The sequence below is a fragment of the Myotis myotis genome, unplaced genomic scaffold (assembly GCF_014108235.1).
Source record: "Myotis myotis isolate mMyoMyo1 unplaced genomic scaffold, mMyoMyo1.p scaffold_m19_p_8, whole genome shotgun sequence".
NCBI lineage: Eukaryota > Metazoa > Chordata > Mammalia > Chiroptera > Vespertilionidae > Myotis > Myotis myotis.
In genome coordinates, this window is record NW_023416390.1 from 37,979,797 (window position 1) to 38,101,482 (window position 121,686).

Below are 121,686 nucleotides of genomic sequence, written 5' to 3' on the forward strand. Positions count from 1 at the left end.
AATTTGAAGAGCAATGCCCAGGGAAAAGTAGAAACACCTCCCCTCCCTGCCTTTCTGGGTGAATTATATGGGATATTTGCAAATATCCCATAAGGATGTTCACACCTTAAGTACTTACAATGTCATTTAAAACCACAAGGCCAGCCATCATTTTCTGAAATGCTTCTTCCTCTGATATTTAGTTCTTCGGAATGTTATAGTGTTATGAAATACAGTAATTTACTTCCTTTAACAGAGTTCACATTTCAGCAACATAAAAATGTTTAATAATTAATATGCCTGCTGGAGCTTTGAAGACTGGTTTGTAAAAACAAGGACTTAGAAAAGTGAAGATATTTCTTCCTCCATCCTCCTTCTTCAGAAAAAGCAAGTGTTCAAAATTATATGTAAGCATGAGCATTTCCAAGTAGCTAGGTACGCTTTTTCTATTCAGTTTGCATTCACACTGCTAATAATTGCTGCCTATTGTTATTATTAGAGTGAGTCTATCTATCCAAACTTTACACTGCTTTTAGATGTGGGCGAAGAAATAGAAGTTTTAAATTAATGCAATATTGTGGTTTATTTGTAAATGCAAAAAATTCATATTATAATTAAATGAACTCTGAAATACTTACACTTAAGTTATTTGCTATGACAATACCCCAAACCAGGGTTTCCAAAATTTCATTCAATTATATATCACTTTTATGATTTTTAATATTTTTAAATATTTTTCCTTAAATTGATTTAAAATATACTCACATTTTAAGCTTGTCTCATCCTAAGCAATAATAGCTATAAAATTATAAATTTGGGGTTGCTGATTAAGTATCTTTTGTAACATATATTATAATAGTATTTATAAAAATAAAGATATTTTGTCCCTGACCAACCTAAAATAATCTGTTTCCATAATGTAGAAAATATTGGCATAATTGAATAAAAAATGGATGGTGAAGCCCTGGCTGGCGTGCTCAGTGGTTAGTGTCAGCCTGCATCTTGGGTTTGATTCTTCATCAAGGGCACGTACGTGGCTTGCAGGTTCAATCTTCGGCCCCGGTTGGGTACAGGAGGCAACCAATTGATGTGTCTCTCTCCCATCATCACATTGATGTTTCTTTCTCTCTTTCCCTCTCCTTTTCCCCCTCTCTTCCATTCTCTCTAAAAATCAATGGAAAAAATATCCTTGGATGAAGATTAACAACAACAAAAATAAGGATGGTGAAAACCTTTTTGAGAAAATAAAGTAGTGTGAGAAGTTTGATTTTATAAGACACATACCCTGGACAACTCTGGGAAGAAAAGAGGGCCACCAAATTATTTTCTAATAGAAAGACTCTAGCCTAGAATCCTACTCTGCTCAGCCACACTCTATGCTTCAGTTTCTCGGGTTTCGGGGCTAAAAAAAAAAATCTGAACTTATCCACCGGACATAACCTTTCTTAGATTCAGTTTACACAATGGAATAGGATCCAAAAGCTGGTGGCCAAGATGATGAGAAAGGTTTGGGAGGAACTGGTGATGTTTAATCACAGAGATGAGATCCCTTAGGAGATGGCAATCAGAGTGTTCTTCGGTATCTAAACGGCTGTGGTATAGAAAAGGAGGTAAAGTGTAGGAGAAAGAGACGGTTTAACACAGAGAAGGAAAATTAGAGCCCTTTGGCTTGTTTGGGGTTCGGTTGGAGTTATTCAAGAACAAGTGAGAAGCCTGGCCAGCATGGCTCAGTGATTGAACATCGACCTATGAACCAGGAGGTCATGGTCAATTCCTAGTCAGGGCACATGCCTGGGTTCCAGGCTCGATCCCCAGTGTGGGACACATAGGAGGTAGCCGATCAATGATTCTCATCATTGATGTTTCTATCTCTCTCTCTCCTTCTCCCTTCCTCTCTGAAATCAATCATATATATATATATATATCTATATCTATATATAGATATCTATATATATATATATATATATATATATATATTTAAAAAGAGTAAGTGAGGAGATTCATCACTTGTCTGTAATGTTGAAGAGGATCATGTATAAGCCTTGGCTAGATAGCCTCAGGTCCTTTCTCTAATAAAAATAATAACAATAGCCACCAATTATTAAATGCTCACTAAGGTGTGCTAAGCATTTTATAGGTCTTACCTCATTTAATTTTCACAAAATCCCCATAGGGCTAGAAATAATTGCTTCCATTTTACAAATAGAGAAACTGAGTAAAAAATTTGGCCGAGGTTTAACTTGAACCCAAGTCAGAGTGACTCGGAGTCCCCTCTACTGACCATGATGTTCTAGTATAAATGTGGTCTGGGAAAGATAAAGTTACTGTTTTATTTTGTTTTGGTTAGAACGTTTCTTTGCCCATTCAGTCAAACTGAAGCCAAGTTATCTTCTTGGAAAAAAAAAGTGTTGTCAACTATAAGTACTGTGTGAAAAGGAAACTGGAAAGCCATTATCTCAGCTGGCTTCCTTCAAATTTCTGAGAAAACCAACACGTTTCCCAAGGACAATGTATGCTTTTAGCTGTGATCGCTGTGTTTTGAGAGTAGAGAACAAACTAGAAGAAAGCAACATTTTAAAGGAAAATTGATGCTTTTAATTTTGATCTATCTTTTTTTGTTTGTTTAAGAATGGAAGACAGAATAGAAGAATCCAGAAGCCATGCTGTTTATTTCCCAAATGATGTTACAAAATCAGCAAATGCTTTGGGTTCTTTTGTTTGTCTGAATCCTCTTAAAAAAACATTCATGAAAGTGTCTGTTCAAGGAAAGGGAAGGGCAGTTTTATTTTTTAGCACCTCAGGGTGCTCAAATAATCTCAAGAGGTCTGGGGATGTTTTTCAAATATAAATAATTCAAAATCACTTAAAGCAAATATGTGACTTAATCAGGTTTTAAGTAAAGTGAAATTTAGAAAATCAAACAGTCACAGCAGGTGATCTAGAAACTCCAGGAAGTTTTGGGTGAAACTGACTTAAAAAAGAAAAACAAAACAAAAAAGGGAAGGGGGAGGGGAAGAGGAGAGGAAGAAAGAGAGGAAGGAAGGAAGGAAGGAAGGAAGGAAGGAAGGAAGGAAGGAAGGGGAGTACTCATTCAAACTTGAGATACTACTTATCAGTGTATTTTGCATTTATTTTCTTGTAGAAAATATACTAAGGAAAATGATCATTTCTACTATATCATCTTATAAATTCACACATTTTCCCTTAATCTCTATATTATAAGTATCACATTCAAAATTTTTAAAATATAGTTTTACATCTTTGAATCTTGATATTAATATCCCACAATGGAGGTCCCATTTGATTTTTTTTTCTTTCTGTCCTAATTTCTCTTTTTACTGACTTTTGAGAAATCTTTTCATTATTTTTATCCATGAAACATTTGAACCTCACTAATATCATCAATGTGGGAACAAAGCTTGCCATTCCTCCATAGCCACTAAATTTTTACATTGAAATGCCATAAATAATTAACATTGTTCACGAGGCCATAACTTTGAATTATCAAAAGCCATCCTATCTAATAAAAGAGTAATATGCAAATTAACCATCACTCCGTCACAAAGATGGCGGAAGCCATGGAGCTGGAGAGAGCATGAGGCTTGGGTTGCCCCTGGCGATGGAGGAAGCCAAGCTTCCCACCTGCCCTGGCCAGCACTGGGCTCCACTCAAGGCTACAAAGTTTCAATTATAGAAGATAAATAAATCCCAGATACCTACTGGGGGAAAAAAGGAAAGAAAAAAAGGAGAGACTGGGAGTTTGGGTCACTGGGGGGCGTGACCAGCCTGAAAACGGCCATCAGCCGCTCACCCAGGCTGGCCAGGCACCCCAGTAGGGACCCCCACCCTGAAGGGGCTGTGGCCAGCCTGAAAACAGCCCTCATTCCCTCACCCAGGCTGTCCAAGCACCCCAGCGGGACCCAGACCCTGATATGGGACACCCTTCAGGGCAAACCAGCCAGCCCCCACTCGTGCACCAGGCCTCTATCCTATATAGTAAAAGGGTAATATGCAAATTGACCCTAACAGCATAACGACTGGGAATGACTGGTCACTATGACACACACTGACCACCAGGGGGCAGACACTCAATGCAGGAGCTGCCCCCTGATGGTCAGTGTGCTCCCACAGGGGGAGCTCTGCTCAGCCACAAGCCAGGATGATGGCTGCCAGCACAGTGGTGGTGGCGGGAGCCTCTCCCGCCTCCTCAGCAGCGCTACGGATGTCTGACTGCAGCTTAGGCCTGCTCCCTGCTGGCAAGTGGACATCCCCTGAGGGCTCCCAGGCTTCCAGAGGGATGTCTGACTGCCAGCTTAGGCCCGATCCCCTGGGGAGTAGGCCTAAGCCAGCAGGTGGACATCCCCGAGGGGTCCCAGACTGTGAGAGGGCACAGGCCGGGCTGAGGGACCCCACCGAGTGCACAAATTTTTGTACATCAGGCCTCTAGTCTTATGTAATAAAGGCCTAATATGCAAATCGACTGAACGCAAAACAACAGGTGGAATGACCAGTCACTATGACATGCACTGACCATCAGGGGGCAGACGCTCAACACAGGAGCTTCCCCAGCCCGCAGGCCCCAGGCCAGCCAAGGCAGGTGCCAGCAGCGGCCCCCCAATCACCCAGCCAGTAACCCACAGATTGTCCCTGATTGCCGGCGAGGCCTCAAGACCCTATCCATGCACAAATTTCGTGCACTGGGCCTCTAGTATTTAATAAATAATACTGTCTTAGAAAACCTTGCTTTATACTACTGCTTTATCTTCTCTGCCAGTTTTATAGTAAAGAAATTATTTTTCCTTTATTTTCATAACCCTCAGCAAAGTGCCTTGCTAGAGATAAACCGGTTAAAAAAATAATTGTTGAATTAATCAATGACTTCAGGCATGAACTAATGGAATTTCTTATTTATGATAATAGAAGATTTATAGAATGCTAATAATTAATTAAAATGCAGTAGGGAATATTTTCAAATAATAACAAAAAAAAACATTGCAGGGCAGATTTTGCATATTTTATTTTAGATTTAGCATTTTTCTTTTTTAATAACTAAAGACTAATATATGGTGGTATTTTGAATCAAGAAACCTGTCATTTCTTCATCACTTTGAAATAAATATTATGTACAGATCAACTTAAAAGTTAACAAAAATATTAAATATTGATATTCATGAAATATTCGTCTATAATTTAAACCCAGACACACATTCATGTCTAAATGTATTTAATATTTACTTTTTACTCTTAAATTGCTGCTATTTACATTTGACCTTAGAAGGCAAACTATGTCAGTAGGACATCAGCAATTAAGCTCAGCAGTTTTAAAGTTAGAACACTCCCATGTTTGCAAATGTCAATGTCATGAAAGAGAAAAACCCCTGTAAAATAAGTGCTTGTTCTTTACGTGTAAGTGATATGGAACAATCTGTACTTAGTTCTCAAGTTCAATCAAGGAGGGCTTCTGAGGAGGTGTACTACTACGGTATGAGTGTGGAGAGCACAGGTGGAGAATGCCTCTGGAAGTCAAGCAGTAGCGTCCGTGGGTTATTCAGAAAAGTTAATAGTTCATACTCCCAAGAAGCCCTCTTGTAGCAGACCCGTAATTAATGGTCCCATTGCTTTTCTCTTTCGTTGACACCTTCTTCTTCTTCAGGGAATGCTGATTCACTCTGGCCTTTCAGGTGTTTAACCCCTGAAATGATACAAATGAATTTCAGTGAAATTTATCCTGACAGATACACTGCTTTGCTGCTAGAGATAAAGAAAATGAGTGGAAAGTTTTCGCTGGGGTATATGTGTTTTCTCCAAGAATCTCAACAATCTAATCCTATGCAAACCTTTTAATTCACCAAGGAATAAAGACATACCCAGCCAAATTTCCATGAGAGGCGGCCAATTTTTTATAATGTAATCTTCTCCATTAAGAATTGCATCACAGCCTGTTAAAAACCTGTTAACCGAAAAATCTGCTCACAGGCTCTTATTGTAACCCTGATATATCATTTTAGTTCAAATATTTCTTTTGGCATCTCTGGACTCTATTACAACGAGAACCACTGAAACCCCTAGGAACAAAGGGGCTGCTGTTTGCCATTTCATTGTAATGTGTAAACAACAAAAGAATCATAATATTGTTATTGGGAATAGGAACATACTTATAATTATGAAACCTCTGTACTCAAAGTTCTTCAGTAACTTCCCTTACCTCCTACAGAGAGAAAAAAAATTGGCATACCTTTGCCTGCTGTACAGGCTTATGTGATCTGGCCTCTCCCTACTGATTTGGCCTCATTTCTCACCGGCCCTTCCTGCTTTCGCCTTTCACAGTAATTTACTCTTTAACAATACAACCTACTCTTCCCTATTCCCTGATCAGACCAGGTTCCATCAAGCCTCCATGCTTTCCTTGTTCTATTCTCTGACAAATGATTTCTTCCTACTCACCCACCTGGTAATCTCCCACTTATCCTTCTGGTCTCAGCTTGCCTCCTCTGTGAAGGTTCCCTAATTCCCAAGTGGAATGACCTAGATCTTTCTCATATTCCCCCACTGCTCTTGGGTCACTTGCTCTTGTACCAATCACCCAATAGAACTGTATTTGTTTATCTATCTTTCTCATAGAACAAACTTCTTGATGTCAGGATTATGTAGTTTCACTGCGGGGTTCTAGACGCAGTGCCTGGCAAATAGTAGGTGCTCATTAATATTTATTGCATAGATGGTTGATAGAATTAATGAAGAAACAAACAATTTGGTATATGTTTTTGGCCATTCCACACTAATGTATGTTCGGGTTTTTTTCAAAATTAATTCAAAGTTGGAATATAAATCAGAAGACAACCACTACAGCCAGATCAATCTACAAAATTATCTTTATGCTAGCTGACACTCTGTGCATATGGGAAATTTTATACATATTTTTTATTTTAGAAAAGTGGTTTATGAGATTTTCATAAGTACTACTGAAAAACATACCAGTTAGAACTGATAAATGAAAGGAAGTTGCCGCTCATGCTTGCTATGAAACAAAAAAACTGGGGGAAACAAGTGTGGTTTTTCATGTACTGCAGTGAGCAAGCTTCAGAGTGCTGTTTGGCAAAGAATGACATCCTTGGGCTTGGTGGATTATCTTGCAAAAATATTTGATCAGTTGTAATAATATTTAAATACTTTGATTTGATCCACAAACACAAATCACTCCCAATTCCTGTTGACTCAAGACTGTAGAGAGACGTTTGTTATTAACAAATGGAACTTTTTTCGTATTATTGCAAATTCATGGGTAAAAAAACCAAAAGTCTAAATGCTAAGGAGAAGGGAAGACGTTTAAAAAGCATCCAGTTAATTACTGCTAGAGTCTTATATACCTGAGTCACTGACCTCACAACAACCCCTAAGATAAATACCTGGATGGTGAAATTTAGATTCTAAGAAGATAAAATTTGTTCAAGATGATAAGGGTAGTATAGTTATAAGAGAAGGTCTGACACATCATAGTCCCTCCATGTAGAGCGATGGCTGGGTGACTGACTGAGGCATAAAAATTCCACTCTCAGAGACTCCAACTTATTTTCACCTTTAGCTTTTTGGACACTGACCTAGGTTTTCCTAACATCCTCTAGGACTTATCAGGGATACAGGACCTATGAACCCGGCTCAGATGATCTCAGGATTCCCTCTAAAATATTAAAGTACAGTCATCATTCAGCTGCTTGCCACTCTCTCTCCTGCGCTGAACTTGTCTGGACATCTCTGGGTTTGCAAAGGTCCTATTGCCTCCAAGCTCATCCCTTCCATCCCTTCCAAGAGTGGAATATGCAGTATGAATACATGAAGGTGTCCAGCTACAGAGTAATAAAGCTGTGTTTAAGACAATTTTCTTTAAATTAGGGTTAATAACTAAATGTCAACATTGATTTGTCTATATTAGGGAGGTTAAACATTTTTAAAAAATCAGTAACCAAAATACCCAACTTATAAAACCACTAACCAACTGTTAATTAATTTTCCATACTTGAGTATAGATCTACTTGCTTACCTTGATCCATACTTAATTCATTTTACAATATTAATGGTCACAAGGTTATATAAGTAAGCCTTTTTAAAAGTAAAAGCATTGGAGGCAATGCTTATTTATTTTCCTTTAACTTTTGCTTACTTTTTAAAAGTAAAAAGGCTTACTTATATAATTCACTGGGGCAAACCTTAGAAGGGCCTTTCTTAGGCTTATTTGAGTGTGACACTAACTGTTTCTAGGTAAAAGGTTTTGATGAGGCAAGAGTTGGTGACATCACAGAGATGGTCTGTAGAACATTTCTACAAAACCACACACATTTTGGCTCCCAAAGCAGTTTACACTAATGTCACCTTTCCATTAGATAATGGATCATTGGTAAATTTGTGTTTTGAATATTTTTTCCTATCAGTAATATTTATTTGGTTACAGGTACAATAATGCTGATATTAAAGTGTAAAGTCTGTGAGGGCTAATAAATCTTTCTCCTCACCAACCTCCTCCCATCTCCAAACACACATACACTTTGCTTTTAAATTTTCTTTAAGCCCTCATTTGACATTTGAGTAATTCTGGAGGTGGAAGGAAATCACTTGGTTTGGGGTGTTAATGAGATTCTCAGCCTCCTCCTCTGCCAAGTGCTGATGCTCAAGTAGGAAAACACCTCACCCGCCCAGGGGCTGACTCAGCATGGGCAAAGGGCCTCCTGGCACCAGCACAGACTCAGCCAGCCCTGCACCGGGCAGAAGTCAAAGGGCTCCCCAAAAAACACAAGATAGGTTCTTTCCTCCATAGCAAAATGCACACATGGAAAAGAAGACCACATATAAGAGTGGAATATGCAGTATGAATACATGAAGGAATGAAAAAAAATAGAGTTTGAGGAAGGAAAGTAGACTAAGCAAAAGTTAAAGGAAAATAAATAAGCATTGCCTTCAAACAGAACATAATACTCATGCTCTTCTTCATCCTGTAGATCAGGAGGTTAAATGTGAGTTGGATGAGGTTGTGAAGAAGTGGCTGAGTGAAGAATTATGAATAATGAATCCATAGAAGGAGACTTGTACTTGGCGAACCACAGGTCAATATGATTACCAATAAATTTGGAGGGGGAAAAGTCAGGTTTATTACATTTGTAGATGGCACAAATCATGGGAGATAAGATGACATAATGAATGACAATACAAACAGTATTCCAAAAGGTTTTAATTACTGAATAGATGGCTTAAGCAATTATGGTAGAGGTCAACAGGGAGTTTTGTTTTTAGAAAGATTATTTTCAATCTAAAATATAGAGAATGAGGGCCACCTAGGTTGATTATAGGTAGGGGTTTCAGGTGACTACAATTTCACATTGACCCAGTAGAGTCACCTGTTCCTAGGAACAGAGCTCTTGGAGGTTTTGGTGGCATTCCTAACAGCAGAGTCAGCAGTTTAAGAGAGGGAATCACTCTCTAATCATGTGTTAGTCAGAAATTTTCTGGATCAAGCTGCCTAACTCCTTTTTTAAAACTATGTTTTCATTGATTTTTTACTAGTAAGAGAGAGAGGAAGGGAGATAGAGAGAGATAGAAAAATCAATGAGAGAGGAACATCATCAGTTGGCTGCCTCCTGCACATCCCCCACTGGGGATCAAGCCTAAAACCCAGGCATGTACTCTGACCCAGAATCAAACTATCAATCTCCTTGTTCATGGTCTGATGCTTGACTGCTATACCACACCAGCTGAGCCATGCTGCCTAATTCTTGACTCTGAATTTTAAGAGTTTCATTGAAGAAGATAATTGGGATTAAAAGTAGTCTTATGAGGGGAGAAACCAAGATGGCAGCATAGGTAAACACCAGAAATTGTTGCCTCGCACAACCACTTCAATAATACAACTAAAAGACAAAATGGACATCATCCAGAACCACAGGAAGGCTGGCTGAGTGTAAATTCTACAACTAGAAGGAAAGAGAAAAGCACACTGAGACTCAGAGGAGGTGCGGAAGTAAAGTGCAGAAGTACGGAGGCGCATGCAGAAAGGGCTGGCAGCTGAGGACACCATTGTCTTTTTCAATCGGGAGGGAGTCTCAAGCTCCCGACTGCTCTGAACTCCAGTTCAGGGCGAGTCTCTGGGAACCCAGGCTCATATGGGAGAAACTAGACTGTCTGGCATCGGTCGGAACTCAAGGGCGGCTTTCTCTCAGAGGTACTTGCAGCCATTACCGGGACACTGAGAAGCAGGGCCTCTTAGGGTAGGACTGAGGAGCATCCATAGCTGCTTGCTCTGCCCCGTTGATCCCCTGAGACACCCCCCCACCCAAGCTGTGCGCAGAGGCTTTTGCATATGAAAGGCCTAGCCCTTTGCAATCTGAAAATTACCTAACAAACTGCAGCTGGGTCTGAGAAACCCAGAACTTCAAAAAGAAGGCCCAAGGCCCCACAGCAGCTTGCATTGCTTCACAGCTGGGCTTCTGCTGGGTAGCCTCAGGCAGAGGCTAGATTAGTGACTCCTTAGAGATCCAAGAGCCAGTGTACCCAGTGGTCAGAGTGGGACCATCCAGATTACAACTCCTCAGATCCATAAGGGACACACTCGGGGGGAAGACTCAGTGAGCACCAAAGCCCCACTGAAGCAAGTCTTGCCCCAGAAGGGTGTCTCCAGCACAGAAGTTCTCCCACTGTAGACACAGCTGATTCTCACAGCCAATTGGCCCAGAGGTCAATTCCTCCCAGTGATACCTACAACAATCAAGGCTTAACTACAACAAGACTGTGCACAAAGCCCACAAAGTGGTGCACCAAGACTGTCCACCTCCGGTAATTGGGGAGGCTGAGCCACTGGGCCCTACAGGACACCTAGCACATAAAGCCACTCTATCAACACAGGGAAGCATAAAAAATGCGGAGACAAAGAAACAGGTCACAAATGACAGAAATGGAGGAAAGCAAACTACTGGATGTAGAGTTCAAAACCACACTTCTAAGGTTTTTCAAGAATTTTCTAGAAACCGCCGATAAATTTAGTGAGACCCTCAAGAAATCTAGTGAGACCCTCAAGGTTATGAAAAAGGACCAACTAGAAATTAAGCATACACTGACTGAAATAAAGAATACTATGCAGACTCCCAACAGCAGACTAGAAGATCACAAGAATCAAGTCAAAGATTTGAAATACGAAGAAGCAAAATACACCCAACTGGAAAAACAAAAAGAAAAAAAGAATCTAAAAATATGAAGATAGCGTAAGGAGCCTCTGGGACAACTTCAAACGTACCAACATTTGAATTATAAGGGTGCCAGAAGAAGAGAGAGAGCAAGATATTGAAAACCTATTTGAAGAAATAATGACAGAAAACTTCCCCTACCTGGTGAAAGAAATAGACTTACAAGTCCAGGAAGCGCAGAGAACCCCAAACAAAAGGAATCCAAAGAGGACCACACCAAGACACATTATAATTAAAGTGCCAAGAGCAAAAGACAAAGAGAGAATCTTAAAAGCAGCAAGAGAAAACCAGTCAGTTACCTACAAGGGAGTATCCGTACGACTGTCAGCTGATTTCTCAACAGAAACTATGCAGATCAGAAGGGAGTGGCAAGAAATACTCAAAATGATGACTAGCAAGAACCTACAACCAAGATTACTTTACCCAGCAAAGCTATCATTCAGAATTGAAGGTCAGATAAAGAGATTCACAGATAAGGAAAAGCTAAAGGAGTTCATCACCACCAAACCAGTATTATATGAAATGCTGAAAGGTATCCTTTAAGAAGAGGAGGAAGAAGAAAAAGGTAAAGATACAAATTATGAACAACAAATACATATCTATCAACAAGTGAATCTAAAAATCAAGTGAATAAATAATCCGATGAACAGAATAAACTGGTGAATATAATAGAATCAGGGGCATAGAAAGGGAGTGGACTGACTATTCTCAGGGGGGAAAGGGGTGTTGGGATGCAGAAAGAGACTGGACAAAAATCGTGCACCTATGGATGAGGACAGTGCAGGGGCATGGTAAGGGCAGAGGGTGGGGTGGGAACTGGGTGGAGGGGAGCTAGGGGGGAAAAATGAGGAACAATTGTAATAATCTGAACAATAAAGATTTAATTGAAAAAAAGTAATCTTATGAAATCACTTTTCTAGAATAATTAAATTTGAAACTAGAATGTGTAGCAGAGAGAGAAGAGAGGACAAAAGAGGCTGCTGCTGAATTCCTAAAAGACTGAAGAAAGAAATACAATTTATTTATGTAGTAGCTCCTGGGGGCAGAAATAGGGTCACTGAAATTTATGTGGTGACGGCCGATTACAGCACAATATAAAGAAAAAACAATTCCTAAACTCTTCATGTTTGCCTAGCAATAAACATGTGAGTAAGCTCCCCATCACTGTGTGTGTTCAAGTCAAAGCTACATTTTGATCTCTGAGGCAAGTTATAGAAGGAACCCTGCATTGAGTAGCAGGGTAAACTAGCAACTACACTGACCCTACGATGTTATTAATGCACAAAGGAGATTTTTTTTTTAACTGAAAAATTGCTCTGCTGTGAGTACTCTAAGTTACAAAAAGTAATTATAACAGCAAAAGACATAACTGGCCCAAATCTCTATATTTTAAAACTAATTCGCATGTGGAGTAGCACATGTAAATGGATTCATTTTTTAAACCACATACTTTAGATCTTAGAAATCATCTGAAAGCCCTCTAATGAATCTGTGGGTGGGTTATAAGATGCCTCTGACCTCTCTTGGAATTATATTTATAGTTGCATTTGTGCCTTTTTAGGGAAGAAGGTGCACAGTTTTCCTGTGCACTAGGATTCCTGTGACTATGAATCCTAGTCTAATCTCTGCAATTTAAAGATGAAGGAAGAAATTCAGATAGCAAAATGACTTGCTTAAATTCACAGAGCAATCATTGGCTGAGTTGGGACACAAACCAGGGTCTTTAATTCCTATTGGATGCTGTTCATCTGAGTCGCCAGGACTCAATCTTCCATTGTCATTGATCTTTTTTGAAGTTAAAACCAGAAGGGAAATTTGATTCACAGAATCACGAGACCCTTCTTATTGTTAAGCTCTTTTAAAGGCCGTTACATGGATGATAGTTTAGATGTAATTTTTCAGTCTTTGCTGTTGTCATTGTTTTGAATAGAATTCAGGAAATATAAAATTTTACCTTCCGGGAATGTTTCCAGGATCGAACCCAGTTACAAATAACGTTCAGGTTACTAGAAAGAAGCAGCCTTTCTCTCTGCCTTGCTCACATCTGGGACTAGATTCTGGGCGGCACAGAAATTATATCATGACTTGGTCTGGGCAATGAGACATAGTAGCCATCAAGCAATATGAGTTAATATAAAAAAGCACACCCCTCCCCACTGTGTGTTGAGCATGAGTGAGACACAACTACAGATCGGATGGTGATGTAGGTCAAGGGATGACTGTGTGGGCATCAGGGAAGTTAATTCATTGAAGAGATGTTATGAACCGGTAGAACAAATAATGCATTTGTAAATCCTGATATGGTAAAGAAGGTCTCCAACTCGGAATATAATTTGAACAGCCATTCATTGAGCAGTGCACTGGCTAGAGTAAAGGAAAGAGCAAATCATATTTCCATATGAGAAAACTATTTGCAAAAGACATCAGTTTTCTGAAAGCCTGCCATATACAAAAGAGTGATTTCAGTGGCCGTAGAAGAAACAGTTTTTTAATAGTTACTTGTGTTTTGACACCAAATTTTATCAAAATAACCATGCTAGGTAAACGTGAAATATATTTAACCTATAATATGGTATGGCAAAACTCCTCAGTAAAGCCCATCGTCTCTCAGATTTAAAATGTGCTTTACTTTTCTCAAAATGCTTTCACATATAGTTTATTTAATCTTCTTGTCATTGACTTACAATGAATAGCTATACTTTAACACACCAAGGATCACAGACATCAAAGGACATTGATATCATGCCAAAGCCAAACACATATATTCTGGACTCACCTTAAATCGAACTCTTTCTACTTTGTTTGAAGCAAACTACATATACACAGCACAGTTAATCTCTGTTCTAACATGGTGACTGGTCAGTTAAGACAAACTGTGAATAAACACACAGGGAAGCATTTTTCTATAGGTGAATCAACGTGTAATATGCTTCTCTCTTCATAATATATAGGAATAGAAACAGCATGTTTATTTGATGTTCATAAGTATTATATATTTTATGTATATGTTTAGCTATCATATATTTTACTAACGCCAGTGCCCAGGAGCCTTAGTGAAAGACTGAGCAGTAAATACTGAGGCAGGAGGAGGCACACTTATATACTATTATTAAAAGTGTGGATTCAAGTAAAATCTCTGGAGAGCAATCTAGTCTCACTTATCAACATGTAAAGTGCCCACGTCTTTATCAGTAAGTCTGAGGTTGGGGCCAGGCAAGAATTTATATAAATGTTGTGAGGATCCTGCTACTCGACCTAGAGAGTCACCTTGATAGACTGAGTGCCCCTTTTGCCCTCCACAGCCAAGCGCCTCTCATACCCCCTTTTTCTTCTTAGCTAATGTGTTCCCCACGAACTCAGAAGTAGAGTTAAATTTTTAAGCCTACACATAATGGAGCTAAACTGTGTTGGGCAATTTCACTTTAGAAAGAGACAGAACGGCTCCCTAGTCTATGAGACGACTGCCATTGATTAGACACAAGAGCATATCTAAAATAAAGACCGCATCAATCAGCAAAAGTCAGTGGTTAGCCTTGAAAGCACTAAAAATTAAATAATGAAAGGAGGGTTGCATTTATAGCTACGAAAGTAAATGCTGTCTGTTTCTTAAGTGTGTCCACAGGAGGATGCCCTGTGTTAGTATGCTTGAAGGCTTTCTTTCAGGCAGGGTACTTTCTGATGGAAGCCATGGTACCTACAGGGTACCGTAGGCTGTTGCCAGTATATGCCCAGCCACATAAGCAAGTGATCCAGTTTTGATTCTAAGTTCACAAGAAATCTTCCGGTAACAGCAGAGCTTGCTGGCAAGAATAGACCCTGACGAGGCTTACTGATAGCTCATGGATATATCTGGGAAAAGACCACCCCAAGCAGCTGGAACAAGAATTGCAAAGGCTTCAAGTTTGGAGCATGCCTGCCATGGTCAAAGAATAGAAGTGAGCCTGAAGTATCAGAAATGAGGTGAATGATGGAGAATAGAAGAAGGTCAGCTTAGCAAGATGAAAGCAGGCAGGGAGGAGGAGGAGCCTGCCCAGGTAGTAGGACCCTATGGGACATTATAAGAGTTTTGGCTGTTATTCCAGGGAGCCATTGGTAGGTGGGTTTATTTTTATTTTTGTTTTTTTGTAGAGGAGCAACATGATCTGATCTACATTTACAAAGAATCATCTGGGTCTGGGATGATTAGAAGGAACTTAGAAGTCACCACTCTGTCATAACAAGTAGAAAAGCTTAACAAACTGGAACAAAAAAGCAAACACAAACAATTCTTAGATCCATTTGAGAAGTAAGGTGACAGGGCAAATCACTGCCAAACTATGGAGAGACAGACATGAGACTACAGACAAACACAAGTTGCTGGGGCAGAAGCTTATGTAACAACCGGTGCCACAGGGTAGAAAAACCTAAGGTGCAATTGCTGAATGGCTGGAGGCTCAGTGTGAACAGGCTGAGAGATTAAAAACTCTGGGTGGGGTGAGAAGTGGGGGGCCAAAAGGGGACCTCACACTTTCGTAAATTTTACCTCTGGGAGTTCTATTAGTTTCTTGCAATAAAAGTCAAAGAAAAATCTCATGCTTCTGACAGGAAAGGGGAACAGTGGGCATTTTCAAAGAAAGGAAAGCTCTGTTCTTCTTTACAAGGTCTCTCCCCAGAGAAAATGTTTTACCACAACCCAACCTTTGGAGGTTTTATCAGAGACTAACCTACCTGGGGGAAGGAAATGCCAATTCCACTCCCCTTTAGTATTATGTGTCACCCAGTGGGGAGGGAGGCTGAGAAGCACGAGCAAAGGTCATAGTCCAGAGGCACAGGTTCCCACAATTCTTGCATATACTGTTTTGTATTTTAACTCTTTGCTTTTCTGTTTTGAGAGTTTCTATTGTTATATCTTTAAGCTCAAATGTTCTTTCCTCATCCATGTCCAGTCCACTGAAGGTCTGAGACTGGATATAACTATCAACTCACAGAACTAGCACTTTCCAGTTAAAAAACTATCCTTCTAAAAAAAATAATAAGAATGAAAACTACAGGACGTTGAAAAAAGAGATAGAGGAAGACATTAAGAGATGGAAGAACATACCATGTTCTTGGATTGGTAGAATTAACATCATTAAAATGTCCATACTGCCCTAAGCAATCTATAAATTCAACTCGCTTCCCATTAAAATACCAATGGCATATTTCACAGACCTAGAACGAACTCTCCAAAAATTCATCTGGAATAAAAAACGACCCGAATAGCTGCAGCGATCCTGAGAAAGAACAAAGTAGGTGGGATCTCAATACCAGATATCAAGCTGTATTACAAAGCCACTGTTCTCAAAACTGCCTGGTACTGGCACAAGAACAGGCATATAGATCAATGGAATAGAATAGAGAGCCCAGAAATCAGCCCCAACCAATACCCTCAATTAATATTTGACAAAGGAGGCAAGAACATACAATGGAGTCAAGATAGTCTCTTCAATAAATGGTGTTGGGAAAATTGGACAGATACATGCAAGAAAATGAAACTAGACCACCAACTTATACCACACACAAAAATAAACTCAAAATGGATAAAGGACTTAAATATACGACAGGAAACCATAAAAATACTAGAAGAATCCAAAGGCAACAAAATCTTAGACATATGCCGAAGCAACTTCTTCACTGATACAGATCCTAGGGCATTGGAAACTAAAGAGAAAATAAACAAATGGGACTACATCAAAATAAAGAGTTTCTGCACAGCAAAAGAAACCATCAACAAAACAACATGAAATCCCACTACATGGGAGAACATATTTGCCAATGCTATCACTGATAAGGGTTTAACCTCCAACATTTATAGGGAACTCATACAACTCAACAAAAGGAAGATAAACAATCCAATCAAAAAAATGGGCAAAAGACCTAAATAGACACCTTTTAAAAGAGGACATTCAGAAAGCCAAAAGACATGAAAACATGCTCAAAGTCACTAATCATCCGAGAGATGCAAATCAAAACAACAATGAGGTACCATCTCACACCTGTCAGAATGGCTATCATCAACAAATCAACAAACCACAAGTGCTGGAGAGGATGTGGAGAAAAAGGAACACTTGTGCACTGCTGGTGGGAATGCAGACTGGTGCAGCCACTATAGAAGACAGTATGGAGTTTCCTCAAAAAACTAAAAATGGAACTCCCATTTGACCCTGTGATCCCACTTCTAGGAATATATCCCAAGAAACCAGAAACACCAGTCAGAAAGGATATATGCACCCCTATGTTCATAGCAGCACAATTCACCATAGCTAAGATCTGGAAACAGCCTAAGTGCCCATCTGTAGATGAATGGATTAGGAAACTGTGGTACATCTACACGATGGAATACTATGCTGCTGTAAAAAAGAAGGAACTCTTACCATTTGCAACGGCATGGATGGAACTGAAGAGCATTATGCTAAGTGAAATAAGCCAGTCAATGAAGGAAAAATATCACATGATCTCACTCATTTCTGGATAATAAAGACCATTATAAAATTATGAACAAAAATAGATACAGAGGCAGAGTTGCCTTGAACAGACTGTCAAACTACAGCAGGAAGGCCGGGGAGGGTGGGAGGGCAGGAGGGGGGTGGGTAAGAGATCAACTGAAGGACTTGTATGCATGCATATAAGCATAACCAGTGGACATAAGACACTGGGGGTAGGGGAGGCCAGGGGATTGTCAAGGGTGGGGAAAAAAAAAGGAGACATATGTAATACTCTTTGTAATACTTTAAGCAATAAAAAAAAAATAAAAAAATAAAAAAATAATAAGAAAAGTTAAAGTTTTAATTTTAACTTGACTTATTCCTTTAATGATGCTCTTCCTTTCTTTAGGTAGATCCAAGTTTCTGATCTTTACAATGTTTCTTCTATCTAAAGAACTTTTTTCATCATTTCTGTCAGGGAAGGTCTACGAGCAACAAATTTCCTCCATTTGGGCATAGTGCGGATTCTACTTCTATAAACTGGCCTGGAAAAAAAAATACCACTAATGGTATTGATTCTGTATATTCACAGATCCAAATCCCTTACAAGTCAATTTTCATAACATAATCCATTTTTAGAATTGGAGGCTGTGTGTTCTAGGGAGTCACCAACAGCGCTGCCAGATTATCATTAGAAAGGCCAGAAATAAGAGGTATAAGGTTCTCAGGAATGTTTGTTAATTTCTCAACAAGTAACATTTTCTCCCAGGCATTCCTGATTCCTGATTTGTTCTTTATGAGTATTTCTTGTTTAGTCTTTTGGGGCAATACTCTCTCCCTTCCCCTTGTTGGGGTGAAAGACTATTCTCCCACTCACCTTCTTCCAGGAACCACTCTCTCCACACTCTGATCATGGGATGACAAGGCCAGGCAGACCTGACCTACGCTGTCATAATCCTTCCCCCATGAACTTGCTGTCAGAAACCAAGTCATCATGAGAGAGTTTTTAAATTATAGATAGTACAGAATATTAAAGTTGTTTGCTCCTGATAACCATGTCTCCTACTTAAGGAGAGAATTGGTCTGCAGGCGACTGTGGTGAGGATCAATTTGACAGGCAAAATGAATGAAATAGAAGAGATGGCAGCCTCATTTGTTTCTCTTTGTTTTCTGAGGCTTACTGCTGTTCTAGTAGTTTAATTTCCCTAATAACATGAAGTAACCACGCAAACTTTCCATAGATTTCCCTTTGCCTAAGCTAAGTAGGTATAGTTTTTGACATGTGAAACCTGAAATGTCCTGCATAGTCTTTTCTCTCTGTCTTATATCTTTCCTGGCATCTCCTTTTGGGATGGGAGACAGAAGGATATTCATTTTTCTTTTTCTTCTTTTTGTTTTTGTTGTTTGTTGTCCATATCTCCAGCTTTGAGTGAAACTTACGCTGAGCTGACCAGACAAAGGTGGGAAATGTTTCACTGTGTCTCAGGAGTATCTTTCAAGTTACTTCTAAACCTTAGATTCATTACTAAAATTAAAATAATAGAGAAAATTTAGGACAGTTTTTTCACAAAATCATTAATTGTCTCCCTACAGGCAAGGCATCTTTTGAAGGCTAAGTGTCATAAACTAGCAGACCAGAGGTCAAAATTACCACCACTCATTTCATGCTCTCCTTGGTCCCGAGGCAGTAATTTTATTACTGCAAACCCCTGAGCATTTATGGTTAGTTCTCGTCGTGTGGATTTTAAAATAACCAGATAAAAGAATTTGAGTGATTCTAAAAGAAGTGTTTTACCCAGAAGTGTCCTAAGCTAGGTTTATAATTTGTCAGTTTTCTCAGGTTAAATATTTGCTTCAACAATTATGGAGATGACATAACCAGATAGTGACACTAACGACTCTAAGAAAATATAGCAAAAGTACTTTTTAAAATCCTCTAATATATTAGCTCGTGCTTCAACCTTATCATTATTTCAATTTGGCTTTGAAAATACTAGTAAACAGAATCTATATTCTTTTTAAAAAATATTTTTATTGCTTTCAGAGAGGAAGAGAGAGAGAGAGACATCAATGGTGAGAATCATTGATCTGCTGCCTCCTGCATGCCCCCTACTGGGGATCAAGCCCAAAACCCTGGCATATGCCCTTGACCAGAATCAAACCTAGGACCCTGCAGTCCAAAAGCCGACAATCTATCCACTGAGCCAAACCAGCTAGGGCCAGAATCTATATTCTTGATGCCATAATGGTTTTTGTTCATATATATTTTTTTCCCACTCAAATTATCAAAACAGGCAATTATAGGTAAAAGTGAAGTTCAGTTTAACCATAATTTATCCCAACTGCCCCATGGGGCATCCAATCCATCTTAGAGTGTAGGGTTGTTTTAGAAGCTTGGTCCTCTTTCCTTCCTTTGCACCTTCATTCTACATTATCAATATTTATAGTTATCACCAGCTAACCTGAAACGAGGCTCCCTCTACCACCCATTTTATTTTCCTGATCTTAATTCTATCATCCAGTTTAACAATAATACCTTATATTTTTATAATACTTTTCAATTTTTCAAAGAAAAAAATGCATGTCATTCTATCCTTTGCATAACACTGTAAAGTCAGAAGGGTTACTTCTATGATCCACATTCCACATTTCACAAAAATGAAAAGTCACCCAAGAAGCCTTGTCAAGTCAATACCAAAAACAGCACCAGGACACAAAGTTCCTGACTTCTAATCTAGTTCTTCTCCCACTATGGAATTCAACTTCTCATTCCCTTTAGGCCAAGATAGCATTCTTCTAGTCACAGACTATTCCTAATTAAGGCTTCTCCTTCATGCCTTGCAATATAATAGGGTGAACATTTTAACATCTTTTTCCTGAGGAATATACATTTCTTTATCATATCTCCAAAGATAGGTTCAAGTAATGGCATTTTTAATCCAGGTACCAAGAAAGACCACCCTAGGTGGAGACGTTTCAGGAAATTAGGGCTTTGCACTGTTCCTTACCTCATAATATTTAGATCGGTCCCTAGTCTCTGCCTCCAGTAGGACTGATTCTACTTAGAAATAAGGCAGATAGTAATTTCAAATATTCTGAAGTGCTTTCCTCATAAATTATGAAAATGTCCTAGGAATTCCAACATCTCCAAAATGACTTCCTGCACCAATATCCTTGCAGCATTACAAATGACCTTTGTCCTGATTTTTTTCCCTAGAAATTATGATCACCAACAAAATGTAGAGACAGATTTCATCTGTTGATGAGTCAGTTGCTAGAATCAAATTTTTCATCTGTTTTTTTCCCCAACAAAGTTATTTTAGGGAACTTATTATGATCTCCAATTATTTTTAGATATTTATTCTTAGGATAATTCTCTCTGTACACAAATAACTGTAGATTAGTGTGTGCTGAGACAGTACAGCTTGTACCTTTTTGTTATAGACCAGATACCATCATAAAAAGCCACATCCATTATATTTGACAAAAATCCAAAAATTTGTTTTGTGCTTTTGCAAGAATACTTCATTATTTATTATATAAAAATAGTATGTGACCTTTGTTGGAGACCCAGTAAAGTACAAAGTGGACAATAGATCATCCATGATCCCTCTATTTAGTGAAAAATGCTATTAACATTTTACCATTTCCCCTCAGCTGTTATTCCATACATTTTATCACATTAGATCAAAATACAATACCTTTCTTACTTTCTCCATTTAATAGCATATCATAAAAGTAAGGGGGAAGAGATCAACTGAAAGACTTGTATACATGTATATAAGCCAAACCAATGGACATGGACAACAGGGGGATGGGAGCATGAGTGTGCGGGGCGGGGTGGGGGGGAGGTTGGGGGTTAATGGGGGCGATGAGGACACATTTGTAATACCTTAACTAATAAAAAAAAACGTTCTTCTTAATATAATATGGTGAATCATTAAGACATTTTATAAATCAACATATTTTATTTTAATGGTTTTGTAGAATATTCTTGTTTGAATGTACTGTATTTTATTTAATTTTTAGGTTCTTTGAAAATTTAGTTTGTTTTTAATTGAATTTATTGAGGTGACATTGGTTAATAAAATTATATAGGCTTCTGGTGGACAATTCTATACTACATCATCTGAATATTGTATTGTGTTTTCAGCATCCCAAGTCAAGTCTCTTTCCATCTCCATTTATCCCTCCTTTACCTTCTTCTACCTCCCCTCACAACCTTTTCCCTCTGGTAATCACTATACTGTTGTCTGTGTCTAAAGTTCTTTTGTTTTGTTTTGCTTTGCTTAATCCCTTCACCTTCTTCACCCAGTTCCCCAAAACCCTCCCCTCTATAGCTGCCAGTCTGTTCTCTGGATCTATGAGTCAGTTTCTATTTTGTTTGTTAGTTTATTTTGTTCATTAGATTCCACATATAAGTGAAAACATATGGTATTGGTATTTCTTTGACTGGCGTATTTCACTTAGCAAAATACTCTTCAGGTCCATTCATGCTGTCGCAAAAGGTAAGATTTCCTTCTCTCTTTTTTATGGCAGAGGAGTATTTCATTGTGTAAATGTACCACAGATTTTTTTTTTTTTTTAGCCACTCAACTACTGATAGACACTTGGGCTGCTTCTAAATCTTGGCTATCATAAATAATGCTGCAATGAACATAGGTGTGCATACATTCTTTCAAATTAGTGTTTCGGGTTTCTTCAGATATATTTGTAGAAGTAGAATCGATGGGTCATAAGACAGTTCCATTTTTAACTTTTTTGAGGCAACTCCATACTGCTTTCCACAGTGGCTGCACAAATCTGCATTCCCACCAAGAGTGCATGAAGGCTCCCTTTTCTCCACATCCTCGCCAGCACTCGTTTGTTCATTTATTGATGCTAGCCATTCTGACAGGTGTGAAGTGATATCGCATTGTGTTTTGCCCAAGGAGATGTATCAGAAAAAATATTGCTACAAAAAATGTCTGAGATTTTCCAGCCTATGTTTTCTTTCTGGGAAGAACACATTTAAAACTTTATTTTGAGTTTACCCTCGTGTGTCGTCATAAGAAGCCGCATCCATCATAAGTGACAAAAATCCAAAATTAATGAGCGTGTTTTTCTATGTCCATTACTCAGAAACTCTCCAAATTAAGGAGGGATTGTGTTTCAAAAACATATTTGTAAGGTTTTTGGAACTCAGTCTATTTTTCTAGAAGAACACATGTAACAATGTGGGAAATTTAGTTTTATTTTTCTAGGCTATTGACATACAAATCCTCCAGAGGAAAAGACCTACATTTGCTGGTTTGATAAACTCATTCATAGTGAATGCTGGACTTTGGGGCCTATGCTGAGATTCAGAGTAAATGGTAAGGTTATTAAGCATGTAAACGGAGAGAAATGCTTGTGCTTTGAGAGGGAATGGGATCAGCAGGAGCTGGGGAGCTTCTGAAGGAAGGGAAGAGGAAGAGAGGACATCTGTTTGATCACGTGTGAGGAAGAAGACACCCGAAAGAAGAGACTGTCTCATGAGAAATTTAAGAGAGTTGACGTTGGAATATTTGACACGAAACCCCCTCCTCAGTTTATCTTGTGAAATTCAGTAAATTCTACGTTGCTACTTACACATGTATGAAATGAATTTTTCTGGAAGAGCAGGAAGAGAAAAAGGATGGGACCTAATTTGTGTTTTATGATAATTATTGAGGGAAGCCTGCGAGGCCTATTTAACCGATAAAGATCCAGAAATGCAAAACCAACAGCTCCATTTTAAGCCAAACCAAGACTGCTTTGTTTCGATGACCAAATACATTTCAAGTTAGAGCGGGAGGTGCCAGAAACAATTTCTTCAAATTCCATCTGAACTATGGAAAGAGTAAAGGGGTGAACCAGGCATTCTTTGTCCCTGTAGCAAACTAACTGTTTAGTCTCATGTCAATTCACTCAAAATTGGTATGGGGGTGTGTGTGAAAAGTGCGGACAGGATTCTCAATGAGTGATTCCCTAATTGTTATGTTCGCCTATGATTTACTTTAAAACACATCAGAAAAGAGAATATGACATGTGTGAGTACATGTATAGGAGTGAGTGTGTTAATTTTATCTACTTCTTAGGGATGGTTGATTAATATTTCAAGTACACTAATAAGGCTAATACTCCAGGAATAGTTTGTTAGCATTTGAAGGATTCTAATAGAAAAATCTACATCAGAGGAGCACCATTTTTAACTCCAATCAATATCAGAAAGTTTATTAATTAGCATATGGTGTGCTAGAAATAATTTTTCTTCAGGAAAATGAGTGGTGTTCAAGCTATGTCTATTGGCTAGATACACTGAAAGAATAACCTTACACTTGCATGTAGAGGGCTTTAAGATATAATAACAGAAGAGCATATATTCTTCAAAGCGGAACAGTCTTGTGATTCCAATTTGTTCTGTGTGCAGTCTTTGTCACCTGGTTCTCACTCGGAGTTTCAATTAATTTGGCCACTAGGAAATGGTCTCCTTTGCCTTGGGTAAGCCTTAAATTGAAGGGCCTAGTTGGAGAACTTGAAAGGGCAGAGGGCTAAAATGCACTGAGATTTCAGAACATCTTGTCTAATAAATGTTTGCATGTGTGGTAAAATTAAGAGCCAGCCATGGTGATTATCTAAAAGAAAGAAATTGTAGTAAAGGAAACTGAAAATAGACGGTGTCCCCAAAAATGTGTACACATTTTAACAGCTGATAGCTCAATTCTGAAAATGAAATGTATTTTAATAGACACCGCCTTTATGATTATTCAAAGTGCATGTATATGTTTTTATGGGACACCCTATATAAAGGCATAGAGGCCGTGGGGAGCTTGACATACTTAAGAAAAAGGAAGAGGGCATTGAAGACTGAAAATAGGAGTACATTTAAAGCCAAGTGGAGAGTTGTGAAGGCAGGTCAGAGGACAGGAGCAGACAGGTTCTGTACAGCCTGATTAGCCATGCTGAGGAGTTTAATCGACAGACAATCCCCAAAGATATGGTGGGTTCGGTTCCAGACCACTGCAATAAAGTTTGTATTGCAATAAAGATAGTCAGAATCTTTTTCCTGGTAGAGGAGCTTGCCTTCAATTTGTAAAAAATAAACTAACATCTGAGAAGCATAATGAAATGAAGTTCAATAAAATGAGATAGGCCTGTGTTTCTAAGGATATCAGAAAACCCAATTGGAACACAAATTATTTGTTAGTCGAATATTATCAATATCACAGATTGCAATTACATCTGACTAAAGAGGCCAATCAGATAACATAAGTGGGTAAAACAGCCGTACTATAAAAAAACACACACAAAAGCTCAAGTTCAATAATAAACCACAATTGACAATAGACCTAAGAGTATGGCTACTATATTGACTGGTGAGGACTTTGGCAAATGAAGATCATATACTTCATCTTGTGAGCCTATGTGCTTGTGGGAGGTGGTGAGGGGCCAGCGTCAAATCAGATCCAGGCAATTGTTGTCCTGCAGAGATGTGAGTCAAGTGTTGCCCATCTCCTTGCTTTCCAAGACAAGCCATACATCTGGACCTTCGCATTAAATCTATGTTTAAATGATGACAGCTAATAATAAAGAAAAACTATTATATGGGATAAACAAAACAGGGTTCATGGCTTCCACGAATAACCTCTGATCTACATAGTGAATGTTTAACTTTCAGCAGGTATGACATCTCTCTTCCATCTACCTTTCTTATAAATTGCAGATTATTATTTCAATTTGTATGTAGTAAAAAATTAAATATTTCAAGCTAATCCATTTTTTGCTCTACATTTCAATATTTGTTCATTCAACAAGTATTTATGGAGTACCCACCATGTTCTAGGTACTTGAAACATATGAATGAATAAAAGATAAACATTTCTTCCCCCTGTGAACTTTACAAAACGCTGGGAGGGCACTTGCATTTAAAGGATAAGAGGGAATGGTAAGAAACGGAAAGATCACAGGAGAGATGAAGGGTGGGGAGGTGGAGAAGACAAGTGATAAATATAATAAATACATGATTATTTAGGATAATAGAAGGTAATCAATGCTATAGAGAAAAAATACGGAGTAGGTAAGAGGGATTTGGAAGGCTGATGACCTTGGGAGGATTTCTACATACATCCCCAATTCCAGTCTCTTTTGGGCTCGGGCTCTGCCCTCTCTCTAGAACTTCATTCTCTCCTCTCTCTACTGCCTTTTTCCCTTAGTTTATAACATAAATGCATGCATATTCTATCCTAAAAATAAGCAAGCAAACAAAAACCTATTTTAACCATGCATATTCTTGCTCTGCCTCATCTTTTAAGAAGGGTGCTATCTACTACGCTGCTGGTCCCACTTTCTCACCTCCTTTTTACTCAACCACCAACTGCAATATGACTTTCACTCCAATTTCTTTACCAAAACTGTTTGTAGATGACCTTTGATTGACTTAACCCAACAGGCTTTTATTAAGCATTATTATTTCATCATTTCTCAGCCTTTGCCATTATTAAATAGGACCCAGTTCAAAGGATTCAACTTCTCTTGCCTTCTGAGATATAATTCTACTGGTGGTTTCTCTACTACATTTATTAATTTCCTCTGTCTCCTTTGTTTTCTACTTTTCTGCTTATACTGCCTTCTTAAATGTAAGTATTTCCCAGGGTCATTTATTACTTAAGATTAGAAAAAAGCTCTTCACGAATACAGGTACCATCAACTCAACAAATCCAAAGCTATACACTCATTTATTCTCTTTTAAGCCTGATTATTGTTAACTGCTTTGAGTATTTGTTTCTGGGAGAGAAAGGTAAAACTTTCATCTGACCTTGGAAACTACCATTATTTTCAAATTTTTAAGTTTTTATTTTTTCAATAATAGTTTATATTCTCATGTAATTGTGAACACAGTGCGTATATGAATAGTGAATTTAAGTATTAAATATTTAGTTTGCAACTTTACATGTTATGGGAAACTTACTGATTACCATCTAAAAGCATTTGACTTTCAATGCCGGAAGCCGGTCCATCCTTGCTGCTTGACACAGTCGCTGCAGGATAGAAACATCTGCACAGCATATGTTTCAAGGGACCTGGCATATATAGCATACTATGCTTAATATGTTTGCTCCCCTTAGCTCTGTGTGTTTTTACCGAGGTCACCTCTCCGAGAAAGGTTGTTTCCCCAGGTAGGGATTTTCCCCTGAAGTTAGGGAGGGGATGAAACTCCTTAACTAAGTGCCAGGTGGGTAGTTAATCACTTTAACTACAAACAATCATGCTTAAGCTACATAATCTTTACTCCCTGGAATGGAGATAAGAAACGCCCTAACCTTTGTAATAGAAATTGACAGGATTAAAATCAACTGGTATAAATACGGATGTAACAAGACAATAAACAGCAGAACTTCGCTGGAGATCCTGGCTAGAGATCCTGGCTAGGCTGCTGATCAACTGAACGTTGTCTCCGTGTCATTCCTTCTTCGCCGACTCCGTCTACACCTTTGGGGACCCCTGGACCTGCTGGGGTTGGACCCCGGCATTTCAAAACCTGGCATATTGCCTAATTTTATTCTTAGAGAAATTAAGATTATATTGTCATGTCAGGAAGGGTACACTTGGGGTGTTTTCATCTTTTCATCCCACTGAGACACTGGCCAGGGCTCAAGGTAATTATGAGAAAAGGAAAGTACAGAGATAAAGAGCAATGGGGTGAAGAAACAGGTGATCTGGTCAACTTCATCTCGGGCAAGGACCCGGGGCAGGGTTTAGACTATCTTTTCAAATAAGATCCAGTTTAAAAATTAAGTACAGCATTTAAAGAAACTGAGTTTATCTAGTTATCAGAGGTTAGAGCAGAAAGAAATTCTTGTCTTGTTTTTATCTGCTATAAATAGCAAATGTCACAAAATTTATCACTTGTTTAAGGTTGAAAAAAAATCCTTCACCAACGAACTCTCTACAGCCTTATTTTAAAAAGGTATATTAACTACATAGCTTCATCTCACATACATGCACAAACACAGTTTTATAGTTCAAGAGAATTGCTTTTTAGTAATGTGACATAATATCAGGTGGAAAAATGAATTTTGGCTATGGTTCCAAACTGCTACCCAATCAGAATTAGCATATATCTTTATACAAAATATTTTATTGGATAGGTTTAAGTTTCCATAGACAAGAATGTCCAAATGAAACATACAGCACATATACTAAAAGAAAATAAATACATTTCTTCTAGAGAGACTAAATATTTATGCTTGAAAGAATTTGCTGTTGGTCAGGTGTTCAAACAAAAACACATTCAAATGTATAATTTATAAATATGTGCATACTGAGAGAATATACTATAAGTGTGTGTACAAATGGCAGTATGATTTATACTAATTTTATATTTATTAATTTAGATTAAATAAATATAAATTGTTTTAAAATATTTTTGCAATTAGAAGATAATTCTGGACACACAAAAAACTCAGGAAATTATTTACCTAGAGTAGAAATTATTCAATCTAAATTTCAGAGATTGATATGTACTATTATTCGTTTTAGTAGTAGGAAAGTGTGTGATTGCTAAGACAGATGACTACCAAATTACACGGCAATATAGTGATGGCTATTGTCAAAGGAACATGTTATTCTCTGACTATTTGTGTGCGCTTTAAATAATACATGCTTTATGCTGTGTAATGAAAATGAGACTTTGTATAGGGAAATTTCTATACCTGCTTACATTTATAAAAGGCAGAAAAAGCTGAATGTGAGACAAAATACACAATCCTTAAAAAATTATGGTACATGAAATATTTATCTCAAATCTGGCAAAATTTAAAATTTCCTGGAAAAAGGCTAGCTTCTCCAACTTGGAAACATGCATATCTAGCAAATGCTCATGCTTATGCTTGGAACAATTTAAGATGCCAAGAGACTTGTGGTAGTTGGGCCAGTCAAAACCACAAGTAAGAATTAATCTCTTCCTCTTACTACCCTTCCAAGCTACTGCTGAGTGGGAGTGGTCTTTAAGGATTTGGCTCTCTATCTACCTAACACTTCGAACCAGAAGTTACTACCGATAGCCCTTTCCATGGCAGTGTTTAGTTGTTCTTGGGTCGAAATAATCTAAACAGCTGGGATCTGTTTCAGAGTTGTCTGGCTCCAGCTGGACATACTTTGAAAAAAAAAAAAAAGAAAAAAAAACCTCTTGTTCAGAGGAGGATTTTCACTGTAATCACAGAATTTAGTTTACAAAACTGAGACATAAATGATGTTTCTGCACAGAACTGGTTTGACCTGGTTGTCCAGATAGAAGGAAGCCTAACTGCTTTTTCTTTTCTCCAGCATTTAAAATTGTCTCATTTTATTAGAAGGGCCCGGAGACCTAAGTCCTATTGGTATTTTGCTAAAATAGTGTAAATTAATTCAAATAAGAAATGTTGCATGCACCAAGGAATAACTGATGCATATAAATATAGCATGTTTATAACATGCTTGCTAGTAGCAACTCTATTAGCAAATTTGTTTGTCTTAGTTTTGATTATATTAAACTAAACATGTAGAGCAAAGAAAAGAACACATTACTAAGAAGCAGAGACAAAAATATAATCAATGTAGTTGAAATATCCACACAGGTTTTCAGGGCAAGAGGAATAGAGTGATAAGGAAACTGCCAAACCCTCAGTCAGCCTTGGCCTGATAGTCAGTCACAGCCTAGCCAGGGGAAATCCCATATCTGTGATTGCAGGGGTGGGCAAACTTTTTGACTCGAGGGCCACAATGGGTTCTTAAACTGGACCGGAGGGCCGGAACAAAAGCATGGATGGAGTGTTTGTGTGAACTAATATAAATTCAAAGTAAACATCATCACATAAAAGGGTACGGTCTTTTTCTTTTAGTTTTATTCATTTCAAATGCCATAGTTTGCCCACAGCTGGATTAGAGCCTCACTTGATGTTCCCATCACCTTGATGTTACCCATGAACTTTAATGACCAAGCAGGCAGATAAATACTACTTATGGGGTTGCTATGTATGACTATCAACAACCCTCCTCCAAATGTCATCAAACTATGGTTTCCAGTTTAGTGGCAGTTTAGAAGTCTCTTGAAACTTAATTGTGGACTAGAAAATTTCTGTGGGAAGAATCCCCAAAACATGCGGGAAGTATCTGTTTTTAATAGTATAAATCCTGGTGATCAGAATCTACTAAAGGCAAAGTCCCCAAGTAGGAAACGGGGAATTGTTACAAGGTGTGCTTGCATTCTTACTGGTTTCCCCAGGGACCCACAGAGAAACAAATGCATAAGGCAGTTGTCTAAGAGATCTATCTGTAAAACTTTAAATCTTCCATGTGATCTCTATCTATAATTAGGGAAGTCATATCGATTTTTAAATTTCCAATATAAAAGTGACGGGGGGGGGGCGGGGGAGGGAGGGCAGCCCACAAAAGTTCAAAGCAACTACTGAGAACTACTAGAAAAAAAATTACATCACTTAAAAAAAAGCCAACAAGAGGCCACTCTTTTCCAGGTGATAGCATTTGGACCAGGTCATTTTAATGGTAACATTTGCAGCCACATGCTTGCCACTGTTCCATTTCCTAGTCTATTGTTCTGTCTGTGGGTGTTCATTACATGCTTACTAACTTTGTGTAGTTTTTTCAACTTTGTAAGTATTTCCAGTTTTGAGCAATAAAGACAAATATGTTATCATAAACTATGAACTTGTGACCAAAAGTTGTACCATGATTGATAAATCCACTTCACATTCTCATTCATTCAGCAAAGCTTTATCTAGTCCACTAAATGCTATTTGGTGTACTAAGTGTTCAATATAGTAATATCTAAGTTAATGCTATCTAAACTCACCTCAAAGAAGAAGAGAGAGATTCTTTATATAATTTTTGTATCGCTATAGACCGTCCAATTTGTTTGATGAAGACTATATTCTTTATCAGACAAGAAAAATAGAAGAAAAATGTACTCCCTAAATACCACTCCATCCACATAAATTATATTTATCAGTCATTTAGTAGATTTTACATAGATAGTTACTATACTAATGAGTTTATGTTTGTAGAATATTGTGGAGATATAGAGAGAGACATAAGCATAGATATGTTCATTTATATAGTATACATATGTAGAACTTTGTTTTAATTTTTCATTTCTTATCTTGATTTAAAACAGTCTCTCATACTGGTAACCATTGTAATTATTGTATTCTCTTTTTAACTAAAAAATTGATACCATACAGGGATAAAACATCTATCATTGCAAATCCAGCTTCTTTCCTTTAATATTTGACGATGGTTATTTTTCCCATGTTATATTTATAATAATTTTATAAGCACAGAATTCTGTAATAAGAGGTTTGAACATTTTTCTGTTCCTTGCTAAAGTGGTACCAATTCATATTCCAATGACAATGTATGAATGTTTATTTTCTCATATCTCCCAAAGTTTGAATGTTATATTTTTAAAAAGAATTGTAAATGTCTAGGTTGTTTTATTCTTATTTCTTAAATTATAAAAGAGATTTAGCTTTTTTGTCTGTTCAGGGTCACTAACGTTTTTCTAAAAAATGTTCACATCTTTAATTCATTTTTTTAAAAGTAATTTTTTAAAAGTAATTCCCCCCTTGATTTATGAGAGCTCTTAATATAATGATGATAGCATTTTGTCTGCCATTTTTTCCAGACAGCCAGTTATTTCTCAATGAAGTTTTGGTTTTCAAAATATTTTTTCTATTCATTTCTATAGTCTTCCTTCTCACTTTTTTTTGGGGGGGGGTGTGTGCGTAAATTCTTAACTTTTCATTTGTGTCTTAGACATATTTTGTAAATATATTTCATATGTATCCACATGGTCTTGTAGTTTATTTTATACCATTATTCCTTTTTTTATTCTATGATTTTTTGAGTTTATTTTAATGTATTTATCAATGCACTTTCATCAGATCAAAATACTAACATATACTGGAGGGCAAAGTAGACCAAACATGCATGTTATGTGATCAGCTTTCTTTTCTGTCCCTTTTCTATTTTAAAACAGTTTTTCTTGAGGCGTGTTGCAGTTTAGTTTATTCATGGAAGGAATACCAAATATTTGAACTTCAACCAATATAACCGAAGTTGATTCTGTCAGAGAGCACAGACAGTTGCCTTGGGCAGCAAATTCTGTAGGAATCGTTTTTAGTGTGAGAAGCTAACGGCAATAAGATACAAAACATTTCCTATTTTATCTAAAGTGAATTGAACCAGAATTCAATTATCTCTTAGAAGTATCATGCTTGGCACCCACATTCTTGTTTATATTCCTTTGGGGGTCAGAGGGTGAAGCTATATAAATTACTGATGGACATTTTAGAAAACAATTTTTTTGTGACTACCCATTTCCTACAATGAAGGGCAAATATTCAGAATATTTTACTTTAATTGTATAGAGATACGTGTGTTTATGTGCATGGCGATGAGTGCGTATAAGAGAAAACTTGCAAAATAAAATGGATAAGGAAAATTGAATTTTTATCTTTAATCTAGTTATTCAACTCTGTCGATTAGAAGACTCAAGCCAAAAACCTATAACAATTGGAAATATAAAATTTTAATTTTTCTTTTTCCTAAACTTGAGCAACAAGAGAAACTAAGGGGATCTCAAAAGCATAATACATACTTCAAATCTCTTTGACTCTTGAACCTACGTAAGGCCTCTTTCAGAATCCACTCTGCCCTGGTCCTGTCCCAGGGCGCTCAGGACGTTTCGGGGTGTAAGCATGTAACCAACCGTGTTCACACCGAAGTGCATTGATTCTGTCCTAACAGGTACCGTGGTCTCCCACTGGGTGTCACCAGATTCCACTCAGTGGAGCAGCTTCCTCTCAGGTACATCTTTGCTTCATAAAATGTTATCAACTAAGGTCCTCCTGACACCAAGGCAGAGAATTGTCTGGGGCAAAGTAGGGAAGAATGTCCCTTTTCCTTTCATGTTGCAGTTGACTAGAGTGCCCCCCCGCCCCCAGTAATATTGCATAGAAGAAGGGGGGGAAAAGATAAAAAATATGAACAATAAAATGGTAATAAATACATATCTTTCAACAATTGAATCTAAAAACCAAAATAAAAGAACAAGGAATCTAACGAACAAAATAAACTGATGAATAAAATAGAACCAGAGGCATAAAAATATGGGACAGACTGATGAATCTCAGAAGGAATAGGGGCACACGTGTGTGTGTGTGTGTGTGTGTGTGTGTGTGTGTGTGTATGTGTGTGTGGTGGGGTGTGGGGTGGGGTGGAACGAGATTAACCAAAGAACTTATATGCGTTACCTATGGACATAAACAATAGAGTGGTGAAGGTCTGAGGTGGGGTGGGAACCAGTTGGAGGGGCAATGGAGGTAAAAAAACCAAAACGAAACACGGGGACATCCATAATACTCTCAACAATAAAGTTTTTTTTAAAAAAAAAAAAAAAAAAAAAGACCTTCAATTGTCCAATAGTACCTTTACTGAAACAACTCTTTCAATCTCTTAGTTTCTCTTTCATGTACCTTAGTCTCTCGTATTTTTTCTAATGCTAGCAGCGTCAGCATATATTCTTCTAGCCCATATTCTTCTAGGACTCAGGCACAGGCCAATAAAGAGAGCCGGAAACAAGTGTGACAGAATGGGCCCTGTGCTCAGAATCAGTCTCTCAGTGACTAAGGCTTTCTTACCAGGTCAAGCAGAATCTCAGGGAGCCTGATTCCTTTGTCCTTCAGAGGAACTGTACAACTGTGTTTTCTAGGCCAAACACATGAAAACGTTCTTTAGAGACAATGCATCGTGGTTTTGTCAGACGTAATGTGGGTCATTCTTAAAGACTTAGTGAGACCTTTGCTACACAATATTGTCATAACAGTACTCCCTCTGATTACCTCTCTAAGTGCTATCACTTTAAAAGCAAACGACTCCCAATATCCCGGGCACGCATTCATCTGTTGCTTTATGAGTGTGTTTCTGTCCTTTGTATGGGTGCAGTGAGAATTCCTAAGCAGCTCATGAGCTTCTTATGAGCAAAAAATGTCAGAGTGGTCGTTAAAGGGCAATATATAACCCTGTGCAAATCTCAATATGTTCATATCTGCTTTGTCAAAGTAATAGCTCTGTGTTTATGTCTTTAAGCTGCTAAAAAGGGGCATTTTTAAAAGGATGTGTGTGTATGAGGTTAGAGCTTTTCTGGTATTTATTTTCCCACTAACTACAAAGTTTCTGCACATGAAGCTTCTCTCCTAGGCATTGATGACAATAAGTGGGATATTGGGAACATGCAGAATAAAATATGCAGTTATGGCAAGATGAGCATGGCCTTACACAGGATATGAGGTGTCTGTGTAGAACTGTCTGAGTGGCTGTTCAACCACACACATGAGACCCAGTTAATGCAGTTGCTGCCAAGAACAGTTGTAACTGATGGCACAATATTTTTAAAGGAAGCTATCCATGTAGTTTTTAAAAATAAGCTGCATGAAAGGTCACCTCTATTTTATCCCTGCTAATTGTATCTCAGAATTCAGGCTCTCTCCTTCACTTTATTGAGTGATCACTTTCATCTGATCCAACATTCTTCAGAATCTCAGCTTTCAATAGGTGCTGAATATATGTGGGTTATTCCAGCATTAGAACTATAAGGATTTCAAGAGTTTCTATCCAAATACTCAAATGTCTTCTGTCCAGATCCCTCGTGTAACCTCTGCACCATTATGGATTGCACCCACTGATACTCACATAAAATCTGAGACCAGAAAAAAACATATAATATTGATATCCACCATTTATGGAGTACTTACTATGGGCTATTTAGTTCTCATAATACATCTTACCCCCCTTTTATAGGTAGGGACACCAGAGAACACTAGGCTCAGAAAGAATACACCTCTTGCCTAAGCAGTTATCCAACAGCAATGATGACTCAGAAGCCAAATTCTTCCTAACAGTTGTGCACACTGCACCCAAACCACACTGCCTTGTGAAAATGCAACCGAATCTGCAAATATGCTGTAAATGAAATGAGCGGTCAAGTGAAACAGCAACCAAATAGGTACAGGGATTTTAGGGAATTAATGTCTACATGATTCTAAAATCATATCTAATAGCTAACATTTATTGACATGTATTAGGGACATAGTATTATTCTGAAGCATTTAACGTATAGTTTCCTCATTTCATTTTTATGACCATCTTATGGGCAAGCATAACCTCAATTTACAGATGACAAAACAGCATCTATAGAATTAGAGAATTTAAATAACTTTCTCAAGGTCACATTTTACTGTAAGGAAACAGGCCAGAGGTGCAAAATGTCTGGACAAAATCCATTCCAGATCTCCAGGCTTTTGTTTACATTTTACAGATTAGAAACATAGTAAATATTTTCCTTTTCTCCCCCCAACCTTCTCTTTTCTCTACAATAGAGTTACTAAATAAGGCCACTTTGTTGTAGTATATTATAGTCCATAATTTTCATTAAATCACAAAATAGACCTATTCTCCAAATTAAAGGAAATGTAGTTATTTTTCTGCTCTCTAAAATGTGTGTGTGTGTGTGTGTGTGTGTGTGTGTGTGTGTGTGTGTGTGTGATTTACGGTGTGACTGCATTATGCTACTGCTCATGTGCATGAAAGTTAAAGAAGGTCTGACCTGGACAAGGGAAAGTGAGAATATAACAAGTGCATTGCTCTCATGGTACACTCTATAGGACCAAGTGGTTTTTTAGATAAGACAACAAAGAAAGAACAGTTAGAAATGTTGTTGAGACTTTGAATAATGGGAAATGAGGGATGGGCAAATGGGGTTAGTAATGTCTCAAGATTTGGGGAACCTAGTGGTTCTCATTGGGAGTGAAAATATAAGCAACTTTAAATGGCTTGAACTCAAAATACAGTGGGCCATCAGGGGAAGCTATCTAGCAGATATTCACAACTGGGCACCTGAACTATATACAATTTAGCAGTCACCTTAGCTACACCACCTGTGACAGGCATTGTTCTATGCTTTAATTCCAGTAATTCATTTAATCCTCAAAACTACCCTCTGAGGGGTTGAATAGTGACCCCCTAATATTCATGTCCACTTGGAACCTTAGAATGTGACCTTATGTTACAAAGAAATAGGGTCTTTGCAGATGTAATGAATATGAGGTCATAGGTATTCAGCATCCTCCGTCCAATGATCGGTGTCCTCACAGGAATAGGAGAGGACACACAGCGACGCAGTGGGTGGACCACGTGAAGATGGAGGCAGTGTTACACCTGTCAAGGAACACTGGGGCCACCAGAGCCGGGAAAGGCATGAAGGGCTTTTCCCCAGAGCTTTTGAGGAGAGCATGGCCCTTCAGATAACTTGATTTCAGACTTCTGGCCTTCCAAATGGGGAGAAAATAAATTTCTCACTTTAAGCCATCAAGTGTGTGGTAATTCAGTAAGGGGGTCCTAGGAAGCTGATAAAAGCGTACTTTTATAGCCTTGTTTTGTAAGTGAAGAAAGTGAAGCACAGATGCAGTATTCCATGTACTCTCTCAAGGTCAGACAGTCAAGAGAGTTAGAATTCAAACCCAGATTTTCTGGCTTCAGCTGTTTGCACTTAGCCACTATCATACTGTCTCTATTATTTTTTTTTATTACCTGATAATAAAGAGTGAGCTAGACTGTGTACATAGAACTAGAGACAGCAAGACATTCCCTGGAGGCAAACTGTCCCTCAAATACATAAACATTAGGCTCAAACCACTTTTCCGTATCTAGCTATTTGATTATAAAACCATTGTTTACTGTGTTATAAAACCCTAATAAACTAAAATTACTGTGATAATCTATAACAACATGATAATCTATAACAACATCTACAACGCACTATCTAAATCCTTCTCCTCAGAATATATTGTTTACCTTGTTTCTTTGAAACCCAATTTAATGGGTTTCTGGGACCTACAATTTTGCGGGGCCAACTATATATTTGATTTTGTCTCCATATCATATGACTGGATTGTAGATTGTGTAACTATGGAGAAGTCAAATCATAGTAATTTCTTTCAATAAAAACTATATGTTTTATATGATTGAACATGTGTTACACTTTCAGAATTTTGAGAAGGAAGTTGTTTCTCTTTGATACTCTTTAGCTCACTTGGTTGGCATGAGCAGAAACCCAGATTCCTCAAGAACAGTGTTAACTACAACTAATACCCAACTGCCACAGGCCAGACATTACACATACACTGCTTTATTTAACCTTCACAACTCTGAGGACTTTATGTCCAAATTGTAAATGTGAACGAGGGAAGAACAGAGAAGATAAATAACTTGAAGAAGGTTATGCAGGTGTTTGTCAGAGCTGGAATTCGAGGCCGTTTCTCTGACTCCTGTCCTCCTTTTCAGCGACCCTGGCTATGCCAAGTGAAGATGGTCACGAATGCCATAAAGATGAGAGGCGCAGGATTTTCATTGGTCAGTTTGAAAAAAACATTCACTTCTTTATATCTTTCATTTGCTACCATCCCCCCTCCCCTTGTAGATGGAGTGCAGGTAGGCTGATGCCCTTATGAATAATGCCCTGCCTTATGGAGCTGATAGAATCATGAAACTTATTTTGGTTGAAGTTGTTCAGAAAAATTCCCTGCTCATTGTTTTAGCGGCTGCTTTTTATTGTAAAAAATAAGACAATACAGGCACACATAACGGTAAAATGGTTGAAGACAATGAGTAAGGTGGCTCACAAATTAAGAAACATTAAAATAGAAGCCTCTCTGTTGCTTATGTCTTTAGCTTCTCCTCATTGCATACCTAAAATGACACATCTTTCTCCTAAGAGGCCCCCCTGAACATTTCCACTTACACGCTTTTAACTTTGTGAACCAGCAGAGGGAGCTATATGGTCACAGGCAATCTGCTTGTTTTAAAATGATGTAATAAGCACTGAATGTGCAGCTCTTATTTCTGGTTTCACTGCCAACGAAGAAAAAAAAACACCCTCACCTCCTTGTGCAGAGTGTGTTTGTTTAAAGGATCAGAACGCTCCTGGGGGTCCACTGGCCAATTCCCCGGGGTAGAATGGGACATGTTTACACAGAGCACAGTGGAGTGGCTCCATGGGATCTGCTCTGGTCTGTTGCCTAATTATATAATTCAGTGAAAAAATATATTTATCTCAGCGATTGGAGCAGATTAAAATGCTTGTCTGGAAAACAAGGGATGCTGGTATATGTAAAAAATTCGGATGAGTAAGATTGATACAAAGGAGTGTGTACAGATCAACATTATCCAATAGGCTAAGAATCTTTGGCAAACAAATCTCTCTCCCATACTTCTCCATGCTAAGATTTATAGGTGTGCTATTTAAAATCCAATTGAATAACTTAATAGTAGGAAAAAATGTAACATTGAAGAAAATAGCCTAAGCAAGATACTACAAGTATACATAATTGGAAAAGATCCATAGAAAGATATTTTGGAGAAAAATCATTATACACATACTAATTAATTTATTGTTTAGAGGAGAAATTCTGTGAAGGAGAAATGGTACGGTTAGGAGATTTGGGGGAATTCTGATCACCTTTGTTAATCATCAGAGCTTAACTATGCAAGGGGAACAGCATAGGTAATCTCGGATCCAATATTTCTTTCCTCCATTCCCCTGACCTCATTTTTACATATACTATTAATTCTGTAACATCAAAGGTAGGCTCAGGTACCTTTTTCTTGTGATTTAAAGAAACATGAACAAATGGTAGGAGCGGACTCCTCTTGATCTGTTCTTCTGGAACAGGGGTCCTCAAACTACGGCCCGCGGGCCACATGCACATACAAATATTGTATTTGTTCCCGTTTTGTTTTTTTACTTCAAAATAAGGTATGTGCAGTGTGCATAGGAGTTTGTTCATAATATTTTTTTAAACTATAGTCCGGCCCTCCAACAGTCTGAGGGATAGTGAACTGGCCCCCTGTTTTAAAAGTTTGAGGACCCCTGTTCTAGAAGTTCAAAATCCTTGAACTTTTCAAAGAACTATCTCAAAATATCCAGAATAATACCCACAGTAATAGGATAAAGCTTTTGTGGCAAACACCAAAATAATAAATAGTGGAATTAAAATAAATTAAAACCTAAAAATAAAATAACACTCATTATACATATACATATATACATATATACATATATATATGTATATATATATATACTTAAAAGTAAAATACATTTTAAAAATATTTTTTATTGATTTCAGAGAGTAAGGGAGAGGGAGAGAGAGATGGAAACATCAATGATAAGAGAGAATCATTGATTGGCTGCCTCCTGCACACCCCACACTGGGGATTGAGCCTGCAACCTGGGCATGAGCCCTGACTAGGAATTGAACCATGACTTCCTGGTTCATAGGTCGATGCTCAACCACTGAGCCACATTGGCTGGGAGTAAAATACATTTTTAATCGCTTTTCAAAACTTTTTTTTTTCCATACAAAAATCTATATTGAGACCTATTGTTAACACAACATAAGCATGATTAGCCAGTGGTAATTTTCAATACATGAAATATATTTACTTTTCACTGAACTACTACTGTAAGTTAAGAGGCAAAACTAATAATATAAAGATCATCAAATACATGCATCAAATCTGAACTAGGATGCTTAGACTTCATAATTTCAATTAAGTGGACATAGAATCTTTCATGGGGTCAACAGCCAACAAGATTTTAAAATTAAGTGAAATATTTTTGTAAGTAACATAGTATGGAAGAACGATTTATTATTCCAATTATTCATTGATTCCAATGTGGTTATCTATGACAATGAATCACTGTGACATTGGCAATTTGGCTCAAGATTCACCACTCCAAAAGAAAAAGAAAACCCTCTATTGTTTCAGGGTGATCCTTTCAACTTTTCAGATGAAACGCTTTGGGAAGAATGGAAGAAATCTTGGAAGTTAGTCTTTAACTTTTCGTTTCTGAGAAATATTTTAACTGAAATGTGTCTTGCATTTAGGAGATGACATATTGACCTAGGCAAAATTGCTAAGTAGGTCAAGGTTGTTTGCATAGCCTTCCTAACGTCCTGGAATGGCTAGAACACCCGATTCTGAGTTACTGAGCTCAAGACCTCTGTTGATTTCCTGGCGTTTCTCACCCTCCCTGAGTGGCCATTGTAGGCCATAAGAGTGTGCATCAAGGCCTCAGGAAAAAAAAAGAACTAGAGGCCATGAGCACTTGTATTTTCATGTAATGCACAGTACATACCACGCTGAGCAGACACTCTTAAAAAAAAGTGGGATTGTACATCTTTTATTGTATATTCTCACTTTCCTGCCTTTTAAAATACATATTATAATAAAGATAGTACTGTACAACATTTTTTCTGAGTGAGTCGGGTCATTGTTTTGATTATCTTTTGTGTAAACAGTGATGTAGTACAAGTTCGTAGTGTTTCTGCTCCTTCCCTCAGCCAGCCAGCTTTCACATCTCCTGCAGTCATTACACTTGTTACTTCCACTGCTTATTCCTTTTTGTCATTTGCCTCTGGACTGCCAGGGTCTAGGAGAACCAGTAAGCTTTTAATAATTAAATATTTATTAATAGACGGAGCTATGGCCTCCGATTCAGAAGAGGCAAGATGACGCCATTTCCAGCTCTCTAACCTGTATCCATTTTAGTCCTGCTGTATCTAAAGCTTCAAGTGTCTTTGTGGTTGTTACAATGATGGACGCGTGAAAACCTTGTCCTAAGACAACTTGTTGGAAGTCAATGAGATAATTTTCAGTTTCATTTTGAGAAAAATATTTTAGCAAGTTTTTCAAGTGTTAAGTGAATACAATTTCTGTTAAAAAAAAAAAAAAAAAGGTAGCTTCAGCATAGCTGTGAGGGATAAGGAAAGCATAGATGGCTTCCCTTGGTAATAACAGCAAAAAGAAAGGGATATAGAATACAGACCATAAATGTAATGCTCAGCATGTAATTTTTATCTTGGGGGGCCTAGTAATTTCTTGAAGTGAATATTTGGGCACTCTTACTTCTACTTGGTATTTTGTCTTTTTATGAAAAAAAAAAAAAAAAACACAACAAAAATACCCCCCACAAATTTGTAAACCTTCCTCAGATTTGACCTAGGGTGTTTTAGAACTTGATAGTTCATTGTGTAAAATAACAACAGCTCAGAGCTTTGCCCAGAGTTTGAGTTTAATAAATATTTGTATATCTATTGACAGCAGTGCTGACACCTTTATTATCCCATAATAAACACCCCACAGAAAGAGGGCAGCCTGTTCTGGAATCAGAAATGTGGGGTATTTTGTCATGAGGACCTACTGAGACAGCACTTAATGAAACTGTTCTTAAAATGTCCTGTAAATCAGACTTTATTTTGAGGTTCAGACAAGAAGATAAGGTTTTAAAAGGGAAAATATTTAGAAAAGTTTTATAGACCAAAACAAGTTTTCAAAGAATGTAATCCTATCTTAAATTTGTCTCACTGAAAACCAATTTCTCAATTTATCTTGACATTTATATATTGTAACACATTTCTAATTGGATTTCCTTTCATTTATTTTGGAAGATAATATGATGAATATTTCAACTTCTCCTAAGTCATAAATATCACTTAGAAAGTCCAAATGTATTAAAGGGGGGAAAAATGAGGTTGGCACTAGCAGTTATTCTTTTATAAATAAGAGCATTGGAAACAGGCAAATGAAATGAGGCAAATGCAATCCAAGGTAGAATAATCTTTAAAAACTAACTCTGCGAATCAACTTATTTGTCCTTTTTCCATACCCCATATTTATGAATCATTCAAGAGGACTCTGTAGCATATAAAGTCATCTTAAAAATTGCCCAAAAATGCTCTGGATAAAATCCTGAATACTAAGCACACAACACACAGGACGGCTGACAAGTCCCCAGCACCTGTTCAGTGTTCTCTCCCTACAGGCTCTCCCACCAGCCTCGCCATGTTCCGGATTCACGTGCCCTTTCACAGTCGGCACCTCTGCATCTGCTCAGCTCTTCACTTGCAATTCACCCTTCAGCCTTCTCTGAAAATCTTACTGACAGGTGCTTATTTCTTCTGTAATGTCTTCACTATCTGTGACAAGGAGCGCTAGTGATTTCCATCTCGGCATTCAAATATCCTTGTCTATGTTAATCGTATACTTTTTTACACAACTTTCTTTTTCATTTGACTACAATTTTCCTATGGACAAAGACTGCATTTTATCTCATCTTAAACTAAAAGAGTCTAATACATGACCTGGCAGATAGTAAGCATGTTACAAATATTTGTAGAATGAGTGAGTGAGTGAGTGAGTGATTGATTGAGTGAGAAATTATATATATTTTTTCAATATGGCTAAAATTAAGCCATTAAATCTACATTTTTAAATCAGAAAGATTATTCACTCATTGATTCAGCATTTTACTAAGAGACTTCTGCAACACAAATGGAAAACAAGAAAACACCTCAAAGACAAATGAGGCATTGGCCCTGTCTTCTAGGAGTCCAGTCTATCTAGTGGGGATTACAGATACACACTCAGGAGTGGGGGAAGCAGAGTTTTCCACCCCAAAATATGACTTTTGGGATATTGATTATTTTAAGCAAGTTATTTTCAAGACATGAATGACTCAGGAAAAACCCTTGACCTTCCCCCTAACTGCCTAAGAGAAGTTAGATAGAGGACCTGCTCCAGGAAGGGAGATATCATCAGAGTTAACTACAGTTTAATAGGAACCTAGCAAGGCCCATTGGACCAAGGTCGTCTCTGTGTCCCATTATTAAGATGGCCCAGGAAACATCTGCATGTAAACTGCCCTCCTCCTTTTTGAAGTTCCAAACCACAGCCCACCCATCCCCTTCTTCTTAGCTCAAGGTGGCATATACGCCCCAACTGCCAGACTCGTTCTAGGCTCCCATGTACATATATAATAAATTTAGTTATTTTCTTCTGTTAACCTGTCTCCTGTTAACTTGATTAAGTTAGGCCAGCCAGGCAAATTTAGAAGGGTAGAAAGAAAATCACTTACCTCCCTTACAACACAAATAGGAATGTATAATACATTCTGAATCTCAAAGTAGCACAGCTCAAAGGATTTAGAATTAAAATGGGCAAAGAAAGGACTTCTCTGTGAATAAAGCTATAGCAAAAATGTGCAGGCTAGAACACAAGTGTTATTTTCAACCAAACACAGTTGGGCATTGCCACATCAGGAGATAAAAAGGCTGTGGCAGGAGGTAAGGCAGGACAGGTTTGAGGGGCCTGATTGTGAAGAGCCTTGCACATTGTTTCCAGAGCCATATTCTGAAGGAATCGGTGCCTGTGGAGAGTGCTGTCAGACAAAAAGACACAGGGTCAGATTTGTGTGCTCAGCTGTCAGGGTAGTGGGAAGCTGGTTAGAGAGAGAGAAGATTAAAGTCAAGCTTGGATTGAGTACAAAATTGTTATTACATATGGACCTATAATGTCAGTTTAATATACAAAAATGATTAGAAACAAAGGTGCTAAGCATTTTGTGGGACCTTTGGTATAAAATATCTTGTAAAACTTTTCCATTAAGTTATAAGGTTGAAGGATCTCTGGATTTTAAAGGGCAAACAGCATAGAGGGTAAATAGGAAAAAATGAAACCTATTGCTATTCCAATAGAAAAGCAAAGAAAGGCTCATGTGAAAATGTAGCCTTGTAAAGAACAGCGATGTTTAACATGGGAACTCTGCTTTTCTTGAGCCTCAATGTCCTCTAAAATAAAATATCCCATTTAACTTTAAATGGTTTTCTGTAAAAAAAAAAAAAAAAAGTACACAAAATACACTGCATATGTTGAAGCACTACACAAGTATAAGGTGTTATAAACGTTACTTTTTCTAATCCCTGATTTAAGTAAAGCAAACAACCAATCTCCAAGAAGGCTGCATACCTATAGCTAATTCTCCATCTATAAAGAGGCAAAACAAATCTCATCCCAGAAATCATCAGGGAACACGGTATTAAAGATAGGAAGGCAAGCCCATAAAGACAACATCTGCCTATTCTGCTATTAGCCATTGTTTTTTCTTCCTGGAACTCCATTAGCATTGATGAGAGTGGAGTGTGTACATCTTAGCATGCTAATAGTGTAGCATTAACCTTCCTAAGCACTAATGGATATGATGCACTTACATTTCTGCAGAGCAAGAGATAGATTTTTCTATTTTAAGGAACTATATGCTGATGCAAACATATATTTTACAGTAAACTGACTCACAGAGAAGTTAAAATTGTAATTTGAAGGCCCCTTGAAGAAATGGCTGAGTCTAAGATTGGGACAGGAAATATGCAAATGAGCCTTAAGTATCCTTTAGTGCCATAAGGGATATGCTAAAACAAATAAACAATAAACCTGTAATAATGGATTTATCAAAGGGACATAGGAGTCAATAGGAAAAGCTCCCAATGGCCAAAGCTGGAACTATTTGAGCAACAAATAGCATTGAGTTAAAACCCGAAGTGTAAAATAAACATCCATGAGTCTAAACTAATAAAAGTAAATGATTGAATAAATCAATGTGCAGAATTCCAAATAATTTTTGTAGATACATATCCTTGGAGGAGGGGGAGCACAATTCCTCCCCCTTAAGCGAGAGTGACACAGGGTGACTTCCTTCCTAAGAGCACAGCATGGGAAGGGGGCAGAAAAGAGTAACTTCATCGCAGAGAAACTTGGCAGACACCACCTCAGCCAGGTGATCAACATCAGTAGTAATAAGTCATGTGACAGTACGTGCCCTTCATATCATGCGCTGGAAAGGTCGCTTTATAACTGGTCTTTCTCTCCAAAACCCATAACCTCAGTCTCATTATGAAAAAAGCATCAGACAAACCCAAATACAGGAAAATTCTAGAAAATACCTGCCCAGCACTACACAAAACTGTCAAGTTCATCAAAAATAAGGAAAGAGGAGAAGCTGCACAACCAAGAGGAGCCTGAGGAGACATGATGCTAAATGTAACGTGGTGTCCCGGATGGGGTTTTAAAACAGAAAAAGGCAAAAGCTAAACAAACAGGACCAAGCTATGGACTTCAGTTAATAAGAAGGTATCCATCTCAGTTTCTTAATTGTGGCAAATGTGCCATCCTCAGGAGACTCACAGGAGAAGCTGGCTGCAGGGTGTGTGGGAACTCTCTGTACCATCATCGTTATTTTTCTGTAAACCTAAAACTGTTCTAGAGTATAACGTTTCTTTTTAAAAAGTATAACGTGAGCTGTTTTAAAAGTAATATGATTAACAGCAAAGGCAAAGCTGCGAACCAGAACTTTTAAAATGTCATCAAATGCACAAGGACTTGCAAATGCTTCGGAAAGTGGTGTCTACCTGGTCCATTAGTGGGGCCTGTTTAGACTTTGCATGGCAGCAGAGGCCTCTGTGATGATTCACGCAGGACTTGACTGTCTACATTACGGTGTCATCTTAAGTGCCTTGCACGTTACTGTGAGCTGGAGGCTGGAAGATGGCGAGCCGTGTGCCCCCCTTTTCCACGACTTGGTTTACTGTACTCTCGGACACATGTGCAAACATGACTGCCCCCTCTGTGATCTGAGAGTGGCCTCACCCTCCCATCCCCCAAGGGCTAGTGTGTCTCCTCACATCCCTGGTAACTCTGCCAAATCCTTATTCGAGGGTTCATGGCGAGCTCTCCCTGTCTGTTTGAGTGTTGCGTCTCCTAGGCGGGTCTCCCAGGGGGCAGGGACTCCACTCTTCATCTCTGCGGCCACACCACTCCAATGCAGCACTTGACCCACCATGGAGGCTCATATGTGATTTGTGGCAGATTATTATTCGTGCTTACACAACTGGATTTTACCATGTGCATATCTGGGAAAGACCTAAAGACGCTGTTTAAACCAAATGCAGAAGTTCATCTCTTTCCCTGCTTCTAAGGTAGGAAGCAATTTTCAAAGGTGTGTACTATTTATACATAGGGCTGAAAATTTAAAAGATTAATTTTGAAATAAGTAAATATATAGAGACACGGGAATGGAACTATATTAACAAAGAGTGGTCTCCTTGTCAAGATGTAAATGGCACTATAGGAAATTAAGTTTCTCGTCCCAAATTTGAAGTTTGCAATTTCATTCATCTTCAGATTCTTTAGACCTTCCAACCTAAGAATCTATGAAAACTATATTAAAATATAGTGTCCACTCAGACTTGGCATTTTCCTCTTGCTTCGTCTCAGTGTGGATCTCCCAATAAAAGGACATCTTAGTGATTTTCAGGAAGGTGCATTCGCAGATCAGGTCTCCAGACTGACCCTGCCCTCTGCATTCAAAAATAGGAGGAAAGACGAACATAAAATTCAGTGGAAGAAATTGGACAGAAGTGAAAGAAGTAGATCTGGAAATAGAAGCATATTTGGTTTTAAAAAAATAAACAAGACTTGTATATATTTAGAATGTTCCTTGTTATCTAGAAATCTGTTAAAACGTGTCTCTAGTTGCATAAATAAGCCCCACCCTACCCAGTAAATAGACAGAGCCAGCACAAACAAAACAGCATGATTCAGAAAGGCAACTGTGATGAATTCCTGGAGAACACCCACAGGGGGACAGAGGCGTTTAAAAAAGAAATGCAGGGCGGACAAGCTCAAAGATGTCGCCGCCTTCTCTCCCTGCCTTCAATGTTTAATGTGCAGGGAGTGATGAGAGCAGGCTGGTCTATTCCTTTTGAATACTTTTTAAGTCACAATTATAAGAAACTTAAAATCAGAAAGTGAAATGGTCACAACTTGATATCATTATCATTAATCTACCTACATTGCTTCATTATAAGCTGAATTTATATGATGTGATTTCCTGCTCACCCCTCTGGCTAGAAGTATTTGTTGTATAATCTTCTTTAGCACCCCCAAATTCATCATTAACCATCAGTTTGTTCTTAAGTTTTTTTTTGAAATACAGGATTTATTTATTTAACTATCAACACCTCTGAGTGGGCTATTAGTTCACTGAGAAGTAAGGGACACCATGTCTGAGAGGAAGTGAAAGGTAAAAGATAAAATCCACAAATCCACCTGAGACACACAAAGGAGAGTGGAGTGCATGTGGCCAGGCTTGGTAATCCACGTGCTTCTTAGGAGCAGGCGCTCTAACCCTGACTTCTCAGTTCCCACTGGGATGAGGGCAAAGCTCCATCAGGTATTTCATTCTCCTCCAAGCCCTTTCATCCCTCCTTCATCGCTTCCCCAGGCTCCTCCCTCCATTCTGCTGGGCTCAGTGGAAATGGAGGAGGGGTGTGCCGGACCCAATCATTCCAAAATTATATCCCACATAGTGCATGCCTGGTCTAAGCATTCTCTTCTCACATCCTGCTTTATTTTGTCCCCACGGCAGTGGTAGGTATCATCTCCTTTTTACTGATGAGAGAAGAGAGGCAGGTTAAACTCACTGACTTGTAAAGCAGAACAGTTAATAAGTTGGTGGTGCTGAGGTTTGAACCCTGATCACTTGTCCCCCAAAGTCCATGTCCTTTTATGTCGGGTCCCATGAAATTATTATGATCAACAGCCTTCCTGGTTTGAAGACTACCCTTCAGTCAGTTAACATTACAGCTCACATCCTTGCCCCAGTCAACTTCTTATTGGACCAGTTTGACTCCCCCACCCCACCCCTCCACCCCCGCCTGGGCCATTATTTCTTCTTCCCATTTATTGCTTTATTATGAAAAGATGCTAAATGGAGATTTAAAATATTAAGATCACAACCATCCTTGAAGAAAAAAAATGTAGAAATTGCAATGCCACAAGCATTCTAAGAACAACCTCTGGACACTGAAGTAGCTGAACTATTATTCTATGAGAGAAGTTATGAAGAATGAGAGGAGGAAAATATTTTTCAGAAGTGCAAGGAAAAAAGTCTGACTTGCTATGCATTAACAGTGGTAATGTAATATGAAGAGGCCCTGCTCTACAAAGCCATTTCGGTCAGCTGCTTTGGTTCATCCTCAGATTTTCTTTTAAATCAATAGCACTTGCTCTGCTTGCCTCAATTTGAAGGCAATTGCATTCCAGTAAGACACACATAAACACGGAATGGGGGTGGAAATGAGTCAGTTATTTCCTGTCCCAAGATTAAAACCTACTTTGCTTTTCTGAAAACATGGCTCAAGCCATCCAACAATAATTGAATTGGCTGTTCTGTAAATTACAGGGCTGACCACCACATAAACACCAGGGAAGTGCACATGGGTAGTCAGTAGTCAGCTATCATTTTTCTGATAATCTTCAGAACTTTCTACTTATATAATTATAAAGCACTCTAATGGAAAAGTGAGTGATGGAGAAGTGAGTCATTTTCTATGTAAACTTCAACTTCTGTCATTGCTTATGTAACATGCATTAGACATTTATGACTCATCCCTATAGATGAAAAATGTGGAGAGTGCAAGATATCTGAAATATGGCAATGTGTCTACTAAGAGTGTCACAATATCCTCTGGTTTTAAGGGACAGAATTTCTAGGTGACTTAATAGAGAAAAGATCTTTCTGACAGATTAGAGACAAGGTGCTTTTCCTAAGGAAATGATTCATTTGCCAACAGTAGTGTTAGTATATTTTTAAAAACTCATTTAAAAGTCTATTTGTAAACATGGCTGTGTCTCAAGCATAGGTAATCTCTGCAGATAGAGGACAAAATAGACACTGCCACTGTTGCCACATAGATCACTCACAGAGGTCACTTCTGGTCTAGCTGGGGAGGCAGGCACTAAATAAAAAATTTCACACTGTGATTACTTGCAATGGAAGAACTCAAGGGAATTGTAACGACTGATAGAGAAGCATAGACTTTAGAGCGGAGGGTTAAGGAAAGCTCCTTTCGGGAACTGGCCTTTAAGGACAGGGCTTGAATAATGAGTAGGAGTTAGCCAACTGAGGAATGATGACAAGGAGTAGACAAGGGTGAATATTCTAGGTGAAGGGAGAAATGTGCAAGTCTTTCCTGAATGAGCAAAGAGCTTGGTGCATTCAGCAGCTGGGAAAATGCCCATATAGCTGTGATCGTGTGTGTGTGTGTGTGTGTGTGTGTGTGTGTGTGTGTGTGTGTGTGTGTGTTTGGGGGTGGGGGCAGTAAGCTTTGAAAACTTTGCTCTGGAACAGGGATTTTATCTAATGGGGAGCTATTGAAAAGTTTTAACTGGAAAGTAGCATAAGCACTTTTATGTGTTAAACGCTCATTTTAGCCCTGGCCTGGTGGCTCAGTGCGTGGGAGCATCATCCCATGCACCAGAAGGTTATGTGTTTGATTCTGATCAGGGTACATACCTAGGTTGGGGATTTGATCACTGGTTGGGGCATGTCCAGGTAACCAGTGATATTTATCTTCTCTCTCTCTCTCTCTCTCTCTCTCTCTCTCTCTCTCTCTCTCATAAATAAAACGTCCTTGGGTGAGGATTTTTTAAAAGTTCACGTTGGCTACAGTGTAGAAAATGAATGGGAGGCAAAAAGAAAAAGACTAGATGGAGAGTAACCAATTACATCCTGGCAAAGAGACGATTGTGACTTGAAATGGTGGTTGCCCTGGGGATAAAAGAAGAGGAAAGATGAAGAGATACTAATGGGGTGCAATCCACAAGACCTTGGAGAGAGTCACTGGAAACCCCCAGACTCAGGAATATACCTAGGAAGGTGAAAACTCCACTTCCTGAGAAGGTGAATAGTGGAGGACAAAAGAATTTGTCTTGGAGAAGATCAAAAGGTCAGTTTTGAACATGTTAATTTTGGTCTTATGATCTCTTTGATCTCTATGGGATAGCTATGTATGACACAAGAAACACATGTTAAGTAGGTGATTGGATATATGAGTTCCATCAATCTTTAGATTTGTTGCTACAGTATCACTTTAAACATTTGATTATCTGACTCCACCCCAGGACTAATATATTAGAATCTTCAAGAGAGATAGCCAACTTAATATCCCAAGGTTAAATGTGGTGAAAATATTCAGTTATCACTAAATAGTTGCACTAGTTAAGCTTTAAGCTTTCTGACAACCTTGAGTGCCTACAAATTTATGATTAGAAAGATGGCCAGACTGAATATTAAACCTGTTATTACTTTCTAGGAGTGAATGTGCTACACAAACCATGAAACACCCTGGAAAAGGAAAGCTATATCTAGATCCTTCTATTTACATTTCCATGTTTGTATCATATTATGCTGCCACCTTGGCCATTAACTAATTGATCCAGGAACCAGGTCCTAACCAAAGGCAACCACATGATTGTTCCAGTGGTCTGTAAGATGATCTTTCTTAAGAATCCAGCCCAATGTTGCATCATTTTGAAAGGTAACTAATTTACCAAATCAGATTTTATCCTGACCCGAGGAAAGGGGAGTGGGAAAAAGGATACCAGGAAAAACAAAAACATATGGCTAAGGAGAAACACAAAAGTTAAGGGAGAATCAAGCAGAGAGAGAAGCAAGGAGAAACAGAAGCAGAGTCACAGGTGTGACAATTAATAGGACAAAGGTCAAGAGACACCTGCTTCCGATCAGATGACAATGTGGCTAGATTCCCCGGTTCATTGCAGCTTATTTATTCAACAATTATTTATTGAGTACCTACTATGTGCCTGGCACTGTTCTCGGTACTAGGCATGTTTAAATGAACAAAACTGTTGTCATAGACATCTAATTCTACGTACATCAAATTGAGTGCTATGGGGAAAAAATAAGGCAGTATGTAAGGACATAGATAGTGACGGTAGAAGGGGCAATTTTCAGGAAAGGAAGGCCTCTCTGAGAAGGTAACATTAGCTGAGCCACAATAGATAAAGAGCATTTCAGGACAAAAAAAATGAGAAGTACAAATGCTTTTAAATGCAAGTCTGTTGAAATGTTTCACAGCAAAATAGTCCATAATGTTGGGCACCAACAAACAAGGGATAGTGGGAAAGAAAATGAGGTCAAAGAGCGAGGCTACTGCAACTCATTCAGGGACTTGTAAGCCATGGTTGAAGCCTTAACTTTATTCTGAATGTAACAGGAAGCCATTGAGGATTTTGATCAAGGGGATGGCATGATCACATTTGTGAGTTAGAGGAATTACTCCGGCTTCTATTTGGAGGTGGTAGAGGAGCAAGAGAGAAGTCAGGGAGACCAGTAAGAAGGCTACTCCAGAAGCCCAGGCAAGAAAGAATGGTGCCTTGCACCAAGTAGAAGCATTAGAAAATATAGAAAGCAGTCAGGTAAGGAATGCATTATGAAATTAGAGCTAACAAGTGTAGACAGCGGGTTGGATAAAGGAATGGAGTCAAGGGTTACACAAAGGTTTTGATTCTCAGCAGCCAAATACAATTCATTGAGCAGGGGGGAAAAAAAGAGCCAATGACTTTGGTTTTGGACATACTAAATTTGAGAAACTTAATAACATTCAAATGGAGAAATTTGGTAGCTAGTTGGAAATGGGGTCTGAAGTTCAGGAAATATGTCAGAATTGCAAATATAAATTTGGGAGTCATCAGCATATCAGTCCTGAGAGTGTCCCTGTTAAAATGGTTTCCTCTGCTCTATTTCCCTCCTCCTCCCTGCTGTACCTTCATATGAAACTCTAATTATAGGAGGTAGCCTGGCCAGGTCTGTTTCCTGAAACCTGGTGGAGCCATAAGTAACATAGCAACTAAAAAAATAAAAATAAATGAATGCAAGAGCTAGAATACTAGCTTGTGTATGCATTACTTGAAATTGTGCATAGGTGGGATTAGTAGTATCTCTCTCCTCCTTCCACTTTGGCTTCTGTACCCAGTAACTTTTTTTATTATTATTGATTTCAGAGAGGAAGGGAGAGGAAGAGAGAAATAGGAACATCAATGATGAGAGAGAATCATTGATCGGCTGCCTCCCGCATGCCCCCAAATGGGGATCGAGCCTGCAACCCGGGCATGTGCCCTTGACTGGAATCAAACCCGTGACCCCTCAGTCCACAGGTCGATGCTCTATCCACTGAGCCAAACTAGCCAGGGCCCCAGTAACTCTTCATAACCTAATAAGAGAGGAGAATAAAAGAGTCTTGCTATTTGTCTTTGTTTTGTTTTACTAAGCAGCTTACTCACTGAGTCCTTCATGAAGCCCCAGTTGGCCATTTTGTCAGGGTGATTCTTTTTCAGAACTCTTCGTCATATCTGCTGCTGCTTTGCTCTCCCAGAAAATGCTTTTACCCTCAATAATTGCATGTTCCAATGCAATTTGAAGAATTATACACTTCAGGGCAATTGTACTATTGTATTTAGCATCTCAATAACATCTCCTTTGCTAATTCATCTTTCTTATTATTAAAGTTTCTTATTGCTTAATTTTATCTTGGAATATTTATTTCTAGTTCTTAGGGACAGGTAGGCTGAATAAAACATGTAGATTTAGCTTTCTCTTTTCTTTTATCAGAAGCAGGAAACTTACCTAGGTATTTACTAGTTATAAATGAGGATCTAGCTAAGTGGTTTGTAATAACACCCTCATAATCTCTTAAAAGAATTACGGTGCTTTCTCAAGCCTTTAACTCATGACCAAAAATGACTAATATTGAATGACCACCCTGGAGTGCTTGATAGTAGTAAAATTATAAGTAAAAATGTGCAATATAACTAAATTTCCTAAATGTTTGGATCCCACATTCTTATGATATTTGAGAACTAAATATAATGAAAACCACTAGTCCTTGGGGCCTTGGTTTTAAGATTTCTCTTTAAAAATAATGCTATTATTCTCTGAGGACATGAGAACAGTATTACTTTATTTGGGTAAGCTAACCAAAAATAGAACAGAGGAAATCATTAAATGAGTGAACATATATCTTTCAGTGTGGCCCATTCTTGTCAAAACTGATATGTCTTAAAAGTACAAGATGTCTTACGTTAGAGAAAATATCTCAAAAACGATACATTTATCATCAGAGAAGAATGCCTGATAGCCTCAATAATTACTCTGGCATAATCTACAATGCTGATGGTTGTGTTATTTACTGCAGTCTCGCGAACCAGCAAACATCGTGTTTTATAGCAACACAGGAAGGAAGTTTACTGAAAAGTAGCTCTTAATGTGTCCATTTATATCCCACCTCCCTGAAAAGGCCTCAAATCTAGAGAGAATACAGAGTGGAAAATTTCACTCTCAATTTAGACGTCTCTCCAGGCTCCTGGGGAAGATGCTCGCTGGCTTCTGCTGTGGCTGAAACTGAGCTGGAGATGACATGACGACCCCCTGGGCCAACGGCTCAAGGCCAGACTAGAGCATGAGCTACTGGACTGGACACATTCTGCCTTATGTCAGGGACATTTTGGTGTGAGAAATAAAAGAAGCCTTTCCTGGAATTGATGTTGGTCAAAATTCTGATACACTTAGTTGTTCTTTTAGCAGTTCCAATTTTAGGGAGAAATTCTGGGGAAACGCCAGAATCTGAGTTAGCATTCTTAGTTGTTATTCCAACAGCTGTTATATGTTCAGCTAATAGCTGTCTGGTTGGGTTTCTTAGCGCTGTTCCTGACACAAGGCAATGAGGCAGCACCCTACATTAAATCTGACCAAAGTTCTACTTTGTTTAAGCCAAGAAAAAAAAATGACACTCATCTGCCAATACTGGCAAGAGTAATTAGGGATTCTGGGAAAATACCTTCCAGAAAAATATGTGAGGAAGGGTTAAAGAAAGACCTTTGTCATTATTTTGGAAAATCTGAATTTCCAGGCAGATTCTAAGACATCTCTAGTTATCCCCTCTTCAACCACCTATTTTATCTTGATGAAACCAAGTTTTCAGTAGGTAAAGCATCTTATTAAAATTCACATTACTGAGTTGTAGAGCTGAGGCGAAATCTAGGTAACTATCAAGCATATGGTCCTTGAGAGCAGACAGCCTGCGAGCTATGAACTCAACACTCGCACAACCCGAAACAGTACCTGCACAGTACCTTTCATGGTGGGTGCTGTGTACACGCTCTGCTTCCTCTGCTTGGGAGATGCATTCTGTGACTGTGGACAAAGAGAAGAAGTAAAAGTCTTGTATTTGGATAAAAAGACAATGCCATCAGCCCTGTGAGGGAAATAAACACTGTGCTGCATTTCAAAGAGCTTTCTGATTTCCCTCCTCAGGAAATTTAATCAATGAGAACTCTAATCAGTGAGAAATTATAGACATGTTCAATGATATTACAGTCTTAAAAAATATATAAAGCTATGGGGTATATTTTACCATAAAATTCTTCGTCCATTGCAGTCTTAAAACTGTCTTTTATTTTTTCATCTAGTAACATGATTTTATTTCTAAAAGGAAGAGAAAAAGAGACACTAATCCTATTTGAAAGAAAAACATAAGTGCCAGGACAAAATATACTCCAAAAGGTATGTCCATGGGATGATTATCTTGTTCCTAGGATTGTCAAATGGTTCTGGTGGAATAATAAGGCATTGGTCAGTAATACCAGTCAATCTATAACCCTCTGGGATTCATAAGCTCAATCTAATATCTACGTTTACTTGGTATTACAATGTTAAGATAATTTTTTTTCTATGTTCAAAAGATAAATCCTTTTCTAACAAAACTGCTATATGACACTCTTACCTAAGCATATTGGGTTGGGATTTTTTTCTCTCAGATGACTCTTGAACAATGCAGGGGTTATGGACACCAAAGGCCCTACCCGGTTGACTTGACTGCCCCAAACTTACCTGTAATTAGCCTTTAAGATGAGCAGATTAAACCAACCACTTAAGGAAAAAAATATTTTTGATTCAGGGTGGGGAATCTGGAGTTGGGAAACTGGCTTGAGAATGAGAAAATACTGTTTGCAACCTGCAGTTGGTTGAATCTGTGTATGCAAAACCCGTGGGTTGGAAGTGTCATCTGTATTCATTGAAGAAAATCCACATACAAATGGACCCGCATAGTTCATATCCATGCTGGGTATGTGTATATATATAATATTATTTATTATAATAATATATATGTGGTCTATACTCAAATCAGACTATGTCTGACTCTTTTTTAATAGTGTGTCAATTTGTATCTTAATATGTAAAATGTAGAATTTTTAGTGTCTGGAGCAATTATTTTTGCTTTGAAAAGCTCAAGTATAAATAGTTACAAGATACTTTTGGGGAATTATTCTACACTTGTCATGTATATTAGAAAGAACATAATGTACAGTCTTAAAAAAACACACACCTAGAAACTGTTTCACAAAGTTTAAAATAGAAATTGAGGCATCTTTCCTGGTACATACTAAAGCTTAATTGTTCTTAAAGTATCATCACAATGTTGGTATTTACCTGATGCAAAAACAACCTATTAAAAAGCAAAAAATAATTATTGGTTAACAAAATTATATAGGTATCAAAACTTAATTTAATGAAATAATTTAATTTATTGAATGAATTACATTTTAATATTTTAACTTTAAAATTATATTTTGACACTGTAAGATATATTTGAGTAGAAATATAGAACACAGAACTATATTGACAACTAAAATCTACTGAAAATAAACAAAAAAAGATTGAAAAATGTCTTAACATAATAGCTCACTTAGAAAATTAGCAAATTAAGTGGATATTAAATAAATACTAGTATTATTTTTTAAAAGTAAAAAAATTCAAACAAATAATTGCCAAATCCATATCAACCAAAGGAATGGTATAACCAAATTTCTCCAGAATGGAATGTTTTGGTAACAGTTCATTATGCAGAGGTGCAGGCAGGGGGGACTCTGCAAAAATGGATTGTAAACATGTGAATGATTGACTTTTCTGGTGTACCTCTACTGTATTCAGTTCGATCCTCTTCCAGGATTTCTTATATATTTATTTTCACACACATATTCATAGATCAAGTAGAAAATTAACTCTTTAGAAAAGTCTGTTTTGTAACAGTAGTAAAACTTAAGTAATAAAAACTATATTTATGTGAGAGTTCAGTCTCCAAAACATTTTCACATGTATAATTTCATTACATTTTTAGTATTTTGATATTTTGTTTTTTCTACATTTTTCTGATTATGTACTATATGCCTACTTATGCAGCCTTTGGGAAATTGACTTCTAAATCTGCATGCAGCTTATTAAATATTTGGCTCATTTCTGGGTGCAAGTTTACTCACTTCCTTGCATTCTACATATTCTACATCACCAGTTCCCTTAGCCTCTCTTGGCTCCTATTCTCTATTTGAACTCCTCGATGTGTGTTTGGAGACTTTGGCCTCATGATCTGCTCTTGCCTTCATATACTGGAACCTTTTAAGAGGTGCCTGTCCCCCTTCTCTTTGCTCCAGAATTCCAACATTGGCTGTCCTCAGCCTGTGATGGTCCTATGCCAGCAGTCACTAAATTGAAATTATCGATACCATATCTTGCCACTAAAAGCAATAGTCTATTTGAGAACTTTTTTCAAGGGTATTTCTAGATAGAGAATTAAGGTAACCTATAGGCAGAGACTTAATGGCACATTTTACTATGTGTTCATCACAATTATATTGATGTCACATTTTATATCACAAAATCAAATTATAAGAAAACTTACTTCTGCTTGCGTGTTGGTCACCCTCTTGTCATCTATTTCTGCAAGAGAAGCAGGTGTAATTTATTAGAAAGGTGATATTCTTTCTTAGGATGTCATTAATATTTTCAGTAACCCAGATCAAAATGATTTAATAATTGCCTATCGATAAATATAAAACCCTAATATGCAAATAGACTGAACAGCGGAATAACTGAACAATCAAACAACCAAACAACAGGTCGCTATGATGTGCGCTGACCACCAGGGGGTGTGCGCGAACATGGCAGGTGTCAGCAGCAGGTGGCAGAGTGTGGAACATGACAGGCATCGGCCATGGCTGGATGGTACCAGACCAAGGTGGGGCACCAGCCGCTGTCTTCGGGGTGAGCCTCTGGTGGTTACTGCGGTTTCACCTGGTGCTCGCACCTGCTGCTGGCACCAGAGCTGCCGCTCCCACCCACTGCCAGTGCCGTCAGCAGGTGTAAGCAGCATCTGCCAGCCCCAATTACCCTGAGGGCTTCTCTACCTCCCCCTGCTCCTGAGGGGCCATCGGTGCAGCAGCCTTCGCTCACACCTGCTCACAGTGCTGGCCCTGCTCTTACCTGCAGCTGGAGCTGGCCTCAATTGCTCAGCACCATCAGTGGGTGCAAGCGGGGACAGCACCGTCAGCATGTGGGAGCGGTGGTGGTAGGAGCAGGGCTGCCGGCAGGCAGGAGACCGGGAATCTCAGGATGAGGGGCCTAGAACCGCCCCTGTGCCCACCACAGCCTCGCAGCCCACAGTTCCTTTCAAGGTGCACAAATTCATGCACTGGGCCCCTGGTGCTTATATAACATTTGTGGCTTAGTCTACAGGAAAGGGGAACAGAAATGAGTTGTTTCCTTCTAAGATAATCTTTTTCCAAAGTTTTTTTTAAAAAGGCATTAAAAAAATCCCCCTGAAATTCCAAATTTCCCACCTTCCAGTAGTCCAGAAAGTGTCCAAGGAAATGACTCTTAGACAACTATTGGTGTCATCAGCCTCAGAGTGCTGAAGCATAAACAACCTGCTCTTCTCATGGATTTTGTTGCTACTGTCTATGGACTGTTGCCTCTGTCAAATGTCCTCAAGTTTGCCATTAAGCAGAACAAACCTCCCTTTTCATTCAGCCCAATTACTCTGGCTCTATATGCCACAGTTACTTTGTCAGAAATATTTCTTATGACAGTGTTAGGGCAACTTCTACATAGTCTGTGTGAACAAGTGGTTCGGAGGGAAGAGAGGAGAAAGAGGTCCTCACGTAGCCCTCTTTCACCAAGGGAGGGCAGTCCAGGCTGAGCTTCTTTCCTGCCTCTTCACCTACTTTGCACGGATTCCACCTCTAGGCTCTTGACCTGGTTACCCTTTCCTGCCTCTGAGGTTCGTCCTGAAGCTGAGAGACTGATCCAAAACTGATTGAGGAGTTCATCAAAGAATATCTGCTTAATGATATAGATCTGTGTTTATGGACATAAAAACATGTGCTATATAAATGAAAAGGATTTGGAAACTATATTATGGCATTTTAATGTATAAATGATAGAGAAAATATCAATAAAGAGATAACAGAGAAATGCATAGATATAGAAAGGATATATACCAATATGTTAAATGTAGTTATCTCTGGGTATTTGAATAACACATTTTGTCTTATTTTTATCTGCATTGTTTGCTGGTTTTACAGTAAGTATGTATCTGAATGTATATGGATATATAGTAAAATTTTTATATATAGTAAAAATTATATATAAGTCCATGATATATAAAGTTTTTTATTTTATATAGTAAGAGACCAAAATAGCCAAACAACTGGAATGAATAGTATATATAACTATTGTTTATTCTAATATTATCTTGGTCACTAGCTTTTAAAAATTTGTGACTTTTATCTCTTGTATAGGGGAAGGCAGACAGGAACTCCTTAGTTGGGGACAGCAATCACAATTGTTTAATGTAAACCCTAGAAGCATTTGGCTCATAATCAGGCAGTTGTGAATTGAACAGTTCTAGCTAGTAATGTGAAATCTTTACTAACACCTTTTAAGTAAATATCAAATATGATCTACCCTAACAATGTATGTATGGTGAGCCATTGAATTATCAAATGCTAATGGAGTTTCTTAATGTTTTGTTTATGCCTTAGCAATTTTAAAAATCTAACCCAGGACTCATAAACTATTATTTAAGCAACAAAAGGAAGTCCAATCATCCAGCTTTATACTTTCCTACTGTCTATTTATAAGGCATAACGTACGCTAAAACAGTGGCTTTCTAAGGCAAGTGTGTGGGTTTTACTCATTGCATAATTCAATGAAAAAGGTTTCTATTCTTTGTGATTTTATTGACATAAGTTGGCTATTTTTTCATAAATACAAAGATCAAGAAAATTCAGAACTGTGTTCTTGAAATTAAAGAGTAAAAATTACATGACTTTTAAGTCAAAGCAACTCAGACAAAAGTACAAGCCAAGCCAAGAATGGACCATAGATGTTTTTGAGACCCACTAATGTAAGTAAATTTCCATTTTCTTTAATTAGATTGTTATTAAATTGGAAAGATTCATCTTTTCTGCCTTCCAGCCACTTCATATAAATACACACACACACGCACACACACTGCATGCTCATAGGTACACTGGGAAAACATAGAGACACAACATACAGACACAAACACAATGTTCTCTCTAATTTGTACCAAGGAGGTTGTAACTGAAGGAGGAGACCCCCAAAAATACATATGCACACTTCTCCAGCTCTTTATTCTCTACAAAAACATTAAATAGAGTTCATAATATCTCCATGTTCTCTTCAGGGCCTCAACTTTAACTCCCTGGCTAATACCAGAAATGTTTAGAAAGCTAAGTCATCAATGAAATATAAGAATATATTTCTGTCTTTAAATACTGTTTAGCTTTCTCATTAAATAAAAATAAATACCATATTGAGTAGGGTGGAGCACAATCAGTAAATACCTGAGAGATTTGTTAACTGATGGTACATAATCTAAAACTAAAAATATTCTGAAATATGCCATTGTACCTATTTTAGCTTTCTTAACTATATTTTCCCTTTTTTAAGGGCCATTTGGTCTGAAAGAAGAAATTCCTGGCTCTGAGAGACAATTGTATAAGTCATCTAAGCATAATGTTTCAAAGAATACTGCTGTCATTGAAGATGGAGACGGGGATAAAAATAGCCTAGAAGGTTTGAGTATTGATTAGTTAGAATACTCTTGAGACATTTAAATTCATGAAAGGAATAGGACATACTCAAGTCAAAGCAACTCAGACAAATGTAGTACAAAGCAAGCCAAGAATAGATCATAGATTTTTTTGAGATCCAGTGAAGTACATTTCTATTTTCCTTAATACATTGTTATTAAATTGAGAAGGTTATGTAGATATGCACATGAACTGCAAACACAATTGTCTTTTTTAAATTAAATTAAATTTTTTCCATCACCATTTATCCCCTTTGTGCCTTCTTCCACTCTCCTGCCACATGTTGTCCATGTCCATGAATTCTCTTTCTTTTTCTTTTTTGCTCAATTCCCCCACCATGCCCCTCAACACCTTCCCACCTCCATCAGAGCTATCTGCCTGCTCTGATTTTGAGAAGACTAGTTGTAATAAAAAAGTGCTTATGAAAATAAAGTCTAAAAGAGAAGGAAATAATGAAGACCATGATCAAAGAATAAGGAAAAGTTTCTGAACAGCAACAGAGTGAGAACTACAAAAACTAAGATGTGGGCAAAATATAAAGAAATAGAGAACCAAGGAAAGACTAGAGAATCTTGATTGCAGCTGACCAAGAAATTTGTTTCTTGATGAAAGCACTAGAGAGCACACATATTTCCTAATATGATTCTTCTACTTTTCTGTCTTGACCATTGACAAGTCTCTTTATTTAATGAGCTTTGAGGTTTTTCCTATCTGTGAAATGGGGCTGGGAAAGCATAATAAATCTCTGCCTTCCTCATTTTATCCTAAGCTTGTTTTTAGGAATAAAAAATGTGAACAAATTGGAGCATAACGCCCCACTCCTTAAGTATGGGGTGCACATAGAGAAAGGAGGCATAATATTATAAACACCTAATAATAGATCATTGAAATATATAAAGTAAAAACTGATGGAATTAAAAGGATAGTTCTACAATAATTAAAGTTGGAGATTTCGATACCTCATTCTCAATAATGGGTAGAGTAACCAGGAAGAAGACAAGTAAGAAAATAGAGGTTTTTAACAACCTAATTAATGAAATAAGCAAAATAGACAGTAACAGAACATTTACTCTATAATAGCATACATAATTCTTCCCAAGTGCACATGGGATATTTTCCAGAATAGACCACAAATTAAATCTCAATAGATGTAAAAAGATATATATCAAAAAAGTATCTTCTCCAACCACAATAAGATTAAGTTAGAAATCAATAACAGCAGTAAAACTAGAAAATTTAGAAATGTGTAGAAATTAAACAACACACTCTTAAACAACCAATGGATCAAAGAAAAAAATCATAAACACAGAATACCAGGGCTCAAAGGATACAGCAAAGGTAGTGTTAAGAGGAAAATTTATAGCTATCACTTCCCACATTAAAAAAAATTAAAATCAAAAACTTAACTTCATAATTTAAGGAAGTAGAAAAAAATAACAAACTAAATGCAAATCTGAAGGCCTGAGAACCAGGGAGATTGATAGTATAAGTCCTGGTCCAAGTCCCTTGAGCATTCCGGCTTACACCAGAATTCTTACTATTGCCACCGCCGCCCAGTTCTCAGGCCTTCAGATTTGGACTGGAGCTACACAACTGGCAGATGACAGATCATGGGACATCGTAGTCTCTATAATAATGTGAGCCTATCCTTCCTAATAAATCTCTTTCCATATATCTATTTATATCCTATTAGTTCTGTTTCTCTGGAGAACCCTAACTAATATAATCATCAAAAATGAGGAAAGTGTCATAGCCTAAAGGAGACTAAGAAGGCATGACAACTAAATGTAATGGGGTATCCTGGAAAAGAGCGTTGGGTAAAAACGAAGGCTAGCTGCATAAACTGTGGATTTCAGTTAATATGTCAATATTGGGTGATTAGTTGTAACACTATAGCACTGTAATGACTAAAGCAGAATGTTAATAATAGGGGAAACTGTGTGATGAGGGGGATAAATGGAAACTCAGTGTGCCCTCTGTGGAATTTTTCTCTAAAACTAAACTCTTCATCTGTTAATAAATAAAATAAAGAAAAATCAGGAAGCATGAATAAAAAACATCCTATGATTATGCTTTGCTCTTGCTGTTGGGATTCTGTATGTGATTTGAATGACACCAGATAGTCATTATTAAAAAGTAAGTAATGTAACTGAAAGGAAGTTAATGAAAAAAAATATAATTAAAAAAAATGTTATACAGGACTAATTAAAAAGATGAGATAAAAAAGACAGATAAAGGTTAGAAAGAGAAATTTTCAATGTTCAATTAAAGTTGTTGAAAGGTTATGTAAGCAAGGGCATGTTAGTGGAAAATGAGGAGTGAAATGATTTCTAAACAAGTCCAGTGATAATGGGAGCTCTTTACTTTTATTTGTTTACTGATTAAATGTTGAAAGAGAAGGAACAAAATGTAAAAGAAAATACTAGTCGTACCTGTTTGATTATACCTGCCCTGGGCTTGCTGCTTCTGTGTGTTTGTTCCTCATACCCAAGTGTTGCTTCCCTCAATACTACTACTCCCCGAAGTTCCATCTCCTCTGGCAACTCTCACCCAATTCCTGTCTCCCTCATCTCAGTTAGAAGTCACCTTCTTCCAGCCGATAACCACAGCACTTTCTCTATGCCTGTCACGTAGTATTCATCATTATAAATGCTGTACTGAGGCCATTATTGTTTTATCTCCTCAAATAATCTCTGAAGGAATGAGGATTAGCCTCCATGTTTGATTTTTCCGCAGCTCTTAGCACGGTAGCATAGCTGACACATAATAACAGGTTGTCAAATAAATATATGTTATAGCTTATGTTTTATAAAACAAGATCTTCCGTTTGCTGCTTCTCTATATTACAAAATACAATAATAGTGCAATTAGTTAGTCATACTAAATGAATAGTTTTAACATATAAGTATTTGATGTCTAACCTCTTTGCATACACCTGAAACTAATACTAAATAATATTGAATATAAACAGTAATTGAATCAAATATAAACAAATAAATGAAAACAAATAAGTATTTTATTTGCAAATTTGTTAAACAGAGGCTGTGACTTCTATTTCTTTAAATCTGTTTACCAGGTCGAAGGTCATGGTACAGGCACTACAGGAAATACTGCTCAAGTAATTTAAAGGGTAATCTTGGAGGTAAAACAAGGATATATATCATTTGTTTTATTGATTTCTAGAGATTGGGGAGATATCTGGGTCAAGGACAATATATATCATAAGAGAAATTAAAAATAAGTAAATGAATGGTAGATAAAGTCAAATTTAATATACTATTTTATCAGTATCATCCTCAGACAATAACTAAAAGATTGAAAATGCAGTATTTATTCAGAATACTGGCTACACAAGAGCCACTGATCCATATACAGAATGTTTTCATAAGGACAGATTTAGTTTCTTAGCATACACCAAAAGATACAGACTTCTGATGAATTTAGATAACAGAGAGCCACTTAAATCTTTATTTTAGGCAGTTATATTGGAAATGTGAGGAGGAACGTCAGTTTAGAGGAAATTGGTGTACTTCCAATAAAAAGAGCATGCTTTGAAGATTCCCCTGCTCAAAAGCAATAACAATGACAGATTAAATATAAAAAGAGATGACTAACGTGATACACCATAGTCAAAGTTTAGTCTAATATTTCTCTGGACCATAAATATAAGAATAGCAAGATGAACTAAGCAGGTAAAAAATCATGGGCCTGGAAAACTTCGGCCCCCGAAGAAGGTAGAGACAGCTGGTTCTTTTCCTGAGGAAAGGGATTTACCTCAGGAGAAGGAAGGGACAGAGGCCAGGCTTGCTGAGCGAAACTAGAAGCAGGGCTCTGTCACCTGCACTGAGAACGGACATTGTCTCTGTGTCCAGGAAGACGGGAGGAAGCAGACAACTTGGAACAAGCCACCATGGGCTCCGTGACTACTTCGGCTCTGTTTATAAAATCACCATGGAACAGGAGACCTGAGGTCCAAATTCAGATCTGATTCTAGATTAGAGGACTGTCATATGGAATGGGGAAAGACTCAAGAACATTAACAAGGAAAGGTGAGCACAGGTGGTGAGGGATGGGATTCTCACTCACAATACTTGAAAATTAAAATATCAAAACATAAGAAGAAAAGGAACCTTTAAGAATGATTGCTAGAAAAGCAATTGGAAGATGAATCCTCCAGATAAAATGAAAACTTCAGAGCAATGTAAAAATGTTTTTAAATGAGTATAGTTGGGTCCTGGCTGGTATTTTCAGTGGTTAGTGCGTAGGCCCAGGCGCCAAAGGGTTGTGGGTTTGATTTCTGGTCAAAGGCACCTACCTGGGTTGCAGGTTCCATCCCTGGCCCCAGTCAGGGCTCTCGTGTGGGAGGCAACCAATCGATATGTCTTTTTTTCACTTTGATGTTTCTCTCTCTTCCCTCCTTCCTCCTTCCCTCCCTTCCACTCTCTTTAAAAAGCAATGAAAATAATATCCTCGGGTGAGGATTTTTTTTTAAAAAAAAAGAGTATATTTGGGACCCAAGAAGAGATAAAGAAGAAAGTGTATCCATTTTTTTAAAAATCACAAAATGGTGCCCTGGCTGGGTGGCTCAGTTGGTTGGAGCATCGACCCAAACAACCAAAGGTTGCCAGTTTCATTTCTGGTCAGGGCACATGCCTAGTTGCAGGTTTGATCCCTGGTTGGCCCATACAGGAGGCAACCAATCAAATTTCTTCTCTCTCCCTTCCTCTCTCTAAAATAAAAAAAAAAAGTCCTCATACAAGAATTTAAAAAAAAAAAATGCTCAGCATATCTTTCAGTTAGTATGTTCCACCCCTCTGTGTAATAAGTGGGATTCTCTACATTGGCAGAAAATAGAGATACTCTCCTAAGTCAGTATATATTTTCATTCAGCTTCTTTTTAATCTTTTCTGGCATTACTTTGCAGAAAAAATTAATTCTGTTCTGTAAAGGAACATAACAGAGAAAAGCAATTTATAGTCCTCTTTTTGAAGTGCCCTGGAGATATAAAGACAAGAACATTAGCACCATCCATGACATTCTCAGAAGGAATTTACCATCAGATTTCTGAAAACAGCAGGGAAATCTAAATGATCACATTTCCGCTGATTCTTGGTTTTTATGGCTCACATCTTCGAAGGTAGAAGCATCTTTTTTTCCAGAGACCCTTGGACCACAACTGTGGGCTTTAGGTTTAACAGTTCAAGAACAGTCACTGACCACAAGTTTTCAGAAGTGAATGAGAATAAATCAAATACAAGTGAGAGAAATTGCTGTGCACAGCTCAGCTCTTCATTTTACATGTAAACTTGTCATTGCCTTGTGGTTTTAGCACTCAGGCATAGAATCAGCCAGTTTCAAGTGCCAGAGAAATCTATCATGTGTTTCTTACGTATAGTAGGGGACTAGAATACTCGTGTTTCTTTTTAGTAGGGCTCTGCAAAATATCCTAAGAGCTATTTCCCCTCTTAAGCCCCTCTTTCTAACTTATCGAACTCTCACTTTTCTAAAATGAGGTCTAGTCATCAGCCTTTTTGCTGAAAGCCTGCCCGGCTTTGTTGGAGGCCTGTCATTTGGGGCCGTGAGTTAAGCCATCAGGCAGTGGTTTCAGCTGTGTTTTTCTTTGAGCCCTTAGATTTAGTCATAACTGGGGCCCAAACTGAAACCACCAGAGCAATGAATTTATATGCACTGAAAAGGGGACACGGGGAAAAGAAACAAACGGCAGGAATAGTTTCACCCTGTTGTGCCAATACCCACACAGCTGTATTTTTCTTATGATATTATTTATAGTTTTCCACTTTTAACTGAGGAAAGGAAAGACATAACCCCGTTAACAAATAGATTTGGATCACTCAGAGCCCCCTAGAAATGGATTTTAGTGGCAGTCAATACCAGCCAGGTGCAGAGCATTCTATGGTATGTGGAAATAGTGAAGGCGATGACAAGAAATGCACAAGATAGATCGTGTTGGTTTATTAAGAAAGAACTCTCGACCAGTAATTGTCTTGTGCTAGGGATTAGATATCTTCCAAACTATCCTAATATGCTTATATTTCATAATTTCTGCTGCCACTTCCAAACACAATAAGAAAACAGAAAAATCAGATCATTTAAAGCCACAAAGGTCTGCTTTTCATCAATATTCTTGGATTTTATAAACTTAGTTTCTCTTATAAAACTTATTTTATCCTACCACAGAACCAATTTTTATGAGGGTCAAAGAACTATTGCATCATCTTATTAGGTGTAATTTTCAACCATTGGTAAAGTTTTTCTGCCTATTTGGAGTTTGAATTTCTCACATTTTTTCCAAGAAAGTATATTGATTCACTTAAAGCATGGGTTTTCTTTGGGGATAACATCAGTGTAAACAGCCACACTTATTCCAGGAATTCTAATTTTAAAAATTCCATGTCCTTTTCATAGACTTACCTAGAGAACTGATTACAAAGCATACCTCTTACATAAATTTTGTAGATTTATTTAAAATAATGATTAAATGTTTCAGGCAATGTGGACAACCATCAAGAAATTATTTAATGAGGACTTACTATACTTTCCCAACAATGTGTTCTATGTCATTTTGACCAAATATACCTAACTCCTTTAATAGTTAGGATTTGAATAATTTCATTTTTAACCAGTTTAAAACACTACAATTTCATTATTCTACTACATAGGATATTAAAAAGTTATTCTTAGCAGAGTCCCCAAATGAAATCCCATATCCAGTTGCCTTATAAGTCAGAGTAAGGGAAATGATTGAGGTTAACATGAGAAAATCATTCAGAGGTTAATGATTTAATGGTGATGCCAGGGAATTTTGAGAACACGTATTTTAAAGGTGGTTCTGAGAGGCACAGGAGTTAGCATTACCTGCCTACCAATATTTGGAATACTTAGTACTGTTCACACCCCATTGACTGCTTTCTCTTTTTCCACACTGGCTGCTAAAATTGACAGTGTCTTATTTAATCTACTTTATAATTTGCACCAGACACTCAGAGAAAGTGTAATACTTTTTATTCCTAGAAAAGATATCTATACATATAAAGAGGTAATATGCAAATTAGCCAGGACGCCATAATGTGTCATGCCTGGACCATTAGCATATTACCTCTTTATTAGCTCCTATCATCAGGAGGCTGCCTGCGCATGCCTCAGGGTGTTGCTCCGGAGATGGGAGACAGGGCAGAAGCAGGGAGGCGGGAGAAGGCAAATCTAGGGTGGGCAGTGCCGCGGGAATTCGCACGCTGGGCTCCTAGTTGTAATATAAAGGTAAACTTCTAAAATGTTTGTTTACATGTTATATATTTAGTTACTAATGATTGTTCAGCTTGAAATTATGATCAATGAATGTATTTCTAATTTGAATTAATAGTCAATATAGGGGGACTGCCTTTTCACAAAAACTGGGAAGCAAAGATAAAGTTAAAATTCGGTTTCAGTGTATTCTTATGAAGACAAATACACGTGAATATTTGATCATTTTGGAGCGTCTCTAACTCGATCAAACTATTAAACTAAAGAATTTCTTCTTTAAATCATATTCTTATCTCCTAACCATATTAGTTGATATGCTCCATTAAAAATAGTTTTTTACCAAATCCTTTTGCATCTTGGACTGTGTAGACATACTGTTATGAATTTAAAAATAATTTTATCTGAGTATCTCTGTTCTGAGTAAACCATTATAAAATGACATGAAGTAAAGCAACTGTTTCCTTTTACCAGAATCTAAAACAAGAGGCAAACTTCCCCTTTTTGCTACAGATGGAAGTTAAATATATCTGGATACCTATATATAAGCAGCATGGTAAAATTTTCATGATTTAATCAACTAAAAGTATCCCATCATCAATAATAAGTATATTTCTGCTAGCAAAGGAAAGAAATGCACTAATCATAATTTGAAATTGAATAGTCATTAGTAATTAAATTTATGATATATAAGTAAACATTTTAGAAGTTTACCTTATATCCCAATATCTTTTCTAGAAATAAAAACCATTACATTTTCTCTGACTGACTGATGCAAATTGCAAAGCTGATTTAATAAGTCACTGTCAATTTTATAACTTTAAAATCCTACTCTACATAACTTTTTGTAGGCTTAAAAAATACGTGTTAGCTTTTGCCATTAAATTATCTATAAGTATTTACTTCACATTATAAGTAAAATTTATATGAAAAATTATGCTTTATTCATTCTGTTTTCAAAAATGAAGGATTAAATATATGTGGAATCAGGTTCCCTTTCCATCTCTTGGTACTTTATCTGTCTTGGAAATCATAACCTTCATGCAATTTCCCAATTTTCTTGTCTCAAATGAAATTTACTTGAGGGTTGCACAGTGTGTTCTAAAAGGCAATGATTATTTATAGTAGCTATGTGGAAGAACTATTAAAAGACAAAGTACTGTAATCAGAAATTAGTCCATATGTGTAGCAACAATATATTTGACTAGAGGCCCGGTACACAAAAATTTGTGCACTCGGGGGGGAGGGGGATCCCTCAGCCCGGCCTGTGCTCTCTCGCAGTCTGGAACCCCTCAGGGGATGACCACCTGCTGGCTTAGGCCCACTCCCTGGGGGATTGGGCCTAAGATGGCAATCAGACATCCCTCTGGCAGCCCGACAGCCCTCGGGGGATGTCCACTTGCCAGCCGGGAGCAGGCCTAAGCTGCAGTCAGACATCCTTAGCACTGCTGAGGAGGCAGGAGAGGCTCCCACCACCACCACTGTACTGGCAGCCATCAGCCTGGCTTGTGGCTGAGCAGAGCTCCTCCCATGTGAGAGCGCCCTGACCACCAGAGGGCAGCTCCTGCATTGAGCGTCTGCCCCCTGGTGGTCAGTGTGTGTCATAGTGACCAGTCATTCCCAGTTGTTATGCTGTTAGGGTCAGTTTTCATATTACCCTTTTACTATATAGGATAGAGGCCTGGTGCATGGGTGGGGCTGGTTTTCCCTGAAGGGTGTCCTGGATCAGGGTAGGGGTCCCACTTGGGTGCCTGGCCAGCCTGGGTGAGGGGCTGATGGCTATTTGCAGCTGGTCACACCCCATTCAGTGTGGGGGTCCTGCCTGGGTGCCTGGCCAGCCTGGATGAGGGGATGATGGCTGTTTGCAGCTGGTCACACCCCCTTCAGGGTGGGGGTCCCCACTGGGGTGCCTGGCCAGCCTGGATGAGGGGATGATGGCTGTTTGCACCTGGTCACACCCCATTCAGGGTGGGGGTCCCGCCTGGGTGCCTGGCCAGCCTGGGTGAGGGGCTGATGGCTATTTGCAGTTGGTCATACCCCATTCAGTGTGGGGGTCCTGCCTGGGTGCCTGGCCAGCCTGGATGAGGGGATGATGGCTGTTTGCAGCTGGTCACACCCCATTCAGGGTGGGGGTCCCGCCTGGGTGCCTGGCCAGCCTGGATGAGGGGATGATGGCTGTTTGCAGCTGGTCACACCCCCTTCAGGGTGGGGGTCCCCACTGGGGTGCCTGGCCAGTCTGGGTGAGGGGCTGAGGGCCGTTTTCAGGCTGGCAGGTGACTGAAGCTCCCAACCTCTCCTTTTTTTTTTTTTTTTTTTATCCTGGGATTTATTTACTTTCTATGGCTGTCACTGGAGCTGAGAGCCGGCTTTAGCTCTGAGGCTTGGCTCCAGCTCTGAGACCTCGGCTGCTGAAAGCAGGTATCTGGGTTTGTTTGGCTTCTATAATTGTAACACTGTTGCAGTCCTGCTTTTTCCAGCTCTGACGGCTGAAAGCAGATTTCTGGGAATTGTTTAACTTCTATAATAGCAACATAGTTGCTTAGAGTGCAAGCTCAGAGGCCGGCAGCGGCAGGTGGGGAACCTTGGCTTCCTCTATCACTGGAGCACGCAAGCCTCCTGTTGGCTTCAGCTGCCTGGCTGCTGGCCGCCATCTTGGTTGGCGGTTAATTTGCATATCTTGCTGATTAGCCAATGGGAAGGGTAGCAAAGTTACAGTTAATTACCATGTTTCTTATTATTAGATAGGATAGGAAAATAGAAAAAAATTATACATGTGTGTATGTCAGGAGGAAAAATAGAGCTCTATATTTGTATGAGCCTCAAAATTTAATTTTTTTCTTATGAATGGTGATACAAGAAGAAAATGGGATAAAAACATAATTGAATGCAGTTTATAAGTAAGCACCTATGGTTGCCTGTGTTTTGTATACAAGGCAGTCACCATGGGACTAAAATCTAGTCCCATATCAATATCTAGTATCATAACAATAATGTATCAATTGTATAATATGTACTGGGCATGCTGCTAGGAACTTGGATCCAACCCTCCTAGGGAGCTTAAACTCTTTGAAAGAGACAGTTGGTTAAAGAAACAACCACACTACCATGTAATAAATCATGTCTGTAGCAGAGGAAGCACAGAGCAAGGTAGAAGGACATGTCAAAGGCATCTAGCTTAGCCTTGGCAGAGTCAGGAAGGAACTTGGGGCAAAGGATACCTAAGTTGACATGGCCAGCAAAGGTAGATGGGCTAAGGGCAGTTGATGGGACAGCATAGTTGAAGAGATTTTCATCAGAAGAAACAGTTTTAGAAATTGAAGCATAATTTAAATATTTGGACCAGAATATGCCAGGGGCGAAGTCAGAGAGAAGAAGATAAAGAACTTAATAAGGAGCTGGTTAATTTAGGGCTTTGTGACTTTATTAAGAAGTTTGAACTTTATTCTAAAAGTGTTGGGAAACCACTGACATGTTTTAAGCCAGAAGAAACAATCAGATTCCCCTTGTAGAAAGATTGTTCTGACAGTCCTGTTGAGAATTGATTGGAGGAGATCATCCCTGGATGTAAGTAGTTCACTGAGGAAGATACTGCAGTAATTCAGGTGCTGGAAAATGATAGTTTGAACCAAGTTAGAGTGATGTTTAAGGAAAAGCACGGACAGGACTTGGAGACTGCCTGTGGGACAGGAGTGACAAAGAAGAAGGGAGTCAAAGATTATGTCAAGTTTCTGGCTCATAATATGAGTACTTATGGAACTGTTGATTTTGAGGTCCTTATTGACAGTCCAAGCAGGAAGAGTTCATAAACAGTCACTCTCAGAAGTGAACGCAGAGCTGAAGACTCAGGACTGGGAGTCATCAGCCTCCAGGTGGTCAGTGATGCCTTGGGAAAGGATGAGAATGCTCAGGAAGAGGGGGGCACTAGAGAAGCAGGAGGCCTAGGTGGCAACCCTGAGTCATAGCAGCAGCTAGGCTGAGGAAAAGAGGCCTGTAAGCAAACAAAAACTTATCCAAGAGGAAGATGGGGGAACTTGATTGGTAATCTTATGACTGAAGTCATTCTTCAGAGTGGGTATGAATTTGTCCTGGGTCATCCACTCCACATGTGTGGCACACGTGTAAACTGCTTACACATGGCTTGCTATCTAGAGAGATTATTTGTATTATACCATATCTGGGTGTATTTCTATAGTGAAAATAGATACTGTGTAGGTCTTCCTTCTTATTTTATGTTTTACATTTTATTTCAACATGTTTGGCATTTTAGCAGATAAATCAGAATTCTTTTGCTAGTTTTCTTGCTTATTTTAATTTTTAAAACAACAGTATATTGAGGAGGTTTGTACAATAACCATATTTCAGACTTTTTTAGCAGGTTTGGCAGGAAGTTGGGGTATCATAAGACTCTTGGAAATCGGGTCTTGTAAAATAAAATGTTGGTGGTTTAAGAAAATAATTCAGGAACAGATGGATCAAATTTACTTCCAGTCGCATGAACTTAAATAGGAATGGTTAACCAAATGTATTTTGCCCTCATCTAAATAAAATGACTATAAGTACTGAGTTGAACAAATGCTGATTTCTGTGTTCCTTTGCCCTTCTACTATTTGGCAGTCATCCTTTATTAGTAAATTCTTTCTTTGACTTCTCTAGTGGCCCATTATTTGGAGTAGCATACATAAGTTTAAGGTTAAAAGGAAAATTAACATAAATATTCTTGCTAAGGTTTTCTCAAGGATTGATCACTGCACCAGATGCTTCAGATGGACTGCATCTCATCACATCAGCCCACCCCTGGTTTCAGTCATGGCTGCAGTCAAGTTCCAGAGAAGCTCAGCCTCATCTCTAGCAGTTGAACCTATCCTTTCCCCCCTATCTCTGCTTAAAGCGAGTACCTTCAGCTTCCTTGGTGCTTCTCCATGTGACTTGGTTTCCACAGCTTACGTTTCCCTATTTGTTTTCACCATGTGAAGCACCTTCTTAAACGCTGGTGTACAGTACTGAGCATAACATTCCCGATCAAGGCACAAGACATTATAAGGCTGTTATTGTAGTAATGGACTGTAATGCTCTTGTTCTCTGCATCCCACCTCCAAGAGGCATGTCTCCTTCATCTTCCCTCTTCCTCCCCAGGGCACTCTCTGGCTCTCGGAGAACCAACTGCTGGTCCGAGTTGATGCTCCTGGGGGAGAATGTGTAAGCCCTGGGGGAGTAAACGCAGTGGATACCAGCTCCGGTTTCTTGTTTTTCAGGTAGGCAGCTTTAGAAGGGCTTTCTATGTGATTCTCAAGAGATCCCAACACACTGGCTCTCCACTCCACAGCAATGGCCTGGGTAGTGTCTCTTCCTTCTCCCCCAGACCTTCACCCCACCACCCTGAATCACTCATTCTTGTTTACTGGGATTACATTTCAGATAAAGTACTTTCATCCAAATCCTTTTCCCAGGCCCTGCATTCCAGAGAATCCAAACTAAGTTATTTATATTTAGCATTTTATCTGTGACATGGAATAGTACATACTTGGATTTAAACAAAGATCAAGAAGTATTCACTTATATTTTGCATTGGAATTTCACTACACTTGTAGGAAAAAAACACGAGTATATATTTTTATTCTAGTCCAGAAATTCCTTTTCAGTGAATATAATTACATAGTCCAATTAAACATAAGTAAAATGTTGTGTTAAGTACAGTGTATGCTGACAGGTAAGGGGAAGAGAGAGAAAAGCCACATATAAAAAAAATCAAATATTTGACTCCTTTCTCCTCTGTCATTTCCGTCCCACATCCAGTCTCCAAGTCCTGTCCATTCTTTCTCTTAAACATCACTCAGTTGATGACCCTCATAAAAGCTAATTTTTAGAACTAAGCACTACATTCCAAGTGAGGGTATATCATAATTCCCTTAATGTTGCAAATCACTACATCAGTTGCCATACATGATAGGCTCATACAACCTATTATACCTTCAAATCCATGGATTTGATTCCCATAAACTCTTTTTCTTTCTTCTTTGTGTATTTGACCCTGAATAGTTAAATACAGGATCTTACATTCTTCTTTAATATATTTAATCTTGAAGGCTTTCACCACATCTATATACTTTGTCAGGATGTCTTCGACCTTGATTCTGCCATCCAGCTCTGGCGCATTAGCAGGACTTCATTTAGAGTTATTAATTAAAAATATCAAACAAAATGTCTCAACAAGAGGCAAATCACTAGGATAGTTTACTCTAGGCCCATACATAATGACTGATCTTTAGTTTAAAAATTATGAATTGTCATAATGCATTATAATCCAATTATTTTCCATCATATATATATATATATATATATATATATATATATATATATATATATCAGGAATTGTTTGCCAAATATCTTATTGACATACATATGATTTCAGCATTCCCTTTTCCCTTGATCAATCAATGTAATAATCTAATAAAATAGTAGAAATAAAGTTGTGAGGACATGATTTATTTTTATGAACCTACTTGTGCTTCTAAGACTCAACATTTTAGATTACTCAGAAGTCTGTAATAGATTTTGCTTCAAGTTCAAATGAACATTTCACAGTTTCTAAACTCCAGTGTTTTCTCAGCCATAAACTTCATGACTCCCCACAGTCTTCTGGCAGCTCACTTATTTTACTTGTATCTTAAATGTTGACAACCATAGCTCTTTGATCATAATTGCTGTTATTTTATTATCTTGTGATATACTTTTATTTTTCTGAGCCTGGGAACCTGCACTTAAAGTGACAAAAAGCTTTCTTAATGTTATAGTAAACTTATCTTCACGTCTCTTTTAACAATGCTCACTGCGCCTTCTCCCTTGGGGGGAAATTTGCCTTGTACAAAGAGATGAAAGAAATAGACAAGTTAAAGACCTCTGTCTTTGTTTGCTTTTGATTTTAAGTTAGGAATACAGCATCTGAACAAAACAACTGGGATACACTTTATTTCTTACTCCTAAAGGAACTAAAAGCTATTTCATGTGTATGCTTCAAAGTGTTTTATTTTTAATCCTCAACTTGTCCTGCCGTTTAGCCTCTCTGATATAATTCTTACAAATCCACACAACTCTTTGAAAAATATGTGTTGCTATAAGCTTCTTCTTTCATCTTTATGTTATTTCTGAAAAAGAAGCACGTAAGACTTTATTCTTATTAAAGCAGCTAACATAACAGATGATAGAATGAAAATCCAGGCCTCTAGTGAGTTTACCTTGAAAATGTAACTTATAAATGTAAGTACTTATGAATGTCATTTAATACTACACACACACACACACACACACACACACACACACACACAGTAGTAGTCTTTTTAAAGCAATGTTTTGATAATATACATTATGAGTCTATGTAAAGTATTTTGCCAACCAGTGTAAGTTATAATTATTAAATTGTCTTTATTCTCAGTAATTTAGAATTATAAAATGTTGATAGTGGAATGAATATAAACATCTTAAGGATCATCTCCTAGATAAATATGTTCTAACTAGTTTATTATTACAACTTTCCAGATACTAAAAATTATATTTATACTGAGAAGCAGAATTAAGTATTAGTATGCCTGTGTAGTAACTTCATCTTTAAAATATTTGTGAATTTCAAATATACATATGGAAATGAGCAGTGTATAATAATAATAATCCAATAACTACTACTTAATGAGTATTTATTTTGTGTCAGAATTGTGCTAAACCTTTTAATATATGTTTTCCTATTTAATCCTTTCAACAACTATTGAGTATTTTTCACTGTCCTCAATTTAGAGGCAATAAAAGAGACAAACAGTGAGTGGTGAAATCAGGGGTCTGAGCAAACCTATTGAGTCCTTAAGAGGAGAAACTGTCTAGAGTTACAGAAACTGTAAGAGAGGTAAGAGAGGCTTTTGTGTTATCAAATAATTTTAAGCCAATTTGCATTGAATTTGTAGCTCCAGCCATCTAACTCTTTTTCTTGAAAGGACTTGTTTTGGAGATTATTTTCCCTTCCACCACTTAGTCACAATCCTTGTACATGAACAAGCAAATAAAGATGTGTTGCAAAGCACAGGGAAGTGAGTGAGTAGAGCATAGGCCTCCACAGTAAACCATGGTGGGACTAGCCCGAAACAAATGTCACTTCTTTTTTCCCCTAGGCCAGTGGTTGGCAAACTGCGGCTCTTTGGCCCCTTCAGTGTGGCTCTTCCACAAAATACCAACTTCTGTGCATGGGCCACGAAGTTTCAATCGCACTGTACATGCGCGCCTGCACGTGTATTTTGTGGAAGAGCCAAAGAGCCGCATGTGGCTCGCAAGCCACGGTTTGCCGACCACAGCCCTAGGGTATTTAGAGTTGGCAGTCAGAATGCCAAGACATAAGCTCTATGCAGAAAAAAATTATAGTTAATTTCTCATGGCAATTATTTTTATAACTAAGGCACTTACATGACTAGTGAGAAGCTTATTCTTCAAAAATAAGAATAAGTCGAGCAATTATTCAACATGTGCTGGCGAGGATGTGGAGAAAAGGGAACGCTCGTGCACTGCTGGTGGGAATGCAGACTGGTGCAGCCACTATGGAAAACAGTATGGAGTTTCCTTAAAAAATTAAAAATGGAACTTCCCACTTCTTGGAATATATCCTAAAAAACCCAAAACACCAATCAGAAAGAATATATGTACCTCTTTGTTCATGGCAGCGTTGAAATCCAGTGCAGTCCTTTTTCTCAAGAAGACACAGACCACAACATCACAATATAGTGCGATGATTTATTTGTTAAAGTACGTGAGGGGCCATGGGAGCACATGTAATACAACAAACTTTAATTGCATTCCTAATATGTGTCGAGGGCCTTGGTAAGTGTGAACATTTACTGATTCCAGTGGCCTAAAATCTCCTTTCCTTTTCCAACACCAACCTGGTAAATTTTGAGGAATTATGTCTTTTCTCTGTAGATAAATGTGGAATGATTACAATTTGCCTTCTAGTTCTAAGGATCTACTTGAATCCTACCCATTCATTGGCATTTCCATCACGTCTGTGACTTCCTTATAATCTTCCAATTGAACTGTTTTATTTAAATTGCCAGAATTGGTGTTTATTGCTTATAATTAAAGTAGTCTAATAAGTATACATGCAATCAGACCAGTCCTTCCAAAATGAAGTCCATGTGTGGAGAAATACTTTCAGTATATGGTGAACACTCAGTTTCATGACACTTTTCCTGCACAAAAAACTACTCTATTTCCCAATCTAGGCCTTTTAACATGTTCTTTCTTCTACTTAAAAAGCTTTGCACTCTGTATCACTCCCATTTTACACTTCAAATATTAACCCCATGAAGAAGGTCTTTTTGATTTCTATACAAGGTTACACCTATGTCTTGTTATATATTCTGGGGGCACTTCTTAATACTCTATAGCATTTATCATGATTTTTTAGTTAATTATTTTGGTACTGATGTATTTAATATTTGTCATCTGCTCCTAAAGAGCCCACCCTATAAGGGCAGGGACTTTGCCTCATCCCAACTAGGACAGTTTCCTAAACTCAGTAGGCACTCATAAATGTTTCATTGCATGAAAATATCAATGATTAAGTATCTTATGATGTGTACACGTTGTCAAAAACACACATCTTAAAAAGACACGTACTCTAGCTTGGAGTGAAGAAAAAAAAGCTTCTTGATTCCAAATCTGAATCTTGACGGAAGATCAAGAAGATCAGAAGAGTGAGCCCTTCGGGAATGGAGAACAGTATGAATAAAAGGCCACGTTGGTAGAATTGTAGGCAGTTCAGAATGGTTTTCAGCAGGGGTGAGAATGAAAAGATCAGCAGAGTTCTCCTCATAAGGAGCCTTTAATGTCATGCAAAAGAACTTGGAATGTTTTCTGCATTTGGGGGGAGGATTTTTAAAAGTGTTTAAGTAGGGCATGAATCTGGTCAGATTTTAGGAATATCACTCTGTTGGAAAAGAAGAGAAAATTAAAGCTGGCACAATGAGTCACACAAGGTTATTGCAAAAGAATAGAGGTGAGAAGGGCCCGAGTTAAGAAACAATGGTAGAAGCTATGAAGATGTGGACTGCATTTGAGGAATATTTAGAAGATATAATTGGCAGTGATTGGGATTTCGGTGGGTGTGAAAGAATACATGAAAAGAGGAATATTTGGGGAAATAAAAGGAAGTGATATTTTCACTTTTTGTCACACTAAGCTTGCTATGCCTTTGGGACATCCAAAATAAAATGTCCAAACAATTTTTAAACATAAAGATCAGGCAATATTTTTGTCTCAAGACACAAATTTTGAAGTCATCAGTACATGCTTGACAGTTTCCTAGTTTTAAAAAAGTACTCTGATATTTCTTCAAATGTAAAGGGAGGAAAAGGTGCTGAGATAAAATTTTAGAAGTTGATAAGGTTCATACAAATTTTTTATTTTTTACCAAAGAGGTAACAGCACTTTAAAGATAACTCTAATATTATAGGAGGGAAACAGTAATAAAAACATTATTTTAACTAATATTTCTAGTTATTTTTAATTGACTATACAATGAAAAATAAAGAAACTAGTACTTTTATCTTTCATCAGACTTCTTCCTTAAGTTCTGAATTTTGGGGTTCTAATACTTACATTCAAGATTTATAATATTGTTGTTAGTTTCTAAAACATAATGGTTTAGCCTTACTTGTAAGACTATATTGTAAGATACTCACAATGTGAAACAGTTTCTTCATCCTGAATATAGTTCATTTGAATTTCCCTTTGGGTTAGCTAAATAGCATTTATTTATTTATTTATTTATTTATTTATTTATTTATTTATTTATTTTAGCATACCTCATGGAGACTCTTCTGAATGCTTACATGTTTGAGAATAACCACACTTTGAGGTAATTTGGCTAATGTAACTATATTGGGTTACTCTTTCCTTTAGAACTACGTAGATATGGCCCCTACTGTTTTCTGTAATTTAGTGTTGTGGAAAAGAGCAATTTGCTTTCTCTGTCTGCACATTTGAAAAATAATTATTAACTTTTAATAACTTGATATTAATATTATTTTATCTTAGTCACACTACACAAGCTTGAGTTGGTTCGTCAGATGCTCTTTTAATCGTCAATCATGTTTTTCATTATTATCATTTAAAATTCACTACTATAATTTGGGGGTTTTGTTTGTTTATTTCTTTGTTTTCCTTTGGTGGAGGGAAGGGAGACCAATTGTCCTTAATTGGATTCTTTGCCCTCTCTATGTTTTTTCTAGTTGTTTCAATCTCTTTTCCCTCTGTAATTAATCCTAATTTTCTTTTATATCAGTTACTAGAGGCCCAGTGCACAAAATTCATGCACGAGTACAGTCCCTAGGCCTGGACAACGATTGAAGTGTGAGCGCCTGGCACGGAAGGGCAGGTCCCAGCTGACGTCTGGGCCCTGGGCAGCATCTGGGCACCCATGCCCCTGCACGCCCCCCTCTGCCTGAGTCACGGTGTCCAAGTCTCCACACGGAGATGTGGTGACCTCGTCTGGACGCTGCAGGCCAGGGTGCAGTGTGGGCCTCTAGGCTGCCCAGTGGCGCCTCATGGAAGCTGGACAGGCAGCATGCTCTCTCCCAGCTGGCCTCATAGACTGGCTCCAGTGCAAACCCACAGGGAACCTGACGGACGGCTGCGGCTCAGCTCACCCAGAAGAGGCTGTGCAAGTGAAGGGCAGGCTCCTCATGGGCGCCTGGCACCTGAGCACATGGGCTCCCCTGGTGCATGAGCCCTGGCATCCCAGGGGAGGGGAGCAGGGGGAGTGAGAGCGAGCTCGGCAGACACCCCGCATTCTCATCACACCTCCATCCCCATCACTCCCAGGTAGCAGGCAAGAGGGCACAGCACATCACTGACTGTCGCCCCCTGGTGGTCAGCGCACATCATAGCGAGTGGTCGAACTCCTGGTCTCTCAGTCGAACAACCACCTGAGGGGACAGTTTGTATATTAGGCTTTTATTATATAGGATTCCACTTTTAGTGTGTCTATTATGTTTTATTTCTGTTTGTAATTTATTCATAAATTCTATAGTGGTGTCATTTTGGCCTACAGTCTCCCATTTACTTAATTCCCTCTCATCATCTCAAGTTGTAGTTATGAGGCCATAATATTAATGTTGCTAATGTTAATGTATTTTTGTGTCAGAGTTACTGATAAGTAAATTTTTTTCTGTCCCTTACATAATATGTTCTTCCATACTGGCTTCTTCATCAGTATTTAGCAAGCTGCATTGTGTGGTGTTTATTTTTTCTCTGTGTTATGTCCACAAAATTGCCATTCTATTTCTTTTTCTATATGATAAACTCTGAATTACTCTTGATACAATTTCAACTTTATAGTGGAATTATTTGCCTTCTTGCCACCTTGCCAAATTACAATTGAGGAATTGGTATTTTTCTGTCCACTTTTGCATAACCTAAGGATTTAATAGGGGAGGGATGGGGAGAGATAGCCCATTGGTATTGGTTCTGCCATTTATTCAACATCTTATTAAATTTCCTGCATTAGTGTTGACTCTGCCCGTTAGCGATGTACATTATTCATCAGAGGGATACCCTTATTCTTTGCATTAAGTATGGAAGCCTGGGTAGGATGATTTCTATTGGGTTTTCAAGCTTCTACTAAGATCCTAAGAGTTTATAGTGGTAGATAAGAGCTTCTACTATTTAGGGTATTATTTCCCTCTCCCCCAAGATTTTATTGGATACTCCTAAAGAAAGGTCTCTAAAAACTAAAGGTTTTAAATAAAAATTCACAGGATATATTGTACTACTTTTGGGTTGGGAGTGAGGATGAAGGAGAAGTAAAGAGCTGCTTTGAGTTGAGAAAGAATCATCTATTTCTTTCCTTGGCTACCACTTTTTAAAATTTATGGTATGTGATTTTAGCCTTTTACTACTTTGGGTTCTGCTAAGTTTTTATCTGATCATTTTCTTGCGGTTTTACTTTTAAAAATATAGTATGAAGAACTGAGGAGGGAGAGTCTATAATACAGCACCATTAAATTGTCTTTATACAGATTTATGTTATGCTTTATTTCTAATTTCCCCCTAGAGCATAGCACAGTGGTTCAAAATACCTTTTGAATTTAATTGAAATTGTAAATTGACATGAATGTAAAATTTGTATTAGCCAAAAAATAGTTCATCAATTTGTTTCCTACAATATGTGGTGGGAATTTCTTAACTAATTTATTTGTCTCATTTAAATAATAGCATAAATCAGCTAAACACTGACTATGAATTCTGCTTACCATTTATTTAAAAAACATGCAATTTAGATCCAGACTAAAAGAAACATCTACTTACAAGTTATTCACTGACAACCATTGTAGAGTCTGTTTGTCATCTAATCCTGATAGTAACAGATATTAACGGCTTTTCCAACTGTGGTCTCTCCTCTTGCTATTTCTGTCTCATTTACAAATAGTTATTTTTTAAATTATTTTTATCCTCACCTGAGGATATGTTTATTGATTTTAGAAAGAACGGAAAGGAGAAAGAGAAACATTGATGTGAGAGAAACATCTGTTGGTTGCTTCCCATAAGTGTCCTGACTGGGGATTGAACCTACAATCCTTCGGTCTACAGATGGCACTCCAACCAGCCAAGTCATCCAGTTTGGGCTACAGATATTTATTGATCCCTTACAATGTGTCATGTGAGTAGCTCTGATATCAAAAGTAGTGGTCCAATTGTTTGCAATAACCACTTTCTGTCTTTTTTCTGGGAAAGGGTAAATATCTTCTTTATACTTTCTAGAGCTTACCAATACTTTATATTTCAGAGCTTTCCCCTTTATCTGACTTCCTTTTTATCTCGTTAGCTTCCTTTTATCAAATTGCTCTTCTTAACAGGAGAAATTTTTAAAAAGCACAGAAGATGACTAACAACTGTTTTCCTATACCAGTGATTAAAAGGGAAATAACAAACATTCATTCACAAGACGAAGTTAGATGACCTGGACCATATTAATGGATTCTTACAGTTAGTAAAAACTTCTAAATATTAACTATAATTGTTATTTAAATCAGTAAATGCTGAAAGGATGCAAAGTAACTATATGAGGTAGCTGACAGACATGCAGTTGATGACACTAGTTCTGAGGAAGGACAGTTGAGCCCTGAAAAACCACCACTCACTGAAGGTGGAGGGAACAAGGAGCCACTAGGCAGCAATACTGAGAAGTCACCTTGGCTGGAGGAATCAGAAGGCATGGAATCACACAAGCCAAAGGTGGAGAGCATTTCAAGAAGGGAATTGTTAGCAGTTTCAAAAGCAGCTGATAGATCAAGAAAGATAAGCACAGAGAGGAGATGTTTGTCTTCATAAAGTGACCTTTGAGAGAGGAGGTTTAGTGAAAGCCAAAATGAAGTGGGTTGAGTGACTGGTGAGAATCTAAAAGCAAGGACAGGCTAACCTTAGAAGAGCTGAGTCATAAATGCCAGAGAAATCAAGTAGTATTATAGAGGGGTCGGTGAAGGTCAGGACATGAGCCGGCTTCTTTCTCTTTTTGAGAGAGAGGCTCCAATTCATATTACAAGGCAGAAAAAGGGAAGAGGATAAAGATACTGGAGAGGATGGGGAGCAAAAACTCTTAGGGAATATCTTAATCAATAAAAGGAAAATTAAAAAAATAAAAAAACTCTTAGGGAAAGAGGAAAAAAGAATCCAAGAATAGAAGGAGAAACCACATGTTGAGAAGAGCAGTGATTTTTGATGAGGTTATAAGGGAAACACATGCAAACTAGTGTTCAGGACAGGAGGGTCCTCAAGGGACTACAGATTCTATGTTAGCTTTCTTCACATAGTTAACTTCACCCAGAGATCCCTCTTAGTGAAGAAGAACCCTTATATGGTTCTCAGAGAGAGAAAGGGAAAAGCACAGGTTGTATATTCTTCCACATACTTTATCCCCCAAATCCAGAATTTATGTAATGTCTAATAACATTTTGTTACCTAAATTACTACTTTCCCTTCCCCTAATTCTATGTAATGATAATATGGAAATTAAAACATAAGCTACTTACCTCAGCTATTCCTATCATGACTCACAGTATGAATATTTATAAGTACATTAAAACAACTTATTAAATAAAAAATCAAAATGCTTCTTTAATTTAAATATATATAAGGTATTGCAGTCATTTTAATTTTTCCTTCAGTTGTCAGTAATCTCATGCAATAATTGAGAACTAATTATGCTTCTAATGACTTTTCAATATTAAATAGCAAACAAACATCTAACTTGTTTAAACCAATTTCAACAGGCTCATATTTCCAGGGAATTGATTTTTTTAAGCATCTCGATTATTTAACATAATTGATAGTTTAAGCTGCTGGTATAGAAATATATCTAAATGCCACTGCCTGTTTTATATAAAACTTCACCAAATTAGTTACTAAGCTTGGCTTCAGTTCAGAGATGCCTATTTACGTTTTACTAATTTGATAAGACAATGGCTCTGATCCCAGAGTTTACTTCAATGCTATCTTATGAGACTGCATCAGTCATAATTATTTTTTAAAACTCTGTGTTTAAGACTTTGCAGTCAGATAGATCTAAGTTTGAATCCCAGGTCTGCCACTGATTTGTCATATGGTATCTGCCACAGTACTTAACCTCTCTGAACTCAATTCCTCATCCAAAAAATGGGGACAGGAGCTATATGTAAAACCACCATACTCAGTACTAAATCGCTCCTCAGTATTTTGGATCCCCACTAATAGGCTAATACCAAGAAGAGAGAGAGAGACATTTTTGACCAAAGCATGGTGCCACTAAATTACCCAGAGCACCAGGATGGAGGGGCTACAAAGTGAAAAATGATGTGCCTGGTGGTTGAAACGATTCAAAGTAGTAGCAGCTGTGCCCAAAAAACAGTAAAAATAATGAGAAATGGTAAAATGTGATACTTCACCTAAGAGAGTCAAGAAAATATCTGATTAGGGAAAACATTTAGTAGAGGGCTGGAAGGCCACATTAGGAGGTAATGGCTACCACACCAGGGTACTTTAGCAATATTATAAACAAAATTCATGCAAGGGGCTCATCTCTCGCAGCCCCTCGCAGCCCCTCGCAGCCCCGGCTGGCTCTCGCAGCCCTGGCTTCCCCTGGAAGGTCGTCCAGACGGTCGTTCTGCTGTCTGGTCTAATTAGCATATTAGCTCTTTAATATATAAGATAAGATTATATCTCTATCTGTAGGTTGGCAAGACCTACGACACTTTAAGTTGCATCTATGATGGTATGCACCTCCACTCTTTAAAAATATAACATTTTTAAATAGAGGTATCACTTAGTTTTATTTTATTTTTTTTTTAAATATATTTTATTGATTTTTTACAGAGAGGAAGGGAGAGAGATAGAGAGTCAGAAACATCGATGAGAGAGAAACATCGACCAGCCGCCTCCTGCACATCCCCCACCGGGGATGTGCCCGCAACCCAGGTACATGCCCTTGACCGGAATCGAACCTGGGACCCTTCAGTCCGCAGGCCGACGCTCCACCCACTGAGCCAAACCGGTTTAGGCACTTAGTTTTATTTTTAAAGTTGTGTTTTCTGTATAAGTATGTTTTCACCGTGTAAATATGGTTATACCTATAACATATATAAAATAATACATCATATATACCATATGAATTTGTTTAATGTGCTATTAGGTAGCTACATAACTATTACTTTTACATTTCTAACCAACTTAATTTTTTACCAGAAAATTATTTCCCTCTTCCAGGTTGTTTCCCAATTCCCCTATTACTTATTCTTAGAGTCTTGCTTTACTCTCTTAGCTTCCTTGACTCATACCTATTCGGGCAATCAGTGATTCAGGTAATAAATTGATTCATTTTTCTCAATGCCTCACACATTTGTCTTTTGCAAGCCATTACTTTGCCACCTCCCCTTCCCCCCAGTTTAGATCCTTATCACTCATTCCTAGACTATCCCATCTTTCTTCCTACTGACCTTACTGTCATTGTTCATTCAACACTGTATGGGGCAAGACTGAGTTTCTTTTGATCACATCATGCTCTAGCTCAAACAATGTCAATAATTTCCACTTAGCATGACCAGTTCAGGACTTCTCCCTCTAGTCCCTCCACTCATTGGCTCCCACACACCTAAATTCTCATTGGTTTCCAATGTTAATTAACCTTCTGCTCCATTCCAATTGACCTGAGCAATTAACTTAGCATGTTCTACCTCCATAATTTTCCAGAAGCTATGCCTGGAATGAAACTCTATTGCCTCCATAAAGTCAACTCTAAATCACCAATATACTGAGAGTTGCCATTCCACTGAACTTTTGCAGCATTTACTGTTGACGTCATTCATTAAATAATAAGTTACCTAACTTACTATAACTCCTTTATGCTGTTTCTTGCCTCTAGTAATTGTTCTTGTTACCTTGACTTGTATCCTGAAACTAGATTATAAGCTCACAGATCAGATTCTTGCAATATATTTTATCAGCACACCTAGCACAGAAACTGGATTTTCAATATTTTTACTTTGGCTTAATTTGGACCCATTATTACAGCGTATAGCTATACACTATGAAGTCATTTTTTTTTCACATACTGTTCTTTTTTTCCCTTTAAATATTTAAGAAGATAGGATCACAAAGATTGAATTTGAGGAAAATCAATAGAAATGGTTATTATTGATTAGTCTAACTCTAAATGGACATAAAGTCTCAAAAAAACTTGAACTCTACCCATGTTCTTTTAACTGACATTTAGAATAATGACTATTCATCAATATAAATGGCACATTGTTTTACAGTGCCAAACAAAAGAGCATGATTTTCCTCTCTTTGTTGATTTATCCCAGAAATGTAGAGCTTTAGCATCACACATCTATACTGAGATGACAAAGGGTTTGCAGCATGACAGTTTCAATGAAAACTATATGCTCTGTAGTAAACTACTATTAAATACATGCTGCTAAATATAGTGCAAGACATACATTATAACATTTCTCTTATTTGACAAAACACATATTCACAGAAACTTTCACGTTGGAGATAAGAACTTAGTGATTAATGACTCCCTCTCCCAGTAGATCCCATTAGAACATGTGCATCAAAAGAATGAGTACTTTGTTTTCTTCACCACTGCATCTCCAAGTGCCTAGAACATGTAGTCAGTGCTCAAAGCCTATGAATTTATTGAATAAATGAGCAAGTAAAATTTATTTAAATTCAATCCATTATCTTTAAATGTTAACATTCTAAAATGCAAGTGTCATGCTAGTCTCTATGAACACAAAACTTTCTCAGAAGTTTACAATCAAGTTTAATTAATTAAAATCTGTTCTAGAATCAGACTATTTCAGCAATAAAAAGACCTTGACCCTATCTCATTCTAACATCACTCATTTTCAATTTGTATAAAAATCTAAAGCCACATGGTCAAAAATAGTGAGCAAAAAATAAATTTATATGAATTTTGTAGTAAGTAGTATAAAAAATTGGGATAAAATGAGAAAAATATCCTGATGATACTAATTTCAGCAAAGTGAAAAGGTAATTGGATGATGCTTAAGATATATAGTTCTGTCAAAGATTCAAGAATAGTTTGTTACAACTCTGAGAATTTATCTAAAGAACTTCTACATGGCATATTTACCTTATGTTACAAAGCTCTTCAATGTGTTTTTGTACAAAAGTTCTTATTTTTCATCTACAGCTAAATCAGGACATTCACTAAGAAGCAATAAGTAACTTCTACTTGCAGGATGTACCTTAGTCTCTGGAAAACTTCACCTAGGCCCCCAGTTTCCTCCTCCTGACCCTCCTCCACTACCACCTCCTCTGCCTCCCCCCCCTCCTCTTTCTTCTTCTGTCAATTGCTTCCCTGCCCCCACCCCCCAGGTTTTTTTTAGGTATAATTGATGAATAAAATTTCTTTCCTCCTTTCATTTCATCTCCTGAATATGACTGATTATGCGTGCCTGAGTGCCCGTGAAGCATGCCTGCACATGTACACAGACACACACACACACACACACACACACACACACACACACACATGTTTTACCCTTGATCTCAGATTTGCACAAAGGTTTTGCTTTCTCTCCTATCTGATTTTGGTCATACCTTAAATCTAATCTGTTGAACAAGCTTCCAGTATCTTTCTCATGCTCACCTAGCATCTAAACCCTAGCCACACTGATTTGGACTTAGCCTTGTCTCTGAAAGCCCACACTGTCTCATCTTTTCAGGCCAATAGATAGGACACACCTTCATTTTATGTATCAACAAACAAAATGCCTAGAAAGGTTTTTCAACCTGCTAAGCAATATAACAAATTGGAAACAGACTTAGATTAGAACTCCAGTAACTGTATTGACATCAAAATATAAGTTATTAACTTCAAAATGTATTGACATATCTTGATTACATACATTTATATATGCATACACATATGTATTTATATTTATATACATACTAGAGGCCCGGTGCATGAATTTGTGCATGGGTGGGGTCCATCAGCGTGGCCTGTGGGGATTGGGCTGAAACCAGCAGTCCAATGCCACCTGCCGCTCCTGCCTGCTGCTCCTTCTCATCCCAACCCCCCCGCGCCTGTCGTGGGCTCGTACTCAGTCAGTGCTGATCTGGAGAGGCTGGCACCGCCACAGCAGTGCTCGCTAGCTGTGAGCCCTGCGTCTGGCACCTGTCCCGAGGCGGAGTTGGGTGGGATGCAATCAGCCCTCCTGGCTGGCGGTGGGATGCTTTTGCAGGCCCGGGATCCAGATCCATCCCACTGACATTTGTGCCCACAGACATCTGTGCCAGTTGTCAGGAGTCAACTGGCAGCCACTTTTATATCGTTTCTTCCTTGCAAAATGTCTAGGGAGGGAAGCAGCCATGGTGCTCAAGGCTGACTTCCAGGAGGCTTGCAGCGCTGTTGGGATTGTGCCGGTGGTGCCTAGCCCATTCTCCAGAGATTGGACCTGCAGGATTACTGAGGGAGGGAGGGAGTGGCTGCCCCTGGGTTGGAGGGCCACCGAGATGAGTTGGTCAGCTGAGAGGCACTTCCGCTGTAGGAGCACACTGACCACCAGGGGGCAGCTCTTGCTTTTTGAGTGTCTGCCCCCTGGTGGTCAGTGCATGTCATAGCAACTGGTTGTTTTGTCGCTTCAGCTTTTATATATATAGATGTACAATATATACATATATTTTTACATATGTCCTCCCAGAATGTAGCTTTTTAAAATCAGTTTATGAATCTAGTGCTAAATTCATACTAAGTGAATGAATAAATAAATAAACACCCTAATGGTGTAGTTAATCCATTTAGAAAACCTACCATTAGTGGAAACTTATAAAACTTGTTGGCCCACCACATATTTGGCAAAGAATTCAAAGATAGCTAAACCTCTTCAAAGATGGGGTAACTATATACTATCATGTATTTGTGATGACAAGGAAAGATTTCTTTTGGATCATGAATGAAAGTGAGATTTAAACATTAGTTCTGTAATTGGAAATTTGGCTATGAATCACACAAACTTAATATTTTAGAGCCTAGCCTATAAAATGAACAAAAATTAAACAGATTTCTAACCACTATTAAGTATTTAATAGAGAGATAAGTGCATTGACTATATAATCAGGAACCCAGACTCTTATAGTTTAGTGTATTTTTTTTTTTACCAGAAACAAAGGCAAAATTAGATACTTAAGTCTGACTAAATAATGCCTATAGTTTAAAGATGCTGGAATGTTAACATGTTTTAGCTATAAAGAATAGGAATCAGTTTCTCTTTCAAATATATACATAATTATTTCTTTTAAATGTCAGCTTTTATGTTCAAAATGAAAAGAACTAGCATTTCAGTAAGAAACTACCACATAGTACCAATAACTGTATTATTTCATTTAACCCTCATTTAATAATCACATGAGATGAATATCTCTGTAATATTTTTCAGATGAAGAAACTAGATCTCAAAGAAAATGGTATCACTTTTGTGAGCTCTTAACTGCTAAGTGCTAAAACTAAGATACAAACCCACATTTACCTTACCCCCAAAACCCTATGCTTTGCTCAACTGCTTCAAAGGTAAAGTCATTACAAAAGCACAGTTTCTACGTTTTCTTTGCTTGAAGCCATTCATTTAATAAAAAGCATTTAAAAGAACATGTTGTAAGATGTTCAAGATGAAAGTGTCCTCTTTAAGTATTGAGTCTGTCCCTCTTTACCAACGTGTTCTCGCCAAAGGCAAAGGCCGTGACTTGGAGGGGCCTATCCTGTATCATATCAAGCATGTCACAATGCACTCATAGCTTACATTAAATCGAATTGATTTATAACTACATTCTTTGAGTTTCAAATAACTGCCTAACTTATTTTATAGACATTTTTATGAAACATTAATTTATATTTTGAAATATTTTTTAAAGTGCTAAGTCCACTTAAAATTTTCAGGCCCTATGTTTTTTGTTGTTGTTTATTTGTTTTAAATATTTTTTTATTGATTTCAGAGAGGAAGGGAGAGAGTGATAGAAACATCAATGATCGGCTGCCTCTGCGCGTCCCCTACTAGGGATCATGCTCACAACCTGGGCATGTGCCCTGACTGGGAATCCAACTGTTATCTCCGGTTTCCTAGATCAATGCTCAACTACTGAGCCACACCAGTAGGACCAGGCCCTATGTTTTTCAATAGGTCCAGTAAAACTCATAATTCCCTGGCACTATGTCTTTATTGATCTATGGGTGGGGGTAGGGGGTTAATGGCACTGGGAAAAGAAAGGCGAAGTCCTTTGCCTGGGTAACTCAGTAGATATCAGGACCAGAGACCCAATGGTCTAGTTTTCTATCACATGCCTCCATGTGCATAGAATTCCACACAACACATTATGTACAAGACAGATTTGGGGGTCTGTGTTCAAGCAGTCTCTCCTATGAAGCTCAGGCTTTGAGTAGAATTTCAGCTGGATATTAAATGACATTTAGATTTGAAAGGATATGTAACTAAAGTATTAGTAATATTAGTAATAGTATTGGTATTTTATAAAATAAATAAACCATAATATGCAGATATAGCATAATGGGGCATCATGACCAACCAGTTATTCAGTATGTTTGAAGATTGTGTGTGTGTGTGTGTGCATGTATGTACCCATGTACATATCCAACAATAAGCATAAATTATAAAATTTCAATACATGCAAAGTTATCTCATCAAATCTCATTTCATAAATCCAGAAAATGATACTCAAAGACATGAGGTGATTAATTCTTTTATATAGCTACACCATAGCAAACTTGAGACTAACAATACACAAGTTATTGTTTTTAACTACTTTCATACTGCTGCTGCAAGCAATTTCTATAGATAAATCATGATAATCAGTATTCCTTTTAAACAAAAAAATTCCTACCTTACATCCTAATTTTGAAGAACAATATGATGAGTAATCTGAAAACCATTAACAAGCAGTGAGAAGCCAGGTTAGTCAGTTCAAATCCTGAGGCTGCAATCTTTTTTTCAGTCCATGGTTTTAACTTTGCTCAAAACTTTAAACGTCTTACTCTTTTGTAATACCTCAAATATTTCAGTAATGGCTCATGCATAGGGTTGGGCTTTCATTCCTTTGTGTTTCACTAATAATGGCACACAGCTTCACATGCAGGTTTCAACACATCTTCCCTAGAAGAGGGAACTACTTAAAACTCAAGGCCACTGCTAACAAAAGAAAAGATTAGACAGAAAAGATTTCAGGAAATTTTAAAGACAATTTTTAATTAGTTCCTGTAATTTTGCTCAGAAGGGTAACCACATTCAACAATAACATTTATCCTTCAGTCCTGAGAACCAATGGGTGTCACCAGCAGATGCAGACAAATCGGCTTAAGCATCACTTTTTTAAGAGAGATTTTATCCACTTATTCTCTTGATGCTCTGCACCTTTTGTGCAGATCTGGTTAACTTGAAATCCACTTTTAGTCTCCCTCATCTAATTCTTATTTTATGACTAAGAAAATATAAATTTATTTTTAAGTTTTCAGAAGGTTTCAGTAAAGATCAAAGTAAGTTTCTTTGATCTTTTATACCAGTCGTTCTCAACCTTCCTAATGCTGCGACCCTTTAATAGTTCCTCATGTTGTGGTGACCCCCAATTTCATTGTTACAAATTGGACATAATTAAAGCATAGTGATTAATCACAAAAACAATATGTAATTATATATGTGTTTTCCCATGGTCTTAGGCAACCCCTATGAAAGGGTCATTCGACCCCCAAAGGGCACAACCCACAGGTTGAGAACCGCTGTTTTATACCAAACCCTGACTTTCAAATATCATTGTTTTTATCTTGTTTAGTAAAAATCTTAGGCAATAAAAAAGATATTAGGTTAATCTTCCTTCAGTACTTTTTAAGTTGCCCGTTTCTTAATTTCAATCAGTGGTCTCTGTGGACACTTCATCCCACAGCTCATAAAATCACCATCAACAAGTGCAATGACTAGATTGGCAGCATTTCCAGTTGAGGAAAGGAAAGAGCACAACTCTTTGCTTCAATAATTTCCAAGAGATTAATGTTTTACTCTCACTGCTACGGGCTCTAACACTGTGATCTATAATGCCAAACATTTTTATTCATTATTTTCATCTTCAAAGCAACTCTATAAAGTAGATATTATTAATTATATTATATATATGAACAAACTGAAACTCAAAGAGGATGGATGACTTGCTTAAAGTCACAGAACTAGCAAGGGGCAGAGTTGGGATTCAGGCCTAGGTCGGTCTGTTTCCAAAGGTTATACCTTTTGATTATACCATATTGCTAGAACTAGGGTTTTCCTAAGATTGAGGTAGGAGGGACTGAGAAAAGAGAATGACAAAGTAGGTAGTGTAGTCAGGCACTTATTTGAGACCTGAAAATAATGCTATGAATAACATAAATGATAGAAAATATGGGTGTTTATATAAAGTATAACAAATGCCTTAGTTACAGGTTGAAACAATATGCTGCTTCTGACTTTATAAATCTTCAAAATTTCCAAATTCCATACTTAGATAACTTGTTCAGCCACACATGCTCACTTCACTAAACATTGAAAATGAGAAGGATCTAACACTCATTCAAGAAGAATGAAAATTTTGCTCCAGTTGGATTTTGAATTTAAATGGTTGTATAGCATTGAGGTCATACAGTTCAGAATTAACTAGCTATTTCCTGAGCCCATACTTATGGAGCATCTGTCAGAGGTAGGATAGATTGTCTGGCAGCATGTTTATGACTCAGCAAAGTAGATGTGAGTAGATAATCTTAATTGCTTGACTAATTATGTATGTGTCTAAATGGAGTTCTTTAATGGTTATGAGCAGTAATGGTTTTTCAGGTAGTTGTACTGAGCCTATCGTAGATAAATTACCAACATTATTAAGGTAATAATACTAGGTAAACATACATTTTCTTTTTATCAGCACGTTGTGCTTACTCTTAAAAGGCTCTAGTAAATTGCATTTTAATTCCAGTGGCTCCATTAGGGAGGCATTACTTGCAGGAATGTTTTAAATATTTCATATGACATTAGAATAAGAGAGATTTTATCCACTTTATCTACAGTAATGTGCTTCATTCTAAACTCATCACCTTTCCCACTCCTCTCCAAATGTGTTCTGCCTTCTTAGAAAAGGCCCTGGTATCTGTAGCCTTAAGTCAAACTTCTTTTGTATCACCATCTCCCCATCTGCCATCCAATTAACCAAGTCCACTGATTCTCTATGGCCTCAGACTTTTTCACTCATATTTATTCTTTATCTGTGACCACAGGGACCATTTTAGAATAAAATCTGAGCACACAAGCCCCCTCGCTTGAAACCACTTGGGGGTTCCTAATCATAACTCCTTCAACATTTTTACAATGTTCCCCTGTACGGTGCCCACCTAACCTCCACCCTCACCTGATGCCACTTTATGTTGATTTTGACTGGACTTCTTACAGTTTCTCAAATCTGCAAGGCCTTGCCCTACTTCTGAGACTTTGTCCCTGTTTTTGCCATTGTCTTGAACATTCTTCCCTGCCTTTTCCTTCAGGTTTCAGCACAACTTCTTCCCTCCGTTAAGCATTTACTAACTGGTTATGTGCTCTTACTGCGTTTGAAATTTTACTGGGAATGTTTAGAGCATGTAAATCAGTCTAGATCAGGAAGCATAAGCAATGTTAAAAACTAATAAGATGTTATATGTCAATTCTTTGAAATATCATTTTGGGGCTTTTTGTCTTTGTCATGTTTTTTCCTTCATCAAAACATTCAATCAAAATTATTAATAAAAAGTAAAATTCAAGTATTCTATTTTTAAAAAAGGAGTCTTACTCATTATTATATAATAATTACATTATTAATTAAACTATAAATTTAATAACATACACAAATATTTTTAAATATTTTGATTTTTGTTTTGCCTTGTTTTGTTTCCACTTGCATGTGTTCCTTAGAATATAAAATTTTGAATAGGAAGTCATATTCTATTTTTTCTCAATTTATTTTATGTGAAAGAGTCAAGATTATTTTATATCTAAAAAAGATATTTTCTCATTAGGAGTTTGATGCTAAAGCCTTTCAGGCTTTTCACTGAAGTGAAATGTAGGCCTATACTTCTAAAAACAATGAGATCAATTTCAAATTCAAGCTATTGCACAGAAAAATTTAATATTAAAAGGGGAAATATAACGATAGTAATTAGGTTGTGGTATGTCTGAAAAGTTGCCAAGAAGAATGTCAAACTAAGTTAGAAATAAGAAAATGAACTGATGCCTGCAATAAGCTCATTTTTATGTAATAAACCCCAGTATGCTCATAATTATAGATCTATATATATAAAAGCCAAGCGACCGGAATGACTGGAATGACCAGAACGACTGGAATGACGGATCACTATGACGTGCACTGTGGCCAGCCAACTGGCCTGATCGGGGTTGGGGCAGGCCAGCCAACCTCCCACGGCCCCTCTCCCTGGCCGGCCCGGCCCCAATTGGCTCTGATCAGGGCGGGCTGGCTGGACCCCACCTGTGCACAAATTCGTGCACCAGACCTCTAGTATTTTAATAAGTACCCAGATAAAAGAAATATATAGAACACAGTTTTATGTGAATCAGAAAATAAAACAGCTGGAATGTTGTATGCAAAGCTATGTGCTTACAATATGCTTACAAATAATGCCCTGGGGCCACAGTAAGTTGTTTCTGTGGCTGCCTTGTTGTAAAAAATGAGGAAAAGGGAGGATAAGGTACAAGGTCCACTCTAAAATTAGTTTCCTTATAGTCATTACCTTCCACCTATGTTGAAATCTAATCTTACATGCAAGCCAAAATGGACTTTTGAATGAAGTGTGTAATTTTAAATGTTTTTGATAAGTCATGAACTGTTTGATTTTCAGTAATGACTACAAGTTGCTAACTATTCCCTGATAGCTTATTGCAAAGAACAATAAAGTTTCAGGGCATTACTGGGTAAAATGTTTACTTCTCAATTCAAAGGAAATGAAAAGTAAGCTTAGTCCCTATTTATGTGGGCCCATACACTCATCAACTTAGGAGAAAGGTAAATGACCATTACAGGACAGATACTGCTATTATATGGCAGAATTGAATTGAACTTTTGAACTCCTATGTTCCTCTAAGAAGGCAGCCAAATTGATTATATATTCAGTTTTCTACTCTCACCATTTTACTGACTTTTTAAAAACAGATTCAGATAATTTAAAGAGAGCAATTGGTCCTTGGACAAGCACACTCAGGCTTTGGGACCTAAGTCTCAAAATCATGATTATGCAAAATTGTCTACCCACAGTCATCAGCTGAGTGTGGTGCTAATTAAGAGCATGTCTAGACTGAAACAGTGACACAACCAGCTCCAATCCACTGCTAATAGAATTTGTCCGTGCTGAGATGATTCCAACTTTTTTCATCCTGTTCATGTGCTGTAAAAGCCATTTTAAATTATCTTATAAATATTTAATGTAAGAGCTCCTGTGGTTCAATGGGCTATCATGTGTAGGTAGTTGTGAAATGTGAGCGCAAAGATAAACTTTCTGAAATAATCAGGTAAGTTTTAAGTGGTCTCCATTTTCCTTCCAGAATAAGGGTTCTGCTTAGTCACTCGCTCATATCTCCAGAGCCCTGTTCTTCAGACCTGCTACCCAGAGAGGACTTAACTAACACCTGATACACATGGAAGGGTCTGCTGACATGATATTTCTTCCAACTCATATTAAAATTTAATGATTCCATAATCCATTCCTTCAGGGCATTACAAGGTGACAGAAAGTCATTGACAATCAGTTGGAGCAAATGAGTCAATGGACCCAGTGATTTGTTACTTCTACTGGACTCAAGCCTTCCAGCTGGAATGGTTGATGAAAGGCTCATAGGGAAAAGGAGATTTGAGCTGAGTCTAGGAAGATAAGAACAACTGCAATAGACGGAAAGGGAAGATGACATCTCAATATGTGTACAAATCACTCATATTGGTCAACTAGAATCCAAAGTTTTAAGCTGTTGGCCTTCCAACTTATGTTCTAAGTCAAGACAAGAGTTTTTTTAATAAGTGCATATATACAGGTAGGAAACCAGACATCAAAATAAATAACAGGGTCTAACTCTAAGAAGGAAATGCTTGAGATTTATCTTTTTGTTTGATTATCTGAATTTTTGCTTATATAATAAAACCCTAAATATTAAAGTCATCTTATTTAATACATTATCAAAGAAAAGAAAAAGGAAAAGATATAGAATTGACACTCTAAGACAATATCACTCACATCCTGATATATAAAACGCTAGGTTCATCACATCCACAGTGACCGGAGGCTCGACCTAACGCCCAGGCTGTGCACCCAGCAGGCTCTGGTGGGTGGGGACTTGTGGCAGCAGAGACGGGGACAGGGGAGGTGGGGCCAGCACTCACACTCACTCACAACCACACTCATGCACAGACACACACAACACCCACCAGCTCACAGCCTTTTCTCCCTTTCTTTCTCTCTCTCACAGCTTGCTCTAGGAGCCTCTCTCAGAACAAGAAAACAAAACAGACAGGGCCTGAATGAAAGGGAGGGAGGGCAGAAGGTGGAGCGGCCCCCACTGGCCCCACCCCCTCCTAGCTGGGAAAGAGGAAGAGGGAGACAGGGAGGCAGGGAGGCCTGGAGGACTGCTGAGAAAAACAAAGAGGGCCAGAGACTGAGCGAGATCAGGCTGGCAGGGGAGGGCAGTTAGGGGTATCAGGCAGGCAGAGGCAGTTGGAGGCGAGATCAGGCCAGTAGGGGAGAGCAGTTGGGGGTGAGATTAGGCCAGCAGGGGAGGGCAGTTAGGGGCAGTCAGGCAGGCAGAGGCAATTAGGGATGATCAGGCAAGCAGGCAGGTGAGTGGTTAGAGGAGCCAGTGGTCCCAGATTGCGAGAGGGATGTCCGACTGCCAGTTTAGGCCCGGTCCCTGGGATCGGGCCTAAACCGGCAGTTGGAAATTCCCCAAGGGGTTCCCGATTGAAAAGGGTGCAAGCTGGGCTGAGGGGAACCCCCTGACCCGTGCACAAATTTTGTGCACCGGGCCACTAGTTGAAATAGAATAGAAAAAAGTACATTCTGGTATCACATCAAATAGAACCTCGTGTGGCTAAGTTACAGTGAAGAACTTGCTTATGATTACTTCCATGAGGAAGATAGAAATAAAACAACAAGAGTATGATGTTGCTTATATGTAGAAAGATAAATGTATTAATACAGTGGGAAGTCCATTGGCTTTGGATAGACAACCTATGTTTAAATATCAGACCTACTAACTTCCTAGCTTCTTTGATCTTGAGCAGCTCACCTGTCACCCTCATTCTGTAAAATGAAAGTAATATTTATCTCACAGCATTTTGAGGATATATATTATAGGTGAAATAGGTTTGCAAACTATCCATATATATATAAAAACCTAAGCGACTGACCAACCATTCGACTGTCTGAGCAGTAGCTATGATGCGCAATGACCACCAGGGAGCAGATGCTCCAACCAGTAGCTATGATGTACACTGACCACCAGGGGGAAGATGCTCAACACAGGAGCTGCCAAGCTGCAGTGACTTGGCAGCTGCGATTCTCAGTTGATGCACCCGGAACTAGAGAGGAGGGAGCCCGATTCTGGGGTGTGTCACCCGAGAACCCCTCTCTTGTAATCCAAGACCCCTTGGGGGATGTCAGAGAGCCGGTTTCAGCCCGATCCCTGCAGGCCAGACCAAGGAACCCCACCGGTGGTGCACGAATACGTGCACCGGGCCTCTAGTAAAACTATAAAAGATAAGATAAGTTATGATTAAACTCTTTACATTTGCCTTTGAGCTTATATTATTTTTTAAATTATTTTATTGTAGCTTAAAGGCATTTTTCTTTTATGTACTAGATGTATCTCAAAATATGTATTTAATATGTTCCTTGTATGTAACTATCCATATAAACAGTACAGCTGGTATTGGGCTTGACTCCAACTATGGTTGTGAACTATAAAACTACAGTATAAAAATATCTTTGACTGTCTCCAAGACCTTAAGCAAAAAGTGCCCTTTATTGGCTTAGTAAAGCAGGAATTCTGGGCTATTCACCAAGTAAAATGACCTGTGGGAGAATTTGAGATGAGCCATTCTAGCTCAGTCATTCATGACATTTTTCTTCACTGAAATGTGATGGTGAGTAGCTCTCTGGAATTATTTCTTGAAAATCCTTTAATCACTGGGGCAAGTGGGCAGTGCTTAGGATCCAAGAAGGGAGAATGAATAATCCTTTGAAAAGCAAATCCATTCCGAGTCTGTCCTGCTTGCTCTGAAATCCCTGGACATATGGAAAAGTTATTTTCAATAAGAAGATACCTATGGCAAATGAGCAAGTTTCCTGTATTCAGCTTTAGAACCCTCAGCCAAAACTAGAGGAAATAGACTAATGAGCAAAATGAACTGACAAGCAAAATAGAGACAGACTCATAGATAGAGAGCAGGCTGACAGCCATTGGGAATGGGGGTGTGCTGCGGGTGTGTGGAGAAATTGAGCAAAAAAGAAAAAGAAAAAAGAGAAAAAATTTCATGGACATGGACAACAGTGTGGTGACTGCGGGGGGGGGGGGGGGTGGCGCAGACAGTGTAGGAGGGATAAATGGTGATGGAAGGAGACTTGACTTGAGGTACAGATGGTGTGTTGTGGAATTGTACAATTGAAACCTGTATAATTTTGTTAACCAGTGTCACCCAAATACATTCAATAAAAGGGGTGTGGGAATTAGGGCCCTAGCTAGTTTGGCTCAGTGAATAGAGCATTGATTTGCAGACTGAAGGGTCCTGGGTTTGATTCTGGTAAAGGGCACATGCCCAGGTTATGGGCTCCATGCCCAGTAGTGGCATGCTGGAGGCAGCCAATCAATGATTTTCTCTCATCATTGATGTTTCTCTCTCCCTCTCCCTTTCTCTCTGAAATCAATAAAAATATATTTCTAAAAAAAAAAAAGAAGAGGAAAAAAAGGAAGAAAGGAATTAGGACAGGTCAAATGCCGTGTAAAACATTCTTCGCCGACTCCTTCCACACCTTTGGGAACCCCTGGAGCCCCGGGGCTGGACCCCGGCAGTCAAGTAAAAAATAAATAAATAAATGAAACAGTAATGTTAACCATAGTCAAACACAATTATTTTCCTTTGCTCTGTTCATTTTTTCTTTAATTAAATCTTAGCTATGGTACAATTATCAACAATTTGTGTAACAAATGTTCCACAGACTATGGAGGAAATGACTGAATGACTTAAAGCAAGAAATTATAATGATGTGCAGATTGTGATGAAATATATGAGCTTCTCATGGGAAGACCTCATGTGCCTTATCATAGCTAATTGAAAGCTAGGACAGGTAAATTATAGAATACAAATCAAAGGTCATAACAAACCAATTATGAAAGTAAATCTTCCCTAGAGAATCACCCATATATAATTAAGATTGCCAAAGCCTCTCACATAAACCAGAGTTGGGCAAGAATAAATCCACTATCAATAGGATTGCTGGCATATGTCATCTTGCTTGATTCCAGCATGATCTGTTATCATGCTCTGTGCTTCATGGAACTGGAAACTAAAGCTCAGAGATTCAGATATACCATGTTATTCTAAGGTTAGGGCTCTTAGTTCTACACAAAGCTAACTCGCAGTGTTAAAGTCATGGGAAAGCAGTTTGGAAGTTACTATATGATTTTGGAATAAAGCAATAGTGCCCTAGACTGAGCAGCCAATAAAAATATTGCATCCTCCACATGGACCACAGGGCCCATCACAATGTCATACCTACACAGAGCCAGGGCACTCTATATGTCACCTGCCTGGGCCCTGGGGGCATTTTAACTTAAGCCCTTAGTAAATTCTGCTCCCAAATGTGCCTGGAATTGCTGAAACAAAGTAATGACTAGGAAAGGATGGAAGAAAAGGTAGAATATCCCAAAACTTTCAGACTTGCTCCTGAGCAATCCTATCTAATAAAGGAGAAACATGGTAATTAGCGTACCACCGCTACACTTCCCATTGGCTAATCAGGGCGATATGCATATTAACTGCCAGCCAAGATGGCGGCCGGAAGCCAGGCAGCTTAAAGTGAACATGAGGCTTGCTTGCTTCAGTGACAGAGGACTCCAACATTCCTCGCCTGCTGCTGCAGGCCTCTGAGCTGCAACTCTAAGCAACTATGTTACAAATATAGAAGCTAAACAAAACCCCAGAAACCTGCTTTAGTCCGTTGGGCTTCAGCCAGCAGGATCACAACATTGTTTCAAATACAGAAGGTAAACAAAGGCCAGAAACCTGATTTCAGCAGCAGAGGCCTCAGAGCTGGAGCCAGAGCTAAAGCTGGCCCAGAATAAAAAAAAAGAAAAAAAGGAGCGGTTGGGAGCTTCAGTCACTCGCCAGCCTGAAAACAGCCCTCAGCCCCTCACCCAGACTGGCCAGGCATCCCAGTGGGGACCCCCACCCTGATCCAGGACACCCTTCAGGGCAAACCAGCCGGCCCCAACCCGTGCACCAGGCCTCTATCCTATATAGTAAAAGGGTAATATGCCTCCCGGCACCAGGATCAGTGTGACAGGGGGCAGCACCCAAACCCCCTGATCGCCCTGCGGCTCTGTGTGTGACAGGGGACGGGGCCACAATCTCCCTATCCGCCCTGCTCTGTTTGTGACAGGGGAACGCACCCCAACCCCCTGATCAGCCCTGCTCTGTGCCTGATAGGGGGAGCTCCCCAACCCCATGATCGCCCTGTGGCTCTGTTTGTGACAGGGTGCGGCGCCCCAACCCCCTGATCAGCCCTGCTCTGTGTGTGACAGAGGGCAGAGCCCCAAACCCCTGATGGGCCCTGCTCTGTGCGTGATAGGGGGCAGCGCCCCAACCCCCTGATTGGCCCTGCTCTGTGGGTGACAGGGGGTGGCGCCGCAACCTCCCCATCGACCCTGCCTTGAGTGTGACAGGGGGCGGTGCCCCAACCCCCCAATCGGCCCTATCCTGAGCGTGACTGAGGGTGGCATAACAACCTCCCAATCCGCCTTGCTCTGTGCATGACAGGGGGCAGCTCCCCAACTCCCCAATCGGTCCTGCTCTGAGCCCGACCAGGGGCTGCACCTAGGGACTGGGCCTGCCCTCTGCCACCCGGGAGCAGGCCTAAGCCAGCAGGTCATTATCTCCCGAGGGGTCCAGACTGCGAGAGGGCACAGGCCAGGCTGAGGGACCCCCCTCCCCTCCGAGTGCACAAATTTTTGTGTGCTGGGCCTCTAGTCTATATATATAAAAGCCTAAGCAACCAACAGACCAAATGATCGAACGACTGGTGGCTATGATGGGCACTCAGCACAGGAGCTGCCCCCTGGTGGTCAGTGTGCTCCCACAGCCAACCTCCCATGGCTGGCCAACCTCCCATAGTCCCTACCCCTGGCGAGCTGGCCCTGATCAGCCCTGATTGAGACTGGGCAAGATGGCCCCGATCGCTGGCCAGGTCGAGGGACCCCACCTATGCATGAATTTGTGAACCAGGCCTCTAGTTCTAAAATAAAGAAATATGGAAAAAATACTTCTCAGTTAATTACATAACTTGGAGAGATTTTTTTTTTCTTAGAGGTCGCCAACTACCACCAATTTACTGTTTTTCTTGAATATAACTATGAACCAGAAAGAATTAGAAAGAGCTGTTAGTAAGTTTTTTAATCTTAAATTTGAAACTGAATGTGCCCTTCAACTCCCCAGAACAGCTGACAATGTTGTGGCCCATGCATATTACTATGCGGACACAAAAATGCACATCCATTTATTCAATAAACATAAAGTAGCCTTCTTTCTAAAGAATATATTTTATATTTAGTGAAATATGGTGGTGTTAGAGAAAAAAACATGCATTTCAGAGTCACAAGAACCTAGATTTCTCACATAGTGGAGCTTAGGAGGCTGAGCCACTTTGCTGGGTAGCACAGGTAGTGAGCAGCCCACTGAGATCCATATCCAGACCTGCAGACTTGAGTGATTTCAACACCTCTGCCTCTAGGTACTACCTGCCTGCCTCCCCGAAATAATACTTGCCACTTATCAAGCATATATATAGTCTTTGTATTGTGCTTTACATCATAATCGAATCCTGCAGCAGACATTTCTGTACTGAATTATGTTTTGTATTTTTGCCACACGTTGTTGATTTTACTAACAATATACATGTGTTAAATTATAAATATGTCTCAGGTAGGTTTCTCCATGAGGGTAGCAATGGTGGCTTACCTACTTTATCCTCTAGACCAGCGGTTCTCAACCTGTGGGTCGCGAACAATGAAAATTCATTCTGCATATTAGATATTTACATTACGATTCATAACAGTAGCAAAATTACAGTTATGAAGTAGCAACGAAAATAATTTTATGGTTGTGGGTCACCACAACATGAGGAACTGTATTAAAGGGTCGCGGCACTAGGAAGGTTGAGAACCACTGCTCTAGAGGATTTAACATTGTGCTTTAGTCAGAGTAAGTGCCCAAAATGTTAATGGATGGTAATTGGATTTAAGGATCTATTTTGTATCCATTTAAATTTAATAACCCATAGAACCTACTCTGCTAGATATTCACTCTGCCAGTTTGAATAGATATATCTACTCTATTAGTTTGTAATAAGTAATGAAATTTTAGTTCTGACTCCAATCCTTAAAGGCTTTAAGCAAAATGATCAAAATACGTCATACAAATGTTTTATAGGCCAGTGAGCATAATAAATAAGTGCTTCTGTGTCTTGGCCAGAATTCATCTTACCATGGAGAGAGAAGCTGGGATTTCTATCATTACAATTGCATCCTGCTTCATCCAGACATACATATTATTCTCTGCTACCTACAACACATGTTCCTGGAGGATTAGAATAAGAATTTGATAAATATTTATTGAATTGAGTTGAATGTATAAGCTAATGAATAACTTCAAGTGTTGGGGGTGACAGGAGTGCATTGGAATAACAAAGCCAGACAATGGATCAGATTAGTCAGGAAAACTTTTACAATGTAAGTGAGTCTCATGCTACAATTTAAATAAAAGAAATTGATGGAAAACATGGAGACTGATTTACACAAATGAGCCTGTCTAGACTTAATCTTAAGAGCTGGCAAAGAACCAAACGAAGGAATCAAAGAAAAAGCTTAGCCAGAATATAGCACAGAGGTTGTGTATGGAAGGAAGCGAGAACAAGTGGGATCAAATATAAGCGACCAAAATGAGTATTTGTTAGATATCTCTAAAGGATTCTTATACTCAATACTCAACCTTCTGTCTTTCCACAGACTATTAGAATATGAATTTCAATTCTGGTCACACACAAATCTGCCACAAAGATCTCTAATGCTTACAATAGTATGTTCATACTTTATAGACACCAATGTCATGCTTATTTTAAAAACTGTAAAGAGCTCGTATTTCATGAAAATTATATTTGTAAACATGCTCAGTTGAACAAATACTACAGTATGAGATATATAACATCTCCTTAATTGTGTATTATTATCCTGATGAATTAGGAAGTATGGTACATCTTTTTGTCTTATCAAAAACCCCCATCTCTTGGGGACACTGTTTGACGCTGCCTAATGCAGTCAGAATTGGAAAAGAGCTGAGCCACCTTTCAGTAAGAAATGCAGGCTTTGGGAGAACTCAGCTTTTCTCAGCGGGGGGGTTGCATGTATTCAGTATTACTTGATTGCAGGCACTATGCTATGCACTGTCTCATACCTCAATATCCTATTTAAGAAAGGAGGAAACCAAGCCCATAGACATGAAGTACACACCTAAGGACTCACCGCTGGTAACTGGGAAAGCCGGCATTCTAAACCCGGTCAAAGCCAGCGCTTTACCTATTACAAACACTGCCTCTCTATCACACAAAAGTACCACAGAGTTATTTTCATCTGTTATGTCCAAAACAAGAAAAATGAAGTGAATTGTCCCCCCCCCCCACAATTCTGTCATATTTCACTAATCTATTTCTAGTTAAAATCAACATAAAAGTGAAAAGTATAGGATATTACTCAAAATGAGCAAAAGTAGTAATCATGCTGAAATAAAGTAGAACTATTTCATAGTTTTATAACTGACCCTTTCATTTTTTCCATTTATTTGAGGAGTAGACTAGTTCATTATATTTAGAGTATAGCAAATTTTGGCATGACTAAGAACCTGAAACTCATCTTTGGCTCACAACTATTCCAACTGATTGGGCTATTTGGCTGAACAGATTAAATAGTTATGGGAAAATATGCCAATCAATTGTATCTCTGAAAGCTACATGCATCACTTGTCTTTATATCATTTCGCATGGTTTGGCATTCAATAACTCATAAAAATAAATGCTGAGGAGAAAAATACAATTTTTCCTGAAATTCCTTGGAAATTGATACCAGTTGATTCTTGAATGGCCTTCAAACATTGACATTTCTTTGTTTTGACTGTCATTAATACTAAGAAGGAAAAATAAAAGCTGAACAATCAACAGGGATTGAGGATCAGAATGAATTACAACCACATTCTCAGAGAAGATGACTAAACCGAGAATGAAACAAAACTCCCTGGACTATAGATCCAGTAAAGCTTTTATTTGAACACATTTGATTGGAGGTCCCTGAGGGTGACAGGCATCTCCAGGTCTGGGCTTATGATGTCTTACCCATCATTCCTTAAGAGTCCCAGAAAAATCTTCAGTGTGATTTCTGAAGCTTGCACTCAAGGTGCTCACTGCCTTTCGATCACAAATCATTCGTTTCATTACACAGACTCCACGAAAAGAGATTGTGTGCATACGAATGCCCCAACACTGGAAATAAATCTCCACTTTAACTTTGTTGACCCAGCAAAACCTCCCATCAACAGAAATTCCTGGAGTCTCTCTGTTTGAACAACTCAATCTGAGTCCAGCACTATTCTCTAGATACCATCCAATGTTTCTCAGGATTGCAAATACAAAGCCCTCAAAACCTCATTAGTGAACTTAGTGTTAGAGTTCTAAAATGCAAGTTTCATTTAGAAAGTCATATGCTACAGAAGGGACTATGGATTCTTTTTCAGTGTGTAGACCTGAATAGCACAGTTAGTTTGAGAGCCTAGTTCTCTCTACTGACTAGACTTACTATCAAGATTGAAGAGAGACAGTGTGATATTCAATTCATATAACTCATATGAACTAATGTGTAGGATCCTGATCCATATAAGAAAAGGTTTTTGGTCGGGACGGCCCCGGTGATGTTGAAATGGCCCCAGTGAGGTGGGGATGGCCCCGGTGAGGTTGAAACGGATAATAAAGACTAATATAAACTGATGAACAAACATAGATGCAGAGGCAGAGCAGCATTGAACAGACTGTCAAACTACAGTGGGAAGCCTGGGGAGGGCTTGGGGTGGGGGGCGGGGGTTAAGAGGTCAACCAAAGGACTTGTATGCATGCACATAAGCATAACCAAGGGACACAAAACACTGGGGGGTAGGGGGAGGCCGGGGGAAAGTCAAGGGGGGGAAAAGGAGACATATGTAGTACTCTTTGTAATACTTTAAGAAATAAAAATTATTTTAAAAAAAGAAAATGTTTTTGTTTTATTCCTCCGTTCTACGAATATTTGGAGCTAAAAGTGCCAAAGGGAAAGTCAATGGCCCCAAAATGTGGCTGTGATAGAAAGCGCAATAAATATCATCCCCAAAACATTTTACATTATATTTCTGCTCTCACTTTTTAGATGTACAGAACGATTTTAAATGATGCCAAAACTCCTGGGTCCTTACCCAAATGTTCACTAAGATCCAGGTCTTTTGTGGTTCACTGGTGTTTAACAGGCATCAGGCCCATTAAATTTAATTGTAACCATATTGTCTGCTTAACTGTAAGTGGAAAAGAATGGAGGCCACAAAATTTAATAGTCAGAAGGCCTGGTCGAGGCTGGCTTTTTACTGGAAGGTTGTGTACAGCTCTGGGTTCCAAAGGCCAACAGACAAGGATAATTTGGATACAGTTCATTCAAGCCTTAGAGGGGCCCGGGAATATTCATCCAGAAGAGAAAATGAGAAAGACTGTATATATTTTAAAAGATGAGTAAATAAACTTCCATTGAAGACAATAAATAAAGAGTTACTTTAGAATGAAGTGTGACATTACTCAAGTTTGGGGTAACAAACTAATTTTCTAACAACTAAAATGATTGGATCCAGAATTGAAAAATTGGGGTAACTATGGATTCTTCTCTGAGATATATAAAATAGAGTGAGTTTCTGGGACTTGGGTTGATTTACGTATCTTTCATGAAGATGTGTGGTTAGATTAGGTATTTTCTGAAGTTCTTTTCCAATTCTAGATTTCTAATACTGGTGATCAAATATGTAACTTCTCATAAGTCTACTTAAAGTCAAGTAAGTTTAAGTAAATACAGAAATGTGATTAAATAAACTGAAGAAAGTGGTATTGCATTTATTTCGGAATAGAGAAAATGTCATCCCTCTAAATAAAAACACAGGAACCAAACTATTTAACTACAGATTTCCCAAGAGTTAAAGCAAAGAGCACACAGTACAAGAATAGACAATAAGCTCTACTGTATAGCCTCAGAGGACTTATCGTAAATAAGCCCTTAACAGAAAATGCACTAAAAATCAGTTTTCTACAAGGTCACTCACATTATTAACCCTCCCCCCAAAAGAATTTTAAAAGGTGAAAGTTTTCTTTTGCGCTTCTCTACCCCCTCATCTCAAGTTTCCAGGATCTTTTTATTGCCTCTGGCTGTTCAGAGTCATTCCTAGGAGCAATCACATAGTCCCACCCTCTCCACCCTCTCCACTGTAAACACCCTTTGCTATCACATTTTTTTAGGCATGATGTTTTCAATTTAAAAAATTTTTGTACTGTTTTCCATTATTTTGAGTTAAGCTGATAAATCTATGCCAGAGGATGATAGATCCTTAACAGGTTACGTATCTGTTACTGCAGTGCTTCCCCTGCTGAGAACCCTAGGCTACTGGTTAGAAAGGGATCGACAGGCATTTTGTTGCCCCTCCAATCCTACCAGTCAGGTGCCCCCTTCACCTATGTGTTTAGACCAGCGCAGATGAACTTGTAAACAATCTGGATTTACATGTTGAAACATCTTTCTGTTCTCTTTCTCCTCTATCAAATATAAACAGAATGTATAATTTTAAATTTAAAATTAAATATTTCAAATACTATTATTTTATTATTATTTCTGAAAACTTTTTTAAAATATATTTTTATTGATTTCAGAGAGGACGGGAGAGGAAGAGAGAGATAGAAACATCAATGATGAGAGAGAATCATTGATTGGTTGCCTCCTGCATGCCTCCTACTGGGGATCAAGCTAGCAACCCAGCATGTGCCCTGACCGGGAATCAAACCATGACCTCCTGGTTCTTAGGTTGATGCTCAAGCACTGAGCTACACTGGCTGGAATGCAAACTCTTGAAAAGGTTTAAAAAATAAGCTACGTTTAACTCATTTAACAAGGATTGCAATACACGATCTAATTATATAAGTCGAAAAGGTTTGTTAATTATGTCTCTATATGGAAAATTTCTTTGCTTCATTAATTGACAATAAAGAAAGGTTTTTCAGGGATTTTTAACAGCACTAATGATATCTGATTCAAAGAACACTCACTTGTTTCCTGGGGCAATTTCAATATATTAAAGAGATTTGTTTAGTTTGCCAGGATTGAAAGCTGCAATCAATTTTTATTTGTCAAAGAACATATTGCTATTGAGAGCTAAAAGAAGCAATTGCTTTAAAAAGGTCATTTTACATTTAACAAGGTTTTTGTTGTCATTGCTGTTATTTGTCTTGTTTTGTTTGATAGAGAGTGCTCAGGTAATATTTGAAACATAAGGAATTGTTGGATAGGGCAGAAATATTTGGTACAAATCAGATTATGAAGATTACAAATGAAATCTAGTTTTTATATCTTAACCTTAAATATCATGTGCAAAGTTTGTATTCCAGAACACATAAGCTAACAACACCTAATATTTGTTGCACTTTGCAATTTTTAAAGTGTGTTTACATTAATTCTTTCAATCATTTCAACAACCCTGTGAAGTAGGAAGGGTGGACTTTATAATCCCTATTTTATAGATGAGAAAATAAAGCTTGTAGATATGGTCCTTTACCCAAGAACACGCGTCTCATAAAAACTAGCATCCAGGGTTGGTTGGGTTTCGTATGATGTTCTTTTGTTGCTGTTTGTTTGTTTGTTTGTTTGGTCCTTATACTTATTTCCTCAATAATCATGGTTCTAGATCATTTTTACTGAGAAAACTATATAAGCATTTGGGGTTTTGCTGCAAGAACCAATCAATAGTTCAAATCTCTGGTTGCCATACACATTGCTATACACAGCCAAAGACTGACAGTCCTTTTAAACTATCCTCATTTCCAAAAGCAGGATGAAGATTCAGGGAGATGACATTACTAAAACCACACAGTTCTCCGCGAGATGCTATTTGCATCTAAGTCCTCTCCAAAGGTGCGTATAAAAAGAGAAAATGATGGCGTCTGTAAGGGAACTAGCACACTGCCATCTAGTGATTAGGAGGTCTGATAAGAAAAGGCTTCTGGAGAAAATATAAATTTTGTTCACAGGGATATTAAAATATAATTTCTTATCTACTAAGCAAAGTGGTCTAGAGACAATGGACTTATTTGAAGGTTGGACCTGAATGCCTAGCCGCATTTACAGAGCCTTCACTGTGTATTGCAAACTGAAATTTGTAGGGCCAGAATCATGCCATAGGAAACGCATGGGCTCTAGAACCAGAATGACCTGTGTTTGTGTAATCTGTCACTTCCAGTGGAAGGAATTCTGCAAAAATCACCTCACCTCTCTGATGCACACTTTCCTCAATTACAAATGGCAAATATTTGGCATTCAAGAAGCTGTAGTTACTATTTCAGGAGCTCAAATGAGTTCCCTGGCTATATTATGTTCAAACAGTAACAATGCCTGCAGAATTCTGAAAGCTGCTCTTTAGTAGTCAAAGGACATCTAGAAATCAAGATGGGCAATCCTTTTCAAGGTTGGCATAGGGAGGCAAGTTCTAGGACATTATGGAAAAGTCTGCCACTATGAACAAAGACAGTGATGAAAAATTGCTATAAAATTACCTCCAATCTGAGATTTCATTATTGTATTTACTTACTTGTATTTATTTGTAAACTATGAGTGCATATCATCTGCACCTCTTATTAACCCAAATATAAGTTAACATTTTTAAGTGAGATAATATATTTCAAAATGATTTTAAAATGCTATAGCACTTTAAAATTGTGGGATCAAAGTATGATTCTTTGTTTTCAGCAGAAATAAATTTGCTTGTTTTTTTGTGTTTTTTAAAAATATGTTTTTATTGATTTTGTTAGAGAGAGGAAGGAGAGGGATAGAGAGATAGAAACATTGATGAGAGAGAAACATCATCGATCAGCTGCCTCCTGCAGGCCCCCTAGAGGGGATGGAGCCCGAAAACCGGGCATGTGCCCTAACTGGGAATCGAACCGGAGACCTCTTGATTCATGGGTCAACACAACCACTGAGCCATACAGGCCAGGCTGCTTATTTGTTTTTTTATCAGCTAACCACATTCTTATTTTTGGACCCAATGATAAATATCCTATTCGATTTTTACCTTCTTTTCTTATGTATATTCTCTAATAAGAAAGGAATCTGAAAAAGTCAGTCTGTTTTGTCCTGATATTCTTAAAACAGATCACTTACTCCAATCTATACTTAGACTTGTTTCCACTATTCAAACTCCTTTTGTCCATCCTTATTGTTTATACCTACAAAAATCCAACACCAAGTCCTGCCTGGCTACCAATTAATCCAATGACCTTTGCCATCTTACGTTATTAGAAAAAGCACTTAAATGTGAGATTAAAATCACCTCCATTTATTTAATAACTAAATAATGTTTGGGTATTGCAGATCATTGTTCTTTATCAGAAATAATAATCAGCTTTACTTCTTTACAGGAAATGGAAAATAAAACCTCAACAAATGGATGCAATCCTTCAGAATGGCTCTCAAATGGACAGAGGAAAATTGATCTGGTTACTTGTCAATTGCATTATTCAGAGATGACATCATCTGCAAAGCTATAGCCAATGCTGGCTCATTGCCCACCCGTGACAGCCTTTCATAGATAAAAAACCTGTTCCGTAAAGATATAAGCATCTCGAGAGCTGTCATTTGAGCTTTGAAACCTAATTACATAACTTTCTACCAGCCTCATTAGTAAGCACTAAATCAAATTCTATACAAACACCTGAACACAGGACAGCAAATGCTAACAAAAGATTTCATAGCATATCAGCATCACCAGTGTGTTATTCTAAAAGAAGAGCAGGCTGTTGGCTGAGACCGTTTCTATATTTATTTCTGCTATTGTTTATGATCCACTGTAGAGATGAACCTGTTAGATTGTTGCTAATTGAAACGCAGAATTAAAGTCTTTTGGCACTGAAATGCTCTTTGATGTTATTCTAACAATTCTATTCTGTTCCATCAGTGAGCGTGAAACACAACATGCTTCTTTACCTGGCGGGTTGTGTTCATTGAGAATCACAAGTGATGCCGGTGTAGGTCTTCTTTTCCTGATCTGTGAACAACAAAGGCCCAGCTGAGGTCAGTGAGAGTCAGACACTGCTCCAGATTGTCCTGCAGCTTGCAAAGCTGTCCCATCCTCATCTTTCCCAACATACAAAAGCAAATATCTGGAGGGTGCACAGTAGGTGCTCGCTCACTAAATTTATTTTGAAACACAGAAAGTCAGACAGTGGAACTGTCATATATGAATATCACCTTTGTTTACCAAAAAGCTACTACACTTCCACAAAAAAGAAGTAGTTGTATACAATCAAATGATGCCTCTGAAAATTAATATGCACTGAAGGTAGAGGGATGACTTGCTAATTTCATAATAGTAATGATGCTTTAAAGATCCATTGTCCTTATTTCTAAATGAAAGAAGCTTAGAAAACTCAAATTTCTAGCAGGTTAAATTTAACAGCATGAGTTTTAAATTGTAATTAATATTATAAGTTTTCTTATTTTCTAGTATAGTATTTAGAATAAATCAACAAATAAAAAATAAATATGGATCTTATGATGGTATGTTATTCATTTAAAACTAATTGTTTTAGTGTGTGGTTTTTTTCTTAATTTAAGTTATAGGAGTATATTATGATTAGAATCTCTAATATGTCCATGATTCTTTGAATATATAGGTAAATTCCTGAAGTACATGTCAGTAGGAGAGTAGACAAAATTTACCAATGACATCTTGTCCAAGATAGAACCAATGCCTCATTCAACACAGATGCATGTTCAAGGTTGTATTTGACTGTCCCAAGCCTGGGTGAATCTACTTCAACCTTGTGGAAAATTATGAGTCTCAGATTTAATAATTGTTTTTAAAGCTTTGTATATAATATTTGGTAAAAGATTCGGGGATAACTTAGGTTTTAAGAAATTAATGAATTAAGTTGATGACCCTGTAAATTTCTTTGCTTTTGCCTCCTCGCTGCTATAATTTTACCACAAATGATATTTTAAGTGGTTCTGAATATGAAAGGCAATATTACAGATGTAAACCAATCACATGTGGGAGAGTCAGAGACAGAGACAAAGAGAAAAATACATATAGACATAGTATAGATGGAAAAGGAATTCAGGAAATGTTAAAATACTATCTTTAATATCTGAATTAAATGTTTTTTAAATTATACATATACCTACACATCCTATCTATCATATGTTACATATATTTATAATTACTGCTCTGGATATATAATAAAAAAAACATTAAAATAAAAAATTAAGTCTATAATCTGAAATCATTCCAAGATTTAATGCTTTCATTGTTAAATGAATCTTTATTTATCTTTTTATTTCATAAATAATGAAATAAAAGGTTGTTAAATTTTAGAATTTATTTTTAAGTTTCTCTAAATGTTGAACCTGCTATTTTAATAAGCAAAAGCAAAGATATTTTCGGATCCAAATCTGAATTGCTAACATAACCATTTTCCCTAACAGATGCTAATTTTGCATCACATGAAATGCTGCAATAGTTCACCCAGTGCAACTCAAATACAAGTGCATATGGAAACCAATTTATTTCTCATTCATGTATCCTGGAAATCCACGAAGTTGGGCAAATTCAAGAGGTAGAGAAACCTTCAATTAATAACAAGAATGTATGTCCATGTTACTTTATATCCAATAACTGGTCCCCACCCAATTCTGCTTACCTGCTCCGCCGCTTCGGGTGCAATCTGACTCTGGAACAGAGGTACAGCAAACTGTATCTTTTTGGGACTGTTGGGCTCCATGGCAATGATGAGAATTAGTCAGACACGTGAAGGACTCAGAAGGACTAACCCCAAGTGGTGTCTGGGATGTGTTTCCTCGGGCACACTCCACCCAGCCACACAGAGCGCTTCGTAATAAATAGCTGTAATTCCAGCGTGAGCAAGTGAAGACGCCGAGGTCTGAGTAACTCCCTCCTTAAAATCCACACCGATGTCTGGTTTGACTGTTCCTCACCAACCTCTCGGATCTTCTCAGCACAAGACAGAAAGGAATAATAAGCTAATTGTATGCCTCTTCACTAATACACATGCCAAACATTCACTCAGCAGCTAATTGAAAATGCAATGCTAGTCTTGAAGGACTCGCTGCCCTGGGATTTGAAAGAAAGGCTCTATCCATTGCACATTACTAACCGGCTGCTCAAAAGTGCAACGTAAGCTCCCTCTGAGTATTGCAGGGATGGGCCATTCATTATTGATGAATATAAAGCAGGAAGTTTTTGGAGTTGGGGGCAGGGTCTGAGTATGGGATCATTTCATTTCTCTTGCAGCAACTTATAATTCAGACACCCTTGCTATTTTACATTCAGCCACCAAATAGATGAATGGCCACAGAGGGTGAGCCACAACCAATAATATCTGCTGTATCTGGTTAGGTGAGATTAACCACAGCAGGCAGAGCATCTGTGGTGTGGTGAGGACAGCATTGCCACCCGCTGAGCAGATCTTGGTTCAGGTTCCATCTCTTCCATTAACAAGCTCTGTAGCCTGAAGCAAACCGCAGGCTACGGCTAGGCCCCCATACTCTCACTAGAAAAATGGGGGGTTGGACTCAATGACCTTTAAGATCCTTTCTGTTTCAACATTCTACAATTGTAGTTCTACAATTTTCATTAGAGCGGAAATTATTGGATAGCTAAATTTAGCAAACAGCTTGGTCACTGCTGCTGCAATGACCTCTATTTCATTTCCTGGTGGAGCTGGATATACCCTCTGATTTGGAAGAATACAGAAATGACTAGAAAACATTAGTGGAAACATAATGGTATCCAACATTGTGTTTTGTTGTCAATAGTGGGGATATGTGCAAAGATAAAGAAAGAACTTGGGGAAAAATTTCATAAAAGGTGTAATCTCCAAAATGATAGATGGTGGTCCTATTGGCTGGTGGTCAAGGTAGAGAAACACTGCCTGCTCTCCACACCTGTGAATGTTAAAGGGGAAGCAATAACATAGATGACCTTCATGCATTCGACTCCTTTTGTGAAGGAAGCCTGACAATGAAGCAGCTTTCATGGAAGAAAGTACTTAGCTTTCTACTTCCTTATTTGAAATGTATTGTTGCCCGGCCAATGTTGCCCAGTGGTTGAGTGTTGTTCTAGGAATAAGGAGGTCCTGGTTTGATTCTAGATCAGAGCACATGCCCTGATTTCGGGCTAGATCTCCAGTAGGGGGCATGCAGGAGGCAGAGGATGGATGATGTTTCTGTCTCTTTATCCCTTCCCCTTTCTCTCTAAATAATCAATAAAAACATTTTAAAATAAATATATTGTTTAATTAATACTAGATTTCTTATATGTTTTTGGATTTATATAATGCATTTAGACATTGACTATGATTCCAGTTACTAACAAATGAAGTTTTCTTCCTTTTTAAAAAAATTCTGAGCCCATACCAGGAAACCATCTTAATGATTTAAGCATGCAACATTCTGTTGAAAGAACATAGAAAGTAATATGCATTATTCAAACAGATTTCTACACCCACTAGGGAAAAAAACAAATGCGGATGTGGATGTGAAAGCACTTTCAGTTGGAGAACAGTGCTGACCAGCAAGAACTTTTGTGATGGGTGCATCCTTGTAGTGTCGAAGGAAAACTTACAAATTGCATTATGTGTAATAGGTTAGAAAGGCTCTAAAAGAAAATCTGAACCAATATCTTTAACGAACTTATTTCTCTGGATATGTTTTCAAATTATATACAAGGAAAACAAGGAAGTATTTTTAGTGAGAAATTAATTCAAAACTTTATTTAGAGTAATGATTAAGAGCCTGATATACTTGGCAGCCTAGATTTCAAACCCTGGCTCTAATACTTATTCAGTTTATCCACATGGGCAGGAATAGAACTTTCTACTTGTGAGGTTTAGATGAATTAATTTTTTTAAAAAGCTCATTACATGTTCAGCACATGATGCCACTCAGTAAAAGATAGCTGTTACTTTTCCTTCATTAGAGAGCAGACTAAAAGGTGATAAAGTGAAATTTTATGTATGCATTATGATATAAATATTTTTTTTTAGAGAGCAATTCTCGTTTTTTATTTTTTTTAAAAAATATTTTTATTGATTTTTTACAGAGAGGAAGGGAGAGAGATAGAGAGTTAGAGACATCGATGAGAGAGAAACATCGATCAGCTGCCTCCTGCACATCTCCCACTGGGGATGTGCCTGCAACCCAGGTACATGCCCTTGACCGGAACCGAACCTGGGACCTTTCAGTCCACAGGCCGACGCTCTATCCACTGAGCCAAACCAGTTTCAGCTATGATATAAATATTGACTAAATGATTCTCATTAACTAACTGCTCTATTTTGAATAGTTTGACCAGAGATAATATAGTATAAAGGGATTACCTAGCCCCTTTAAGCTTCTTCTTCCCCAGGCCAGCTCCTGGGCATACTGCGGGACTCAGCTCAGGTTTATCACCTCGAAGAAGCTTTTCTAGGTTTATTCCTACTCACACTGGGCTTAGACCCACCTCTTCTGTATTCCCAAAACACCCAGCATATCTCTACTTAGTACAATAACTACATGACTGTCTTTTTACTGGTTAGCATTTTGAAATGCCATCCAGCCACCTAGCAAGTATTTGTTGACTCTACTCTGAGCCAGGCCTTTTGCTATGGCATTAGAGGATAGACTGTGGTCAAAGGTGAGTGAAGTCATTTTAAAGCTAAATTCTTTTTCTAAGAATCACGTAAAATGCAACTTAAATTTGAAATAATCTAAAAATTTTCATGTGTTTATGTGGAGAGTGTAATTATACTGAATATTAGGTATACGTTTTTCTCCCTGTTAGAGATAATAGTAATAGCTAACCCTCATATGACATTTACTGTGTACCAGGCACTATTATAAGTGCTTTAACTGAGTTGATTTATCTAAAACTCTTAACAACCCTTTGAGATAGATGTCAGTGCCACCCCGGTCCCTAATTTAAAATGAGGAAACTGAGAATCTGAGAGTTTAGTCAATTTGCTCAAGGTCATCCAGGTAATGCATGGCAGGGCCAAGATTCAAACCAGGCCTAGAACCCGGACTTTTAATCATGATGGCCACTATAATATAAGGCCTACAAAGAAGGCACCAGAACCTCTCTCACACTGATATTTCTTTCTCACATCGATGTTCCTCTCTCTCCCCCCCTCCTCTCTAAAATCAATTAAAAAAAATATCCCCGGGTGAGGATTTAAAACAATAACAACAAACAGAATAGCTTCCAAGTTCACCTATGCCGCTTTAAATCTTATATTGTTTCACATTCTACACTTATAAGAAGACTCCTCAGGCAAAACTCACTAAACAACCTTTAATAAACTCTAAACCCCCACAGCACTTCAGTATAAAAGTACACTGTAGTCACCCTCATGCTTAAAAGCTGACATCATTGATTCATATATTTATTTAGTGCCTAACATATCCTTTTAAGTTGTTTCTTAATTTTTCATGATTGCATATTTTGTCTTCCCTAACTCAAACAAATGTTGATTTACTCTAGGCTCTTCATATCAATGAATGCTATGTTTATAATATGTGTTGAATTGAAGAATTACTACTGAGTTATATAAATACTCAGGATTTTTTTTTCTCCTGACTATGGACATGGTGTTTTGTTTAATATTTTTCTGGGTCGTCACTCAACTATTTTTTATCTTTGTTAAGTATGGATGTAGGCTCACTAAAGAAGCCAGAAATCGGAGAAAGGTTTTCAGCAAGTTCATATCAGCCGGGAGGCTAGAGCAGTAAGTTCCCATCAGAGAAAGAGAGTCTGCTTTGAAGGACCTTTGGACCCGGGGGACTTTGTTGATGCCACCATTGGGGAAGCAGTTCATCAGGCAGTCTGAGCTGGGGAGAGTCATACGGAGACACAGTCCATCACAGCCTAGTATGGACCAGACACCTTTGAAATTTTGGACCAGGTGGACTGTTACAAAGATTTTTAGTTCAGGTCCAGCAAAGACACAGGGGTAATAAGAAGAAGATATGAGATTTATTCCTTACCCATCCCTCTTTTCATATGTTTTCATATCTTTCAGTTTTATTCATGGTCATAGTTTAATTTTAGCCTTTCCCTGCCTTTTATTTGGGAGTGATGATTGTTACATGAAATATAGAATTGTAATTAATGTGTTTACCTAATTTATATAAGTTTACAAAATGATTTCATAAATATTAGTCATTCATCCAACAAATATTTATTGAACATCTCATTCTATGCCAAACACTGGGATATAGACATGCACAAAATAAAGTCCCAAATTTCAAAGAACTTACCATTAAGAGAAGGCAGAATCCTAAACCAATAAGCATCACAGAACTAGAAATGCTGTAGTAGAACGTGGTGATAGGAAATAAAAAGGGACCTGGGTAGGAGGGTGATGGCTGTCCCTGGGCCACAGGCACTTTTTGTTTGCCTTCACTGTGTTTTTAAAAATTGAGATGACATTTTAAAGCTCATGAAAACAAAGACATCCCGTTTCTCTTAATAAAGTGGAAGGTCTGGAAAAATCTGGGTTCTCATAGCCACAAGGTCGCCATCAACTGCAGCAACATAGAGCTCCTTTCTGTAAACATGACAGAGATTTCCACAGAGAGCAAAAGATTTCATCAGGGCTAATATAGGGTGGGCATGGTATTCATACTAGCTAGTTCCAGTCGATCCCTGAGCTAGAGGAAAAGGCATGACAACATTTTATACCATGCAAAGAAACGCAAGATGTACTGTGAAGGCAATAGGTAGAACTAGAAAAATTTAAGTAAGAGAGTATCATCACTGGATTTGAGTCCTAGAAAGGTCACTGTTGTACTTGTGTGGAGCATAGACTTGAAGGAGTCAAAACCAGAGGCAAGAGCATCTGAAGACATTATAATAATCTACTCAAGAGATGACAAAAGCCTTAACTAAAGTGGCAGCAGTGAAGGTGGAGAGAGGTAGATGGACAGAATATAGTTATTTAATGAAATTGGATGGTGATAAACAGAGGGGTGAAAGAATGATGGGTCCAAGGTATCTTATTTAGCAGCTTAGCATACGGGATATCATTCACTGAGAGAGAATGTGAGGATGATAAGATACAAAGCAAAAATCAATGATATTTTATTTAGATTTGGGTTGGCACCAGTGAGCCCTGTGAGTCATAACGCTCCTTACATTTTATTATAATTAAAATTAGTGAAAATCAACTTTTAAAATAAAGATGAAAATTATAACCATTTCTTAGGGTAGAGGTGAGCAGTTAGAGTCATAGTCCATGAAAAGTGCTTACCACATTGCCTGACTGGATGGTATTTTGCCAGAATGGCTACAACATCTCCTATTCCACTTATTCTTCTGCAATGTGCTCTAACTACTCACTCACAATTAGAATGGAGTCTAATTCCTCTCTCCTTCGTGACTGATCTGTAACCAATAGACTACAGAGGAAGTGATGCCACATGACTGCTGAAGCTAAGTCATAAAAGGCTATACAAATTTTACTTAGTACTCTTACTTCAATTTACTCTCTAGTCCTTCCATCTGGGACTGCTCCCTCTTAGAAACCAGCTATCACCCTAAAAAAGTCAAAGCCACTTGGAAGATACATGGAAGCACTCTGGTCTACAGCCTCGACTGAGCCTGTGAGTCATGCTTACCAAGATACCAGATATATAAGTTAAGAAGCCCCCAGAACATTCTAGTCCTTAAGTGGTCAAGTCATCCCAGCTCATTGTGTTTTTGGAGCTTATGACATAAAGATGCAAAAAACAGCAACAACAACAACAAGCATCCCTGCTCTACATTCCAGGTGCTTGCCTACATTCCAGGTGCTTGCTCTTGGGACACTTTCTTTCAGAACCCACGTGCAGTGAGAAGGCCAAGTGACAAGAAGAGGTCATATGTTGACTCCAGACAACAATTCCAGTGAAGGCGAGCCTTTGAGTCATCACAGCCATCCCATGAGACATGTGAGTGAAGAAGCCTCCAGATGACTTCAGCCCCGGCCATATGAGTCACCTCAAGCTGTTTGTGTATTCCACCTGAGGCCCCAGACATCATGGAGCTATCCTCACTTTGCCATGTCTGAATTCTTGACCTACAGAATTCGGCAACATGTAAACTGATTGTTGTTTATACCACTAAGTTTGGAACAGGCTCACTCACATTTAGAATGGAGTCTAATTCCTCTCCCCTTCGTGACAAATATAGACAAAACTCAGTAATTGTTGGCTACTCTTAAAATTAGAATTATTTTTGTAACAGCTGGCCATTACATATATATGTGTGTATTATATGTATTTATTTATAACTCAGAAGAGAAGTGTACTTTAAAGCTATGTGCATAAAAATATGAGTCATTGTCAAATAAACAAGAGAAGACATGGGGGTAGATGAATTAATCCAAGCAGTATGTGGGATGCAAAGAGAAGGAAGTATATAATTTTGAGGAACCCAAAGGTTAAGGAAGGAAAGAGAAGGCAGCATGGAAACAAACGAAAATTATTCAGACAGACCAGGAAAGAATCATAACATGGAAGCCAAGGTTACTAGTAAAGAAGGTTTCTTTAGGAACATGTAATCAGTACAAAAACAAACAAATAACAACAACAAACCTGCAGAAAACATAATTATGATCATTAAAATGTATCTGTTAAATTTTAGTAGCTAGGATGACAAAAAGGATTGGGAGATGGGTAAGTGGGGAAAAAATCTTGGCGATTAAAAGAAAGTCTGCTTCATACATAGGACTTTATTGTAGAGAGTGTGAAAGAGACTGGATGTCTTATAGATGAACAAGACTTGAGTATGCCCTGGGCTGCAAGGAGGTAGCCATTCAACAGAGAGGATGATATACAGAAGATACAGAGAAGAGAGGAGGAGAATTTATAAAAGGAAATGTAAATATAATTTTTTAAGTTGAAGAAAATAAAGTGCACACAATTTATTTCAGATTATATGTCTGTTTTCTGTGCTGAAATTACTACTTTGGATTCCTGAATAGTAGGGCAGTCTTCTTTATGGATGCCACAGATGTGTTTCTCTTTCTTAAAAATATAAATAAACAAATCAATGAAGAAATAATTCATTTGTAAAAGTGTTCGCATTTTACCAATTTTTGATAATGTGATAAAATGATGTTATAATGCCATTTTATTGGGTGTGAATTTGGAATAACTTCTAAAATCTCACCCCTCATTGTTAGTATGGTTTTCAAATAATTTAGTTTTTTTTCACATTGTATTAAGTACAGTTATGTTTATTAAACAGTATGTTTAGTATAATTTCATTACATATTTTTATGGATACACACACATACTCATGCATAAACACATGCTGATAGACACATATACACTTACTTATATTTTTGTGTGTGATCTAAGAAAACTGTTTAAAAGGACCTGTTCTGAGATGTTACTAAGAATTATCTGTGGATGGTGGGAGTACAGGTTATATCTTTGTTCTTTATGCTTTTCTATTTTATAAAATGGGCAAGTGTTAATTTTATAATTAAAATATTAGCTTCCAGAATAACAAAGATAATACATTCTTTTTTTGTTTGGTTGGTTGTTGTTTTTTTGTTAATCCTCACCCAAGGATATTTTTCCATTGATTTTTAGAGAAAGTGGAAGGGAGAGGGAGAGACAGAGAAACATTGATGTGAGAGAGACACATCAATTGGTTGCCTCCTGCATGCACCCCGAACAGGGCGGGGTACTTGCAATCAAGGTACATGCCTTTGACGGGAATCGAACCTGGGACCCTTCAGTGCATGGGCCAACACTCTATCCACTGAGCCAAACCAGCTAGGGCTTAAATAATACTTTCTATAAAAAGGCTTAATTTTCATTCATTAAGATATTATTTTTATACCTTCCCTTAAATAAAAAAAATGAATATAGAGTCATTTTTTTTAAAAAAATGTTTGTTTGTTTGTTTTTAAATTAAAGACAACCTGCGTTGGATGAGAGCATTATTTCCATAAGACATTGAATTTACCTTACCTATTAAAAGCAAAAGAACACTGTTCTTAACACTCTTGTGTTTACCTCTAAGAGCAATATAACAGGGTAAACTGCAGGTACACAGAGGGCCTTTCAATATACTTGCTAATACATGTAATATAATGCATAGGAACTACAATAATTGGAATTTCTTGTTTTCTTGTAGTTTCCTTGAAAACAGCTATTATTTTCTTATTGTCTTAGCTTTGTTGATTCTTTCTCTAAGCTATGAATAGCAAAACATAGTCTTACTTTTACTGGCACATAATTAAAACAGAATGAATGAGAGAGAGAGAGAGAGAGAGAGAGAGAGAGAGAGAGAGAGAGAGAATTAACAGGGCAGACGATGAAGCTCTTTAAACTTTAAGGAACTCCAAGCCTTCTACTCAGAAAACATGTTCAAATCGTAAATGGCATTACATAATACAAAAATGTGATCAGGCAACGTATGAAATATATTCTGGTACTGCTCTTCAGTCAGAGAAGATTTGAAGGAACAAGTTCTCTCCAAGGTCTGCCCAGTCTTTATTTTTTAAATGTTTTGCAAAAGAGAAACTTAAATACACAAAGCATTCTGAAGAAAACAACTCCCCAGCTAATATATCTCTAGTTTTGTTCTTCAATGCCAGATACAGAGCATTCATCCTGTAACCACGCAGAAACCTTATTTTCTCTAATCTGGCGTTTATTTCAATTTATTTCCTTTGACTCAAACTGGCCTCACCCAGTGCCCTTGACTCACCCGCCTCCCTCTCCCTTGCTTAATCATTAAGCCCTCAGGACAGCGAGGTCTGGTCAGCACCCAGTAGTTATAGAAAAAGGTCCTGGGTCTATTGACTATTGAGACAGTTTTCAATCAAACTAAACGTAATATCTTGGCCTCAGTTGCGTTTTAGCTCTGGACGCCCCCCCTCCCCCCCAAAAAAGCAGAATGATCCCACAGAACAAATCTTTGCAAAATTGGACTGCTCCATTAGTCCCCATGGTTAATGAAACTTTCCCTATATAATCCATCTCCTAAAAGCCATCGGGGAGTCAGCATTAACTGCCTGTGATTCTGGGTGTGGAGCCATGTCCATAATAAACCCTTACTTTCTTGGTTGCAAACTCCTGTTCCTAACTTATTGGGCTTTGATGCACAGAGGCAAATGGACCCCTTCAGTCTGGTAACAACCTCAATTACCTCCAAGATTTTAAATTTATAATTTTTCAAGGCAGGATTTTGTAAGTCACCTAAGATCTGTGCCTTGTAACCTTATATGATTGATGTCAGGCACAATTTTTATAGTAATCAAAATGTTGGTAGATTCTTAAACCCTTTCATTCATTTTACATGTATGAGGAAAAGCATTTTATGTACTACTTTTATCTGCTGACTGTTTTGAAATGATTGAAGAAGACAGGCAATGGCTGCACTCCTGAAATGGTGAAGTACTTTACTTTAAAATACAAGTGACATTTTAGAGGGTACTCAGGTGTAACTAGTGGGAGAGCAGGTAAATCCCAGCCAGGGGCTGCTGCCAGCCTAATTCTGACCTCCAGAGACCAGTGAAAATTCTGACTTGTGGTTCTCAGACTCGGAGCTTCTCCCAAACCCAAACTGACCTTCTGCTTGTGCTTTGGTGAGTCTCCCCCTTCACCCCTTCATGCGTGGACAGTGTCAACTAGTTTCTTCCTACCCTGGGGCACAGCTAGAAAATGTGAGTTCCCCAGAGGAAGGGCCCATCCTGTGTGTGAGGTTATGACTGCGATGCTTCAGGTTTATCTTAGTTCTGGAGGAAACCCTTCTCAGAGTAGACGCCAAATCTTTATGCAAGGGGTATGACCACAGTCTTTTCCAATTACAATTTGTAATAAGAATAGAATCTAAGTTCTGTGATGAGGTAAAAAAAAAAAAAAAAAAGTAGTAAGAAATATTCTTAGAGTGTAATATTCTGTATGGCTAAAACACTAATACTTAGGTGATTGCTTAAAGGCATGATACAGGGAAGAAAAATTGGAGATAAATGTCTACATAAGTCACAAATTAATTCATCAGAAACAGAAAGTTGGTGTTAATAGTAATTGATCTAACAAGCTTCTCAAAATCTTTTTTTAAAAAAACAGGATGTAAATTTAAGTTACGTATAAATGTGATTAGAACAGGTTCATCCAATATAGGTGTCAACCAGGCCATCTATAATAATAAAAGCATAATATGCTAATAAGACCAGACATCCTTCCAAACGACCTTCTGGACAAAGCCGGGGCTGCGAGGGAAGCCAGGGTCCTGGGTGCGAGAGAGAAGCCAGTGCCAGCAGCAGGTGGAAGGAAGGCCTACTCTTGCATGAATTTCATGCATTGGGCCTCTAGTAGTATTATATGAATTTATACTATATTTAGATTATGTTTTTCAAGAAATATATTTGACTAGAACAACTCTGCAGAAAATACCAATTTTCTTTGTACTCTTCATGTCAGAGAAAGATCCACTTTGCCAAAAATTCCTTTTCTTCCGACATATACCTCAAGAAATTATTAACTTAAGTTGATACTTTAACAGTCATCATTTTGCCATTATTATTATACTAGAGGCCCGGGGCATGAAATTCATGCATGGTAGGCTCCCTAGGCCTGCAGACGATGAGGGATGATCAGGGCCTTCTGGCTGCCGGCCAGGACCTTCCTTCGCTCTGTGCCACCCTCTGGTGGTCAGCACACATCATATCGAGTGCTCAAACTCCCGGTCTCCTGTTCAAACTCCAGAGGGGACACTTTGCATATTAGCCTTTTATATATATGGATTATTATAAAACTTGATAAATTCTGTCTTATTCTTTCTGCTCACTTGCA

At 38.1% G+C, this 121,686-nt stretch overlaps 1 protein-coding gene across 1 annotated transcript; it reads right to left on the reverse strand.

Annotated features, from left to right (window-relative positions):
* Positions 1–5,180: 5,180 nt before the first annotated feature.
* On the reverse strand, positions 5,181–110,917 carry PPP1R1C (protein phosphatase 1 regulatory inhibitor subunit 1C). The gene is made up of 5 exons (XM_036320854.1): positions 110,532–110,917; positions 108,817–108,877; positions 56,191–56,228; positions 53,588–53,648; positions 5,181–5,671 (listed from the first exon to the last, which is right to left on the reverse strand). Exons 1-5 carry the CDS (start codon positions 110,610–110,612, stop codon positions 5,583–5,585), a joined length of 330 nt encoding a protein of 109 aa, XP_036176747.1. The 5' UTR covers positions 110,613–110,917; the 3' UTR covers positions 5,181–5,582.
* Positions 110,918–121,686: the final 10,769 nt, after the last annotated feature.

What these genes read in the sequence shown, in the direction of transcription:
- PPP1R1C (XM_036320854.1), bottom strand. Translation starts at nt 110,612, where the DNA reads ATGGAGCCCAACAGTCCCAAAAAGATACAGTTTGCTGTACCTCTGTTC. An exon ending in TGACCAACACGCAAGCAGAA is followed by an intron (nt 53,649 to 56,190) that starts GTAAGTTTTCTT and finishes CTTTGTCCACAG; the next exon opens with TCACAGAATGCATCTCCCAA. An exon ending in CACAGCACCCACCATGAAAG is followed by an intron (nt 5,672 to 53,587) that starts GTACTGTGCAGG and finishes GTATCATTTCAG; the next exon opens with GGGTTAAACACCTGAAAGGC.